Raw genomic sequence first — 121,896 nt, 5'->3', positions numbered from 1 at the left:
ATCTAATTTCCAGTTCGACTAACATTACTATTATGGCACTACCGTGAATGCAGCTACTGTGTGCGTTACACCGCTTTCTCCCTTTGCCCCCCGAAGAATATAATGTGAGTAACAAGAGGCTAGATTTATAATAAACTTACTGCACTAGAGCAGTTAAAAACATTATAACTTGCACCAGCAAAGTCTCAAGACACGGTCGCTTTCGAGGTGATCTCAGCCTGTTTAGGTGGAGGGATGTGGTGGATGAGGGGATGATTAATTGGTGTAGCAGGAAGTGCTTATGGGGAGCTCAGGGATACAGACCCTAGGGCGCATCAGTTGACAGAGGCAGCCCACGGCAAACATACCGTGTAATAAGCCTACCTTTTATTAGAGCGACAGTGGACCAGTGAGCAAAATGAAAACTTTAGCACTCTGGACTGCGCTCAGCGTGTGCATGTGTGGCGCGGTAAAAGCTTGCTCAGGTAACTAACTATCTAACTCAACTTTATTTTGAAAACTTTTTTGGTGCCATAGAAACATATTGACCTAACAGTAGCGTGGTAAAATGCGCTTATCTATTGGATGATAAATAGATAACCGTTACAATTACAGATATAAATGGCGAGGTTTGTTCACATTAAAAATGTATATAGCTTAAGAAAATTATTCGTTAAGGCTTAAGTTGTTTCTCGATTTTTTACAGTTAAAAAGCTGGGAAGTAACACCGGGAGATTTGCCAATGCCACTTTAGTCCGACTGTCGGAGTTTTTAAGCGCTGGATACAAGAAAGGAGTTCGACCAGTAAAAGACTGGCGGTATTCGACAATGGTATCCATAGACTTGATGGTCTATTCTATTCTGAATGTGGTGGGTTGAATAACTGCTACACAGGTATCATTATGATCGCTGTAATACCTATATTCATACTTTGATTGTCAAATTTTAAATCTTATATGTACCGTGTACGCAATTCAGGATGAGAAGAACCAGGTTTTGACAACATACGTGTGGTACAGACAGGTAGGTTATGCTGAATGCTAATCGAGAAGATTTAAATAAGATTTAATGATCTTTTCACCTATGCGCCTGCACTTTGTGAATGTCCTTACATGGCATAATGTCACCATAAATGTTATGAAAACTGGTAAAATTAATAGGCAGGCAAACAAACAAACAATAACAAAAGCATTTTTTCATATCCCCTGTGAAGCAATGGACAGATGAATTCCTTGTGTGGAATCCAGAAGATTTTGATGATGTCAAACAAATCTCTATGCCTACGGCAAATGTCTGGGTACCTGACATTGTCATCAATGAGTTGTGAGTATACTCTGCATGACCACTGCTGAATTTTAGTGTAGTGAGACACTGATCTTAGGCTAAATTTATGTTTATACATTATGGTTGTTTAAGTTTTTACCACCAACTATTAAACTTTTAGACTGCAACATTCAGTACTGCCTTACATGTACAAAACAAAAATGGGAGAGACAAGCAGCAGCCAAAATAAACTGGTTAATAATTCTGTGTGTTTTTCTTATTTTCTAAAGTATTTTCCCTGACTCTTACAGTGTGGATGTTGGAAAGTCTCCAGACATTCCGTATGTGTATGTGAGAAGTGATGGTCTGGTGCAGAACTATAAGCCCATCCAAGTGGTGACTGCTTGCTCCCTCAACATCTACAACTTCCCATTCGACGTTCAGAATTGCAGCCTGACCTTCCAGAGCTGGCTGCACACTAGTAAGTGCCTTCTTGTATACTCCACTAGTATTAGCAGTTTAGCTGCAGAAATTATTTATAGCTTTTCTGAAATCATATTAAATGAAAACTAAGAAATTAAGTTATTAGAAAGCCATCATAATTTGTAGTATTATTTAAACAACTTATTCTCAACAAGAAAACATGACATTAATGAAGGCCAGGTAAGGCCAGCTGCATTATATCCTCGCCACAGGAAGCTACAATCAGTCTGAATGAAGTGACCTTTAGCATATCTCCTCCTGTAGTTAATGACATAAACATCACGCTAATGAGGAGCCCGGAGGAAGTGAAGGTGGATAAGACAGTGTTCATGAACCAGGGAGAGTGGGAGCTGCTGCACATCCTCTCCAAATACAAGTCCTTCAGCGTGGACAACGACGACTACTATGCCGAGATGAAGTTCCATGTGTGTGCAAATAGGAAGCTACTACAATCTCTTGGTTAGCTCTATCAGGGGTTCTCAGGACCAGTCCTGGAGACCTGCTTCATTGCACAATTACAAGAGTTCCTTGCTTCAGCACATCAGATTCAACTCATGAAGTGGTTGATGAGGAGTTGGTGTGTTGGGGGTAGGGATGACTTGAAACTGTGATGGGCTGTGAGTCTCCAGGACTGGAGCTGGGAACCTTTGTCTTATATCACAGACATCATTAAAAAGAGAATACAAGCAGCTTCTAATGAAAAGCCTGATAACTGCTCCAGTAATCTGATATCAGCATTTTCTCTTTGTGATGACACTAAATGTAACTCTGGATTCACCCGAACAGACTTTGACATTCCTAGCTTTGTCACCACATCACTGGTGGATTTGTTCTCATCCTTTAACCCTCAGGTGGTGATTCGGCGCAGGCCTCTCTTCTACACTGTCAATCTGCTCCTGCCGAGCATATTCCTGATGGTAATGGACATAGTGGGCTTTTACCTGCCTCCAGACAGCGGAGAGAGGGTTTCCTTCAAGATCACACTGCTGCTGGGCTACTCGGTCTTCCTCATCATCGTCTCTGACACTTTGCCAGCCACTGCTATTGGCACCCCACTCATTGGTAGCTGCCACACTTTGTTCTGTAGAAGTACAGAAAAATGCTTGCCAGTCCCCACAAAAGCAATATGACCCCAATTACCTTTGATTGATCGATTATAGGGTCTTGGGTTTCCCAGGAGTTCCTGAGGACTAGATACCTGCTTTTCCTGTCCAGTTCTGGGAACCAACCCTCAACACTATGCGTTTTTGCTTCTAGAGTTGTTGGGAGCTGACTCCAAAAACATTTTTTGAAAACTTGAAAAATAGTGGGAAACACTGATGTAGTGGACACCATTATTATAGTCTTAAATCTGTCCCAGCAGTTTGTCAGTGTATCTTCATTGATGTGAATGCAAGTTTGTGTGTTTTTGTGTTTGTGTGTGGGGGGGCACAGGTGTGTACTTTGTCGTGTGCATGGCCCTGTTGGTGATCAGCCTGACAGAGACGGTGCTGATCGTCAGGCTGGTGCATAAGCAGGACCTGCAGTCTCATGTGCCGCAGTGGGTCAAGCACCTGGTGCTGGACAAGGCCACCATGCTGCTCTGCATCCGCAACAGGATGTCATGCTCCCTGCTGGCTCGCGACTCCGACCTGGCACGCTACAAGGAGAACAACATGAACACAGGTGAGCTTCATTCTCTGTATATGTATGCATAGGTCAGGAAGATTGGGTTATTTTAATAGAAACTTGCATGGGGAAATTTGCCTTATTTTTCAGGTTACAAGGTGAATTCAGAATTAGACCTTTAACCTATTAATATTAGCACATCATCTGGTGAGACAATTAAATGGGAACATTGGAGAACAAAATCCACAGGATGCTACTGATTAGCACACTAGTGTGAAACGTGTGTGATTTTCCACCTGCAGTCCGCTGCAACCACCACTGTGAGACCTCCAGAGACATGGAGAGGGGCCTGGGCGTTGGCCTGCCTGTGCGGGACACCACTCCTCCAGTCATGGACAACATCCTGCACGAGGTCTCCTCCATCCGCCAGTTCCTGGAGAAGCGGGAGGCATGCCGCGACATCGCCAAGGACTGGCTGCAGGTGGGCTATGTGCTGGACGTGCTCCTCTTCAGGGTCTACCTGCTGGCTATGCTAGCCTACAGCATCACCCTGGGCACGTTGTGGTCCGTCTGGCAGTACGCCTGAGAGCGTGCAAGCCCCGCCTCCCCCCTTTCACAGCAGCCACTGTGTGTTCATGTGGGTTAGCAGGTCTGTGTGAGATTAACATGAAGCTGCCACAGCCGATGGCCCACAGCAGGATCATGTGTAGTTCGCAGAGTGTCAGGTGGGTTAAGATGGTCAGATGACGGCTTGCTCAGCTAGCAGACATCATGGCCAGAAAGCTCCTCCTCCAACTCTCTTTACCCAATATAAAATGGCACATTTGGTTATCCAAATAAATAGCTGTATTTCAGTATATTCATTTAATGTGTATCTCATAATAGGACACTACAGAGCTATAAGGATATGACCACAGTCAGTGAAACTCACTGGTCCTGGTCTTTAAAATTGTCAAGGTCTTATGTTTGCTGACATCACTTTATAAGATACAAAGTTTGGACATACATAAAGGATTTTTAAATGTAATTGTTCATCATAAATTCATCATAAATTTAAAGAACAACATAAATCAACTATGAAATCATGGAGAATATCAGTCATGTCACTTTTACATCACTGTATCTATCATTTATTTTGAAAGCCTTGGTCATTTATCAAATTGAAATCCAACCTTGAAATCTATACTGAAATAGAATGTACTGAGTACTTTTTTATTAAATGGCAGAAAATGGTGAAATTATAAATATATGATTAATGTTAAGGCCTAAAAGCCAAACCATGCATCAGAACTGTAATGTTTCTAACACAGCTTTTGGCTGTTTTGTAGCTGGTTATTAATCCTTGCCTTAGGACTAACACTTTAATGTACTGATTTGTAAAGACCTTTTATTCTCCCTCAGTGGGAATTCGGCCAGCATGCTGACTGGTGATTGGCTAAATGTCACTGACACCCTACATAATTAAAGCAAAAATCAGTTAGACAGTTAGACACTAAATGGGAGCATTGATCCCAATACAATCAATGAAACTGCATCTTCGTAGGCTGTCAGAGAATGGGTTCGCAATTCACAAGCCATTATCTCATCACCCAGTGGCTGAAAGACAAGAAGTCATTTGTTTTACTTTTAGGTACAATAAATACTTTTTAAAAAGGTCCTTTTAAAAATGTCTTTTAATTTATTTTAATACAATTTATTTACATGTGATGCATAGTTGTATCTGTCCAGCATGAAAAATGTGTAGCAAATGTTTGCTTGTGTCTGTGTCATACTCATTCACGATCACTAGAGGGCTATAAAAGCTAAATATCATGTACTGTTGCATTGTCTTACTCTGAGGTTATTACACTGTACATCCGTAAATAAATCTCATTGACCCCTGAAATAAGAAATATCATACAAGTCATAATCACAGTTTCACAAATGAGAAATAATAAATATAAAGCAGAGAAACTAAACATATGCTGTGACAAATTAGCTAGGAAAATCTATCCAGCTTCAGCTGGAAGCATCCTTTAGAAAAACAAAACACCAACCAAACCCCTGAATGAGCAGCCTCCGTGGCTTCTTGTAGGACATTACTGGTTTTGTAAATGCACTTGTCCATATATGGCCCCGGTGGGTTCACTGAGCCAGTTGGCCTGTGGAAGCCTGCGGACAGGGCTTAGCTGGGAAGACAATCGGGGGATTTGGACAAGACCACGTCCACCATTCAACGCATCGCTGTCTAACCTCCCCTTGTCCATTAGATCATATCTGGGTCAAAGAGCACCCAAAGATGGGACCCCCTTGGCCAGCACACAAAAGCTATTCAGTGCCAGATTCGCATTCATTCCAGCTCCCTCTCACATGGCTGGGAGGGTCACATGACCTGAAGTGAGCCCCAGCAGCCCAGGGTGCCAGCCGGGACGCTTCTTAATGATGCGGAGAGAAAAGGAGGCACCTTTAATATGATCAGATGGCCTTACAAATGCAAGCTGGAGTCTGGATGCCACTCAGTCCTCCTACAATCTATGTTTGACAGTGAAATATGATTGTTGCTTTGTGTACGTTAAAGCTTAGGAGAGAGAATGGGCAGAAAAGGATTAGTTCACTCCAGCCAGTGATGCTGGCAATAGAAGAAACAGTAAAGTTCTCTCTCCCTCTGTCACACATAAACCCGCACCAAAACCCCCCAAAACGCTGCGATAGTACAGATGCAAAACTAAACATTATTATTATTATTATTATTATTATTGACATATTCCAAATTATACAGGTGTTTTACCAACTTTCTTTATAATCTAAAGAAACACAGTAAAATGTAGCAATGACTAACATAGCTTCATTTTACTTTGACATTTTCATTTGACATGTGTGACTCATGTTATTTAAATAAATATTTTCTTGCGTCCTAGTTCTGCAACACAATTACAGTGAACTGACAAAGGTGCATATCACTGTTTGTATGCAACAAGTACTGCACTTGAACTGGATGATAGAGGCACGCTCCCATATACACAACCAGACATCATTTTACACACACCCCAAATCCCAGGAACACTGTGTAGTGTCGTAGTGGCTTGCCTGCTGTTTGTTCAGATGATTCCTCCAAGTCCTATGCAAAGAGCCCAGGCCGACAGCAGAGAGCTCACTCACTCTGCACGGCCTGTGCTTTGTATTCCCCACTCGTCTGCTTGCTGGAGGAAACGAGAGCAGAGACTCTTTTGTTTCAGTCCGTTTCTTCCCCAGATGGTAGTTAATGCAGGCTGTGGTGGCAGTGTCCGCAAAGCTAATGCTACAGTACCTGTGCCACTCTCCCAGCGTAAGCAAGAGAACTGTTTTTTTTCCAACTGCAAGAAACACAAATGTTCATGGCTACGGTTGATATCTTTTTTTTTTTTTTTGCTCACTCACCCTGGACAACCACGGCTAATGTCTGAACTGCAGGGGGTGCTAAAATGAGCCCCTTCAAACGTCCGAGTCAACGCTAATGTGCATAAGACATTTTGGAAGTGTACAAAAATTGGCCTGAAACGAACAACTTAGGGTTTCAATAGGGTATCAACTTTTTACCATTGGTTAAAGGTATTATGTGATTTGTTAAAGTGTTTAATTGATCCATTTATTATGTGCTCATATAAAAGTACAGAAGCACATAAAGTTACATTTCAGAAAGGGAAAACAAAGCCATGGCGATCTCACCTCTCTACACACAGACTTCAGACTGTTGGCACCATATATACATTGTCCCCTCCATCTCTGCAATAGAAGGACACAAAAAGAGGCTAACCTGCCCTTAAATACAAGCAGAACAAATGCATCAATAAAAAAAAATCATTTATAAAATGGCACGACTGAGGTAGGCCTTTTGTTAGTTGACATTAAGGCCTACAACTTTCAGTAAGCAGGTAAAAGACATGAAAAGCCAGACAAACTTAAGTCCACTTTTTATTTTTTTTCTAACTGCAGATTTAAGGAGTACAACTGAACATTGTTATTTGATGAAACTCATAAATAAAAATACAAAAAAAAAACAAAAAAAAACCCAAAAAACCCACACTACAAAACAATCTACTGTTAGTAGGATGTAAAAAAATCTCTCACTATTAAAGGCACACAATTTACTCAGTAACAACATTGAGAAGAAACCTGCAGCATTAAATCTCTTTAATTTCTTTATTTTTTCCACACTCCATCAGAGAACACTGAAATGTTACAAAGAGATGTGTCGGATCCTACACAGAAAGAAAAACCACATCAGAAACTGATGCCGATATCTGTAGCACAATTGGCAGAAAATAGTGCTACAAAAATGTTGCTGGAAAAGACAAAAGGACCTTCGCAAAGCTTAATGCAAATTAAAATTTTTACAATTGACGACAAACAGAAAAAAAGACAAAAACAAAATTGGGCACCTTCTAAGATTAGGCTAAGATTAGGTGCTGAGGTAGACGTAACTATAACAATTCAAATAATTATAAAAACACTATTTTTTAGTACAGAGCAACGACTGGCACTTGTGCTGTCACGACAAGGAAGAAAAACACATAAGCCCAAAAAGGGGAGGGGGGGTTTACAGTAAAGGGAGTGCGAGGTGGGGGGGATAGAGAGAGCCAGAGAGAAAGAATGAGATCGGGAGAGAGAGCAAAGACAGAGGGAGAGGAGAGAGAGAGAGATGCTTTGTTACATAAAAAAAGCTTTGTTAGGCTTGGTCCGACAGGGCAATTGGTCCTCAGTGCTAATTTAAAAAAAAAAAAAAAAAAAAAAGACAATGTCTCAGAACTTTGTTACTCAGACAGTTTAGTCTAGACGTAAGTGGCACATGCATGGCAACACGGCATGAAATGGCTACTCTTTCTAAAACACCACACGCCAACACAGTGAGCCAACTCCAGGGATGCCAGGATGACTGACTTTACTGTCTCTTTACATGCACCGACAATGTAAGTACTCTTAAAAAGAAAGAAAGCAAGAACGTTATGCTGGGGCAGAAAATCTCAGTAAAACATCAGAGTCAACGTGAAAAGGCATCATCATTAGCTTTAATCAGCAAACCTGTTGCTGACATTCAAACAACTGAAGAAACAGTGCCCAAATGTGACTCTCAGAACAGAAATGCCTACACTGTTAGATAATCATCGAGACAAATGCACATATTTCAAAGCAAGGAATGTTCATCTTAAAATTCCTTTCAAATTGTATACAAAACACTGCAACAATACAGAATTTAATATTTAGTCATTAATGAAAAAAGCAGACCATAAAATGATCCAAAATAGCTCTTTTAATTGGACATTGTTAATAGGGATTTAGCCTCCTCCTGGGGAGACAGGCAGGATCTGTTCATTGTGGCATCCCTGGAGCCCTAGAGACACCAGTTATTTTCTTTTGAAAATACAGAAACTAAGCAGATATAGATGGACAATTCCTTGAACAATTCATTTAGGCACAAATATTACAGAAACATCAGAATAACATTGAGGGAAGAACTATATCAATGCCAAAATCTTTTAACCATATATAGAGAAAAGTGGCATAGAACATTACTATCTGATATTAGTGCATTTGTCACCAATATACGCTCTCTGAAACCCACACACCGACATTCATACCTTTATGCACACACACAAAGGAAAGTAAAACAAAAGTAGAGAAAACAGACACTAGTATGTGGCTTTATATCTCTTATTGTTGCCCCATATTACAAACTCTTTTTTTAATATCTGCTTAATATGTGCTGACATTTGCCACTCATACAAAAACAATATTATTTCTGCCTTTGACACTGAGCTACTTATGCTTGCTTTGAATCTCACATGGGATCAAAAGAGTCCCAACTCACAGTGTTTTCCAGGATATAACAAGACATAAAACAGTTACACCCCCGGCCCCTCTATGTCTCCCCCCCCCTTTAGCAACTTCAAGTAAAGAAATAAAATGTTGGCAACATGATTGTTTGAAATCTTGTGTGCAATGTAACTGATCATTGGCATCACATTTAATTTCTCTCTCTCTCTCTCTCTCTCTCTCATAAAGGAGTTTGTGGCTGATTTAGTCCTTCACCTACAATGTATTGACATTCAGAAAGCAACACTTACCACCACTTATTCACACATTTATGTCCAACATTACCAAAGAGGAGCAAGGCAAACAATTCAAACCAGGAAAGAATCATGTCAAACAAAACAAAATAAAAAAAATGTACAAAGATTTGCCCTGCTGAAACCTCGACAAATGGAAAAGGGACCGACACTCAATACAAAAATATCACAATTTTATATATCAAATGGCCTCTGTTGGCTCTTGCTCAGGACTACACTCATATAAAGAGAAGCTGACCGACAGGATTTAGTTTTTTTTCCTTCCTTTCATCTCCGATTACCACTTGCAGCCCCAATTGTCCAACGCACAATGCACCTCTGCATATGACCTGTTCTTCACGGTTCAGGCTTAGTGAACCATCTTTTTTTTTTTTTTTTTTTTCACATTACAAAACTACAATTCTATTCACATATTTTCAAGTTTAACTTTTTTTTTTTTTACTTTAAAGTACTACACTCCATCAATTCCATACATACCTCCCATATCAATGCTTTCCCCAAACTTAAGGCTTCTAAATCTCTTCTCTGCTCTTAACTAAAAGGTTGGGGGGTGAGGGGGGGGGACTGTATGAGAAAATAATTGCTTGTCTTTTCTGTTTAATTATCACTATCAAATTTTATCCTTTATATGTTACTTACAAATCTCAACAGATAATGCTTGAAAGCATGAGATGAAACGTTGCAATAATGCAAAACTTTAACACAAAAATGTGCTTTTGCAAATGAAAATAAAACAAGAAATAAAACAAAACTTAGAGGTAGCTTACAAAAAAATGACCACACCCACAAGCTCTTAAACAAGTAGGGTTAATAAATTTTTTTTTAAAAAAAAATACCAATTTTGGTAACAAAGATGCAATAATCTCTCTTCATCGTGGCACTTCTGAGTACATATCATATTTCACATCTCCTCCGTGAAACATAGCAGGCAGACACATGCGTTCACAATCAAATATACAAAAAAAAGAGAAGAGACGACAAACGAAACAAAGGAAAAATTAAAAACGCAAGCACATGAGGTCACAAAAAACGAGGTAATTCAAGTACAATGTGCTGAGATAAATCAAGGTAAAATAGGAGACACAGACAAAGCAAAGGACCAAACCCATATGAAGAGCTGATCTGTTCTGTTATGGCAGCCCTCCAGGCTGGACAGACCAGACCTCATAGCACAGGTGAAACTCTTCTTCACTAACTGTTCAGATATGCGGGGACTAGTCCGGTATGTCACAGTGCGCTTTAGTGTCCAGGTCACTGGCAAAAGCAGCTTTAGTCATTATTTTGGTCTCTATATCAGAACAGCATAAACAGTTGATTAGATTTCTAGTAGGTAATGGACATGCGCAGTGTACTGCCGAATTTCATTTCAGAACTTAATGGCAATGATGACGTTGTGTTAGTCTGATTTCTTTACCGGGCAAGTACTTAATAAAAATGAAATAATGAAATAAATGTGAGAACAAGCAAGAAAAGAACCCAAAGTGTCAAGTTATTATTCCATAGAAACGTACAGTGTGTGCTGCAATGGAAATCCAATGAGGGCAGAAGAATGGCGAGACGTGGCACTCAGCAATGTCAGAGAAGAAACATCAAACAGAAACTGTTGTCGTAACGTGGATTTGTAATATGCGCAATGAAGCTGTTGACAGCTATGCTGCAGAAGTAGAGATTATGTAGAGAAACTGAAATCACATTTATGAATGGAACATTGAGAGCTTAGCTGATCTGTATGCTGGTTAAACCAATAAACCCTTAATGAATGTAAATTATTCAGGAAGACTCTACCCACTGAGTGTCTATGGTACATCAATAAAGATGCTCTCTTTGAAGCTTTTGTCTCAGTTCCCCAAAAGCAGAACCAACACACATGACCACCTGTATTGCAATTCAGATGCATCTTACTCAAAAAGTATTCAAAAGTATCTTACTGGCAGATGTAAGTGCTTGTTACACCAACCCCTGGTATGTCACATCTAAGTTCAAGGAGGTGAACAGTTATTAACGAGGAAAAGGGGTAGTATCCCACTTCAAGTTTAAAGAGTGAAACAGTATTATACTAAGAGGAAACAGGAGAGGACATCATTTTTAAGAGCCCTCCATGAGACAGTGGGAGAATCCTAAACTCCATGTGTGCGTGTTTTTGTGTGTGTGTCTGGCATGAAGATGAGCAGTACTGCATGACCTCAGTGTGTAGAGCAGACTTCCTGTTTGAGATGCTGCTTCCCGTGAGCAGATGAGTACTCCACAAGGTGCCATTACAACACAACAGAACGCAACACCACAACGGGGACTCACCAATGACGAAGCCATACTAAACGGGTAAGAATTTTTTTCTGTGTCCTTGTATTCCTGTCTCTCTATGTCACATCCTCTCCCACGTTGCTTTGCCCAGCCCCCTCCGACAAAAATGTGCCCAACCCCCCTTCCCCCACTGTTCGCTTCCTCCAACTACATCCTCCTGCATTCCAAACTGACTGCCTAACCACGCTTCCGGCCGCTGGCCCAGTGGGCCTCCCCGCCCCAACCCTGCCCCTTGCCCCACCCTCCTGGTGGACGTGCATCCCCCTGCACCCCACTTCAAACATAGCACAGATACAGGTAGGTCTTCTCTATCCTCCAGTCTGGGGGGATGTCCTCGGGCTTGTGGCCCTTCATGTGCTTCTGCATGGCCGACAGGCTGGGGCAGTACTCGAGGCAGATGGTGCACTGGTAGGGCGAGGCGCCGTTGTGCGTGCGCAGGTGCTTGATCATGGCCGAGTAGTCCCGCGAGCGCTGGTGGCACAGCTTACACTCGAACGGCTTCTCACCTGCGGGGATGGGAGACAGGGTCAGAGGAGCAGAGGCGCCAGCAGTGCCCAGCAAAACGCCAAGGACACACCCCTGGCACACTTACGCACTCAAGCACGCTGGGTTTAAAAGAAACCCTCTGGAGTTGCTAAATATGTGATACTAATGTGCTAAATGAGGGAGAGGATAGTTTCTGAGCGAAGGGTGCTGGGAGACAGCACAGGTAGGACACTAATGATATTTAGCTTCAACTGGTCAGAAAAACAAACAGTTCATCTGCATCTTCTAGCTCTTTCATCTACATGCAGTGTAGGTAGAACACCTGTTTAACTAAATAAATGGGTGCACAATTTTTGAATAGCTTTTGTATAGCTAACCATTTTTCTTTCAATGTAAGGATTCAGAGAAACAATACCTAGTGACAGTAACAGAACATTAAGCTCCATTTAGTCTGGCAGCAACAAATAAATCATCCAAATATTGACCTTTAAAATATGTCACTGGAAAATGTAAAGATGCTCCACTCATCTTTACATTTTCCAGTGACAAATGTTGACCTTTAAAATATGTCACTGGAAAATGTAAAGATGAGTGGAGAACAAACCCAGAGTCTGTACTTCTCAGTTTGGCGAGCTCGTCTACGCCCTGTGCTCCACTGCTAGCGGACCGGACCAGCCGTGACCCGGGTGGGAGGTGCAAGGTCACACCCGCCTGTGGCTGTTCATGTAAACGGCTCTAACGAGGCGGCCATTAAATCCTCGGGAGGCGATGGTGGTGGTGTACTTTAACTGCACTGTAAACAGGGTGGCCTCGGATAACCAGGCAATAATGAATTGCAAATGGAGCTTGGATATTGATCGGCCATTGACAGCACGGGCCGGCCGCATCGATGCTCCGTCACGCGGCTCTCTTTTGTGCGAGCTGGCCTTTGACTGAAAGCTTGTCACTGCCCTTGTTATCTCAGTCATGCCCGGCTCCACCAGCCAGGCCTGGACTGACCAACAAGGGAAAAAAAGCCAATCATTTGACAGGCTGCCTTGATAGAAGGGTTTAAGGGCAGTCCAGGCGAGCGCAGTGGGGAGGAGAAGGCCGGGCCTCAGTGGACGGGGAGAGACCCCAGGCTCAGCGCTACAGTCCTAATCCCCTTGTCATGGGGAGAGCTGACAGCACAGGAAATACTGTTGCCCTTTGGTGAGGGCCTTATAGAAGAACTTCGAATCAATCAGACATCTTAACAGCAACACAGAAGAGCTCTGGCAACCATCATGTCGCAGGCCAAAGGCTAACACGCGAGAGCGATACAAGTGCATGTCTACTGCCCGAGAAGAGCAAGGGCGTTCACTGCAAATGACCCATCCTTGCGCATCGGTGTGCCAGCGTCCCAACTAGCCAAGCACATCGAGTCACATTGGCTGGCAGCCGTAAACGCGTTTTTGCTTCAGGAGGGGCCGAAGACCAGTAGACAGGCAGAGGCGGGCCATACCTGTGTGCACACGGTAGTGGGTCTCCAGCTGGTGCTTGAGGCTGAACTTCTTGCCACAGCCGTTGCACTCATAGGGCTTCTCCCCAGTGTGGATGCGCTTGTGGCCCTTCAGTGTACTCTCGTCCCGGAAGCAGCTCCCGCAGAACTCGCATTCGAACGGGTGGTCACCTGCCACACGGACACACGGGAGACGCCGCACTTTAGCACATGTTTGTGGGGCTTGAGGTGATTGTTTCATAGGTTTTCATAGGTGTTTATAGGGCATTATTATTTACTGGGAAAAATTGTAACCTGCAACATTTGAGATATAGTGGAACATGACAGTTTCACCAATGCGACAAAAATAACATCTCATTTACATATCATGATCCTCTACTCACAGGCCAAGTTTCATCATGGTATTACTGGTGCTCAGGCATGCATGTAATGGATATTCAGATGCCAATAATCAGGGATATTATGATATGCAGGGCGCGCTCTCTTGCCCTTTGTTAATTGCTTTCCTGTGTCTGGCTATCCTCTGCTCATAGATCATTCTCACCCTGTACAGATGCACGACGCTGCCAGGCGTGTAATGTTCTCGATTAATGCATTTCACTACGGTGCTGAAGGTTTAAGTCATTGTGAATGACCTACGTGTTTCATTATCTGGCTGTCCGAGCGGCACCGTGCCGACGAATAAATTGCGTTTCTCGTTATGTACTGTCATGCTCAGCCTCTCGCCACCCCCGTTACGAGACAGTGTCAATTTCCTCGGGCAGGTTCGGAGCGAGCAGCACCTAAATGCTCCACACATTTTACACTCGCTCGGCTATTTGGGCTAAAATGTCACTGCTTTGTGTTCGACGAACTATCTCGGACTAATGGGAGAAGAGAATGTAAATAAATAAATAAATAAATCAAGAATAGGAAAAAAACAGAGTGGTGGCTCGGGAAAAAAAAAAAAAAATCAATAAAAGTGACGGTCTTTATTTGTCTGCATGAAGCTATCTGTGGCTCGCGCTGTAAGACATTGTGCTCTTTCTAGCGTCTCTGCCGCTGCAGAGCGCGCAATCCATCACCGTCTGCGTCTGGGCTCCGGCACGCGACAGGAATAGTAATCCCGCCAAATTCACCTGACTTTAATTGCGACTAAGCCTGCGCTTCAATCAGAGACATCTGTGCCGAGCCCAAAGAAAGCTCCTCGCTGCAAATGCCCCAGAGTTCAATTCAGTGGCTTGCTCTCACAATCAGTACAAGCATCTTTAATCTTTATTTGGCAGAATAATTGGTGACAGCTCGCACTTGATACTACAGGGCATGAATTCATATATCTAACACAAGGCATTATTTTAGGCCGCTGGCTTCGTGTAAATGCAGTGTTTTGCCGCCACAGACATAAGCCAATCTGCTTATCAAATTTCGCAGCGACGCTAGGGCTTGGCGGGGCTTAGTTTCCTTAGGAATACATTAAGCCTGGAGGCAGTAAAGATACAAGGTGATAGATCAAGAGGCTGCCACAGATCCTGGTTCTGTGTTCCCCCTCCATGCCCGCAACGCGGTCAGCCATCGGGCAGAGGGAGAGTCTGGGCTGAGGAGGGGGGTGATGGGTGGGTGAGGGAAGCTCGGGGGCTGCCACCTGCGTCCCTGGGCCCTGGGGGGATGGGCTGGCTATGGTGGTTGGGGAGGGGGTGGTGTACCTGGCCAGGGTGCATGGGTGCCGCCTGCAGCCTGCCAGGACCACGGCTCAGGGCCCAGTTCATTATGCACTAAGCGGCGTAAATCAGGGATCCATCACTGCCAGGGTCTCGGCTGGCCTGCACTATCAAACACAGCTGCGAACACAAAACACCCGCCGCAGATGGAAAATGGGCTCCGAATAAAACACAAGCGCAGAACAACAACGGAATATTAACGAGGCCCAGCCGGCAGAAGGAGCCCACGCCGAGAGGGAGGGAGGAGGAGAGCGTGCGTGTGAGCAGCCATGATTATTAACCCCCGATGGATGCGAGCCATCGCTCCGACTGTACATGCACTAGTGCACTCTTGTTTGTAGGGGACTTTTATGTTTTTGGTTCTTAATGTCCCAAAGTCTGTAAATAAAGCTTAATAAACCTCAGAATTTTAGGTGCTGTTTTGTACTGGAGCACCGATAGTTCTAGGAATACATAGATCATAAATTTCCAGTAAGCTACAATGTAGGGAAGCATTTTATGCTGAGAGAGAATAATTACAGCATCCAGAGGATTAATGCTGTTTGTGAGTAGGGGTTAATTGTTGGTGAAGCAGAAGCTCTATGGATCACCAGCAGAACATCAGTGTGCTTTTACTGCAGCGATTCCTTCTATGGCATGAGAAAAAATATGAACGAGATTAGGAAGATCAAAGAACGACTAAATATGAGCACTGGCTCTCTTCCCCTACCTCTTGTTTAAAAAAAAAATGAGGGACTTATTTTTAGTGCTTTTGCCTGGGCCAATCGCAATTTTTTTTCCTTCATTTTTAAATCCCTTGACAAAAGCTCCCACATCACATTAAACGGGTGCTTGTGACTGCTCATTGTAATTTGATGCACGCCTACAGAGGAATTGGGTTCAAAGAAGTGCAACGTCACATCTTCTCTCCTTCCCTCTGCCTTGGCCGAGGGGAGAGCCGCGTGTGACATTTGCGCGGGGGGGTGGGGCAGTCGCATCTCCTCCGAGGCCGTGTCCGTTTTGGACGCGTACAGTACTGCTGTCACACCCCCGCCCGCCCCCAAACTGAAGATGGCCTCTGCTCATCTACTCGCTTTCGCTTCAAATATTTATCCCGGCTGAGGCGGGTCCGAGCCTCTCTGACACACAGCCCTGTTATTTAAGGTCAGAGACGGCAAGGGGGGGGGGGGGGCGGGAGAGAGAAGGAGCCTTTCGGGAGAAAATGGGATTCATTTCCATCGTCTCATATTCCCCGGCGTAGAATGGGGGCTGCTCCCCGCATCACCTCATCTGTTCGGCAGCGTGTAGGGCTGGCCCGGGCCTGGCGAATAACGGCGCTGTCACAAGGCATCACCATGCGGGGCCCCTCTACTAAATGACCTGTCAGCTCAGACTGCTTCTCTCCAGCAGTATGTGCGGGACATCAAAGGGAAAGCTCCGCAGCACGGATCCAGAGCGCGACGTGGCCGTGACGCGTGGCACACCGTACGCTACAGACGTGCGTCACAGTCACGTCAGGTCAGGTACTGTGAAGCCATCAGGGGCAAGAGATAAAACGGAGAAACTGTGCATCGTGAGAGGTGGATGGATTATGAATCCTCCGTGCTCTGTAGGAAGTTGGAGGGAAAACAAATACTCTGTTTACCAGTCAAACCATCAAAGCAATGCGACTATTTGGGCCATTGTGTAAACTAGGGAGCCTGGGCTCGCTTGTTCATTTACTTTATTTTGGCATCATTTAGGGAACATCTGGACTTTTTTCCCCTTTATCTTTGGGACATAATCCCCTTTGGCATCAACTAGTTTGGTGTGGTGTGCTGGCATTGCGGATGGCTTCGGGGAGTGGGGGTGAGGGGCTGAGACCTGTGTGGGGCAGAGATGGGGGTGAGGGGCTCTGACCTGTGTGGGAGCGGAGGTGGCGTTTGAGCGCCGTGTGGCTGGGGAACGTGCGGTTGCACTCGCTGCAGATGTAGCTGCGAACACCGGCGTGGACCTCCATGTGCTGTTGCAGTGCCGTCTGCGTCTGGAAGCGCTTCCCGCACAAGAGACAGAAGATAGCCATGTCTGATCCTAGAGAACGAGAGAGAGAGAGACAGAGAGAATGTCAGTGAAAGAGAGAGAGACAGAGCCAGATAAAGAGAGAGAAAATGAAACCCCTATTTCAAGTCAGCTGTAAAACTAGGACATCTGTGCGAACAATCTGACATTCACTTGAAATCCCTTTGGTGTGGTTCTGAACCTTGTCTGAGTGTAGCACCACTGTAGCGCTTGCATCAGCTGCACAATCAGATTTGAACAGTGGATGGTTACACTGCAAAAATACTCCAAACGTCCTAGCAGACGAGTAAAGTGGTCACATCCAACTGCGCAGCTGTGATGCAAGGTCAGGTCAACAGCTGGATAAGATTGGTAATCAGTTAAAATTAAAATATTCACCAATGGAAACTATGCACAGCTGCATGCCTAGCTCTATAAAGACACAAGCACATGCACGCGCGCGCACACACACACACACACACACACACACACACACTTTTTCAATTACCAGACTCTAGAAAACACTAGGGGAAAGAAGGAGTGTTCCAAGCTCAGCTTCTATTTCATCAGTCAATAATGCATCTTTGGGGCAAAGCTGCCGCTAATTTAAAAATCTATGAGGAGCCCCAACCTCATGTTCATAAACGTGGAAACGTGGATCAATCAGAGAGAGACAGAGAGGCAAGACAGCAGCGGCCACATTCTTAAACCTCAGCGTGGCTGAACTGCTCCGTCTCTGCAAATGGATACTGACAAGGCTTCCTCCTGGCTCTCTGCCTGCCTGCGCTGAGCTCCACCTCTCCCAGCTGCCTGCCTCCATGGCGCCTCTCTCCGGCCTCGCTGCCTCCTGGTCTCCATTCATCAGTAACGCGGGAGGCTGTCAGCGGGTCGCCCAGCGGGATCAGGACGTGCGGAAGCAAGGGTGAGCGACAGGCAGATGCGTCGTAAAAACGCGGGTTCTCGTCCACCACTCGCCCCAGATGCACAGAGAATTTCAGAGATTGATATAAAGTCTAAATGCACAAACGCTCACTAGGGTTTTTGGGCAAGAGAGTTGAAAGGCAGCGGTAAGGGGGAGGGGCAGCGTTAGCAGGGAAGCCAGGCTGGAATGCAGGAGATGGGCTGGGCTGAGCAGGCTTGGGATCTGGACTCTGACCCAGAGGACGCAGAGGTCCTGACAGGGAGGGGGAAACCATATCACCATTGCAGTGCTGTTTGCTTTTTAAATTCCCCATTCCTCTGCCCAGCTAAAATTTGAGGCAGGCTGACAATAACTAGTAAAACCTTTCTAGCACGTCCATTTATGGGGCCAAAAAAGGAATAAATTATTATGCGACTTATTATAACAATATTTTATTGTAACACTGTTGTAACCTGAATCACGGTGCACCATGAGTTGTGGTAAGACAGGTCCCTAGTGAGTGTCATTTTCTAGGTGAGGATCAGCGAGTGGGCATGGACGTGTTTCTGTATGTGCGACCAAACCCCCACAGCAGACAGTCTGGCCTTTTACCTCACTACCTAAACATAACTGGTATGTAATTAGGTAGTGTCACAATAACCTACATTCATGCACCTAATTCACAACACAGAAAGGGTTTATGTGGAAAGTCTACCTTAACACACACACACACACACACACACACACACATGCATGCGCGCACACACCCACACCACCATTGATTAAAATATGATGGATTATAAATGTGAGCGGAAGAAATGGTGTTTCTATCTTTCCGACAACCAGTGGTAGATATTGAGAGTTTCTATGGTAAAATTACTTTAACTGGGGGGGAGGAGGAAAACTATTTTGGGAAGAGAGAGAGAGAGAGAGAGAGAGAGAGAGAGAGAGAGAGAGAGAGAGAGAGAGATGGCTGATAAAGCACAACCCAGAAAAGGAAGTGCAGTGTCCATCTGATTGGTGTTAGCTGGAATTAAGTGTTCTACTGTGAAGTTTGGGGAGGCAGGAGAAAATGGACTGGCTGTGCGAAGCAGAGAAAAGGAGGCAGAGAGAGAAAGAGAGAGAGGGAAACCCAGCCACCTCCATTACAGTGTAAAATTGAGTCAGACGAAGTGGCGCCTGGACAGAGCAGTCCTCTGCTACAGGAGTTTGGGCATAATTTACCTCCACTCGTATCTATTTGGAAGAGTCTCTTTGCTCCACTTGCTGCATTAAGTTAATGGGCCTGGAGTGGCACTGGCCACTGCTTAATGGCGCCCCCCGCGCCCACTGTTGGCGCGTCAGGCACCTCACTACCTGCTCACGCCCGCCGCTTTACACCCACTACTCGTCTCCTTTGTTTGGGTAATCTACAGGCAGTTGTCAAGGTTGGGGCGAAAATTAAACAGCCCACACCCAAAAAAGCCCAGAGCGATGATTAAATAGAAACGTGTGACGAGAAGTGGGAGAGAGGGGAAAGTGGGAGAGTGGAGCTGGCGAGGCTGTCAGCATGCCCGCGTGCGCTGCACCAGAGGGAGGGCGAACGGGGGGCAGCTGAGCCCACGTGCGCTTTGCTCCGAAGCCAGCGAGACTGTCGCCAATTATCTTGTTTCTCATTTTGGCGGCGCTGATGGAAAACAAACTCCTGCTGCTCTGTCCGTCACCCCGGCAGATGTCACCTGTTGCTGAGTGAAGATCCCTCCACCGTGGTGTGGGAGGAGAGGCGCACCGAGGCTCTGATCTGCGCGAGAGCAAACACAAAAGCGCGGATGCCAGGAGACAGTGCGCGGGGGACCGTGAGCCGCCTGGTGAGACTGTGTGATTAAGCTCCCCATGTGTGGGAACCGGTGGGGGAGACGGGGAATATAACGCACTGCTGGTATATAGTACCTACAGTCTTCCGCGCACCACATGTGCAACTTTGCAGACTGAATGCATTAACTGTACTGTAGTTTTATATACGTTATATATATATATATATATATATATATATATATATATATATATATATATATATATATATATATATTAATATTGTTGCCTTGGCACTGAGAGAGTAGATCTAGAATGTTGCATACATGTGGTAGTCTATGATTGGGTTCGATAGGGCAGGCAGAGACTCGCACCATGCAATGAATCTTATAAGACGGCTAGGGAACAGTGGTCAAGCTGAAAGCTTTATGACGGATGGCGCTCTACGACACCGGGGCACATGGCAAGTGGCCTGTGTACGCGTGCAGAACCTGTCACTCAGAGAGGGGGCGCAGAGCGAGAGTGGGTGCTGCAGCAGGCACCTCCGTGCACGCCCTCGTGGGAGAGGCCCTGCTCAACAGCAGGATGGGGTGAGGGGTCAGCAGGGCCAGCTGCAGAGGGCAAGTGGGGGAGAAGATGCTGAGCGCTCAGGGGTGGCAGGGACTTTGGCGGGGCATCCAGTGAGAGGGGTGGAGGTGGGGGGGGGGTCACACAATATGGCCAGTCTGGTAACACCACATGACACCCCGACTCCAAGCACAGGCACATGTGCGACTGCAAAGAAAAGGCAGAAATGCAACCAGAAAAAACTCTTTTACAAAACCAGTGGGAGGATTTCCCACTTCCTGAACTGTTTGCAGTCGAAAATGCTGAGCATCCAGGGGGCCAAGCAGAGAGCACTGTAGTTATTCTCCCCCTTGAGCTGGGTAATGATTTTCTTGAAGAGTGTGTCTTAATTATAATTGGGAAGCATAAATGAGCACATTGTGGCTTCACTGGGGGACTGTGTTGCTAAAGGCTGCTCTCTGCTCACTTTGGGCTTGGGCTTTAGAAGCTAAAGCTGCATCTAAAGTCTTTCCGAGCCATTCATTTCCACGGTAACACGATGCTCAGTGAAAACCAAACACCAAGGGGTCTCATGCCTGTACCTCAGACAGACAAGCACGACCGATTGGAGAGGTGGAGAGCACGTGCACACACACAAGCTTGCACGCACACACACTGACAGACGCACACAGATACAGACACAGAGACAGACAGACACACCCTTCTAGCTCTGCCCCTTTATGTCTGTCTTTTTGCTTCTCTGTCTTAAACATGGCAGCAGGGACCATGTCTGCTTCTGAGAGAGAAAGAAGAAAGGCTGAAAGCACAAGAGAACAAGAGAAAGTAACAAAGACAGAGACATAAAGACGAGCAAGGAGACAGTGCTCGTGAATGTCTGTGACAGACTACTACAAGTATCTTAGGAGTCCAAACTATTCCAGCGGTGACTTGCAATAGTCTGGGGCTGTGAGTGTGTGCAGGGACGTCTGTGTGCTCGTGACGTGAGGAGTCCATCGGCTCACGCTCGTGGAGGCTGTCACCTAATGAGGCCAGAGTACAGGGAGAGACGCGCGCCGCTGTAATCCCGGTGAGTGCTGGGGCATAATGTGGCATTAGAGGAGCTGCAGGCTTGAGCAACAGCACTGACAGCTCCGATCTGGAATACCGCACAGACGACAAGAACGAGTGCAGCCTTAATGCATTCAAAACACCTCTGTGGCGTTGACAAGGAAAGCAAAGAAAAGAGCCTGAATGAATTGTTTATTGATCTAACGGGGGGAGGTATGGGTAATGGCAGGGGAGAGTGAGCGGGAGAGGAGGAGAGAGACAGGGTGGGTTGGGGGGTGAGAGAGCGAGAGAGAGAGAGAGAGGGTGTGGGAGTGAGCGGAAAAGCAAAATAACATTTTGTGTGCTACTATCAAAGTGGTGTTGGCCTCTGAGGGTATACCTTTCAAATCCACGCCACTGATGCCGCAGTGTCCCGAAAATGGCACAGCGCACCAGCCACGCGGGACGTGGTGTCCCGCGGTGCGCCGCTCTTTACAACGACGGCGACTGCAGTCGTGGAGCGCTTTCTAGCCGAGGGAGAGGCGGAAAAGAACGAGGACAGTGCACCTTCCATTAACGCAGCAAGATGACTACTTTACTCACAGACTTTGCGCCAATAATAGCTACAGATAATTCACGTTCACGGTGGTGGGCTGCAGCTTGGGCCCAGTGAGATGCGCTGCTTGCGGACAGAATAATGCCACCAGATGTCATTGTGGATGCCATATTAATTACCTCAAGATAATGTCATGCAACCATATGGTTCCTCCAGTGTCCATTTAGACAGAGAAAACATCTTCATCATTCACAAACCCCACATGGAAGAAACTGGCCCCACTGAGTTTGACAGGTGTTGCAAACAGATTCTTCATAATTAACTGAGCTTTCAACACCATCCCAGATGTGACTGGAAGGAGCAAACTGTAAACAGTTGAGCTTAGGAAGGCAGGAGCATTTAGGAACGGAGTAAGAACAGTTCGTCCTGTCCCAACGTCCGTTCCTTGGTGTCACTTACAGACAGATTAGAGCAGAGGGCTGTGGTTCTAACTTGGCCACAGTGAAGTTTGCATCCCTAAGGATGTTATTGGTAGTGTGAGCATAAGGAGGTGGGCAGTATGGGAGTCATGCTTCCTTCTGTAAAAAAGTCATTTGTCCTTTTTGAGAGTACTTTATTGATTATCCTGTGACTGGCTGATGAATGGAGTGATAACAGATCATAAACGATGTGGGGGGGGGGGGGGGGGGGTATTTACGGCTTCTCTTGCCTGGTTCTTCATTGGGGTTTGGAAAGGCACTGTGCGCCTTTAAGAGAGGGGAAATTTACAGTGTGCGGCTGGCCCTCGCCCGGCTCAGGATGGTTTACAAAGCAGAGGGCCGCACTCACTCCTCTCCCCCATTCCACAAATCCGATTTAATCAGACAACCCTCGCAGTGCGGCTCCCAGTAAGAAAAAGGATAATTAGTAAACAGGCAGCCTCTCCCCGTCTTCATTGGCATTCGAGCGGGGTTAGTGTGTCGCATTTAAAATGCAGTCTGATGAAGTCTACAAAATCAAACCATTTGTTACTCCTATTGAGGAGGCTTCAGGCCACTGGCAATTAAATTGGAATTAGTGCAGGGAATGAGATACGGCAGATTCATACCAAGGAGTGGGGGAGTGGGGGGGGCAGGGGGTGGAGTGCGGTGTGTGTCTGCCGCTCTCTCTGGTTTACAGTGCTGATGGGTCCTTCAGCAAGCGATGCTACCCTCCCCTCCAGCGCCTGGGCTGCGCACACCGCCCTCCTCTGCCTGAGCTTCACGCACCGCCCAACACCGCCCGCTACTTATCAGCTGCGTTCCATTTGTATGACTGCCGTGTGCTGGACTAGATCTCACCCTCTCTGACTGAATACCAACTACTTGGAGCCCATGCATTCTAATCTGCCTTCTCCTGGCCATGCACATAATAGCCCGCACGCGAAGCGCTCACCATGCAGGGCGGTGCCTCATCCACCAACTGCCGCACGCAGCCGCGTGGAATAAAAGCAGAAATACAGTCTTAAGCACAGATGCCATGACAACAATACACAACTAAAGTGGTTGCCTTGCACACTGTCCGATTTGCCATTGTTATTGATCTATGGTTTAGGAGTAATAGTGACTGAATGCCTGGGCATCTGTGTGTCTGTGTGCTTGTTTGTGTGTGTGCTTGTTTGTTTGTGTGCGTGCACGCTTGCGCGCGCGCACACGCCCGCGCATGAGCATGCATGAGTGTCTGTCTGCATGACGGTATGATGTCTGCATACTGATGCCGCTGCTACTGTGTATCCGTGGCGAGGACAGTGCTGGCTGCAGCGTGCATGTGCGAGCTATTTTGAATGCATAAAAGGGCGGGGGATAGATGCCATTTACTTTGCACAGCTGATTGGGCACAATGGAGATGGGGTTACCAGTGGGAGCTTGTGTGTCTGTGTGCGCATGTTTGTGTGTGTGTGCTGGCGAGGGTTGCGGAGATGGGAGATAAATGAACTGCAAATGAGAAGGAACAGCTCCTGCAGTACAGCTGGCTTCCGAATTGCTTGCCTGCTTGGCTGTGGCAACCAGGCGAATGGTTGCCAAGGGTGTCAGTATTCAGTGTCCCTCATTGGCCACAAGTGAGCATTTCACAGGCTGTAATTCTGTAGGAAGGCCAGCAGGGGCCGCTATGCCTAACTGATCGATCACAGTTGCCTTTGCTCTGGACTGTATGAATCTAAAAGGCCAAAAGGCACAGACCACACAGATCTTACAAGCAAAAAATCTCTCATAACTTAGAATAAGGACAGATAAATACCCGAGCAAGCGGAACATATTCCTCTCATGAAAATGTAACTTCACTCTTCCAAGTCGACAATCACCATTACTGTTATGCCATTAATTCTATAGTTCAAATACTAATGTTGATCAAAATTCATTACTGAATTTGAGTCAATCAATGCAGGCTACAGAATCAACTCTTCTCACAACCTGTAATATTTGCAATTCTGCAGTCACTCTGTGAGCTGTTATTTGTTGTGAGCAAAGCAGTGTGTTTGTGTGTGTGTGTGTGTGTGTGTGTGTGTGTGTGTGTGTGTGTATTGTTTCCCTTCAGGGTATATGTAAAAATGCTCTCTATGCAAGTCCATTACTGGGAAACCCATCAGGAGGATGAAAATAAATTACACTGTTCCACCAAATGACAAACTGCCACCGTGAAAAAGATCTGCAAAGAGGAAATAATGTGAAAGTTCAGTTTCTCTTTCCTTTGCTAAAAATGCCCAACTGTTTGTTTACTGATGCCACGTCACTTTGATCCTTAGCTATTTTTGTTAATAATGGAGCCAGCTAATCTTTTAAAACGGTTTAACACGATCTTTCCAATCAATGGAAACAGCTAAGATGTATTTCTAATCCGTTTGACATATCTGATATACAAGCTTATTTGAATCCTGCTGTGCACACGGAACACTGAATATTCAGAGATTGTAAACAATAAAAATCTCTTGCATTCAAAGCGGCAAAAAGATAAGGCAAACAAAACTCTGAGTGCGGAAGAGATCTAACTCAGCACGAAGTAGAAGACGTCCATACAAATAATTCATCTCAGAGCATCATTGGTTCCTTCATTTTTGCTCTTACAGTGGACTGTGACTGGCATGCAAAGCTGGCTGAAACTGAGTGACAGCATGTGGCCCCGCCCCTGGGAAGTACCCAGGCGGATGGCAGCGAGCAGCAGGTGATGAATTTCCACTGAGGAGAGCGAGGCAGACCAGCGCGGGTGAGCATGAATAAAGTGGGCTCCTCCACCTCTGCCTCTCCTCTGGATCTGAGACGGGACCCCAGAAACCCTGCAGCGCAGGGCGAAACAAAACCATGCTCCCCACCCACGCAGCAGCCAGCCACGCCCAGCCCCTGCAGCCTACGGGCGCGAGCGGGCCAGTCTCAGCCACATGACCTCTACCTTTGGAGACGTTTGTTTATGGCCTTTCTCTTACTGTTGCTGCAAATGCTTGTTTGGTTGTTGACAGACATTTGGCATGCAGCTTTTGCAATAGCTGCTCATTCAGAGAGGAAAGGCGATAAGTCCTGAGCACAGGTTCTAAGCAGCATGCAGGCCAATCCATCACCCATCTCTGTACACACAGATCTAATCTGGCTGGCCTGGCCTACGCATATATATATATATATATATATATATATATATATATATATATATATATATATATATATATATATATGTGTGTGTATATGTGTGTGTGTGTGTGTGTGTGTGTGTGTGTGCGTGCATGTGTGTGTATGACCAAGATTTCCTTTGCTATACGATAAATCTGAATGGGAGTCTTGCACTGGAATTCATTCAGACCTGCTCTTTCCATGCTTTATCCCCACTGGCCATCTGGACAGTGGACAGACAATGTAGCAGGGGTTGTGAATGACCAGCCGCATTAGTCATAGCCTCTTGGCTCGACCCCTTACGTCCCTAATCTTTACACTTTCAAGCTTTTACTGGGGCCAAATGACCAGAGTGCCTTTTCTCACTGGCCGCTGACACACACTTTCCCACTGCACAAAAAGCTTTAGGTGGCCCCCACAGCCCCACCAGCACCCTCCCATCGTACTGACGGAGACCGAAGGTTTTTGTTTTTTTCCGAGACGGGAGCATGGAGAGAATGGAACCGTGGAACTGTGTCTACAAAAACAGGGAAAGAAGAAAGGGGGGGGGGGCTAAAGCATGAAGCCCACCCAATACCAACCCCCAAAAGCAGGAGCAGTGTTAATCATACTCGAATGCTTCAAGAGTACCATGGCCAAATGACTTATAAAGCCAAAGGTATTAGGTAGAATAGGAACGGCATGCCTCTTTCCAGCTTAATGTAGGCTTTTGTTGGGGCTATTAGAGGAAATGGAGCTGAGGACAAGGCAGTGGCCGCGGCCGAATCACCTTCCTGATGGCCAAAGCAAGTTTGCTTTATTGGGCTCAACTAAGGAGAGGCGCGTTTTAAATTCACCACTCCGGACGAATGCTCAGCACGAGAGCTGGAGTCGCAGTGAAGGCACTCTCTAACATAAGAGGCTTAAACAGAAAAATGGATGGTAATCAACATGCTCCATAAATTGGAAGCTGGTGGCATTACAGAGCAACAGTGTGTCCTCTACAGCATAGCTCCAGGGCCCCATAAACAAAATAACAGGAATGAAATGGAGAACGGCAGACGTGGGGTATCTAAACAACTCGCGAGCGATCGTAAAAAAACAAGGATATTTCTTGTGCAAAACAGGATCATATGGAGCTTGTAGAGTATGTCAGCATTTTAGCGATGGCATAAGATGTGCGTGCATAGGCAATACTGTACTGTCTGTCATTTTGCTATTTACGCAAATGTTCCCTGGCAGTTAAATCACATCACGTGCTGTTATAGCAACCCAAAAATCGAACATTTTTTAAGCAGCAAGTTGCCCAAAGATCTAAGATCATGCTTGGGGGTGGTGAGGAGGAAAAAAAAAAAAAGCAAAGAATTTTCAAGGGAGCCCCTTCCTTCTAAATCGCTGACAGAAAGCGGCCGTCTCAATTAGGCCTGGGTCATTTTCTAAATGATCTTTGAAATGTGTTTATTCAGAGTGGGCTTCCCCTGACCTTGAAGACAAACCGTCAACCACAAAGCCTTTGTGAGGGAAGAAAAGACTTTATTTATAGATCAGCTGAGTGTCGATCAAGCTGCATCAGAGCTCTGGGAAGAGAGGCCTGGGGGAGTGCTTCTGAAGCAACTAATACAGCGGCCGCCTCCATCACTTCAGCCCCTTTTAATTCCATTAGAAAGCCAATTGATTTAGCTTTGCAGACACACAGCACAGCAGATGTACACTTACAAGTAAAGAGGGGTGGGGGCAACCACAACAAAAACAACAACAAAAACAACAACAAAAAAGCCTTCGTGGAATCGAATGATGAAAACGTGGAGGAGAAAGGCTGAGCCGGGATGGGCCAAAGAGTGCATTAGAAAAGACATTAGACAAGAGTTACATTAAGATGCAGCAGGATGACGGGTCAAGAGCGTTCTACTTCGCCAAAAGATCAAAAAAAAAATTGCAGAGAAGACATTATCAGTGTCTAAATGCAGAGCTTGCGAAATGTCTGAAAAGTGTGAATGTGTTGTGATGATTTAGCTAGCGCTTCAATTTAGATGGAGTCTAATTAATTTCTGCTTGATGGTAGAGGAGATGCTCTCATCGGTTTGTCATTTATCCTGCGTGATAACACCTGCTAATTTACTGTCTCAGTGGTAATGAGCTTTTAAAAGGGTGGAGGGCTTTCGGAGCCCAAAAGCATTACCCATGTGAGTTTACACAGTAGTGCTGCTTGCAAACTCCCACTCACACCACTCAGACAGACACACACACACACACACACACACACACACACACACACACACACACACACACACACACCGCTCTGTCATTATATATGGAAGAGCAAATCTGCTCTGAATGGTTGATCAGCACACTGTAGAGCAGGTCATCTGAGATCTTGTCTGTCCCAGCTCCACTACCTATTCACCAAACCTTTGCCAATGGACAAAGATGGCGAAAACCTTCTCGCTCTAACTGAAAGGAGATTATAATATCCTACTGCTCAATCTATACAACTTCTGTACAGATTCAATCTATACAACTTCTGTACATCTGTCCCAACCTGTCACCAGACCTTTTGTTCTGTCTGAAAAGATGAAGAACGAAGATGTGCTATGATGTTCTATGATGCACTGTGATGTACTAATTACTCTCACGACCTCTCCACACGTCAGGGTCCAACCAACAGCCACAGTGCAAGCGTTCTTCCTTCACCCGGGCTGGCCCAGTAAAGCATGCGCTGGGATGTGCCGGCATGCCCCTGCCGGAGTCCCCGGAGCGCCGGGAGCAGAAGGTCTCCAGCGTTCGGAGGAGGCAGCCCTTGCCTGGACGGCTCAATGGCAGGATTCAGTAAACTCTGTGTGCCATGTACACCTACTACCTGCTCAAGGAGTCACAGATATACGTGCATAAATGAGAAGCTGCAGCCTAGTCAGATCAATGATGCGGCACAGCACGTTCAACTCGCAATTTTTATGTCAATATCTGCCAAGACTATTGTCGCCATGTTTAATTACTGTGCTTTGTTAGCAGCAAACAAAAGGGGGGAAAAGCACCAGGGGAAACAGTCCAGACAGATTCTCATATGCAGTGTCCACATGTGCAGGATACAGTGGGCATGAATATAACTCGTATATGATTTCAGACCAATACAGAACATGAAATGCTACAGTTCTTTGTTTATTTTGGAAGTTCCTATATCAAACAAAATAATCTGACCTAAAATGGCTTCTTGCATCATAAGCATAAACCCACTGTGAAACTGCAGAAATGCATTAAGCTTACAAATGAAGAAATGTGTTTTTAACAAATGTTGACAACCTAGAAGCTAGCTTTAAAAAAAAAAAAAATCAGTGTAAAAACACCTGAAATTTAAAAAAATAAATAAATAGAGGAAGACACAATAAATGAGGGTAGAGCTGTCCAGTGCGTGCACTGACAGATAGTCTACCAGCAGGGGGAGCTATATCAGCTTGTCTGACCTCAGAGGCTATGACCATACAAGCGTAATGGTAGGAGAGAACGGGACAGACCTCAAATGACCTCCTCTCTATGGATACCATATACAGATGTCCCGTAAAACATGAACACTTCCTCTCAAATAATGGCCATATTAAATTTAAAGGCATAGTAATTCAGATTAAATATGTCTTTTATTGTTGGAATATATTTTCAACAAAAATATGTTTTGTTTAAACACTGTAAATTAAAGGAACTGGATATACATACTACTAATGATCTGTTTGGATATTATGGTAGTTGAACTAATGTTACAAATAATTTAGGGCTTTCAAATTCAAATAAATGGCGTAAACAATAAAGGGGGTTATACTATGCACATGAAGACCTGTGCTATGTTGGGAATGTCCTGTTTTTTTAGGATAATGCATGGCTACGGACTGGAGCCTATACTGTGTCTCAGTCACAATCACTAAACGCATACACACCCATGTACACCCACATTCCATTCATGCTTAGATCCAATACACACTACACAGTAAAAAATGGACAGGAAAGAGAAGCAGTCCAGTTTCATTTTGGAACTCTCTTCTCTGATAGGCTGATGAGCCCTGTTTCTCAAGCAGGTTCGCATCATTGGTCCATTACAGCACGCATCTCTGACTGCTGGAAGGAAGATCGGTGGTAAAATCAAAAAGTTGGAACAGCTTCCATCAGGGTGTTGTTCCTGACCGGCCTCCGGTGAATGCCTCTCACTGCGGGGAAACCCTGGCTGCTAAGGCTCCTGCGTAAAAAAGATACTGCATTCCTGAGAGAAGAGAAAGGGCTTACACTCACTCACTCTCTCTCGTTTAAAGATCACTGGCCTTTCACCCTTCCCGAAGACCTTCCTTAGGGTTAAAGTATAATCCAGGTCCTATGACCACAAAGACAGGAGCCTGAGGGGCAAGGACTCACGCATTTTTTGAATTGCACTGTCATCCTGAGGCCTGGCTGACCAAACATCAAAGGCTTCCATGGCAGGGTGGCTAATGGCCGCTTTGCCTCACTTGTCAAAGTTCAGCAAATTGCCAAACCAATTCCCTCTTTCTCTTTCAGAGAGAAGGTGGGGGCAGTGATCATTGTGTTCTAGATTTTGGCCAAAACTGGTTAAACAGCATGTTTTTGGCTGGTTGAACAATGCATACAGGATAGACCAATTGTGGTGGAGAGAGCTCAAAGTAAACAGTTAAATAAAGCAAGCTGTTTGGTTTCACATTTACATACTCATATGTAAAATACAATTTACCAAAGCAAGCTCTTGCATCTAGAGCATACTTTTCCAAACCAAGCCCTTGCCATTCTGTTGCTAAAAGCTGCAGAATATTTCTTTAATAATAGCTGTGCTTTGAAGCTTCTAACTGCACGCCAAGATTATTCTCAACATTCTCAATCATTGTTCTCTTATGAAGTAAAAACAGGAGACCTTACAGCCTCATAACCTTTGCTTCATTTGCCTATGTAGTTCAATAGATTTTATGTCAATGCTTTTAAAAGGAAAGTGCTGTGTGAGTTTAACACCAGTTCTCTCCTTAAAGACACGAAGGCCTGGGGGGGGGGGGGTTGTTTAATTGACATTCCCTTCCCCCACTTTCCCAGGGTGAGGAAGGATGGAGGTGGGGGAGGGTGTGGGGTGGCTCTTCTCCGGGCCTGCACTGTACAAAAGGGAGCCGGTCTGCGGATGAGATGACCCCATGACCCCTGGAGCCGCAGAGAGGGCTCTCAATGGCGCAAATCCCACGTAATCAATCACATTCCAGCGCCGGTGGTCAGTGCGGCATGTGCGCTGAGCTGCACTGTAAACGGACTGCCACTCCCACACAGAGGGTGCCTGCCAGGTCAGCATTCCCTCACCCGCCGTCTCTCAAGTTGGTAGAAACTTTCACATGCTACATGCACTAAATTCGCTCCAAATTGATGCTAAAGGATTACTAACTGTTTGTGAAAATTCATTTATGCTATTAATCAGAGCAGCAGAATCTTCCATACACAGTACTAAAAAGGCCTTATAGACATGGACATTATTTACACCTCAACATGCCCCTACCCCTTTGTGAAATGGCTGATTTTGTCCCCATCACAGTGTGTACTCTGAAAATATTAGTTTCCACTACAAGCTGGTTAATTTATTCAATAATAATTACAATCATATGCTTATTTTAGTCAATAAAACAAAATGTATTATGTTCCTATTGACAGAATTAGAAAACATGTTTATATTATGCGTATATTTTTTCCTGTCACACGATGAGTAATAAGTGTAGCACAACTGACATTTTGGGAAACGAAACAAATAATAATTAAAAGAAAACTGTACTACAGTTCCATTTTAAACCATAGTACTGATAGCCTACTTCTTGTATTGTTCAGTGACGACAGACTTGACAAATGCAATCATAAAACCTTCCGGAACCCCTTTCCTCTTCCCAGTGTTGATGTCCTTCACTGAACATGCATGCCTGAGGTCTTGAGTTCTTAAAGAATTTTAGGGGCAGCTGACTTTAATGCAAAACCCGGTCCGCATTCTTGGCCCCGGCACTTTTCAAATCAATGTTACACCTTATAGAAAAAACAGTATTGAAAATGTTTTTATTTTCTAGTGGTGCATGTAAATAAAGTACAATCTTTGTGCTAATTCCTATACATCAGAGTTAGTCTGTACAAAAACACGGACATTTCATCTAAACACTGGCAGGTTCAAAGCGCACTAGAATACCCCACCCCTCCCATGGCTGTTTGACTGCTGGCCAGTCTGTGGGAGGAGTTTTCAGTGGTAGCTTATCTAACTGGGAATTTCATTTCTTCTGCTTTGTTTGACCAGTGAGCGGCCAGGTGCCATCTATCAAAACAAATCCTGGCCTTAGAAAGTACCGTTAACAAGTCTTCCTGGGATAATGCCTCCCATCTGAGCTCACAGGGGCAGGCCAGAGAGGGAAATAAAGCGACAGAGATGGAGAGAAAGACTGGGATAAAGAAAGACGTGGAAAGAGATAGAGAGAGGAGTACAAAGGAGAAGGGGTGCAGGCTCTCTTCTGCCTGGCATCACCACCACCAGCACGATTATGGAGCCAGAGTTGCTCCACCAGCGGAATGGATACAGGTAGTGAGAGCCAAGTCCTCGTCTAAATTGGCCAATGTGAAAACCATGTCACTAGGCAACCAGACCTGATCGCCCCTTTGTTTGAGGTGAAAGGTTGGAAGTGTTCACACTAATCTCGGCGTTTACAATTAAGTAACAGAAGAGTGTTTTTTCCCCTCTCTGCTCTCAGCAGCCCCATCCCCCCTGTTCTTTTTGGGAAATGAACAAACCAAATCCCCCATTTCTAATGGAAATATATTTGCACTGTAAATTAAAGGGTCCACTTTTTCTATGTATTATACCGATCACTTTAGAGATGTCTGCAAACAGCTCAAATCTAATTACAGGGGGAGATTTACTCCAACCGTAGAGGGAACAAAAGCGGCCCGCTCCATTGTGGAGCTACACTGTGGCGCCTCCAGTGAATCCCTTTCTATTGAGGCACCCATGGCACAGGGGTTAATCCATTACGGGGATACTTCAAGGTGGGAAACTCAATCACAAAAGCGCCTGTGTGTGCGCGCACACGCGGGTGCGTGTGTGTGCGCGCGTGCTTTTTATGATGATGACTACGATGATGATGATGAATATAATAATCATCCTCGTCACTAAAGATTTTCCTGTATTTCATGCTGCCCCGCCTCCACTTCACCTCTAATTAACTATGGCTATGAGCGTTTGAGATACAATGCATTCAGATTTGTTTGGGGGGGGGGGTTAATGCTTGTTCAACACAGGATGAGCCTCATTGTAGATGGAGGCTGCAACACATCTCGGTCTGGGACGGCGGGCAGATCGGGAGCTTCCTGCTGGTTTCCTTTCGCAGTCCGTGAATCGCTGGGCCTACAGGAGTCCGTAATCTCTGCACAAAACTTTTTTGATCGGAATATCTTTATATTCCGATGTACGAGTGTTGCAGTCTCTTCGCGGCGCTCATCAAAGGGCCTCCCTCTCGCAGAGGTTCTCTCTTGGTGCAGGCTCGAGCGGATTTAGATGTCAGCCTTTGCTGTCAAATCAGCGGCGAGAGACAATGCTCGCCGCGGCTGTCACGCAGAGACGCTACAAAGGCCTGCTGCCAGAGCTGAGCTCACCAAGCTAGACAGGGGACAGCCGGAGCAGCATGTCGGCCGCGTGTCTGACGCGACTCCCCTCCGAAGGCCGGTGGCAACCATTCCCAGGCAGAACACGCACCTCGGTGACTGCGAGCGCAACGCAAGAGTCAATAAATGGAGGACTCATTGTGGGAATTTATACGGCGACTAATGGTTAAACATTCTTGCTAGCAGATGATTACTTCTGGGTGTTGGTCGCACGTCTGCACATGGTATCTATCAGCCAGCTGAGCATCTCAGCCACTGGAAAACTCATTTAGATCCTATCTGGGGAAAAAAATTAGTTTTGGGGGCGGGGGGGAGAGAGGCTAGTCTGGCCCACACTTGATTTAATTTAGTGACTGAAACAGTGGCCAAGCACTTGTGTGCTCCTTATTTTTGGACTGTAGGGAGGAGAAAAAGCCTTCTGTTCAAGAGCGCGCTCACAAGGAGACACGCACACACCACTTCAAAGCATTTATGCATCAAATGAACTACAGGCACCTTCTTCAGCCAGACCAAACGCAGTCCGAATGGCCATGTTCACGTCAACCTTTTTGATCTCCCTTCATTTCATCCCAAGACCTCCAAGGTGGCGCGTGTGAGGCTCCCCAGAGCTCAGAGTCAAATGCTAGTGCACACACAATCGGTCTAAGCATGAAAGACCTGGCTAGGCCAGCTGTTGGCTTCGCAACTCACTCCAAACCAGAAGGACACCATCTCTCATGAAGTGTTTGATTTTCTCACAGATGCCCCTGCTAGGAACTTTCACTGAAGATATTAAGCTTCCCGGCTTACATAAAGGGTGACAAAGCCCGTCATGATTACAAGCCCAGAGGATGGCAAAGTGAATGTAAATAAGCTATACGGAGGGAGAGAGTGAGCGAGCGTAAGCACACGAGAGAGAGAGAGAGAGAGAGAGAGAGAGAGCGAGCAAGCGAGAGGGGTTCAGACAGATGGGTCCTCTGCCGGAGTGGGGGACAGATTGCACAGTAATGGATGTAAAATGAGATATGGGGATAGAGTCTGGCATGGCTAATAAGTCATTTAATCACAGGCAGCTGACCGGCACATGGGCACTGCTTCAGTTGCCATCCCAGCTCAGGCCAAGCTAAGCACTCTGACCTTCAGGTCTGGACACTTGACAATAGTGCGCTAAGCAGTGATGTATGCTTTTGCTTGCATCGTCCTTTTACCATAACACCAATTTTCTACGAGTCCCTGCCATACCCTTCACTCACTGTTTTCATTTCATCGCGCTCTTAGGCTTACAAATCTGTCTTTGCAGAAACCTACACGAGCACCTTCTCCTTGCGCACAAATGCCCACAGTGTGTAGCACAACTTTAATGCACTCTGACAAGTTAATAGCATCACAATTAACTAAATGCTTAACAGACGCTCTGCTGGACCTGGTGCGACTGAGATAATGGACACGTATGACATGACCCCTGTTTACCGGTGGCACAGACCTCATTTGTGAGTGACAGGCACAGGCATACAGAGAGGATGGGGGTTGTTCAGGGTGCTGGGTGCATGATTGGGGGGATATTTTCAGATGTGTGTGTGTGTGTGTGTGTGTGTGTGTGTGTGTGTGTGTGTGGTGTGTGTGTGTGTGTGTGTGTTGGCTGGGGGGGAGAGGATGGGAATGAAAAACAAAAAAGGGGGAGTTCCTTTTACGCTTTCCTTAATAACACAGGCATGTTGGCCTCTTGCTTTTCTCTTGCCCTGTCAAAACTATTTCTGGCTTGAGAAAGAAAGTGTTTACTCTGTGGCCTGGTTTGACGGAGTCACGCCGTGTTCCCAGTAAGCAAATCCACTGTTCCTGCTCCAGAATGGCTCACATGTTTTCCCTGTAACACAAGGCTTAAAAAGGAGGAGGGGTAATTGAGAGGGTGGGGTGGGGGGGTCGTTGCCGTTCTTTTTGGATTTACATGCAGACGGTCAGCGGTTCGCTCATGCCTCACAGCTTCTTGGGAGACAGCGCAACAGTCGCCGCCTGAGGGACTGCGATGCTGCCGTGCCGGCTGGACACAGCCACCACTGACTGAACAGGCTCCCAGAGGATTTGCGAGAGCCCAAAAGGGGTCCATTTGTAGAAGCAGAGGCGGTGTCTGTTCTGTTACCTCTGTTCCGTGTCATAACAGCGCTGTTAACAAGACAGCGTTCATACCCCCCCTCCCCCCACCCTGCACGGGAGCCACAGACATCCCAGAACTACCCTCTCCTACCATATCCTCTCATCGTGGGGCAGAACAGCACCCCAGTGTGCTAAATGTGGCTCTCTGCTACATATGATATCACTGTGCTGAACCCAAGGCGAGACTGGAATCAATCCGGCTTGTTTAAAATGCACGCAGCACAACGTGAAAAAACCCTTTAGCAACATTCAGGACTGCACTGATTTATTTATTTTTTGGCTCCTTTTTTGTTCCGATCCCAAGAGATGAGTGATCAAGGATTTGAAGCCCCTTCACATTGGGCTCTGCCCTTTAAAGTAGGTCAGGCTCTAGTTGACGCACAGCTCCAGTGCCGCAACAGCACATGATGTTGTTTTTCTCCCAAAGTCCTGGCACCGAACACTACCAACTATTTTGGTGCCTTAACCGTCTCCTATCTTAAAGGCCCACAGCTCTGACCTAACCAGAGAGCGACAGCAACGACCAGTTGCCTTTGTCCAGGTTATATTCATCTGATAATTTGCGTGTCTCTCTAATGGTATTTAGCCATTGAAAAGAGATTAGCTTCTTATGTGGCCAACACTCAGGCAGTCATGCTGCAAGCTCAGGGGATTTAACACTAAATTATTAGCACATGTAAATGAACAGCACATGCGAAGAATGGAAAAAAACCAAAAACATGGTGTAAGGCAAACAGTGGTGTACTGTGGCTTGGTCCCCTTCCAAAGGCTGGGGTACAGCAACAGCTGATTCCTCTGATGTCAGCACCGCACACTGGGAGCTACAATGGTGTCCATTGAAGGGCTGTTCTGCCCCTGGGATGAGCATGACTTCAGGATACTGGCATAGTCCCGGCATTGCAGAGCACCCTGCTGCCTGGTGGCTGCTACACTCAGGCTGGCCATCAAAGCTCAGATGCCTGGGGTTTTTTTCCCCTACCACCTTGAACGATTTTTTTTTGGGACCATTCTGACATGACGCTTCTGCAACGTAACAGAGTCCAAGCAGTACGAGCTGAGAGTGGATGGCACTGCTTTTAAAGTGAGTGGCATAATAAATAAGCTATTAAATCAGCTCCAAGGAAGAAAGCGGAGGCCACACACTTCCCATTGTCAGGCTCCGAAAATGCCAAACTAACTTTTCCAGGAATGTTCTGGCTGTGGAGGCTGTTCCAGTAAGCAGCTCATGTGAGCTGGTCAGCAGTAGGGCTTCAGATAGCATTACAGGAAGTGATGGCTGCTCCACGAACCACACTGGCCCTGCTCCCGACAAGCTGCCAACTTGAAAACGGAGACCTGGATGTTTACAACCACATGAAAACTTTTGCTAGCGTAAACAGCACCTCCATGTCAACAGCCATTAACTATTTACAAAGGCCGTGCAACAGTGAGTTACATATCCACTAGAAAGGTCAGGTGTGCATGTCTCTGCGTGTGTGTGCGTGCGTTCGTGCACGCATGTGTGTGTGGGCACTTGTGCGCGAGTGTGTGCTAACACGTGGGGGTGATGGTTTTCATGAAGCAGCACAGTTTGGCCAGATTGTCAGATTCTGTATTATTCAGGAAATAGCAGGTGAGAGATCTTGATTTTAAGATAATAATAAGTTTAAAAAAAAACCCAAAAAACAAAAAAACCCTTATGCTTACTGATCCTGGACTTCACACCATTCCTTAAAATATGAAAATAAACAAATAAACGGACAATCGAATACATTTTTCAGAATGCCATATGCATGTCAGTAATCGCTCCTCAAAAGTATATTTTCCACATTTACACACACACACACACACACACACACACACACACAACCCTAATAACCCACTTCTACTCTATCTAGGCTGCAGAAATGAAGCATATGGGTGAACATATTGAGGGACTGTGGAAAAAAAGAAAGAAAGGCCAGCGTATCAAACTAGCCATGCGTTATAGCACATTTAAAATATAAGCCTGGTAGCCACAGGGGAGGCTGGCCTCACTGCTGTTCAGCTCCCTGGCAGGAAGACAAGTCTCGCTGTCCGTGCTGGCTTTTTTGTTTTTTCCCCCTCTCCCTCTCTGCCGTTCGCTTTAGACTCTGGGGCTATATTTAGCCAGGCTTTCTGCTGGTATGCCTCTCAGATCGTTAGCCCCATTTAACCCCTCTTTACAACGGGCCCCCATACCGCCGAAGGCTCCTCGGAGGCCCCGTCGGCAGGGCCACGTCGACTTCCTTCCGTAAGCCTGTCGGGAGGCATGGTGGCCCCCAGTCGTGCGCCAGGATCAGGGAGGTGCTGCAGGAGGCCTGGGTGAGGAGCGGCATGAGGAGGCTGGGAGCATGTCAGAGGGCACACAGAAGGCACCTCGCACGCTGCTGGAGTGTGTGGGACTGACGCCCAAATTCATTCTACTGTTACCACAGTCCTCGAGTCCATCACTCCACACTGTGCTTACCATGACCCTCGGCTCCAATTTACTCAACCCAATTTTTTTTTAGTGTTTACTGTGTAAAAAAGATACGACATCTGCCTTTTTGAAAAAAAGTGCAAAGTAACTTTTGTATACTCAGCATGAATGCTTTTTATCTGGGTCAAGGACACTTTGGACATGCAGATCTTCTCGATAACAGCAACTGAAGCTTTTAATGTTTTTAATCATTACTGAATATCAATACAAAATTCATGCTACAATATATCATCAAATGGTTGTTCATGCATAGCCTGTTTTATGTGTAGCATGAGCTCAGTGCGAGTGATGACTCCATTGTGTGCACGCATGTGTGTGTGCACGCGTGTATGCACACACGAGTGCACGCAAGCGTGCGCGCGTGACTGAGTGCCGGAACCTTCTCGCAGGAACAGAGATCTGGGCCTGACGGGAGAGTTAGGAGTCGGGGCTTGGCAGGGTCTCAGTGTACCATGGACCACACGCATCACCACACCTCCAAGAGCCTCATCACGACTTGGCCGACCACCCCCCCGCCTCACCTGCTGGACCTGCAGAGGTCAGCGTGCCCTGGTCAGCGTCATGTCAGCACATACCCCACGCTGGTGCCAAGCCACGTGGGCAGTGGTGGAAACAAGAGAAGCTTCCTTCGGCTCCCTCTCACCAGGGCCGAAGAAAGCGCGAGGCGGTGGTGTGCGCCATGTGCCAGCGACTACTGGGAGGTTTCCGCTGTTATTGTGGGGACACTAATAAACAAACGGGCATGGCCAAGCTTGTCTATGGCTGTTCTGTTACTACACCCCATAATTCTCCTCGGGGGGGCAGTGAATTTGTGACCAAAAGCGCACCCCCTGCAGCCATTCTTGGCTCTGCCCCCCCCACCTTCCATAAAATAAATAAATAAATAAATTTAAAAAAAAAAAAAAAAAAAAGCTTGGCTGGCTTTTCCAGGCCTTTTCCAGTAAGTGCTCAACTACTGGCCTGCATGCCAGGGAAGATTCCAGAATCATCTTCACGCACACATGACCATGACTCAAGTTTTATCTGTTTATAAATACTCCAGTCAGTCTTTATCCCACTGCTTAACACTCAGTCATGTAAACACCTCATGCAACAGTTGGAAAGGAAACCAGTAGTGATTTATCTCCAGCCTTTTGGAGGCCGAGGGACACAGACCGCGCGCCTGTCCGTGACAGATGGAACTGCCAGGTGTGTGCATCCACATGCGGGGAGAAGGTTTCTCACCCGTGTCCTTGTGGTGGATGTGTGCAGGTGGCATTAGCTGCCATCTTCTTACCGGTGTGGATCTGTCTGTGCGCTTCCAGATCGTCTTCCTTCTGGAACTGGGCGCCGCACTGGTCACACACGATGGCCTTCTCCCCAGCTGCGCAGAGAAACAGGAGACCCCCGTCACTTCACAAGACATTCAACAGCCATTGAACAAAATGTTGTCAACATTAGTTATCTATGAACCCCTACACCCCCTCTCAGGCCCAATGGAAAAAAAAAAAATCACAAGTTCTCAGTTAGTCACCCTCACAGAATGTGGATGTGCAAAAGTGTTGCAATCTGGTTCGAAACACAGGAACTAACAGCCCAAATCACTCGCTCGTGTGGGTCTGAACAGACAGGGGTTGGGGTTGTATTGTATTCCTTCACTCGGGTTCACCTATAACTAGTAGTGCACTGGGGCACTCCAAACAGAGCCCAGTGCATTCTCAACACCACAACCTATGGCACAGCACCTCAGCTACCAAAACAGGAAGTCATAGTTAAGATAAAACAGTGCGATCGAGATGAAGTGCAGGCCTGTTTCGCAACCATCGTGAAGTTACAAAACATACTGTACCCTTGCCTGACACAGGAAGAACTTATCATCTTTCGCTGAGTGAATAGGTGGTGCAATACCACGTTACTATGTAAGGCACATGCCAGGATAGGAGGCAATACACAGACAATATTACCAAGACTTCACTACAGTTTGAACAGGTGAAAAAAGTCATTATTGAGTCATCCATAATTATGCCTACCACAACCACATAATTGTGCCATGCCCTGCTGGTCACTAGGGAGAGCAGAGAGCAGGGCTAAGGTAAGCCTGCGGCGTGGGCTGGGGATGTGCTGGAAGCAGGCTTGGATTGGCAGGCCACGTTTGGTGGGGGGGACAGACCCAAGCCTAGGACAGTGCAGCCCCACATCAGGCAGTAGGCGAAGCAGGTTCAGGAACTGCAGGTGAGCAGGACTTTCATCGCCACATTAAGTGGCAGAGAGAAAGAGACAGTAAGTGTGGAGGTGCAGTCCAGCCTGCAACACAAGCAACAGCCTACTGGAGAGGGTCATTATCTCACGGGGGGGTGCCGCAGCCGGCAGGAATTTGCTCTCAGATCACCACAGAAAGTCTTGAAATTAAAGTGATAAATTCTGCCTTTCCTCTTTGATCAATAGGTCCTTTCTAGTTAAGTGGAGATGTGAAAAAAAAAAAAAAAAAAGGTTGGATGAAAAACACCTCCTTCGGGTTTGGCCCTACATCTCTCAGGTCCTTAACATCCTCCCATCATTTCCTCTCACTCCCCATCTCACTCAAACTCTCTCTGGGCTATGGTGCAGAAAGAGAGCATTGGGCCAAGGCTACAAATAACTGGCTTGCAAGCACATCATCATAACAACAACAAAAAATAAATACAACTAAAAAAACAGGGGCTATAAAAGAACTGTTTTTGAACAACTCCAACTTCCTCCTCCCCACCTCCCTGGAGTTGCCACAGCGGCATAAGCCTGACATAATGAACCCTTACACAAGTGAGGTTCCCAACACGGAGGAGAGAGGTGCCACGTGCCATGCTGGCCTCGTCCTTTTTCACTTCCCCTCTGAAATATTGCACAACCGGAAGAAAGGGATATGCTTCTTGTAAAGAGCACTCACTGCTAATCACCCATCCAGGAGAAGAGAGAGGTCTCGTGCGTGGCTGCATGCGTGCATGAGTGTGTGTGTTTGTGTGTGTGTGTGTGCGAGTAGGTGCGTGCATGTGAACAGGTATAACATGATGATCGTGTAACCAGAGCCTATCAGTGATCAGTACTGTGGTGTGGCACTGATCTGGGTTTAGGTGGCCATATAACGGGTCCAGGAGCCGCTACCAGGACAGCGCTGAGGAGGTGAATCTGGCGCGGCCCACTGATCTGGGTTCAGGTGGCCGCCTTCCCAAATGGCCCCCTGGAGGCCCATGTCTGCACTCAGCAGCTCTGAAGAGCGCGAATGGACAAATACAGCGCACACACCCACCCACCCACCCTCTCTGCTTGGTAAGCCTACACAAATGGGTTATATAAGACAGTACAATCAGTACCAAAACAACAGCAAAAAAAAATCCATAAAAAAAAATAAAAAATCAGTGCCGTCAGAACAAAGAGTGCAGACACCATGCTTGCCTTCTCTCCTTCAGCAGTAACGCGCTGTGCTGTACAGTTTTATTTACACTAGCCTCTTATCAGTCACTGAGCAGTGCAGAGACTGCCAGTTGGAAAGGACAGCCAGGAACTGCGTGTTCCCGCACTCAAGTAGATGTGTACAGCAGGCAAAGCATTTTTATCAACCAAGACAAAAATCCTGGGAGCCTGCCAGATTCCCCTCATAAACACACACACACACAAACACACACACGCGCACACCCACGCATGCACACAGACACACACACAGTTGCACACATACACTTGTGCACAAGCACAGACAGACATGAGCACATGCTCACACATGCTGGTGGCAAAATACAGACAAAGGAGCACTCGCATGCATGGATTTAACCAGGAGAAAGAGAGAGATCGACAGAGAGACAGAGACCTTGTAGAGCATGTACAGTAGATAAGACAGTTAAGACTTCACTATCAGAAAATGAAGACCAGTCAGCTAGTTAATATTTATACTACCATTCACAGAAAGGAAGGGTTTGCTCAAAGATAAAAACAGAAAACATTTGAGCTACTTCTGATAACTTCACAGATTGATGCACAGAGAGAGGACATCTAGGGACAAGCCAAAGCAGATAAATATTGACTTGGCAAATACACTTCCACATCAAAGACATTTCTAAATTTTAAATTCTCAAAATGGACTTGCTGTCACACAATCATTGACTCTACTTTTTTGGACACTAAATCTCGTAACCCATTTTGACTGCAGATCAATTTGACTGTTCAGGTTACAGAGAGACAGAGAAATACTGTGTGTATGTATAGAGTGAGCAAGAGAGAGAGCAAGCGCGAGAGTGAGCGCGCGCGCGCGAGAGAGAGAGAGAGAGAGAGAGAGAGAGAGAGAGAGAGAGAGAAGCATGTTAGAGGAGAGAGATTGGAAGGCTGTGAGTTTTCCCACTATACAGTTCAGTCATTTCAGCTCTCTGGCCCTGGAGATACTGGAGACACCCCCCCCCCTCCCGCACACACACAAGTATGTGGTGCATATAGTCTGATCCCCACACATAGACAAAGTAAACGTTAACAGGAAACCATCTCTGTACAACCCTACTAGTGGAACTGGCCAAAGCTGGCCACTAACCCCCACTACCAAAGGTGAAAGGTTCCATGTGGTTTCCACTTCCTCTTTCAGCGCTTCTTCTTTGTCGAACCATGGGTATCTCTTCTGTTCTGCAGTGCTGGACAAAAGCCTTGGAGAAGTGGAGGAAACGGGAGCCAGGCCGGGCCCAGCAGCGCGGGCCGAATGCTTCAGACAGGACTCTGTGCGTGCTGAAATGCTGTTTAATGAAAACCTGCTCTAGGAAGTAGCGGGCCAGACAGGCTTTGGTTCTGACCGTGTAATGTGTTGGCTTCTGATGTCCATGCTCTTTAGAGGCCCATCCCTGGGTCACCTGCAATGCGCCATGTGCGACCAGGCAGCCTCTGGTTTGGGCAACTGATACCATCATGGCAAAAGTGGAGCAAGCAGTGAGCTCTGGTGGCTGATCAATAGCTGGGAGGTCGGCTGTAAGGGGAGCCCTCCCTACAAACTCACTCTTTTTATTTTTTAAATCGTGGCAGAACCTGAGAGGATGACCACGCGTTGAACCCTTCTCCAAAACGACCACTGCAGCTCTGGCAACCCGCTGGATATGGCAATGGAGGTGCCTTTACAGTGCTGTAAATGCCTTTATGGCTAAAGACAGAGCGGTGGTGGGAGGATTGTGTTGGGTGCAGCTGAGCCTCTTTCTCATTTGCCCTGCTTTCATGAGCTGAGGTGGGGGTGGGGATGGGGGCACTCAATCCGCCTGCTGAAATATGACTGGACAGGCCGATATCAATCAACGCCGGAAGCCAATAAGAAAGGCCAGGAAGCAAAAGTGTCCGAGGCAGCCTGGCAATCAAATGAAACTAGAGCCAACACAGCGGCAATAAAAAAAAGCATGGCTTATGGCCTTATGGCCGAGGTCTCTGGAGGCCTAAGGCCCGCACTAGACATGACAAACGCTGAGCATGAGCCGTCAAGCGCGCACACCCCCTCCCCGTGCGGGCCAGTTAGAGAACGCTACACGGGAGACGCCCAACGATCCGTCCGAGCCGTCAGGCAGGCTGCGGCTGCACCCAGTTAGCACAGGCTGCTGTAACACGTGCTCTCTCTCTCCACAGGTCAATAACCTGTAAAGATTTAGCGTTTAGGGCCCATTATTTCCTGCTTTCAAGTCACACGTTGTCAAAGGCAGTCTTTGGTTTATTAAAGCTCAGGTCAGAAGCCTGGGGGGGTGGGCAGCAGACAACACAATGACCTATGGGACAGTAACTAGGTTACAGGAACATAGTAGTCACAGGAGTCATTATTTATAACAATTTGATTTTGGGCTTCCACGCTTAACACAGGCCCATGTCAGAGAGAGGCCAAAGAATTTCTACACAGAATGCAATTTTTTCAAAAGCAACCTCAGCTGCAATGCTGAACAGTTGCTGCATTGGGATAGCTGAGCTTATCCAGACAGAACTGAAGGGCCAACTCAAACAGCTCTGGCAAATGGCAAAACCTAGATAGTGGGAAACCCAAAAAGTCAAAAGAACAGGAGTATTGAAAACAGACAGAGCTTTACTGCTCTCAGGTGCAACGATTCTCATAGTTGTTTATCATTTGTTTCCAAATAATTTTTTTTCTTTCACCCCTTCTACATTAGGTACATCCATAAAAGTTAATCAGCTGCAGATTCAAACATGGAAAAAAAAAAAAGATGGAGAAAAGCAAAACTATTGTGGCTTTCTTTTTTTTAAAAAAAACAAGTTGAACATGTTTACGGAAATTTATCACCTTAAGCAAAGTACAGATTTTTTTTTTAAATTTTTGTTTTTACGGTTGCTGGCAAAGGAGGTCAGATGACACAGGGTAAGGCAGCTGGCCATTTCCATGATGTCATTTGCTTTTTCATGATCTCCTGAACAGGACTGAAACCTTCTCTGGCTTAAAAAAAGAGGAAAGAGGAAGAGGGTCCTGACAGGGGGGTTGGGTCAAGGGGCGAGAAAAGACTTACTTCCATAAACGTCCTTTCCTCCACAAAAGTGGACAAGTGTGACAGCCCCTGTAACTTCCTCACTAAAGCGTTTTTACAATGTCCTGACACACATTCCAGCTGTACAGCCTCCCTCCTCTCAGCCTGCACCGTAATGGTACACTCAGAGGTGCACACACATGAACGGACTGTTGACTAGCTCAGGCCTCTCATAAGACGAAGTTCAGATATACATCTTATGAATATAGGATGTACAGTACTATATGGAAAAAGGAAGCTGAACTGGAGTAACACACACACCCACAAACACAAACACCCACCCACCCCCACCCCCTTATATAAACTCACAACCCTACTGGCCGAGGCGTTTGCAGAGGTTGCGTAAGAAGACATTTTCTCTTGTTTACCTGTGAATGCATTTCTGCACAGTGTTTCAAAAAGCACTCCCTGGCCAGGGGTTGCCTATTAAAAATGTATTTATTAAAAAAATGTATTATAATCTCACCATCGAGCATTGTAAGGCTAGTCAAATAGAACCCAAACAGTGGCATTTTCTGAGGGCCAAAATTGTTCTGAAAGACTCAAATTAGTATTCTGATCCATACATGTTTGTAACAGTAATAACACAATATGCAGGGCTGCTTTCCATGCTGTAGCTCCCAGTGGAATGGAGAGCATGAAAGCAGCCCTCGTGTGTCCTGGCCACTTCCAGATGGCTTTGGGACTGCTTTTATCTTTTTTTTTCCCCTCCTTCTACTCCAGTTTTTTTCCCCCCCACATGAAAGCGCCGGCGGCAGATCTTTGCTCGGCGCTTCATTCTCTCTTCATTTGAAATATAAAAGTTTCAAAGAGCATTTCCACGAGGGAGCTTCATCCTAAATGGGATTCATAGCTTTTTAATCTGCGCTAAGAAATTGATCTAAAACTTTCCTAAAGCCACAACCCAAACTTACATAATGCAATAAAAAATACCTCTGAGAGCATTTATTTTTATTGCCATTACATGGAAAGTAAATCAGGCTTCCTCTAGTTCTGCACGTGCATTGCTCTGGATCTGCAAAGTGACCTACAAATGCAGAGTAGCATAGTGGCCTCGGTCTCCCCAACACAGCCACCCTCATATTGGCTCTAACAAGGAAACAACCTGGAAGGGCATCGTATCCACCTAAATACGGAGGGCTATAGGACTGCGGAGCGAAGCAGCCACTGCTCAGGGAGAGGCAGACAGAAACAGATGGGTTTCGCATGGGCTAAGCAGGATGAAGGCATTTATCACCTTACAACACACGCATGGCCTTCAGAACTTCCGCCCAGATAAAGGGCAGGTGAGACTCTTGTGGGTGGCAAAGGATTTCTGCACCATTGTGCATGTGCATCTGCACGTGTGTATGTGTGTGACTCCAAAAGGCCCTTTTTAACATGCAGCATTGTGTTGTGTGGTAACGGTAGCAGCCCCAGAGGTCTGCTTGTTTACACTCAGTTGAACTGGCACAGTGGGTGCCAGCACATTCCTCCACTTATCTAAACTCCAGCAACGGATGACCCTCTTAATCCTAATCTAATAATAACCGCGATGCTGGAGATGTGGTTATGCCATTACATCCACAACACCGTGTCCTTTTATAGCAGCTAATCACAGCACGCTGTCAATTGCCCCTTTAATCTGAGATTAAATGAAACTCGGAGACATCGGATGCACGTGAAATTCTGGACGCTGGGCGCCACAACTGCACAAGAGAAAAAAAAAAAGACAGACAAGAAAAGACAGAGAGGGATGAATCATTCCGATCAATTTGTCTTTCTTCTCTGCCTCGCTGCACTGTGTGTTTAGACATGTTATTGGCATGTAATCATTTGCTGAAATGACTGTTTTGGTTATGAATGTAGCCCATGGAGACAGAAAAGATCTGATTAGACACGAGTGATTGTAGCTCAGATTTCAGAAAGACAAAATTATCTATCAGATATTTGCACAAATCTAATCTTGACTGCCTGTTTCAGGAAAGTCTTACAGTCTTACCTAGAGCATGTGCTTTAATAATGATAAAATGCCCATTTATCATTAACAGCCATCTCCCCCCCCCCCCCCCCCCCCCCCATTTATTAAGGATAAAATAAGGTTGTTAGCAGGTTTCATGAGTATTTGGAAAACACGTCCGATACAGTGTGTGCAGGGCTGCTTGCGTCTCTGCTCTCGTGTGTGCCAGGCTTAAGGGGACAAATTACTGTGGAGTGTGAATGTGATCTGAATGGGAGGTGAAAAGTGATATGACAAATCCACGCAGGAGGGCGGCATTATCAGCTCCACATCCCGCCTGACAGGCAGGACCAGCCTTGCCAGTGAAAAGAGTGGGGCCTGACAAAAAAACCCAAAAAAAACCAAAACAAAACAAAACAAAACAAATCCGTACTGGCCACAGGCTCCTCTCCAATCCATTTTCTGCTCAGCTGGTTTTAAATGAAGTTATTATGACTCATTAAAATGCCCGCAAGCTTGTGGAAGTCAGCCAATTACAATTTAAATTTAGCCTCCCCTCACAGCCCCACCACACCATCTACTCCAACTCTCCCCACCCTCCGGACTAACACACCACAGCACTGCACGCCAACACACCTGACCCCCCTGCACCAACGCACCACAACACTGCACGTTAACACCCCCCACCCCCCCTCGCACTAACACACCACAACACTACTCTAACCCTTGTTTGACACTATGCCTTAAACGAAAACATCTCAAGACTAGCAAAACTAGCATTAAGTGTAGGGGAGCTGGTTTAATGAAGAGGATGCTTCCCATTCAGGACGGCCCTCTTTAACGAGCAAACACTGATTTATTATCATCCGCTATTGTAAATAAGTAACAAAGCATAACATCTTTGTGGGCGGACCAGTTTGACTCCTATCTAGTAAGCAAAACTAAGTCATCAAAACAGGAGATAGACGAAATGACACAATAAAGGTTTACTATAATATGGAGTGATATAAACCCCAGATATGCTTTAAAGCCATTTTCATGGCAGGACTGCGTCCAGTGTTTGTCATGCTCATAAAACAGTAAAGACATGCCTGAGTCCAATGCTGGAGAGACACCGTCACACCGCTGCGGCAGTCTCCCCCACATCCCCACGCCTTTAATCAAAAGGTGTTTCACCAAATGCCTTGTGACCGTGCAATTCATTTGGACTTCTCCTCCTATACCCCCCCCCCCAATGTTCACTGTTCTGAGAACAAGGGCGTCAGTTCAGTTTTTCACCTTTCCCAGCAGCGAGGGGCAGCATGGAGGTGACAAATGTCTGCTCTCTGGCCATGCTCAGATGCCTTTTGCTTTATTTTTCAAACTGTGAGAGGTGAGTGTGCGCGCGCACGCGCATGTGTGTTTGTTTGCGAGCACGTGCATGCGTGCATGCACACACGTGTGTGTTCTGCTGTATCGCTCTCATTTCCAGCAGAACAAATTAATCTGTGCCCTTCCAGCAATGCTCCCCTTTTGACAGAGGCTGCTCAGAGGAGAAAAATGATGAAGCAAATCCAAAATTCAATTGCCTGTGTTCTGTTTTCAAAGGCACACGGTGTACTGTACAGCCCATAAAACTCCCAAACAGCCTCCAGACGCTGCTGCAATCACCCTCCATCAAAACACTTTGTCTCGCATACAAAAATAAGACCCGGCATCGAGCTGAATACCAAATCAGCCCATTAGAGCACAGGGGCACTTGCTACTTAGCAACCAAAGGGATTTAAAGCCGCAATGCCCAACAACAAAGGGAGAAGATGAGGATCTTTTACAGGGTATTACAGCTGGATCCAGACTAGTCCGGGCTTTAATTCAAAATATTAAAGATGCCATGATGGAAATTGCAAAAATAAATAAATAAATATCTATAATAGTGATAAACAGAATAAAATGAAACATTGTAAAAGGATGCAAGAATGAGATTTTGTTGTTTTCATTCCTTTTTTCCTACAGGAGATGCAACTCGTACTGTAAATTATTCAAAATCAATTATGTGACAGGAATTAAATGAATTCTCACTAAAAAAAGAGGCTCGAGAAGTAAGCGGATAAGGACATTCAAAGAGATTTGAATAGCATGCCAAATTACAGTGCAGAAAAAATAGATCATGGACTACATTTACAGCCAACCAATATGCACAGAAACGGAAAACATGGTTGTGGTAAACCCACCTATTTTACTCACGGAAAGTTCCAGAGCTGGTAACATAACAGAAACACACACTTCTAGAACAGCGGTGGAGAGGTCCAAGCAGGCTTGCTTTTGAGGCAACTTGGGGCAGAGATTCAAGAGGCTTCATTAAAGGCCGAGAAGCACATGCAGTGATGCAGCTAAGACTGCTAACTGCTCCATGGCAGCACACATCAAAGGAATTTAGCAGCAGACAGCTTCTGCTGCGTTAGAAACCCTGCTCTTCATGTCGGACCCACAGAAGGCCAGAACCGTGCGGAGGCCGGTGCAGCCCACCCTGGAGCATCACGGGATTAAACCCCTCTCAGCTTTTTGATGAGCAGCAAACTCACCGGACAATTACAGGCCCATTAGCCGGATGCCTAATCATCTCTCCTGGACCTTATAATGGAGAAGATTTATGCTCCACATAATTCAAGAGTTGTTTTAAATGGGGGTTTAATGTACATCAACAGGTCAGGGAAAGTATTATGGGTTTAAACCACCAGAGAGAAGCTCGGGCACGCGGCCAAACAGAAGCTCGGGCCATTTATCCACACTGCCCGTCATCCCCCGCTAATGCCGTACAGGGAGGGAGGGAGGGAGTGGGATGGTGGGAGAGAGCGAGAGAGCAAGAGAGTGTGAGTAAGAGAGGGGGCTTTATCAGCTGCTGTGAAGAATTTACATGAGATCATGGAGTACCAGGGCATTTTCCTGCTTCTACCTCCCCCTTTTATTTAGAGTCCTTTCTCCCAGCCCCGCCTGACCCACTTGCAGTTTGTCTATTTTGGAATATGTGGCTTGGAAAGCAGTCAAGTTTCATTAAATTCTGTTTTGGGTACAGTATGTTCCTGGACACACATCTGCGAGCGATCATAAACGCTGTGGAATGCTGGCAGAACATCCAGACCTGCCGGCAGCTGATGATGTCATCACTCTGAGGGAAGAGGTGGCAGCCGGCCAGACTGGGAGCTCAGAGAGAGAGAGCGCGAGAGAGAGAGAGCGAGAGCAAGAGTGAGAGAAAGAGAGAGCGAGCACAGAAGGAAGCGAATGTAAAGAGAGAGACAGGGGTGTTGGTTGGCGCTCAGAGCGAGAGGAGACAGAGCTAAGAAGAAACAGAGACAGACAAAAACAAGGGAAAATACTCTCTCCCTCTCTGAGCTCCACTCCACATATGCCTCACATTTTTCAATGACTTAATGTGTTTGCCATTTATATTAACACTCCCATCTTCGCACGCGCACACACAGAACAGGTGTCAGTCAGGTGCACCGCGAGCTACGATTATGCTCGGTCTGAACTATTTCTTTTCTTGTTGCATGCAAACAAACATAGGCTGCTCCACATAAACACTGGATGCCCTGCACTGAACACCGAAGACAGGCATCAGGAAACATGACATGTTGAGAACTGATGAACGCTTCTACCCAGCAGATAATGGCACACCGAAAATGGAAGAACAGCCCATGGGCACAATAGCACAGCTCTAATTGGGGGTGGGGGGGGGGGGGGGGGTTGCACTGCCATCAAAAGCAGTGGAGCTTGACTGCTTAGCAGGCAACTTGAGAGCAACAGTTCCCAGCTCATAACAGTGAGGAAAGGCTGCACTGCTCACCTGCATGGCACTGGCCTCTGAGAGCCCAGGAAAAAGGTCCTCTCACCATGGTTACGGCCCAGGCTGCGTAAGCCAGTGCTCCTTATCTGGAGCAGGAGAGGTGGGCATAGCTCCTGGACTCACAGATCAGGCCCCAGGGCTGCTGTGGAGGGCACGATGTCCGAACCCTACCTCAGTCTGCTGGGCTAATGAAGTCAAGTGAGGTACACCAGTTAGGTTTTCCAGGGAATAGCATGCGGACTTAATCATTCTGGGCCAGGCACTTTGGCCTGCTAATGAGAGTGCTCACACGGCCCCGTGGGTTTGGGGTGTATGTGTGTGTATGTGCGTTTGTGTGTGTGTGTGCGCACGTCTGGACAGTTCAATTTGGCCCAGCTTGCCCGTGCCAGGTGGGTGATGAAGCGACAGGTCATTCTGGTTTGTTGGTCTCTTGCCGGTTGTGTCACCCCACGTTGTTGACCTCCTGAGTGGCTGGAGGAGCGACAGAGGTGAGATGACAGCAACGACCAGGATAAAGGCCTTAAAGACCTTCAGCAACAAGCAGAGAAAACGAAACACACGCGATAGCGGCTCAGCCACGGCGAGGGTTAAATAAATCCTTTCGTCAAGCCTTACCTCTGCTTTCTCGACAGGAAAAAAAAGGAAAAGAGGCAGATCTAAATACATCTCTTGGCCAGCCTGACAGGACCCAAGCCTTCCACTGCTCTCTTTGAAGTCACAAGGGGAGCTCACATAACACTAATAGCCGAGCGACACTCCAAACGGCTGAGTCACTTCCCCCCCCCGCCCCCTCCACCGTGCTGCGGCCTCGGCCCCCTGGCAGCCCCTGGCGAGTGCTGACCTTAACCCAGGAGGAGAACGCCAGCGCGGTCCGCTCCACCGAGATGTTCCTCACACGCACATGCACGCGACATCCTCTCCACCGGTGGTTTCCTGCCCCCCCACCCCCACGCATCACCTCCACCTCCGGCACCCGGCAGTACGCAGGCCTGTGTACTGCCCCCACAACCACCGCCAGCAGACGATAACTTAAAGAATAAACAAGGCGCGGGGGGGGGGGAGACAAAACACTAGAAAGGAGTGAAGAAAAAAACAAACTGGCCCAAGATTCACTGTACATACTGTACCCTCAGCTGTGGCAGGCAGCCCGGGCTGGCACCCTGCCAAGTCTACAATAAAACAAACAGAGACGGCGAGTGCCAGCCGAGGGGGTGGGGTGGGGTGGAATGGCGGAGGGGGGGGGGGCCGGGGACAAGCGCAATGGCTCGACGATACACACTGCATGCCTACGACCAATCCCACCCACCTTCTCGAGCCTTCTCGCCTGGTGTCACTGTAGTGAGCACCGATAAAAAAAATCAGACCGCTCAGAATAGGAAGGATATAAACAGAAAGTTTGCAATGGAGGGGAAAAAAACCAAAAAAAACAATCAAAGAACCGTGCTGTGTCTCTGCTTCACTGCCTGTGTCTGTGTCTATAAGAGTGCTTCCACTGAAAAGCCTGCGCATTACACAAGAGTGAAGCTCTCATGAGCTGTGCTGCTACAAAACAAACAAACAAACAAACAAAATCAGGTTAGAGTTGTGTGTCAACTAGCAGACGAACGTCAAACCCTCCCGCATTTTTTTTTTTTTTTGATGTACTAAAAATACACTGCCTGCAACGCTCAGTTGTTACAACTGTTGAGGGGGAGACAGTCTGTGGTTGCTCCCTTGGTGAACATCTCTCAGAATTATGAGCAGCTTTCCAGGCCTATACAAAACAAAGCTGTCATCACTGTCATAATCATTATTACTCTCACAACTAGGGTGATTACCAATTCAGTTTTTGGCAAACTGGGACTTCAGGGGAAAGGGAAAACTGGGAAATTGGAGGTGACTCAGAAAAGTGGTTCAGCCATGTGGCTCCGTCCAGAGAAGGCCCGTCATCCAGCGTCAGGCCCCTCGCTGAAGCCCTCTCACCCCCATGTCACGGAGAAGACCTGTGATGCGTTTGAAGAACTCCTTCAGCAAATCCAAGTTGGGGGTGGGGGTGATGTGTGAGAGAGAGAGAGAAAGAGAGAGAGAGAGAGAGAACCAGACTCGTGCCTGGAGCACTAAAGTGGAAGTAAATGCGTCTGCACCTGAAATGGGTCGAGGGCATCTCTCCAAAGAGAACAGCACTAGCTGGACTGAGAAATGGCTTTCTGAAGTGTTCTCTAGCGTCCATGCAGGGAAAAAAACAAACAACAACAACAACCACAATCCCCAGTGCCTGAGCCCAGGATTATCCCCTACTCATTTTACCCAATCTGTGCAATCCTGCTTCCCATACAGCCGTCTGGATTACAAAGTCTTACTATAATGACATGTAGTATACTTTTGTGTGAATAAGAGCACATCGACTGTGTGCAAGCGTGCGATGGTGGATGAGAGTCAACAAACTGTTCCCTTGTCTTTATTAGAGCACGACACACATAAATGTCACCTCGCAGCACACACGCGGCGGGTCGCCGTCATGAGTGCGGCGGTGGCACAATATCTCCAGAGTCTGTTATTGAACACTCATCTTGGGATTTGAGCAGCCTCTAAAATAAACATTAGATATATTCTTAGAGTGGCCCCTTTCATGCTGAGCTGTGCATGAATTGAATTGGTCAGCCCAGCATGAAATGCCATTCATCTCCCCACTCGTCTTGGCTTCAAACACCCATGAGAAAAGTCAATCCTATCTCACTATATGGAGATATTGACATCAAAGATATTCCATTGTTACAGAGCATACTGGCTGTGTTCCTTGTTTGGTACTGACAGCCTGGCTGGTTTTTGACACACCTAATCTGATTCGTGTTCCTAATTACATTGCCAAATCGTTTGCTTAGGCAAAGTGCATGGCTCCAAGTCTGTTTAGTACATGGAAGAATCTAGAAACTCTGATTTGAGAAGTGTGGCTGGTGTGCAGACATGTACACTATCCTTCTGTCAGGAGAGGGGCTTTCGTGACCTGCTGATCTGGCAGTGATGGGGAAGCAAGGGTAGATCGTGTGCTGGCGAGGAGCCCCAGCGCCTTTACACACTCTGTATAAACCAAATTCACTCGAAGAGGACTTCAGTATTCTTTAAAACCCCTTTAACTCCAGTAAAAAACAAAAACAAACAAACAAACAAAAAAAAACCCAGTGCAAATAAGCCCCCCATGATTTAAGAAGGCTAGCAGAATCAACAGCCTGTGTGTGTGCGTTGGTGTGTGTGTGCGCGCGCGTGTGTGTGCATGTGCTGAATTACATGGCTATTAGGCTAGTAACGCAATAACTTTGAGCACTCTGCTGCTGACATCTCCTCAGTAGCCATTTCCAGCATTCAGTTCTGGATGGAATCATGAATGAATTCCAGAGACATACTAACGATTTAAATGAGCTCGGATCCAGTCTGGTCTGCTCTGCATGTCGCCACTATTTAGGTATAGTCTCCCTTCATGTCATCTGCACCAAAACCCGGGACGCGCTCTCGCGCGCTCCGTTTTCAGCCGGGCGGAGCTATATTTGGCCCGTGTCGGTGGCAGGCACCCGTGGATGCAAGTGGGTGAGCATTACCTGAGTGGGAGAGCAAGTGCATCCTCAGACGCAGGCTGTCTAGGAAGCGCTTGCCGCACAGCTCACAGCCGTAGGTCTTCATTCCGCTGTGCAGCTTCCTGTGGAGAGAGGCAGGGCAAAACAACATCAGCCACTGCTTCGCAGCCAACTCCATTGATTGACTCGCACAAAGACGGCGCACCCGGAGCCACCCCCACCCCGGCCGAAGCACACAGTGTACGTGATTTGATTAGGGTGCCGAACGGCGAAGACAGAACGGCGTAATTTCGCCCCGCAAATAGGACAGGAGCCGCCATCCGCGGTGTACCGCTTGCTGCAGCTAGGAAGGAACCGCAGGACCAGACCATGCCGCGCGCCCGTAAAACCGCTGTCATGAGACAGATAAATCAAAGCACGCTTCTATCAGGAAGAAGGCATAATGACAAAATAGCTATTAATTCAAAAAACGTAGACACCCAAGAGCGGATTAAAGCAGACTCCCTTTAGAAAAGTAGGAAGTGATTTTCTCGGCGCGACATGAGAGGCACGCTGTTAAAATTCTCAAGATTTTAAAGTGCTATTGTTCATTCATGTAGGTCTCTCAGTGCGAATGAAGGGGCTCTTTATTTTAACAGAAACATACAGATGCCCTGTGAGCCCTGAGATGGTGTGCATTTACTCAACCACAGGGCGGGCTGCCTTTTGTACCCCCGACCCCACTTCAAATTGGGTGGCAACCTTTCTGGACAGAAAGTGCAACATTTATTCTCTTAATTATACCATTTCCACACCGATGGTAGATATGACCAATCACAGTGGCACTAGCCTTGGTACAGAAAAAGAAAGCAAGAACCTCATGCCTGTTTGGGTTTCTCAGCAAAATGTTTCACAGTTAAGTCAGAGGACAGAGCAAACCCAGCATTGCTTGATGCTGGTTAGTATATGTAAAGGTTTTGGGGCCATCTTGATTGCAGCAATTAGCATACCAGCCTGACTCCATGGCCTGTATGGGGATTAGCATGGACCAGTGAACGTTCCTGTGTGTCTTTCTCAGGGCTGACAACAAAGAGCAGGATTTCTGAATCTTTAACCAAGCTAGTCATCAGACCCATTGCGTCCTCACCGAGATAAGCCAGCAGGACATATGAAGAGTCAACACTAAGGGATTAGCAAACTCAGGTTGGTTAAAAGCTAAGTGACTGCCGCTCATAAAGAATATCAAACTAAGTCATGACAGGTAAGTGGGTTTATTGTTTTATGGATGCCCTTGCTTAAGAGGGCAGCAGCGGGCCAATGAGCCACTGAGAGTAAGAACACTGGTAATGTGTTACAAGCAGTGAGCTGAATTAGATTTTATTAGCATACTTACAACATTTAGTAATTGTTTCCAGAGTAGTAATTAGCTCATTGTCTGCACCTAAGTGCCAAAAGTATGTGTTTAATGAGGAATGAAGAAATACACCTCCTGTTTCTAAAAAGTTTAAAGAAAGGTTATTGCCAAATATACTGTTACAATATGTTTTCAAATAGCATATTAAACTATCCGCTTCTAGTTTGAAAGAACGGGAAAACATTAGGGGTAAGAACCATAGCTGAATGACGATTATGCTGCGGGTACTGCTACTGTCCAGCTCAACTAATTGGTCATCAAATTGCCACTCTGCAATGGCACCATTTTGTTTCAAACTGTGCTCATCCACACCACAGACATCATTGTGACGATTTACACATTTTTGTATCGCAAGATGGCATTACGTGCATAATGGCAGCTTTTCTAAAGCAAGGAAGTGTGGTCTAATCTCAGCGAGAATAAATTGATGGAAAACCATTTTAGGCTCGGAGTAGAAAGGAGCGGGAAAAAAAAAACCACCCTCTAGAAAATAAACAAAAGAATAGGACAAAAACAAACAAACAAAAAAAAACACAACAACAACAACAAAAAAAAAACCACAACAAAAAAAATCCCCTTGCAAACCATCCAAAATCCTGATGGCTGTCTTCTCGATGGGGATTGTGGAGACCCAATGAACAAAGGGAAGAATGAAGCAGCAAAGCCCTTTGGCAAGCTGTAAGTAATTAAAAAGGCCTGTAAACGCCTCCCAGGATAAAGGGCACTTCAAAAGGCAGGCGGGCGAGTGAGTGGGGCGGGGGTGGGGCGTGGGGTGGAGCTGGGAAAAGCCAGGGGTCTGGGCACCTTTGGGAGCCAGACTGGCGGTGTACTGCCCAGGGATCCTGTATGGAGAACGCACACTCAAAAGCCTTTGTGCGCCCTCAATCTGCTCATTGTCCTTCTCCTGAGGCCCGTGAGGAGACCGGCCGGAGTGCCGAGAGAGTGACGGAGAGCACATACTGTCTGCGACACCGCGCTTACGGAGGTGAAGTCCTAGTACTGATGGAGGTCGGGTCGGTCACCTAGAAGACTGACATCGCATGTCAGGAATTGAGCGCTCAGACAGACATGTCTAGGATGGTAGTCTTTGTGTTTTGAGCTGTGTGAATCCTTATTGGATTGAAATGATATCTAGCTAATGAGAGGCCTTTTCGTTATGCTTCAGCCTTCATGGTGCTAGTGCAAGGTGAGGATGACCCTGTAGACCTTACACACAATGTGTTGCCTTTGTTTAATGTGAAAAGGCTACAGCCAAGGGCTGTGAACTCCAGATATCGTTACCGTGACCTCTGTTTAACGGACACACATGCATGCACACACATGCACCCCCCTACAATGTGTGAACTGCGGCAGCTCCTTTACCCCTCAGGTCTCTCCAACCAGCTGTGCTTTTAATTTGCAGCAGAAACTATAGATGGTGGGTGTGGGTGTGGGTGTGTGTGTTTGTGTGAGAGACAGAGAGAGCAATGGTGGGGGGGGGGGGGGGGACTTCAAGTGCCTGAAACAGACTGACTGTAGTCATTAAGGAAGCAGACATAAAACTCTTTCAAGCCATTTACTCGTTTAATAAGCGACTTTGTCCAACAGTCAGTTTTGACAATGGCAATAAATTTCAAATTTATGTCAACAAAACATATGCTGAACACCTCATTTCAGAGGCGGAGTGGCGTGCAGGCTCGTAAATCAGGGCCATGTTTGAAACCCGAGTAGATTACGGGGCTGTGTTATTGAGCTGTTACAGCTCAGCTCGTAGAAATCGGAACTCTCTCACTCTACAGTGGCCCCTGGGACGTCCATCATAGGCAGAAGCCTGCCCTGTCCCAGAGCCTCCCACTGCTCCCGGCACAGCTGCCCTGCGCTGGGTACGCTGCTCTGCTTGGCTCCTCCCCAAAACACTAGGCAACCTGACATAGCAGTTACTGATGGCATTCAAATGACTTCAAACCCCTTTGATAAAACCCCCATCAAACAAACAAACAAACAAATAAATAACAGAAGGAGAAAAGTCTAGGTTGCTCAGGGGCTGTACCTCCCTGTGAGTATGAACTATGTTCCACTGTCCATCATTTACCATCCTCTGCTGTGCTCCCTTTCACGCCTCCCCCCGCAACCCCTGCTCCAGATTCAGGCCTTAACCAGGGTGTAGTGCCCTGGGCCTACAGGGCATGTGGTTTACAGGCTCGGCATTGGGGACCAATGCACAATGCGAGGCTAAGGATAGGATAATGGAGGCGAGACGAGGCGAGGCGGCGAGGGCATTGCCTGGGAACAGTCAGGCTACGGCGTGCAGCCAGCCAGGCCCCCCATTCATCGGCCTCGGCGAGGTCCCACTCAGGCCTTCAAAAGCATGCCAGCTCATGTGCGCGCTCAGATTAAGGTATTTGTCAAAGGGGGCCCGACAATGTGCTGAGAGGTCCAGTGAGAAGGAGCGGGGGGGGGGGGGGGGGGGGGGGGGGGGTCCCCAATCTGTCAGTCTATCGTACCGTTCACTCTTAATAAAGATTTCAGTCAGGTGTTGACAACACACTGCCAAAAAACATTACCATAATGATGATTAATGCTAATTGACTTTTCTATAGAACCCCTGTTCAAGATGACGGTTTCACTGACCCCTCCAATAAAGTGCCTTAAACAGGGAAAAAAAAACAAAAAAACACCCCCCCCCCCCCACACACACACACAACAGGAAAGGTTTAATCCCGACAATACACATTTTAAGTATACAAACTGAACAGGCGTGATTTCAAAATCAAGCCACACAGAAGCTAAAAGAAGCTTCCGATCAAAAGCATTTGTGATGTATCTCAAACCCGGGCAAGAGCCATTACGGTGTTTATGCTGCACTCTCATCCACGGCACATAGCTAGGCTAACTATCTGGAGCATTTTGCTTTTTTAGCAGTCTTTGTAGAGAAGACCAGTGAGTCTTTTTTCCTCAGCCCTTTCCACCCCATTAGGAGTGAATGAGGCAGGCAATGGCGAATCACATGGCACAGGGAAGAGAACAAAAAAAAAAACCCAAAAACCCAGCAACAGCATCAACACCAAAAAACGACCAAACTGAAACTGAAAAGATAAGTCCTCCATAACACCCTGCAACTGTACCCAGGAAAAGCCATTATGGCATTTATGAACCCTGCTGAGAAAACACACACACACACACACACACACACACCACTCCAACACAACAAATAAATAATCTACGGGTGGTGTCAACTGTTCCAATGTCCCTGCCTTTCTGTCCATCCTTTAATCGTTTGTTTCAAGATCCCTTCACCCCCCCCTTTCCCCACCCCGGTCAGAACGTATCGAGAGGCTGGGTAATGCTCGCCGGCGTGGGCTGTTTATCAGCCAGCTGTCCTGCCCATATCAATGACTTGGCCCTCTGTCCCTGCGGCGAAACGTTCATATGAATTCCAGCCACACACACACGCTGCACGCCCATGCTAAGCATAGCTGAGCACGGACAGTGGGAGCGGGTGAGGGAGGAGACAAGACGGGTGCAGGATGCCGGCTTTTTTTTTACGGCACGGACGGAGCACACGTTCCGACTGAGGGCGCATTAATGTGTACGGATCCTCCCTCCACAGCCTGGCAGATAAGAGCAGACAGTGTTTTCCTTGCCTGTGTGTGGCGTAACACCATGGGGGAAGGTGGGATAAATGGTGCGAAATCAAAGCCTTTGAAGATGATGCTATCCTAATACCAACACACTCCGCCCAGAAATGGCACCGCAGTGACGAGAAACATGCAATTATCACTGGGAGGAGAAGGAGAAGGTTTCACGCTGTGTGGCGAGGCTTATCAATAAGGCGGGGCCTTGTTTTCCAGATCAATCTTCCTCTTGGCGAAAGTTCTTCCCTGTGCAGCTGTGGCCTGCTCCTGGGGCTGGGTTAAGTACCCATGCTGTCCAGCCCTCCCAGTGGGTTTGTATTTGTGCGAGTGAGTGTGCGCATGTGTGTTGGTGGAGGTCTCTTTAAAACAAGACAGTGAACGTGCATTGGAAGACTGTGGAACAACGCTCAATTATGTTGTCCGGAGCAGCCACCGAGCAGCCACCGAGCACCCCCCCCCCCTCCATAGTGGTTCGGAAGCCTCTTTTCTGTGGGGTCATCAGGCAGAACAGCACAGCCCGCATGGCTCACTCGAGAGCCCTGTCAGGACCCAGGCTTAAGCCAGCTCCCCCAACTGTGCTACCTGGGAGAGACAGACTTAATCCACAATTGATACCTGTAGCCACCTCATCTTAAAGGATGGAATTCAGAGCTCACGCCCCTTTTACCTACAGCCATTATAAGGGCTGCTTTTGTTATGAACCTTCTGAAATGCACAGGCACACTATGATCGGTGCATTTTCCAATAAAAGGCAACCACAACATTTAATGATGGGCTTCTTGCTATATCTTTTTCTCACACTCCCCCCCCCAGGACATTTGTGTTTGCAAATATCTCAAGCTTGTGTTCGGTGATTATCAGGGGTGATTTGACAGTTTGTGACACCTGCAATAATAGCCGTGGAAGCCAATCAAGAGGGCGCGCTCCCGCAGAGGGGGAAGCACAAAGGCAGGAATGTTTCGGGTTAACTCCCATCTTTAGACCTGTCAAAATTCCAGGTTAAATGCCAACTTCAGCTCCCAAATCCTCCTTTTCTTCCGTGTTCTATCCAAAACGGCAAGCTCATTCTGCCCCTGAATATAGCACAGCTCCCCCCCTTCTTTCTTAGCAGTTTGTTATGTTCTTGTTTTCTTCTGCTCCCATTTGTTGATCCTCAGATCTGTGGGGTTAGCGTGCGCCAGCCTGCCTGGGCTCTATAAAAAGCCCCAGACAAGAGTTCCCCCTCCGCCATGCATTATTCATGGGCATCACCTTCAATCGAGGGGCAGAAATCTCAAGGATGTCTAACTTTAGGTCTTTTTCGTTTTGAAAAAGAAAGACAGAAAGCAACCAGGAAGCATTCCACCGTGTCTTGTATAATTTATTCCCTCCTCAGAAGACATCAAATGTTTGTGCCCTCTCGCGTGCTGCAGTTTATATCTGCCATGCTTTTGGGAGCGAACCATTTCTTCCTGTTCTAACAAGCGAGCACCTGTTACATTAATAAAGATGAAACCCAATAACAACCCGTACATGGCGGAATGTGCAAAAGACAAATAAATAAATAATTAAAACAAAACAAAAAGAACAAGACGCCAAAAGTTAAGGAGCGAGCGGTATGGCGCGCTAGCGGAGCAAGGGGAACGGCAGCAGCATGGCACAGATGTTGTTTATCGTCAAAAAAACATTGCACCCCATCATATCAGTTCATATCATCAGTATCACCACCTGGTATGCCATTCACTGTAAACAGCCGTGCTCGCCTGTCTGGGCAGCAGGACAAGAAAGGCCCGCACAGACCAGTTGAGGAGGAGGAGATTATCTGAGCTTTGGCTGCGACTCTCACAATATTATGCAATGACTCAAGATTGATTCAGCCGTGACGACCACGTTCCACTGTGGCTGAGCATGGCAGACGAAGCCAGGTGCTGTGGTGGTTGTCAGCTGGGGGCAGAAATAACAGGTCTCGGGGCGATTCCGCGTCTCACTGAGGGCTCCGTACACACCCTGAAACCCTGTCTGTAGCTGGAGGTGCAGCATCCCTGTACTGACGCCACGCTCCACCCGTACGCTGGCCCCACCCAGTTTCATCTCCTAGACAACGGGGAGTTTGCCATTGCTGCCGCTGTTCATAAACGCCCGCCCCCAAACCAATAATGCGAGGTCTCCTCACAACGCTGCCCAACTCTGATGCAGCGGCAACCTGAAATAGCCTCTCGGCCATGGTAAGCTCAACCCGGGTCCAGCCGACGAAAGTAGCCGGCGTATAACACACCTCGCTGCCCTGCTGGAGCCGAACGGAGCACAGAGGAGCGCTGAGCAAAGGAGCGCAGATTGGCGACGGAAGACAGAAAGACAGACACACAAGGGGCCAGCCATGCCAGGAATGTGCTGGATTCAATTTCTGCTGTACATGAGGTCATAACGCTACTGGCTCCCAGGGGGATTTAACGCCACCCGGTCCGGCTGCGTTGCCTCGGTGTGAGGTTTAATAGAACAGGCCAGTGTTCTAGTTCAGCTGAGGGCTATTACGGAGCGCATGGCTCTTGGCAAACTGCATTAGGAAAATTGTGAAGCAAATTTTTCTGGGTAATCTAAATCAGCATGGTGAGAACTAGAGGCTGCATACAGGGGAACTTTTGACAGCTCCTAGGTGCTGGCTGTTGGAACACTGCTGACAGGGAGGTCGCTGGTATCGGCGTTCGGGCCACGCTCCAACGTGGCTCTCTCCGCTCAGCCTGGTTTTTGTGTTGATTTTTTTTTTAATCTGACCCAGGACCAGCCTACGCCACTCAGCGCAGATGGACCCTTCAGACTGGCCCTAGACCGGCGCGCGAGCGGCGGTGTGCATGCAAGCAGCCAGGGAGCTGTAATGGGGTGCGAATCAGGTTCACCCCAGGCCTCATTACGGACCGCCTGCTGGAGGGTCGACGGTTGGCCAGAGGAGCCGTGACTCAGGAACAAGAGCATGAGGAGAAATCAATATGGGGTCTGATTCAGTCGCACTCCGTCTCTCACTGGGAGGGGAAATCAAAATAGACTCCTGTACGAAACTAATAATCACCAGTGGCATGGCAGCCTGGCATGGCTGGGCACTCTAGTGCTGTGTGGATCAAACACAGAGAGAGAGAGAGAGTGCGCGCGAGCGTGCGAGGGAGTGAGAGAGGTTGCCTTGCCTACGCCCAGCCTCTCTCTTTCACACACACACACACACACACACACACACACACACACACACACACTCTCAGCAGAGGCGCTCTTGGAGCATACTCTTCACTGCTGGATGCAGGTGCACTGAAAGCGCACAGACGCTGCAAGGCTTTCATGAAGCTCTTTCAACTCCTCGCTCCTGTCATATTACATCACGCCGGCTGCTCCGCACAGACGCGCCATCCTGCACCACTCCCGACACGCCACAGAGCGAGTGCGGAACAGGCAACATCCACGACGACCACCGGGGGTGGCCCGAGAGGAAGCCCCCGACCCCTCCACACCCCCACCACCTCCACCCAACCGCTCGCTCTCAGCAGCGAAAACCTCTGCGCGCCGAAAGTTAATCGTGTGTGCACTGTGCATGCCGGGGACATGAATAATGCACAGAGGGGTGGTGCGCACGCCACCAGCTGCCCCACGTCATCCGGCCCTCCGTCCCATTAGATGTCAAGTCTTTCAGCAGACGCACGTGACAAAAGAGTAATTAATAGCCCAGCGGCAGGCTTGTGCATCCCCCCGTACGCTTCAATATGTCTTCATTTGGCGTGCAGCGGGCGGCAGGATGGTGCTTTCTGCAGGCCATGTTTCCCCTCAGTGCACCCATCAACTACAGTCAGGGAGGAGAGACGCATAAGCAGAGCTCAAAGCCATCGCTGGCACACGCACGCCCCTGCATGACAAATGAGCAGCACAGACAGGGCCTCTGAGAGGAGGTGCACTTTTAAACACGAGGTCCACCTCATTTGTGCTAGATTCATGGTGTCCTCAAATGCATTTAGTAATAATAACAATCGTTAAGGGGGTGGTAGAAGAATGAAATGGCCTCAAAATGCAACAGATGAATAAGACCGTAGTATATACAGCTATACAGCTTCCTATTTTTAAGAAACCTTAATATGATCTTTCATAATACATCATGACAAAAAATATTGTATTAAAATGAATTAAACACGTATTAGATGTATCAATGTATTTAGAGGCACCCTCTCAAAGAAAGCATCTAAATTTGTTTTACTGAAGCTATGCTTTATCAGTAAGAAATGCCTTCCTCTTGACAGCTGAAATTAATCTGTTGTGTGGTCTGTCAGCATTCCTGAATGTGTAGTTCCTTTTATGATTTCATTCACATGTGATATACCAGTTCCTTGTATTAACTTGTTGCCAGACATATTTCTTAAGTTGAATATCACCATATTGAAGCATTAACTGTAGAATGCAGCTCTCAAAAAGAGTAGAAATGAAATACAAGCTAATATCTAGCCTATTGTACTTCTTAAACAAGTGCACAGATCATTTCAGTTGTGAGATTTAGCTTGGGTAACAATCTCAAATAAATCCCACTTTGATACACAGAGTACTTTAATCATGGCAAAAATTTAACTAATATTTTCTCCGGAAGAATAAAAATACACACTACACATTTTGATTTACAAAATGGTCTAAATCCAGAATGGCTTAAAACTGGAGTGACTGAATTTGTGTCTGCCCTTGCTCAAACAGCCCTGCTATAGTTCTGTAGTAGGAAGGCTGCTCCAGCCACTCTCCAGTGGGACACCCAAGTTAGTGCTGATGGTATTTAGGGTTAGATGCACTCTCTAGAGAGGCCAGGGTCCCGTGACACTTTCCACAGCAATGAGGCAGGGCTTCAAAGTCTCCTGCTCACAGCATTAAATCAGCATTTTAACAAACGTCCCCAAGATCCTTGTCCAAGCCAAGACCCCCTCCATACACTAACACACACACGCCCACACACACACACACACACAAACACACACGCCCACATGCACAAACACCTTCACGTTACTTGAGACAAGCAATTTGCCTTTTTTGTTGTTTGCTTGACCTAGAGAAAACAATTTCAAAGGGTCTTCCTGTGGACTTAACAGCTCGCCAAGGCAGGTAGGCAGTGGGCAGCTTTTTTCCTCACGGAAGATGAATTGGCGAGCTGTCGGCTCGAGACAGGCCGAGTAGTTGTGTTTCTGTAATGGGACACTGGAAGTGTCTTTGATTAATGAAAGAGCGATACTGAGCTGTTAGGGAGCTTTCCTACTGAAAGAGCGATTGAGACGCGGATACGTGGCGACAGATGCGGGAGCACGCCTGGGCCCGGAGGAGAGCGCGCGAGCGCAGACGCGCCCTCCCGGTGTAGTGCGGGAGGACGCGCCGGCGTGGTGGGGGAGCCTGGGAAGCAGGCCCCGGACGCGCTCCAGAACGGCAGTCATTAGTGAGCAGCACGCTGTGCTAATGATACACTTACCATGACACCCGCACGCCGTTTGGAACGAGCAGAAAAACGGCCCACACCTCTGCACTAAAGTCATATAAATACATATACAGAAATGGCAGACAAAAACAAAAATGTGGCTTACATTAAAAAAAAAAGAAAGGGCTTTCATTAATAAATGGCGAGATTGTAGTTCTTCTTTCTGCTTTTAGCAGAACAGAGTTAATCTTCTCTGCCGGTCAGTTGTTCCATTCTTGTTTGTCTGAACACATTTGTTCCGTCTTTCATTTAAAACTTCTTTTCACTCCCCCCACCAACAGCTCGACTCTCAAACTTCAAAAAATGCTGTGCGACGCTCAGCCAAAACATGCCTTATTCAAAACATGCCCAAAAGATTTTTGCTTACCCAGTTTTATGGATGCCCAACAATGCTGCGTTTGAGATACAAGATCTCTCTGCTATGCTGTTGACAGGTCAAGATGTGTTCCAGTGCCTACAGGGAATGTCCCCAGAAAGAGGAGACCTAGGCAAATCACGTTTTCCATCCCCCCCCCCCCAAAAAAAAAACCAAACAAACAAAAAACCAACAAAAACGAAAAAACAAAACGTAATTGAAGAGAATATAATTATGTAAACATATGTTTTGTAATGTAAAAAAATAAAATAAATAATAATATATATAATGATATAGGGCTTTTTCTCCAAGTGCTTGCTTTATAAGCCTTTTTATCACACCGCCTAAAATGGTTCAAGATGGGACACACACGCACACACACAAAAAAAAATTAAAAACACATTCTAATAAAGTATGTCTCTAGAAACAAATTTGGATTTTAAAAGAGATGTATTTTTTTTTTTTCCCCCCCCTTTTGAAGCAGCTCATTTTGACCCCTACAACCACCCCCCCCAACGCCCAAGCCCTGGATGGGATTATTTTGGGGAGCACGGAAGAAAGGATGTTTATGTTCGCCTTGTTACGAGGCTGTGAGCTCTCCCAAGGGATGGCATTCCTCACCAAAGCATGACTAAAGGTATGTGAACCATCTGGACAAAGCCACTGGCCACAATGCCCCTACACACCGAGCCCAAAGAGGCCTTTCATTCGCTGCCTGGGACCTTGATACGCATCTGCTCCGGAGGGGTCAACCATCATTTCCACCGTTATCAAGCTCGTTGGCTCGCTTTGCTGTGCACCGACGGCTGAGGCTCCAAGGGAGGGGCAAAGGAGGGCCTGCTCGTTTGATGGACGTTCGAGATGGGACAAGGCTTGGGGGTTAATGAAAAACGTAGTGATTGGACCTGGTCAAAGAAATGGAATGATTTCATAATGTGCTGAACCTAACCTAATAAAAAGCATAATGCTTAAAGACTATTCTTAATCTGGTGTATTACTGATAGTCATCTCTGAAGAACTCCGTAATCTATAAAATTAGGACAGAAGCATCATTACCACAGGCTTCGCATACAGTTAGGTTTTTCCCCTACACAGCCGCATTCTTAAGAATTTATTTGGCACAAAAATACAAAGAAGAAAACAAATTAACAATGAGTCAGCCAGCTGTGTGGCTGTGGATGGTGAGAGGGTGGCTAGTGAGTAGACAACATGGGGACTGGGCATGTGCAGGAGCTGGACTGAAAGGGGTCTGAGAGCGCCAGATGATCCATTCATCTACCTGTAGAACTCTCAGAGCGGAGTGTGAGGAAGACAAAGACACACACACACACACACACACACACACACACACACACTCATGCATGCACACACTCATTCATAAGACACATTCCCCCAGACAGAAAGAGAGAGACAAACACAAACATGCATAAGCATGCATTCACTAGATACACACACACACACACACACACACACACACACACACACACACACACACACACACACACACACACACACGTCACAGGAGAGAAAGTACTGCCACTAATAAAGAAGCTGGATTTGATAATCAGCTCAGACAGTCCATTTGCAAATAAGTGCCTCTAGTTAATTAATCAATGTGCATTTCAACGACTGTATTGTCAAGAGCGGTCAAGTGCAGTTTGCTTAGACACTCGTTCCCGTAAACAAAACTCTGTCGTTCATAACGGCACATAAAGCAGCAAAAATCTTTTAAAAAATTATGTTTATGTGCAATAATATTTACCCAATAATTCCCCTAAACCTCAAGTCTGAAACCTCTGGTAAATATTCATTACACCCCCCCCGCCCCCAAAAAATGCATTCACTCCATTATCCTTTCAGTGTCAACCACGCAACAAAACGAACCCACAATTTGAATCTGTCATTTATTTGAAGAAAATGCACATTGTTGGCCATACAAAAAGACTGCATGTCAATGAAGCAGCAGGGGAGGCCGTGGTGTTTTCTTGTTAATTTGGGAGATTAAAGGTTAACCTCAGACAAACTGCCTCCATTCTCTGGCCTGTTTGGAGTGAGTGGGGTATTAAAAGCTCCAGCTCCGCTGCCTGGATAGGAACATGGAGGCTGTTTGGCTCCGAACGTTCTCCGAGTCCCATATACTTGCAGTCGTCAGTCTTCTGTTATCGTGCCCATTCTATATCCAAAGCACATTATCTACAACAAAGCTACTGGAGTGAGGAAATACAGAAAGCTTCTTTTTTTTTTTCCCCCTTCAATTTTACAATTTTTTTTTCTTTTTAAAGAGCCCCGTTGGACGAAGTGTGGGAGAATGTAAATGATCCAAACCGCGACTCAGGTGCTTCACGCTACAGTGGAGAGTGAAGAACAGTGGGGAATCTAATCTACTTGAGCTGCTCCATTCATACAGCCGTGATCCCCACATGCTGATCCCAACTTAGGGAGTGATTTACTAAGGACTTTCTGCAGCCTCCCTGCGTTGCTGTGAACTGAGGCGATGCGAAGAAGGTGAGGGAGGTGGAATGAGGATGTCAGCGCTCACCTACAGAGGGGGCTACAGCAAGAACCCACTGCACCTAGCAGAAGCTTTAGACCTCCACATTCCAGCACGGTGGTCCCACCACCAAGGAAGTACATGGAAAACCATCCAGACTATATATCATAGTAAACTAGCACACCAAATCTTTGGTCATAAACGGGATTTTTTAAAACATTTTTATACATACAGGGATTTTAAACAGACTTAGTTGATAAATGATGACTGAAATGTTTGTTACTGCAGTCTATTAAATACCACGGAAGGTCAAGAACGCTCTGAAAATGGCTTTTGTACGAGTGTGGGTGTAAAACCTATTGTTAAAGTTTTTTTTTTTTTTTTTTTTTTTTTTTACTCTGCTCAAGAAAAAAAAAAAAAAAAAAAAAGTTTCCATTGCTTGAGTTAAGGGGAAGGAATTTATGGAGGGGAGGGCTGAGGTGGGGTTGGGGGGTCAAAGGTCAGCCCTAGCACTCAACAGTCAGCCTAAAAGCCCAGATAAGAGCTGAAAGCATCCTGTGTGTAGCTGATACCAGCCTGTGGCCAAACAGATACAGTAAAGCTTGGCCAACTGGAATCCAGCACTTTAAGAGGTGCAGTTTAAACAGTGGACAAGTTGAGCTGGACATCAATTCCAGAAACGTCAACTGGATGTCAATATAAGGTCAGGGAGGGTCACCTTGCAACTCAACACTCATGGCCAGGCGTCTAAAGGTGACTATTTGTGTATCAACGCCGAGACTGCTTATCTTCAGCACGCAAGGCAGAGGTGGAGGTCGCGCTTTTCAGAGGTCTGCGGTGCTAGCAGTCCTTTGCTCTGGTCGCCGATGGGACTATGCCTCCCTCTCTACACTTCATGTTAAAAAAAACAAAAACAAAACCTCAATCAATTAGGCTTTACAGGCCTAAATGAAGAATTGCATCAAGCGCATGAAAGCCATTTGCATGCTGTGGAGCGAACATGCCGCCTTCATCTAGATCAGACGCAACTGCACGAGACAGGGGGACCTGACTGGAAAACCAAGCAGTCATCAGAAAACCATTCATTCGAGAGAAGACACCGGCAGTTACTTCTAGATAGACGGTACCCTTTTACTTAAGAGAGGAGGAGGCAGATGGGTCTTAAAATACCCAGGAAAAAGCATGCAACGCATCACGAGAGAGTAAGAATAGACATATTTGTCAGACAATCTTCTTGAGCAAGCGCCATTTTTGAGGATGCACCAGCGAGCACTAAAGCTAAACCAATCAGAATGTGAGAGGTCTTCCTTTCTCGGTCTCACGTGCATCTTCCTTCTTTGTGCCATGTCACACGCTCAGCCACAGAGGAAATGACTGGTCTCAACCAAATCTGCACACGTGACCCGCACAGACACAGGCATGCACACGTGCACATGACACTGAAACTATTACAAACGTTCTTATGAACACTTACCACAAAGTAGAGTGTGAGCAAACTACCACCGCAAATGTCACTGCTTTTGTCCTGACTGACCATACAGGAATTTGCTTAAATAGCACATTGGATTTGCCATTCATCATTTTTACTTTTGGAATGACGTGTGTGTCAGGAGGGGAAAAAAAAACAAACAAACAAACAAAAAAAAAACAGCAGTGGGTTGAACCCTGAGGCTGACGTGAGCACCTCCTCGTTTCACTCATTCACACACACACACACACACACACACACACACACACACACACACACACACACACACGTTATTCAGACATCTTTAGCTCATGGAAATGGGATTCTTTCAAGACTGCTGGCGTGCATCCTGTTGGCAACATGTAGGACACCAAACAAAAGCATGAGCAGGCAGCACTGTGGCTGGTATTTTAGCATTAAAACAATGGCCAAATTTAATTAGCCTCATTCCAAAAGAAGCCTCTTTGGTATTGTGTGAGAAGGCTGTTTCCCAGACTACAAAAAGGCCATATGCATGTACTAATTGATGAAATAACATTTTCCTGGCCACACCAGCGGCACCTAGATAGGATCTATTTTTGAATGTGTCTATAGACATCAGGCATAGCTATAATATTTCTCTCCTAGGCAGCGATGCTATTAGTGCTGAATGAAAGGCAGGGTCGTCACTCATTAGAAGTGATCTGCCTGCATTGATTCCAGCAGCCGAGCAAAATGTCACCTTAATTAAAATGTGCCTGTGCTCAACAAGAGCTTGTGCAGGAATCAGAGAACACAGTCGTACATGCTGGGATTTGCCTCTCAATATGCATACACGTACCCACGTACACACACACGTACCCTACAGATTTACCCACCCAGACTCTCCTACTGCAAAACTAGCACTATGATATTAAGAGAATATCATATTACATTTTAATTTTTTTTAATTTATTGTATATTTATTTTCAAGGGTATATACAAGGGTAGACCTTTTTTTGGTAAAACAGTCAAGCCCTCAGAGGTTTGGGTACATTTGGATTGTTGTTGTTGAACAAATGCATGGAGTGAGCATGTGCACCACAATTTGTCTCCAGAACACAGGGCTCTGGACCAGCTAAACCACAGGTCAGTTCCAACACCCGATCAGTTCCGGTTCCGAGCCCAGCTCCAGCTGTGCTCCTCTTCATTCTCTTCAGGATGATACTGGCGTGCCTAGCCAAGTGCAACATCAGCACCTTTCCATCAGAGTTGCTCCACAAACCTCACCTCACCTCCCAGGCCCCTGCGCGCTGTCCCTCTTGGGGACTGAGACCAGGCTAATGTATTCAAATTACACCCAGGTTCACAGCACGTACGACACCACGGTTTCCCCATCCCCTCTAACCTCACTGGGAGACTGTGCCATCTCGCTGCATGTGTGAGAAGGTGTGGAAGAAACTGTACTTGGATTTACATGCGCAAGCCATTTCAGAGACAAACATGCAGTCTACTGATCTTGATCAAGCAGCGTGCTGTTATGGGCTTTGCGTGCCCTTCCATAGGCCACTGAAGTCAAATTAAGCTGCATCAGATGTGGTGCATCTATTTGGGTCATAACTTGTTCCAGTGGTGAATAACGAAGCTCGTCTTTCCTTTTAAATTTCACTGCACCTCCCAAATTGTTCCTCATTCGCTACTACAGCGCTGCTAACAGGAGCACAGAAATGTGTACGGCAGAAAAGCCAGAAACGTTTCCAGCACAAAGGCGGCTGCGGCTGATCGAGGTTCGTCTTGCTCGGCGAGGCCCACCGTAGCCACGGGGCTGGGCAGCGAGTGAAAATATTAGTGATGGTATTAGCAGTAATGGGGAAAGGCAGCCTGTTCTCCGGACGCAGAGAGGCCGACCCAGAAACGGCGCAGCCACTCTGGTCCGGAGGGGACAAAGCTGGCGCAGGTTGACTCCAGCCGCTCAGCCCTGCCGTTCGTGCCCAGGTGCCATCAATCCCCCCACCCGCCTGGGCCAGCTACATTGAAGCAGGCTGTGGCTGGAAACGCAGTGCTGCAGCTGAGGTGAGCTGCACTGCACAGCACTGCACCACAACACAAACACCCTCTCAGCCCACCCGCTGCCAACACTGCTGGAAGGGCCACAGGTCTCAGTATGGCCCACACCTATGGTCGAACATCCATAGCTCCAATAAGAAAAATGGGTGTTTGTCCTGTGTGACTAATTGGCACCATAAATAGTATTTAAAATTAATTACCAGCCAGTAAAATAAGTATTTTTGGATAACAAAAGTTGTATAAAAGTGTTAATAGCTTTCCATTGCTATTATTTAGTTTTATGATGGATGCGTGTGAAGTAAAAGCTCCACTTCTTGTACTGGTTTGTTTGGCTGACCGGAACACCAGAAATGCAGCTGATATCATCAGGCCGGTATGTGTTCCTGGTTCCTACAGGAAACTTACACCCATTTCATTCGAACTCAATCAATCATTATACCAAATAGCAGGATGCATTAAAAACACAATTGCTGCCAGTATGATGTTTACTTCTATACGTGTGCAAGAGTAATTCAATATGCCTTAAAAGCAAACTTGCTGTCTTGAAGTGTGTGACTCATGATCACACTCCTGTGATATCCAGTATGTCAGAGAACCCCAACTTGCATGCAAGGTGAACAGAGTTGGATTTAACTAGCTCGAATATCATTATATAAAAGAAGAACTGAAAAACTAACTGAAAACATGCTCTAAAGTCTAGTCCCTGAGCCAGCCTGAGGTTCAGGACATCTACTCTACTCTTGCTCCTGACTGTTCCCGGAGAGGCCCTTTGGGGAGAGCGCGCTCTCCACGTGTGGCGCTTATTTTTAGTGCAGCCCTCTGGTCAGCACCTCTGAGTGGTTCAAGGGGTGATGATTCCAATACTGACCTCCTTCCTCCTCCAGCGGCAGCTACCTGCTGCACATTTTTGTTTAATTTGGCCCCCTGGGCACATGAAGCAGTCTGCCGTGCGCCCGCACAGCGCGCCCTTCTGCTGACAGCAAGACGACGCTCTCTCGGCCGCACCACATGTTGGCAACACCTAAGAAAGTCGCGGATTTGCTGGCGAGCCAAAGCTGGGTCTCAAGATCTGGCTTGCAGGATGCTCACTTTACCTAGCGAGTTGAGAGGGTATTAGAACAGGATTTGAAAACATTTCTGAAATTTACTTTATTTTTTTTTTATTTAGATGCACTTTGGATGATCTCACATAAGGGCAGACAGCACGAGGACAAGCAGTGTGAGAATGTGGCACCAAGTGGGAGAATACCGGAGAGTGGGAGTGGCATGAGGACCTTTGAAGGAATACTGCATTGCTCCAATAAAATAATAAAAGCTCTCTCTCTTTGCTACCCTCCACTTCTCTCTGAATGGAGACAGAGGGCAAATCAAAGGGACGAGGAAGACCGAGAGATCAACAGCTGACCAGGGTTGCACCTTTGCTCCATATACATAAACATGTGTTTGTGTGTGTGTGTGTGTTTGGGTGGGTGGTGATGTGCACAGAGAAGGCTAATAAAAGTCAAGGTCAGTAAGCAGGACAGAAGTTATAAAGTATAGGAGAGAGGAAACATTCTTGTCTTGTTATTACAGATTTCAGGGTGCTTGCAAAAGAGATTCATTCCACAGACGATGAGCCCAAATCCATCAAAAGGTTCACATTTGTAAGTCTGAGCGTATCGGTGTAGTTATAGAGGGAAAAAAAATGACTCGAATTAACAGACCCAAAGGCCAGACCCAGAGTAGGGGCTCACAATGTACACGTTACCAGACCATGGGGGACACAGTGTGGTGTTTCAAGATATCATGTGTGTGACCATTAGCAGTAATGCGTGAGTCAGGCTCTCTGAGGCTGCGCGAAAGCTGGGCACAAACGTGTGGTCCTCAGCATGCAGCGGTGCTGGTGCACGGGCCCCATGCTGCATTTACCACGCACTATCATCAGTTCCAGCAGCCCAACGGGGAGCCAGTGGGGCTGTTTGTGACCGAGGACTCACCCGTGACCACCTGTGCCAAAAGCGAGGGAGAGGTGGGCGCTGCCAAAACAACTTATAAGCGTAATTGCATAATTGTAAGTAAAACTCTCTTGTAGAATACATTGTTTTTAGAACCATGCATTATTCCGTTAGGCTGTGGTAACACTTCAGATGGCCTCAAGTGTGCACAGGGTGACCCGCTACTGCCCAGCTGACCGGAGATCACGACTGACCCCGAGTGTTTACCTGACAGGACAGAAAGTGTTGTGATGCATCCAGACGCATCACATCTGCCTGCTCCACTTAAGTGGTGTGTTCTTCCCGGCCAAGTCTCTTGGGCTCACTCCCTTAAGAGCATCCTTACTAGATTTGGCACACAACTGCCGAGGACCTTCCACCTACAGCGCACATGCTCACTCCTCCCACCCTTGATCTGTAAGAGACACACACGCCTCCCCGCCGCCACAAACAACCCCCCACCCCCCCCCCCCCCCCCGTTGGACTCTGAGCCTCGTCCTCTCTCCCTCTCTCTCTCTCTCTCTCTCTCTCTCTATTTTCTCCAGCTAGTGTACACAAAAGGTTTATTTTAACCGTTCCACACATTAGACAACAGAGCGCAGCTGACAGGCCTGGAATGAAGGAGCCATTACCTCACCACAATAGTGGGGCTGAGAGGGACGCAGAGACAATGGGATGAGGGGAGAGGCCAGAGGAGCCAGCAGCACAACTCTATTTGGCTCTGGAAGCCTGCGAGCGGAGATCCAGCGAGAAGGGCTAGTCGTGCCTACCGGCCTGGGAGTGAGGTGTGGAAATGGACAGCGAGAGCCGGGGGGGGAATAAATACATTTAAAAAAAATCAGAGAAAGACTGATGAAACACAAAGGCTTCTGAAAATAACTTGTAAATAATCTCACAGCTCTGTTATAATTATTTATTATACCACAGCTGGATACTGTAGAAAATACAAATGTTCTTAGAGGTCTGAGTTAAGTAATTAATGTAATTAAGCATGTTTTAGACTGAAGAATGAGATTCAGCCAAAATTTTACTTTAATTGGAGCTTCAAGTACTATAATGTGTAGAAAACTGTCCTTTATCACTTGATTTGGTTGTGCACAAAAAGCTCTTTCGATCTCTGATTGGTCAGTGTTCTGTCAAGCAAATTCAAAGCCTCTGTCAAACTCAGCTTGAGTTAGGGCCAGCACAATGGGCTGAAAGGTTGGGGTCATTCTGAACCCCAACACCCCACCCAGAATACAGACCTCTGCCCCATGAACTCTGACCCTGCTGGCATTGTGTAACTAAAAATAATAAAATCTGTTCCGGCAGACTGTTCTGCTCAGCGTATTGTATACAGGGCTCCCTTTCTTTGCTTGCTCTCGCTCTCTCTCTCTCCGCCCTAACATTTAAATCAAGATTATGCCAAGATTATGTGGGATTCTGCTGGCAGATGGTGCTTTTGCACCACGCTTAGAGGAGCCAAGGGTTGGCTGGGCTACTTTCCCTTTCTTAATGAAAGAAAACAAATACTACTGGTTTCAGAAGGCTTTGGGGACTAGATCCAACAAGGAGGCATATGATAGTTCTTAAATGTGTCAGCTTTCATCTCAGTGTTAATCAATAACACACCAAACCGCATGGCCAGCATTATTACCAAAACAGAGAGAGAGCGCGGCAGGACGTTTTGGGTGGCAGAGCAAAACTTCGGCAAAGCAGTGCAGGCGATTCGCGCCGGGTGCTCGGCGGTGTGCGGGAACACTGTCATGCCGGAGGGGTTCTGGATTTCAGAAATTTTGCCAGTCCTATCGGATCCCAACAAAGTAGACAAAAGAAAGCCTCCACATTGTCTGCTAAGTCTCCGGTCCTTTGTTTATGTGACAGGGAGACCAGTGGCGTGCTCTGTGCCATTGCGCTGTTTGAGCCGCCCCGGCCGTGGCCATTGGATGCCACCCCCCTACTCTGTTTTTCTGAAGTTTGCCTGTGAGAGTTCTTTGCTGATCAATAAAAAAGCTCTACTATGAAACCCCTGGAAGTCATCCTCCCCCACCCACTCTGCTCTTTGACCTTACCGAAGGCCTGACTGAGCAAAAACACTGCTCTTCCCATGAGGCCCCTGGAGTCTCCTGTTTCACTCAGGCAATGAAAGGGACTACTGTAAATAATGGGGGTCTGTTTGACCCCACCTTTGTCTGGGCCAAGACCCCTACATCCACTCTACTGTAACAGAGCCGACCTCTCACAATGGAAGCTCTTATGGCTCCGAGGCCATGCGCCTCACGTCACTTCGGCCGTAGAGGTGGGGTGTAAAGTAAGCCCAGTCAGACTCCTGCTCTAAGCTCTGGGGGATTCCCTCCCTTTCTAGAACACAGCCTTTTGTTCTAGCCACCTCTATAGGGCAACCCAGCCAGACCCTGAAAACCACAGTTTCTTAATCTCCAACATCAAGATGTCCTCACTGATACAAGAAGGGCACGTGGTGCCTGACAGTGTCCGTGGCGCCAGGTACCCTGAGCGGTTATTCCAGCGCGCTGCAAGAGCGTGAGCTAGACACCAGCTGGGCAAAGCGCTACCGTTGATGGTGAAACTCAGCCCGAGCATTGGTAAGGAACCGTGGGTGTTCCGTGTGTGAGAGTGTGTGAGTGTGTGTGTGTTTGTGTGTATGAGAGAGAGAGAGAGAGAGTGTGTGTGTGTGTGTGAGAGAGTGTGTGTACGTGCGAGAGGTCAGAGGCTAAGTGAAATATTTCCCCGCTCTGAGGTCTGCGTTAGCATGCAGGAAGCTGAGTCTCAGAGATAAGGCATGACGTGGAGATAAGGAGGCAAACACCTGTTAGGAACTCCAGCTCCTCCAGCTCTGGTGGCACAGACAGACCGAGAAGCCCCGGTGCAGAACAAAAAAGCAAAAAAAGCAAAAAAAAAAAGACAAAATCGACAACAACAAAAAAAACTTCAGGCACTTCAAAAAGATACTGCAGCTAACCCTGAACAAAAAGCATCAGTGTGACGTTCCTTTGGTGGTTGAAGGCCATGCAGGGAGCAGGGGCCATAAAACCAGCGGACAAGCTGCAGAGGGTGGGGCACCAGGCAGCGGTGCTGGACCGCTGCTGCATGCCACGTTTAATGGTGTACGCCGTCTCCTGACAGCATCATCTGTATCCTCCTGCCATGGACACAAACAGCAGAAATGATGCTGTTTGAGTCATGGCATGTCACAGCAGGCTGCTCTGGTGATCAGTCCAGTAAATGGAATGGCTTTCGGACTCCAGACAGCGAGAGAGCACAAAACACTTCAGCCTGAGCTACGGGAGAAAGCTCCCTCGCTGTAACGCGCCAATAAAACTCGAGCACCCTTTTGGTGACAAGTCTAAAATAGTTGAGCGATACCAAGGGTAAAAGCTATACTGCCTCATCCACAAAGAAAAAAAAAACTATAACATTTTGGTGCATGTAGATCCATTTTGAATTTAAACAGATGGCGATGAGAGGCTGAGCTCAGGCCACAAACCGCCTGACTTCAGGATCACGGGAAAGCAACGGTGAGGCAGTTGGAAGATCACTGTAATACTTCAGTTTTACACAATGGACTTAGTCTTCTGGATGAGCCTGAATGTCATGCCGTTGACTGTGCAATGGCAATTCTCAGAAAGAGCACCCACACGTCTGGCCTAAATGAAGGTAGTGTTCCTGGTGAAATAATCTCGTCTATCGAATTAGAGACATTATGAATTCCGTAATGGGAGTGACGAGTCTCCTCTCCCAGACGCGCTCTCTTAAGGGCATGCCATCATTTATCCACACTCTCCTCCTGGTAATCACTACAGGCATCTCTCCTCAGCAAATACATCAATCAATTATGGTTTTAAGATCTATTCCATGATTTATCCATCTGATCCCCCTGGATTACAGTGCGGATTAAAACGTGGCAGGCTTTCTGTCTTTCCTGACTTTCCATCTCGGATCTCTCAGATGCCTCCGGCACCAAATAAAAAGAGGAGAGGAGTGAGTGAGGCCACCTTAGGCCATGTCTAAACTAGCTCAACATACATAACACACACACACGGACACTGGCACAGAGAAAAAGGGTAAAGGGGTTTGTGGGGTGTGTGTGTGTGTGTGTTATGTATGTTGAGTGAGAGAGAGAGGAGACCATATATCTCTGAGGAAATATTTCAGTAAATAGAAAACATAGAATGAAAAGAATTGTTCTGATTATTCCCATAGATCCCTCTGGTAAAGATTACCACTGAGTAAGTAAGCACCAAGCAAATGGCGCCTGTTGGCATGTGTGCGCCGCCCGGCCTTTCAAAGGCGGCGCGGCTTTTACCAGATAAACAAGCTCGCCACAGCCCAGCTCTACTGCTCCTACCTGTGCCGGCTGCACACAGATCTATTGTGATGGGTATTTTATGACCCCCTTTTTAGCACACTTGTATCACTCTATCGGGGGCCCCTTGCCAATCTCTGGCACCGCTTTCAACGGGCAACAAAGGAGCTAATTAGAGCCCCTCTCGGTGGAAGCCTGAGGAAGGTTCTGATTTGATACTTCCAGGGGATTGCTGAGCCCCAGCAGTGCTTTCACACAGCCCCCATGCACGCATGGCTTGGCCCTTTACTCCGGCCCGGCATTGTGCGCGGAGCTCAGCGGCGCATCAGAATCACCGAGGGGGAACCGACACGTCTTCTTTCATGTGGCCAGTGCCAGAAACCAGATGCTAATGGGAAATTGATGGGATTAAAAACACTGTACTTGCTTGGGAGAGGGAAACCACTGGTTCATAATGCCGCTCAAATAAAAACACTCTCACAGTGAGGTCAAATGCTTCCTGACAGGAGAAGAAAAAAAGCAGAACATGAAGACAACAACATTTTCAACAGTCCAGATTTTTTTTCTTTTTTGTTTGATTGTTTTTGGAACATGACTTCAAACACTGTACTTGTTTAAAGCAATACAATTCAAAATCACGTCCCATATGTCCCAAACACTACACATATTTCTATAGAACACAAATCTAGGACACATTTTCAGGAATTTAGCACCTAATGGAAGTGATTAAAAAATGAGCGAACCTTCTGCAGTGCTGCGCTCCCTGCGCCTCGTTTCCCCTAACAAGGGGCATAGTGGACCAGCGGCCCATCCGAGGTCGCCACTGTGCCAGAGGAGAGAGGGAGAGAGAGCGAGACGAGTGACGTATGGAGAGTCTGAGGCCTTTCGCCAGTCTGGCAGCTATTCGGCGGCTGCGGCAACGGCCAGGCGAGGGAGGGCCTCATCTTTTCCACCACCACCGCTCTTATCTCGGCTGGCCCAACTGCAGCATGTGTGCATGTGCACGTGTGGCAGGGAGCACGCGTTTGTCTGTGTGTGTGCGCACATTTGATGGAGCAGAATGGCTTTAGATGCTCACAGAAGGTTGGTGTGCCACCTGGCACCATAGTGGGCTCCCAGCACATTTCGATCGGACTGTAATCCTTACATCTCCAGTTGCAGGCCAGAGATAAGGAGACGGCCAGTGAAAAGCACCTCAGTCAGAGTAGTCCGCTGCACTACCGTTCTGTCCCTTTACCAGAGCGCCCGTGATGCTTATCGCTTTAATAAGATGGGACTGTGTTGTCTGCCTACTTTTATTTGGTATTCATGTAGGACTCGCAACTCTGCCTCTCATTTTGGAGATGTGAGTGGCGAGCCTGCGCTGTCTAAAATGAGCCTCCCATATGAATGGAAAAGACTTATCAAGCATGAATCTGGCAGAGGGCTTGGTGGGTGGGTGGGGGTGGTTGCAAATCGCACCGCATCAATAAAAGAAGCAGTAAACTTCAGCTACTAAAACAGATGCTTTGATGCTAGTCCGGAGCTGTAGTCAAGGTGTGCAGTCCAATCCACATGATGTGACCCTGTGCTAAGCCTATAATCAATACATCTTGCTTCTTGACAGGGAAGACAGAAGCCAAATCTCAGATCAGAGAGCTGCTGGTGTAAATCTTTACAGTTCAGCCAGGGCTTTTTTAAGGCCATCTATAATTGGGTGCCCGCCAACCACTGCTGGATCTCAGTTGCATAAACACCAGCATCTGAAACGCATAAGGAAGGCCTTTTTATTAGCCTCCGAATGTCCGCGCTCCACCAACAGAACAGAAGTCTCACCACTTTGCCACCATTCTGACTTTTGATCAGATGCAGAACAGATATCAAGCAGTGTGGGACACACTACAGCAGTATTAAATAGATCACCTGTAGCTATCAAATAAAGCACTTATGAATGTTCAGTAGAAACACATGGGCAATTTCTGAAGAAACTGAATCTAATTTCCTGTAGCTGATGCATTTGACTTAAATCACACACAGATAATGACTCAACATTCCATTAACAAAATAGCACAAACTCATAAAATGAACAATCTGAAGCCTTGGAATATATAAATTACCCGTCATCAAAACTAAGAAAAGTCAGAATTAATGCCACAAAAGCTTTCAAACAAAGAATGCCCCACTTCCGTATTTCTTTTCCTATGTTCATAATAAATTAATAGAAAGGTCATATTATTCTAGGGCACTTTGCTCATTTGCTAGGCAGCCTTGCAAAGTCAAAACAGAATTTCAGCATTAGGAAATTTTAATTGGCCAACTCGAGAAAATGATGGGTCTGCTTGTTTGAAGTCTCTCACTTTGCCTTAATTATCATTGCACCCAATTACCATATTGCTGCAGTACTAAGTAGTATACTAACCAATCCAATCAGCCAGTGAAAGGCATATTTTATACAAAACAGGGCAGATAAATTTTACACAAAACAGGGCAGATAAATGAACAAATTTTATAGGTAACTTTATAGACCCTTGGAATTTTAAGAGGTCTTTAGGACGTTGGCTGGATGACCTGCTTGGCAGTTTGCCCTAACTGATTATGGAAATGAAGTAACTATAAGAAGAACCCATGCTGACCAAAGGCAGGACAGCAACTTGAAGCATACAGAGGAAAAGCAGATATTCCAGCCTACCCACAGCATTCTACTCTACTGCGTTACTTTAAAAGGAGCCAATCTTTTTTTAATTTCCTGCAGAAGACCTGAATTAAAGCACAAATCTTCCAAGCAATGATCGCTTGCAAATGAGGACTGTAACCTTTACAAGTTTACACTGGGTGCTCATCGCGGGCTGAGCCATGCGGTCTGAGCCAGGCACCAGGCACCGCGGGTGGCACACGGCTCAAGTCGCAGCGCCGGGTGGCATCTGTGATGGCTGGCGCGCGGGAGCAGTTTGAGGCGGAGCTCAGCTGCTGTGGCGAGTGGGGACGGTTGCCAGGCACCTCCCTCGCCTCACCTCGGCCTCACGCTGCCGTTATCTCACCTCGCAAGCTCCTCGGAGATTATCAGCCCAATCTGCTCTTGCTATAACTGGGGAGGAGAGCACAGGTTTATCAGTGCCCCTGATATGTGGAGATAAGGGGCCCAGCCTCCTGTTCAAACACGGAGGCTAGCAGGCACGCTAGCGGCATGCAGGCTGCACACGGGTCAAAGCCCCACTCCCAGGGAAGCCTGAGCGGCCTCCTAGCGTGGAGGAGCGAGCTGGCCACACCACACAAGAGCCAAAGCACTACAACTACAATGAACTTAACACCATTCTCAGCACCTCCTGCCATCACTGTTATACGGGATGTCTGTAAGAGGCCAGACAACTGCACCTTCCACGCAGAAGATAGACCTAAGGTGACCTCTTTGTCAGGAAGAGTGCGTACAGAATACCAAGTGTAGCTCTGTTCTCACCCATGTGCTTTAGCCTGAATTACTGCTGTTCTGGGCAAGCTGATTATTTTCGTATCAGCTGGTTACTAAAATATATCTAATCCTGTCGTCCTGAAGTCATAGGACCACATTTTTTAGCAAAATAAATCAAGGCTGCTCAAAAACACCCCTGGTTTAATAAAAAAAAAAAGCTGTAACGCTGTTGATGGCGAGCTTTGATTTAGGCCGTGTAGGAAACCGTGGTTGGCTGCAAAACAAGCAATCCCTTTCGTTTAGGTATCCCACAGTCATATATCTCTCCCTAATGCCACTACATAAGTCCTGAGGTCCACTTCACGAGGCAAGTCTCCGTGCCCCTACCTCCATCTGGAACCCAGTACACATCTCATTCGGTCGTCCTGAACTTTATGACATAACCCAGGGCACAATGAGAACGAATGAACTGAGCTAAATTCATGTGGGAAGAAAGTACTTATTGATGTGTCCACTATAACATATATGCACACACATACACACACAGTCCTGGGCCACGTCTGGGAACAATTATAGCCAATTAACTTGACCTGTTTGCACCAACTGAACTCTCAAACAGAAATATTTTTCACATTTGGAACTCGAGATGGCAGGGATCCTGGCACAAGATGCTGGGAAATAATCTGTAATTACTCACAAGACCCATCTCCCCATGTGCAGCAAGCTGTCAGAAGCACAAGCCTAAAGAGCCTTTAGAAAACAAAAACATGGCCATCCCTGTCAAACAACTAAATCAGCACTTGGCTTCAAAAATAAACCAAATTATGAATGGTGCCTTGACTTGATACCACTGCTGAGAAGTGAGAGGGCCTTTTGAATTTGTGTGAAGGTTTAAATCACATGTTCTATGCTCTCTTCTATAAGTAAACAAGGGTTTTCAGAAATAAAAACAAAACATAATAAACAGCAAAGAGCAAAAATAGTTCCATCACTGATATTTATGGACAGTGTTAAAAAACAGCAAACTAGCAGAATTAAACTGTACTTCAAAATATGTGCAACCAGTAGTGTATCACTAAATAGAATCCTGTGGCATTTGTTAACGCAAACCATGACACTTTTACCAACACAGTCAGCTAAATGACTCATGACTGACTCATGTACAGAAAACTTTTAAATGACAGCATCCTGTTATCCATTTCCTTTTTAACATAAACATGTGTAAATATCATGGAGAGTGACAAACCACAAGGTGGTCTATTATCTGGCCAATTAGAAGGCATGTATCTAGACGATTAGGAGGTAAAGTCATCTTGACCAGTTCCCACACACATCAGTGTTTGCTGTTTGTAAAAGGTCTGAAACTGAATCTTCGCCTGAACTTTAACCATTGTGCATTCCAGCAGATTAGGAGCAAAGTCAAAATAACCAAGTCTAGTGTCAACTGACTCAGTCCGGGAAACCACTGAAACCAGGTCTGTGGAAAAACGCCATCCAGTCAGCAAGTGGCACCAAGACAATCGCTTAGGTAAGCAATTTAAATGGGAATCTCTGCAAAAAGGAGGACATGGAGGACAATTATGTAGTGTTTGCCATTTACTGTTCTGCCATGTCCATGTGAACTTTTATCCAGCAGGCACTGTGAGCATCTCTTGCTGTAACTGAAAGGGGAATGAAAGCACTGCATGTCCTGGCCGGCAGGACCTGGCGCTCATTGCGGCCCGAGTGCGCGACGTGGGCTTAACAAGACCAGTGTATCTGGCACGGATTTCCTTGCCCTGTCCCTGCTCACTACAAGCCCCCCTCCCATCCCTCCGCCCCAGCTACGCTGACGAGAAGCAGAGGCCAGCCCGTGTGGCCAAAAGGTTACGCCATGGAGGTCGGTCCGGGTCCTCTGCATGGCCCTCATTTCCTGAGCTGGACAGTCTGTCCCTCTCATAAAGCTAATAAGGCACTCCTTGTGGCTGGTAGCTGGGGCCCCGTTGAGCCTGCTCGTCACTGGCCACACCGCAGGGGTCAGGGGGTGGACGGGCAGGCTGCTTCCCATTAGCCAGCCCCCTCCCCAGGTGCGGCTAATGGGCCCGGGCAGCACCTCTCCAGGAGCACTCAGCAGGCACCAGAGTACGCCTGGAAATGATCAGCACCCGGGACCTGGGCAGCACCACTAAGCACTACCACACACACAGTCACACATAGCATGACAGAGCACGGGTAAGATTTCTGATGAACTTCGTCACCTGTAAACATACCTAACGCATCTGATAACTTGTTGAATGGATCCATTTTGTGTTTGCTGTGTTGGTTAAACTTTTGTTTTTGTTCCCTAAACCTATGTAAATATGAAGAATATTCTGACTGCATTTAAATTTCATTTGACAGCAATAAAAATAAATCATTACATAATTAGTAAATTTAAATTTCCCCTGTACTTTAAAATAGATTATTAAAATATCAGATATCTAACAAATGTAGGAAAAAATTACCATATTAAAAACACTCATGACAGTCAAACAAGTCTATGAAGTCTAGATTTATGTTCAATTTCCAATTATTTAGAGAAATCTAATTCCAATTATACAGAATTATACTTGAGAATCCACTACTCTTTTATGCTAAATTTCTCACCCTTGTATAGATTATTGTACTGAAAATCAATAAAGTCCACATGTATAACTGACCCAATTTTTTTCAGTGTATTGCCAATATAGGTATTTATGATTACAGAACAGCAATTTCCCCTTATAGGAGGAAGATGTTTTGCATTAAGAAAATGCAGTACATACATGGTTAAATCTGTAATGTATTCATTTTCATTTACATCCATCAGTAAAGGAAACTGACCTTCAACATGAAGATAACCAATCGGCAGCTACCACTGTGAATCATCTTCAGCTAATAGCTTCCCTAAAGCTAAGCTCTTCAATCAAAGTATTTCTAAAAATATGTGTTAGATTTTCCTGAACAACAACTACACTAATCAAATTACTGCATGCATCTATTTATCAAGTCAAAAAAAGGGCTCATATAACCATTTTTCCCTAAAATAAAAACATTCGCCCATACCAATCCATTACGAAAAGACGCCCACACAAAAAGAAAAAGGCACAAACAAAGAATCCAGCACATAAGCTTTGGCACCTCCACAGCACCCCTGCAGGGCATGGGGCAGGTGAGGTGATAGGTACAGAACGCTTCCCCAGGGCGCAGCGGAGGTAAGGTGATAGGTACAGAACACTTCCCTAGGGTGCGGCGCAATGGTTAGTACTCACCTGTGCTGCTCCACTGCCTCGTTGTCAGGGAGCTCGGCGGCGCAGACATTGCAGCGCTCGCACTGGCTGCCACGGCCGTCAGGCTTCATGCCGGCCGCCAGCTCACCCAGCTTGCTGAAGAACTCCCTCTGGATGAAGGTCTGCGGCAGCAGGCTGCCATAGGTGCCAAAGTCCATGGACATGGCGAGGGCCGGAGCCACGTGCAGCGATGGCGCCATTGATGCGGGCATGGCCAGCATGGGCTCACTCTTGTGATTGGGCGGCAGGCTGTAGAGCGAAGCCAGGTGCTTCTCCGTCATGCTGGCCCCACCTTCCAGCCCCATCTGGCTGATGTCGGCCTGCGGCTCGGCCCCGCCGCCGTCCTCGCGCCCGTAGTGCAGTTCACGCGCGCTGGTGATCACGCTGCTCCTGGTGGGCGTGCCAGGCCCATCGCGGCCCCTGTCCGCCTCGGCGCCATTGCCTAGGCTGCCAGACTCCGCAGCATGAGGGCTCTCGGGCCCGCCACCCTCATCCACCTGCATCATCTCCGTCTTGACTTCAGACAGCACCGGGTGGGTGTTGCTCTGCAGGGGCTGCTCGGTCCCGCCCACACCGTGGGGCACGCCACTCTGCAGGAGGGACTGGCCAATGCTCATCAGGCTGTCGACGGCGGCCTTGGTTGGGCTCATCGTGGACAAGCTGAAAGAAGCAGAGACGGAGGGGCTCTGCTCCACCATGCCGGACAGGACCAACGCCTGCTGGGTGGCCGACGCGTAGCTGCCTTCCTCTGCAGAATGCTTCTTGGCACCCCTGCTGTGCCGACCCTTGCGTTCCTCGTCCTCATCCAGGCTGCCATCGTTCATGCCCACCTCGGCGTCGTTCTCATCCGAAGACTGGATGGTCTCCAGGATCTTCAGGCACTGCTCCTCCAGGTACTCAATCTCGAGGATCTCGGCAGCATACAGCAGGTCGTCCAGGTCTTCCACCTTGGCTTGGAGTGTGGCAGTGTAGGCATACTCAAGGATCTGCTGGAAGGTCTTTGGTGAGAGAAAATCGAGGGTGTAATGCTGGCTGCTGCGGTGGAAGAGGATCTCAAACATCTTGCTGGTGCAGGCCAACACCGTCCGGTGAGCATGGAACTCCTGGCTGTCCACCATGATGACCACATCACACAGAGTGCCTGCCAGGCGCATCTGGTTGGCCTTGTGCAGGAGCGCCGTGGGGTGGTTGGGGTTCTGGAGCTGTATCATACCCATTTTAGTCAGATCCATAACGTCTCCGAAACCCACCAGGCCAACTCATGAGTCTCTCTTTCCACTCAGCAGTGTGTTCAGTTATCTCTGTAAACAAGATAAGGTCAGTCTGGGGAGAGATGGAACAAGAGTATCCTCAGTTAAACAATAAAAAACAGGAATGTGTATTCGATGCCTTTATTGATCTAAATTACAGTGTAGCAGCCTGCTGTTTGGAGCTGTCTTATCTGAGCTCTGTCAAAATCTGAACAATTAAACTGCTCAAGGTGCTGAGGTTAAAGAGACAGCCTGAATGAATCGGACGAATTCAAATACAACACCCAGCAAAAAGGCCACACCATTTAGACAATATGTGAGACCCATATGCCATTTCACTCTATACAAAAACAAGAGCTAAATCTCAAACCATCTCAGCAAAACAGGTTACAGTAAATTGCTGCACAAATAGCATAACCTTTGCCTCGCAGTCTTGCTGAGCCATAGACCCAATTCTCCAACAAGGTCTCTCAAAATGTTAAAATGAGAAGTGGCCCCGATGAGAGGCATGAAAATTTAGCATTGGTGCTGGGAAACCCTGGCTGTAATCATGCCTTTGTTTCCGTGTGTTCGAGCTTGCTTCACAAAGCCCATCAACAGCCTCCTGAAATGAAATGGCATCTTATTCAGTATTCTCATCACAGAGTGGGATAGTGAGCAGAGCACCGAGGGTGAGGCAAGCTGTTGCCAGGAACAGTTGGAACAGAGGATGTCACAAAAGCTCCAAGCCTGTGCAGCAAACAACATGCCCACCTAAAGCTGCTTTTAAAATGCCATACCATTTCTGGATTACTGAGAGATTTAAAAAAAACACACACACACAAAGAATAAAACTGAATAAAACAATGATTTGTTAAAAAAAAAAATGTAAAGACTGGTCTGAAAAGATGAACAGTACACAGGTTTGCATGTCTGTGAAAAGGTTGAGGTAATGTTTGGGTGGTTGTTGATTTTGAATTTTGATACACTGGGCCAAGCAACTCATCAAACTGATGTACATAATAAATTATATCAGGCAAAATGATAAATCATTAATAGTTTCAGTGCTGTTCTCGTTACAGAATATAAAGCATATCTGTACAGTACCCTAATGCGTGTACCCATTACATAATGAATTCAAAATTTGCATTTAAAATAAATACTGGATCAACAAAATATTTTTAAAATAAGAAACAAGACTAGGGAACATGCCTTTAAGATTACTACAGAATATCTACTTTTCTATAGTATAACAAGAGGTTTAAATCATGATGGAAAACGCATGACAGGCAAGTTATAGTTAACCGCTGAATGAAGGCGGTCAGCCTCTCATCACTATGTAAATATTAAGCTAATGAAGGCTACAGTCAACGTTAATAATGGATACTAATAATGACTGAAGCAGTAGTTTAAACGTTAAGCAATTTTTTTTTTTAATAAGGTGGCATACTTTGGATATTTAACTAGCAGCGCTTCCAGTCAAACTACCGCAAAACGAATTTGTTTTTGGGTTTTTTTCAAATAGATGATTATCACAAAGCAAGCTACTTCGGAGGCCTACCCGTACTGTTTTAACATATTTGACATATAAGAGAAAATTGGCTAAAGTTATTAGATCCCGCTGACCGGGAGCAAAGAGAATCGACAATCGCGCCGCGAACCCGCCGACGCGTAAGCGCACGGCACATTGTGGCCACAACCTTGAAACGAGTCCGAATTCAACATCCTCAGTAAAATACGAGCATGCCTAAAGCCTCGGGGTGCTGAACTCTATTGATAAAACAGCAACGCCAACACTAGGGCTTAACATAAATGCCAGTGTAATTTGGCCGTTGTTGCCTACTGTGCCTAAAGCGCAAACTGTAGTCTACTGCGCGCTCCGGTGTACAAACCACATCGATAATCGCTAAATACCAAAACAGACAATTATAATAACAGCAATATTAATAATAACACAACAATACAATACTGGATTAACATTTGCCGCACCGAATAAATGCCCGCGATACCTTCAATCACTGCAATCATTGCTTGGACTAATTCTACAATATAGTCGAATTAGAACATCCCAAATGAAGGTCCACGCGGAGCTCATTTGATCAATGCATAGGCGGAATCTCCAGCGGATTTTTGCTAATCGCACGTGAATCTGTTTGAGTGAAACGGCAGCTAGTATTTCAGATAAGGTTACAAAGAGTGCACAAGACGGAATGATAAGTTACGCGACATTTCAGTAATCACAGTCTATTACATATAGTTCTCTAACACGAAAATAAATAAGTTAAGACTCCTTGGTCGGGTCAATATCGCAATCAATTAACAAGCAGACAGTTGCCAAACTGTCTTTGATATGATTTGAAAATGCAGGTAGACGTCACCATGCTGCCCTATGCCTGAATTGATTAGACAATAAAGATATATTGATCACTCAAAACGCGTCATTAATTTACCTTTTATCTTACAGAAACCGGAGACAATGTAGTCGTGCAATATTCTAGACATACGGACAGTTTTCCTAATAAATGAATCACGCTACGAATAACGCACATGGAGGCACGTCACACTGTCTGGTGTGCAGTGAGCTGTAGGACCAGACCTCACGTCCTCCGGCTGTGATCTCCCGAATACTAAAACAGACGCTTACGTCAACATAACATCTCTACATGTGCTAAGTGTTAAGATGAACAGAAACTCCAAGATCCATCAGGTGCTTTGACTTTCAGCGGGACAGACAGCAACACTCCACTTTGAGCACACGGCTAAACTTCGGTTGTTACGCTGGAGCAACAGCGGAGAGGACACTGTAACTTGTTTGCAAGCAAAGACCTTTTATCATTACACAAACGCAGACAATCTTAGTGTGCACATTTAGAAGAAAAAAAACTGAGCATGCAAAGAGGCGGGTCTGCCAAGAACTGTGCGCTTCTCAAGCCTCGCACCCGCACGCTCCGCGTACTCACCTAGGTTGCACGCTTTTGCCGCCGATCGCGTGGTTATTGGGGACTATAGCATAGTAACGCAGTTCACAGCGCCCGCTCTCACGCGCACTAACTCCTCTCCGCGCTCGCCTTAGCAAATCAACACAATGGTGACGTCAACGCTCACACTCGCTCGTTTTCGCGGACGTGCTCGCAAACGCTGCGAAAGCGAGACACCTAGGGGGCTGCGGAATATAGGGCAAAACGTCTGGCCCTTAGTGCGTTTGGCCTCTTCGCCTAAGTACATTTCGATTGGTCGTGGCACGTATGGGATTTGTTATTGTAGTCTAGTTTTCCTTTCGGGCACGTTTTCTGCATATGTGTACAACAGTTATATACTGACATAAATACTGACATATATTTATAAAAGCCCATTTCTCTCTTTACGGAGAACACTGATTATCTTTTATGTTTTTTTAGAAGGGGCACAGCTCAGTTTGTGCTCAGATAACCACAGAGGGGAGTCTAAGCAGTTTTAAATAGGGAATGTTTATGTATTTATTCATTGCATGGAGACTACATGCTCTGGAAAGTTATACCCTCTGCTATGTGCTGCCTTGTCCACCTGTTACGTGTTTCTCTCCCTGCAAGTTTTCCCTCCCATTGCCATTGGTTCGCAAACTGGGAACCAGAAGGAATGGCACCGAGAGTGTCGTGCTGTAGAGAGGGCCACGGGGAAGTTTCACACTGGAGAAGCGATCGCAACAGCACGGCGCCACCTTTGAGTTGCATGCTCCGCTGGGTTTACCCTGGGATAAAGGAAAAGGCCCCGCCATAATCTCCACTTAATCCCCATTTTAGCAGGGAAGACCCAGATAAGAACAAAATTATAAAACTGTACCGGGCTATGGTGCTCACGAATCTCAATATAGTTAAAAAGAAAGGAAAAAAAACTTTCTGTTAAATATAATGTATCAAGTATGATTTAAAGGAAAAGACAAACAACATAAAAACCTGTAGACTGTAGAAGCACACAATGTTTGGTCACCCCATTTTAATGAGTTAAATTAGAGATGTAATATGTTGTTCATTCCAATTTCATTCTGTTGGAGAGTGGTATGCTAGTTAGACTGTACTAATATATATAACTCTTATATGCGCGTGTGTTTGTGTGTGTGTGTGTGTGTGTGTGGAGCTGTCAGTTGACCGTTGAGAATCTTGCTCAGATCCTGGCCTGAATAGGCTCCTTTTACACTCGTATAATCCTGGTGGTGTCCCGGGACTTGGGGCCCGCCTCCACAACCTCTGACCTCTACCTCTGACCTTGGCTAGATTTGCTCCTGTACAACCCCCCCACTGGTGGCCAGCTATGGACGCCTTTTCTTAACTCTCATCGCCTTAAGCAGTTACGCTTATCTACCACAAAAGCTATTGTAATTGGGCAGCTACAGGTTTGTCACTGGTACAGAAGTAATGTCGGCTTCGCACAGTCTTTCCTGAAGACATTATCAGCCACTCAAAAGCAATGGCATGAATACAATTTGAAAAGTGGAATGATGATGTCCAGAAAAAGACAGAAACCTACCCGAAATATGTACCTTATGACAACTCGATCAATTAATCAGATTGTGCCTTCCCCCTCCTTAGGATATGTGAGAAGTTTTTGCATTAATAGCTACTTTTGTCTTCATAAATTACAGAGCCTGCTGCTGCGTTTGGACATCTTCACCAGAAATGTGATGTTTTAATGAAATTACAATTCCCTTTGGTATGCTAAATCAAGCTCAAACTAGCCCACCCAACATATGTCATCCGAAAGAAGGCAGACATTCCCTTCTCTGTATGTGGGGCTGTGCTCAAGAAGAATGCCTGTCACCCTCTTTGTTAGCAGGTTGAAACGGCTGTGTTGACTGAGCAGTTTTATTTACTGAGTGTTTGTTTACCTCCCTTCTTTCTGGGCCTATACCTGTTTGGTCAGATGCCAAGGTGATCCCCTAATCAATACAGATCTGGTATCTGTAAGCAGCAGTGAGAGGAGCAGCCTCATTAACCCCTGCTGCTTCCAGGTAACAACAATCTCCTTCTTAGAGGCAACTAAGCCTACAACCAGTGAATCCACCTTGGGCATTACGAGAAGCAAATACAAGTTAGCAATTAAGTCTTTCATTAACCCGTGAAAGAACACATCATTACCCAACAATTAGATTGACACTTTTTACCTAGTGCTGTAAATATATACTACTGAACCTAATTTGTGATTAGTGTGTTTTCACAAAGTTTCACAAAGAGCTTGATAAACAGAAAAGTTAGTAAGCCGCTTGTAAATCAAAGTCAGTGTTCCCTAGTGTGGCAACACTAGGAGAAATTCCAAAGCCTCTGGCTGAGGTGGCTGGGGGCGGGGCCACATCTGTGATTGACGTGTCTGTATTTGTGCTTTGTTAGTTGTGTCCTTCTAATGGACTGCAGATGTGTATGTTCTTCGGGGCAACAGCTAACTGGCCATGTTTAGAAATGGAAAATAAACTACGAAGACACAATGATGTTAAGCAGACAAAAAGTAATGGAAGCCAAGTGGACAAAAACCTTGGTACCCTCTGTACTTCCTTCTTCACAACAAATAAGGGGAAACCTTATTTGATCCACTTAACCTGTATCCAGATCCCTCCATTAGTGACCTACCTTATTTCCCATATTCTCTCCTTCCTTGTCTCTGCCTCATCTGATCTTAATGACACTTAATATCACATGATCACAGTCCCCATTATAGCACACTAACCACCCCAGTGTTTCTCTATTGTAATTAATTGTGTTGGGGGCAGTGGTAGCTCAGTGGTTAAGGTTCTTGACTTGTAATTGAAAGGTTGCTGGTTGAAGCCCCACTGTTAAAGCCCTGAGTAAGTTGTACTCAGTCTTAATTGTAAGTTGATTTTAGATAAAAAGCATCATGTAAGTGGAAATGATGGATACTTAATATGTTACAGCATGTTTGTTCTTTAAGTAAGAGACAGTTATCTGGTCCAGTGCACAAAAGGCTATTTTGTGCTTTAACATAGCCTATATAATCAGCATATCAATGTTCAGATCAGTAGATAAAAAAGCTTTGAACTGCACTTGGTCATAATTTTATTTTTCTATGGATATATTTTTCCTATAGCTCAGAAATACTCTAAACCTTTTGATAAAATGGGACAAACATTACCCTTAAAATGGCTGAAAATACAATTTAATTGTGATTTTTGACAATGGCAATTTTCTTTTAAAAATGAACACTCTTTACTACTCTTTATTTAGAAACTACAGAATATCTAGTTTGGAAAAAGTTACATATATCAGGTATAGTTAATGAATATTGTTTGTAAATCTACAATGAGTGATCATATTATTAGGTAATCCTATTTTATGGTCACATCTACAAGTTAACAGTTCTTTGTCAGTCAGGATTGTGTAAAAGTTAAATTATTGATAACAGTCTTCTACAGTTCTCTGCCCAACTGTAACTGTACATACATCTCTAAAGGCATGTACATCAATGTAAGCTGAGTGTATCCAGAAGAGTTTGCACAAATTAATTTGTACAAGCACATTTAGAGTATAAATGTTTTTTATATGCATTCGAACAAAATCAGCCCTTTTGATCAAAACCAAGTCACTTGTTAAAGAGGCCAGTAAAGGCTGAAACAATGAACAAAGCATACGCAACTCCAGTACAGTCATTCAACTATCTCCAAATTACTGTAGCAGTGCCTGCAATGGTGCATTCACTGCAAAATGTAGCAGCCTATATGATATTATTGTACTGCAGATACCTAGCTAATGCACACTTCACTCAGAGTATTGGCAATGTATTGCTTGCTGTGACCAGAGAAATGTAATAAAAAATGTATAGAACATGCCTTAACCCACCATATATTCTCCTATAGTCCACTATACTACCATACACCCTATAGAGAACCTCGATACTTATGAGTGTAGGCCATCTCTGTAGGCTCATAAACTATGTTGGGGAAACAGTTACACTTTTAAAATAAATATCCCATAAACTAAATTATTATTTTATTATACACCTGCTCTATAGCTGTATCAAACAGGCTGCCATACATTTTGTGGTCAATTGTAAGTTGTAATTTACCTCTGCTGGTACCACTGTTGTTCTCTGACAACTGCAGAGAGCAAGACTAACTAACTAACTGTCTGAACACATAGAATTCATGAGGAAATCACTGATGACCTTTTTTTAACACTACAGAGTGGTTGAATGTATTTAAATTATCCCTCAGATTACACCTAATGATAAAATGTTCTTTGTAATTTGTAAATTGCAATTTTGTTTTTAGTTTTATCCTGCAAGCTGTGGAAATAATCATAGCAACAGTGACTGCACTAAATTATATTTTGTTCAAAAAAGATGTTCTTAGCCTATTTCATTCATTTTGTTTTGAGGTGACTTTGACATTAGAGATTAAAATGACCTGTGTTGTACTGAAATTACATTTAATTACTCTTTTTCTTACTTTTAATCTTGAAGGATACTGATGCATAATTCATAAAGAATGCGGTATTACATTATTTCTAGAGGCTAAAACCTTTCCTTTGTCTTTCTCTGGATTTACTACACAGAAAAAATGTTTTTGCTCTTTTCGGTCTCTTCTTTGTTACGTGTAATTAGACTTCTCCTACAAAATGCATTAATCATATACAATCCTAAAGCCAATTTCTCTGAGTTTAGTGTACAGAATGTATACTTCTACGTTAAAAACATTAGTCATTTTTCTCATATAAATGTTAAGAAGTGGCCTCTTGAGTGACGGTAAAGAGGAAACCTCGTTTGGCTCTGTAGTCTTATTTGGCCTGTCTGCCTAATTGGCCAGGTTCTTGATTAGGAAACACCTCACATCAGGCACTCTTCCAGTGCAGTACCTCTAGCTAAGGTACTGGGAGGTGTGGTGCTTTGTAAAGTAATGGGAAAGGCCCTGCCCTAGAGAGATCCCTAATGAATAGCTGCACTTTTAAAAGGAGATTCCCTGCTGTTTCCATTGGGTGGAAATTTTATAAACTTTCTTTTAGGCCTGAGTCAGCTCGGAGAGGCTATTGTCTCCCCATTGAACAGGACACGGACACTCAATACAGTTTAAACAATGGCAATGATGATTAATGACAGGGCCATCAAACAAACCGTGCTGAATTAGAAACCCTAAGTTCCCAAAAAACAACACTCCATTCTCCCCTACCAGACAGGTTAAATATACTGGCAATAATTAGTGTGCCAGCACTTTTTAAATATTTAGAGAGAAGTTAAGAGTGTAGTTTGTGTAGCAAAAAAACCAAACAAACAAACAAAAAAAAGCAACAATTGATATGACCACAACCAATTTACAGTAATGAAAAGTTTCAGTGTGGTGTTCCTTTATCAGTACTGTGGTCACAGAAGAGTGAGCTATGACTTCACAACCAGAGTGGACTGAAACCACATGCTTCAGTCACTGCAGTTTCCTAGCACTGATGTTCTGTGAAAACCCCTTTTGATGTGGCACTGAATATGCTTTGGTAACTTTAATCAGTGTCAAAAGAATTACTTTATGTGATTTTCAAATAAATATGTCCATCCATTTTTATTTTATTGCATGTAGATTTGTGTGTGATGAGGGTGGTGTTTACAAGCGGGGACTTGTCCATATGGACAAATGCAAAGGTCCTGAGAGGTCTCTCTCTGTGGCAGCCGCAGGGGATCCTGGGACTCCATGGAGATCCAAAGAGAGCCGCTGACCCAGGCGAGCACACCTCGGCCCACTGTGGCATTACCCAACGCTGCACAGCTGCCTTTCATTCAGCTAAAGAAAAGAACAGGTTTTCAATCTCTCCCTCTCTTCTTCTCTCTGAGTGTAAGACCCCAGCTGTCCCCAGTGGAGCAGAATTCCAACCATCCCTCCAAAAACTCTCTCTCACTCTCTCTCTCTCCCTGCCTGCCCCATTGTCCATCCTGGAGGTAGTCAAGCCCACTCTTCCATAGTGCTTAACCACTGGACCGGGCGCAAACAACAAAGTAATCATATTACAGTGTCCCTGGGAACGCGGGGACAGCTGTCCACAGGGAAGCTCCTGTGGCTAATCCCCGCGAGAGCGCTGGCTTTCCTCCGGCAGCCGAGCCCACCTTTCACAGCAGCACCTCCACAGGGTCGGCCCTTTAACCGCTCAAGGATATCGGCTCCACAACTGGCGACAGCCAGGGGACTGACACTGTATTGGCAAGGCATTCAGTAGCTTCTCACACACACACACACACACACACACACACACACACACACCCTGCTTTATCACTTGGCGGAAGCAAGGTTGCACCTGATTAGGTATTCTGCCTCTGCTTTTTCTCATTTGTTCTGTTTTATTTCAGTACTTCCATTACCTCACCTTCATTCTCTATTCTGCCATACCTCATTTTCTTTTCTTCTATGACTGCAGACACGATTGCGGTTTTTATTAATAATTAATATGGCATGATTAATCACCTCTAATTAAACACATTAGTCGTACGGATATGCAGATTTACCACCCTGGATCCTCATCCAGTCACATTAACTATCGCCCGGCACACATTAATGCACGACAAACAGGAGGGTCTGTGCGGCGAGTGCAACAGCACGTTCCCGCCACACTGCCACACAGTCAAGAGGTTTGCTTAAGTGGAAATAGCGCAGCAATGCTCCTGAATGTACATCGCATCTCTACAACAGGCACTTCTGAGCAGGTGGACTTTCCTTCAAACCATAGTTCAGGTCCATTGAAAGAGCATTTTCCCTCCAAAAACTCCCCTCTCTCTCTTTTTTCTCTCTCTCTCACTCTCTCTCTCTCTCCCCACCCCCACTGTGCCTCCTAGAGAGAGCCAAACTCACGCCTTCATAGTACTTAACCACATAGTCACACACATAAAGCCCCACATCCATTAAAATTAAAATTAATACAATTCAGTTCACATCTGGCATAAGACATTACAAGTCCAGCAATACTGAAAAATGCCTCTATTTGACTGAAAATAAAATGATTAATATAGGTTACTAGAACAAAGTACAGAAAAGTCTGGGCACTTTTGTCTAAACCTTGCACCTGCAGAGAGGGAGATGAAACAGTTTCCAAACTGGCAGCTGGGCCAGTGTACTGAGAGCAGAAGCTTATTTAAAGTGAGGAAGTCCTCAGAATGCATTTCTGCACTAGTAACAGCCCCCAAAATAAGAGGTCACGAACAGCCCCCAAAATACTAGGTTAAGAATATCAAGAATGTCAAGAACCAAGGAGATATGTTGTTATTATTCTTCATGTTATATAGTTATTATTGTTATTATTATACTTCAGCCGTTATTAACCTTACCGGGATTACAACAATGACATTGCAATAAACGTAATAGTGAATCCTCAAATTTCAAGAGTAAACCCACTGAATTTGAGGGCTGACCGCCACTCTCAGTTCTGACCGAGGAAGAACGTTACCCCGCAGACACTTGGTAAGCTAAACTCCAGTCTAGATTCCAAATCATGCTGTGGTGATGTAACAGCCACATGAGTTAGGGCTGGGATGAGGGTCTGAAGCACAGTGTTCTCGACTGGAATGCAGGCTGGCGTTCAGTGTGGAACTAGGCAGAGAGTCAGGACCAAAACACTGGAACCACTAGAACTGCTTCCAGATAAGAGGTCAGCCTGAGGCGATGGCTGGAATCCCGATGTTATTTTATTTTTTAAGCGAATGCAGTAAATAGCCCTTCACTTGACTTGTATTATGTAATAAAAAACACTGTTGTGTACATTTGAATCCTTAATGCGTTTCAAGGCATATATAGTGACCCATGTTTGATAGTGCGTGGCTATTGTTGTGGGTCAGGGGCTTGGGGCAGTGGCTGAGAGACCCTGATGCTACGTGCCGGCTGTGGATACAGAGGAGCTGGAGAGGGAGATTGCGCTCACTCCCCACGCCATTCCTCCATCTGACGCTGCCATTCTGTCTGTAAACTTTTTCGAGTCAACATCTTGAAGAGTTTAATGCCGCTGCATCTAAACAGGAAATATCAGAAAGCGGCTCTTCAATTGCTCACATGCCCGATGTTTTACGTGAGGGAGTGAGTCACTCGGGCGATCCACACACACAGCATTCATAAAGCTGACATTACATAAGCCACACAGAGCTCACTGAGGCTGAAAAATGGCCTAAGAGCAGGGCCCAGGGCCGTGGGGCCCAGGGCCTGGGGCTGCTTCCCCTGCCACATAATCAAAACCTGACAGCAGAGCTCGTCAGTTAAAACTCAGCACACTTAAGAGACAAACAACAGTCTTTTGGGGACAGCACTCATCTCTCCCCTCTGTCCTTTCCTGTGTGTTTCATAACTGGGCAACAAACCGCAGCCACAAGAACATGCCAAATTTGGCCTAAGGACGGGAACAGGAAGTAGAGCTGCCAGTTCCTATCATATTACTGTCACCACACAGTCAAATTTCCACCCGTCCAGAGAAGCAGCCAATTCTGGTCCAAGGCAATTATTTTGCAAGCCACGTCAAGCAGGGACTTAAGGGCCGACACTCGAAGTTCTGAAGTCCACAAAAGAAGGTCCAAGCAAGCTTCCCCAAGCACTGATGTAAATAAGAAAATGTAAAAGGAGGCTCTGAAGGAAAGGCAGGCTTGCCCTGTGGGTCCATATGCTAGTTGGATGGATGATGAAAACAGAGCTAGTGTACGAGGACATTGCGGTGTACCACACTCATTTGCTGAGCTTGAAGGACAACATAATGCTTTTTTGCCATCTAGTGGTGAGTCCTGTGACTCGCAATTGTTGTTTTTAGTACTAGACTAGCTATCCACTTCGATTTGTGTATACACTGCCGTCCAGTGTGTGTGTGTGTGTGTGTGTGTGTGTGTGTGTGTGTGTGTGTGTGTTGTATGTATGTGTGTATAAGGGTAAATAGTTTTAACACACTGCTATCTGTGATGCATAAAGTAACTGGTGTTGTATATCACTTTCAGTGCATTCAAATTCGTTATTACATAAACTGCCATGCTGAACCGCAATTTTAACAATTGAAGAAAATTATTTTTACTACATTTGATTTAATCCCAGGTACCCAATATTGCAAGTTTTGCATCTTGTGCATGTGCAGCTAATCTTGGCCGCCACCTAGTGGATACAAGGAAGAAATGCCGGCCTGACTTGATCCAGACTTTCTCGTGCATTTAGTGTGGTGTTAGTCAGCAACAGTTAAAGGTTAGCAGTAAAACAATTATTTTCAGCTTTATTGGTTTTTTTAAATTAATTTTTTAATATTTATTTATTTCTAAGCAAACCATGATATAAGTGACTTACAAACCGTTAACATTTGTATGTTTGGTTTCCCTATACGGCAATGATCTTCCGTGCAAGTTGTATATCTGACACTAATCTGACACTAACCTATAAAGTTTATTTGTGGTCAGTATAAAAATTTCCTTCTAAGTGAGGCGGCCTACACGGTTGGGACATTTTCATGAGTTACCAAATGCTACTAAACAGCTGTTGTAAAAAGCACTATATAAATACATTTGCCTTTGACTACTAGACGAAGTGAAGGCTAATTGACGTGCATGTTCCATGGCTTAACTAGGCTTCATTAGGTCCTGTTAACTGCTCATTGGCTGAAGCCAAGCCCGTATGCCCTACAGATGAGGCGTTTTACATAATTCCACGTCATGTAAAATCTTTACATGTAAATACAGACAGACAAGAGCACATTGTTTCCCATTTTATTGAACACAAGAATTTCTGACAGAATGTCAAAATGTTTTTCAGTTAGTATGTACACCAGTGACAGAGAGGAGGGAGATGGTGCCATTGCTTGACTTTGTAAAAATTTTTATACAAGAGTGAGAAAGCCCCTGTATCTGATGGCAGATTAATGGATGGATGTGGAGAGGAAGGGATTTGCAGGGGAGCTGTGATGGATGGCTGGGTGAGTCAGCTCCCCTCCAAACGAGAGCCTTAGCTACACACTTGTTTGTTTGGCTCAGAGGATGAGCTGTCATAAGAATCTTTCTTCGTATTTGATGTTGAAACTTTTTTTTTTTTTTAATCCCTAAAATGCTGGAATAGCAGTGAGGGTGCTAAGTCACCCCCCTTGCATGTAAACTCACTTCGAATTTTGGTCCCATGACGGATGGCAGCTGATCGGATGTGTCAAAAGCCATAGCGGACTCCAGTGCTCTTTTCCTTTAGAATTTCCGATGAGAAAAACCTGTGATAGGATTTTTATGACATCGCAAGGAATGCTTTGTATACCTTTGGGCAGCGAGCTTTAGGACAAGCCTCTGTTTGTCATCTCATCATAAACCACATTCCTTTATAGTGAATCTTCAAATTTCTAGAGTAAACCCACTGAAAAAAAAAAACCCTTAATGCCGTTCATGTAAAAGAAGAAAACAAAACAAAACTAAACTGAAGTGACAATATGAACCGAACACATTTGACAGAACACTCAGAGATCCATATACAACAAACAAAGCCTTTGTCACTGTTGTTCATTTAACAATTTACTGGCAAAACGTGACACCAATTACATCTAGTTTAAAATACATTGCATGCTCGTTTCAGACTTAAAAATTGTTGTTCTTGATAGGGTCATGTTTTAGATTGGCCCCACTGCAATGCTAATGATGCAGGGGGGGGGGGGGGGGTGTTGGGTAGCTTGGCCAGTCCAGGTGAAGTGTAGCTTACAAGCGGCATCTCTTATGATGGAAGGGGATCCAGTCATGGGGAGTGAGACACTGAAATTGAAGGGTGAATCTCATTTTGCATCAGTGCAAAGAGACAAGTGGCAAAAAAGTCTCGATTTTGTGGGTACAAGTGACCACACACATCTGCTCTCTCAGACCCTGGAACTTCACTTAAAAAAGAAGCTATTTTCACAGTTTGCAGACCTCAACCATACCACATGTCCTCTCGCTAGACCTCCAAAGGCAAGAATGGGACTCTAATCTCGAACCACTGCTGCTCCCCCAGTGTTACAGACAGACACTAATCCATTCAGACTGCAGGCCTGCTTTAGAGAGGCTGTTTAAGTTGAAGGCACCTTCTCCCTTGTATCTTTGAGGTTCTTTTTTTTTTCCCCAGCCCACATTGTACACATCTGTATCATTGCTGTTATTATTGTTTTTATCATTTTAATTTTTTTCTTAATTTTATCTTACCAAGATGGAACATTATTTGAACTAATAGCTACACCTTTCACAACCTATGGATATTTGTTTCAAGTCTATGACAAAGTACACATTGTATTCACACTAGGATATTCACGCACTCACAGCACACAAGCTCACAGCCTAAAGAATGAAAGACACTGTACAAATCAAAGATCAAGTGGAACATTTTGGACCCTTCATTTTCCTCACTGGAGTACTATGGCTTAAATAAAAAATATATATAAATTTGGCCATTAATTTGTTAATGCATTAATTAAAAAAAAAAAACAAACCTGACCATCTTTTTCTTTCCTTTGCATTAGCAAAGGAAATGAGACTTTAAATGAGACTTGGTTACTGCAGTTGCCCATTGGAGGCACTGTTTCTCAATTATCCAGTAAGAAGCCACCAGCTTGGGGCTGAATGGTTGAGCGGCACGCCTTACGTAGCCGTGACGTCATTCATGTTGTTGTGCAGAGCAGGAATGGGAAAGCTCTGTGTTCATGAGGGAAATATCAACGTAAAAGAAGCAAACACCAAGGGCCATAATGAACACAATAACCAAGGGTATTATGGGAAAGACATGAGTAGCAAGCATGCGAACAATCTATTTCTAGCCCTCAAAAATAAACAATGAAAAAATTGACATAAAATAAAAGGCAGTTACTTTTGTACATTATTTAAAACACATGTTAAAAAAAACGTTCTCCCAAAATTCATACATATTGAAAAATAATGAAGTACAGCAATACTGCATGTAATAAAACATTACATAACTGAAGGAGCAAAGGTAAAGACATGGTCTACACATATGTATGGGTTTGTGTATGGGTTTGTGGATGAGGTGTGCGTGTACGAGTGCACAACGTAAAGGCATTATCGAGGAGTAAAGCTAGAGTTTCCCATTGCTAACTATTTCCACTAATATTAAGGTTCTGTCCCAAGTGAAAGTCGTGACGGAGACTTACAGAGGAGGTCAGCTAGAGGGCGCTAAAAATAAAGGCAGGCTCCTTCACTCTGTATGTGACACAGAGACACGGAGTGAGTGAAACTGTATGACAACAAAACAAAACAAAAAAAACCAAACCAAAAACCCAGGCATGTGCACGAGTTCTTTAGGCGTTCTATACATCTACAAACTCATCTTTTGTTCGGCAAACTCAGAGGAGACACTGAAGAACGGAAACCCTTTAGAAGTGAGATGCAGGTTTGGGTGTAGCGGTGACTCATGCCTTGCTCTCGTTGTCGTTCGTCTGCGGGGCTTCGTTGGGGACCGTCTTCACGTCTACCACAGATTCCTTCACCTCAGTCTCTCCCCCTTTACTCTTCTCATCTATGACAGTCTTACCACTGAGGGAGGGGAGAGAGAGAGAGAGAGAGATAGAGAGAACTTAATCAGTCATGGCTCTTGGCACTGGGCACTCAAGCATGGCTGCTGTCTTTGTAAGTCTACTGAGCTGTCGTAGGTTTTTTTGGGGGAGGAAATTCGTTCTAGTGGAACCAATGTATTTCACACATAACAGGATGTGAATGGTTGCCTTATCGTGACATCAGAGATGGAGAGTGGACCGTCATGGACCTTTTCATGAGGGCATGTATGGAGGCACACCAGTGAGATGCTGATGCAGAGGACAGAGACTGCTGCAGTAACGTACAGGCAGCGAGGGAGCAATAGCAAGACCACGTGAGCAACGCCTGTCCCATGGGGTGGATTCAAGGCCTTGCTGCCCAGATTCTTACCCATAAAACTCCACAAATGTTAACCTCCCCCTGGCGTTTATTGAATGGGCAGTAAATTACAGACACATGAAAAGAGGAATGGCTGGAACCACATATAAAAACATTAAGCATACCTATCTATGGCAACCCATCTAGAAATATAGCACGTGTCAATTTAAGATGGACATTTTTCCTTTCAAGGAACTGCCGTCGCTGAGGTTTTCCCACATGATTTCTCAGTGGACCACTTCATTTCCAGCACTGATTGGCAATATTGGAATTGTTCGGCCTTGCACGAGTTAATAATGAATAAAAAAAAAAAAAAGTTGGGTCTTGCAGGGGTGGGGGATGGGGCTTGGGGGAGTAGCTGGGAGGAGGAGCTAATCGGACGTCAGGCATGCTATCTCTCTTCATTTGGGCTGCTGACCTGTGGAAGGGGGCGCCTGACCTGTAGAAGTGGGGCTGCTGTTAGCTGCTGGTCCCTGGTCACGGGTGGCTGCTCAGTATACACATCCAAGAGCAGCATGAGGAGGTGCGACTGCTGCCGGCGTCTTCCGGCCTGTGAGCTTGCCGGAGCGGCCTGTCAGCCACAGAGGGCTGTTGTAGCAGGGAAAATGGAGGCAGTGGAGCGCGGCCCTCTCTCATTACCATCTACACCATCTCGGCAGTGCGGCATAGATACAGTCCTGGCAGGGCCCCAGGTAGGGGGGGGGGCTTAGGCTCGCAAGAGGAATGCAAAACCTTCCACGCAGTCCACCCTTACTGTAGAGGGACGCCCTAATGCCAAGAGAAGCCCTCTAATGTAGTAGGATGCCCTTACTATAAAGAGACACCCTTACTGTAGAGGGACGCCCTTACTGTTGAGGTCTGCCTTACTGTAGAGGGACACCATTAATGTAGAGGGACGCCCTTACCTAGACAGCGGAGACAACGCAGCTAAGGTTGGTTTGTTTGCAACCATACCTATACATCTTTCTCACACTGCTTCAGAATGAGCAAAACTCTCATCTTTTAAGGCAAAATGGGAACACGTCAAAGGCCCATCAAGACAAAACAGGTGGATGGCATTGGGGCATACTCAATCTTCCATGTCAGTTGGAAACAGCAGAGGGAGGAGGCAGAGAGGGATCGTCCCCCCCACAGAACTGCTGGACAGCAGGGCGGCATGGGGCTGGGAAGGGGGCATCTGATGCATGCAGTCTCAGGGGAGGAGGAAAGAGCGCAGAGGCAGAAGGAGGCAAGACAGGAAATGTCTGCTGTAAATGTTTAAAACTACCCCCTCATTCCCCGGAACAGAATCTGAGCAGCCCACTTCCTTTGTACTTTCTAAAAAGGGACCTAAAAGACCCATTTTTACACGAGCATAGCTAGAGCTGTGTGTGGTATGCAAATCAGCTGCTCTGTGTGTGCACGCGAACACACACACCCTGTAACAGAAGCACAGAGCCGACAGTTCAAGGTAACGAATGGACGTATCTGATGGATCAGAGCAACATGCGGAGGAACCTCCTGCAGAAGAGGGAGGAAGCTGTCCGTGCAGAACACAAAGGGAGTGAAGCTCTTCCCTCTGGCACGCCGGCACCACCTGCTGGCCATGTCCTGCAGCCCCGGTGCCCTGCTGCAGATGAATCGCCCCGGCACAGATGGGCGGGCACACAGCCTCCCCCTTAGTGCTCATTACTGCTAACTTCTCACTCCTTCAAGCCCCAGCATTCCCTCAAACAGACCTTCTCCCAAGACGGTCGTGGCGTTCCTGCCAGCCCCCTCCCTCAAAGCGGTGGCCCACCTGCTGTGGGAGATCCTGAGTGTGGTCAACTGCCGTCAGGAGATAATGGAGGAATCAATTAGCCTGTCCCTGACCGACGGCAAAACAAACAAAACTGAGCGGAGAGAGCCAACCAATTTCACACCTTCATAATGGCTTTTGCTTTGAACGGCTGCCATAAGTGATCCAATTTTTTTCCCTGGCGGAATTGCTAAGCAGGGCAGAGCTCTTTGCTTAGGAAGGCTGCTCTTTGCAGCGCAGTTGAGAATGGTCAATGACTGCAGCTACAGTATGGCACAGGACCCTGTACGGACCTGGGGCGGTAGTTCCTTATGAAGCGTGGGAATAAGGAGGGAGAACATGAATGAGTGAGAGAGGGAGTGAATGGGTGACGGAGTGAACACGTGAGTGGATGAGAGGGAGGCAAACTTGGACACAGACAGGGTGGGGACACACACACAGAATGAGAGATTGGAGAGGTGGCCATACTCGTCCTGGCTGGGTGCAGGTGGAGCGCCGGTGGAGTCGGAGGAGGGTGTGCACAGCGCGTCAAACGCGTCCCTGGCCGGACCAGCGTCCGACGACTGCAGGGCACCTCTGTCTACCTGGGATTCCGTAGCCGAGGAGGTGCCACTCTGGACGGGCGCGGGGCTCTGAACAGACGTGCCCGTGGTGGGCTTAGCCGAGTCGGCTTTGGTGTCAGACGAGGGCCCCTTTTTGGGGGCGTCTGAGGGCTTAGCGCTCTGGGTGCAGGGCGCGTCGCTCAGGTCCACCAGCGGTGCCTCGGCAGCAGAGTCGGCAGGGGCAGTAGGCGGCGTTGTGATGGCTTTGGGGGTACTAGGCTGCGGGGCGGCTTTGGGCTCTGTGCTGGATGTGAGGGTGGTGCTCTCGCTAGCAGGGCTGTCAGTGACCGGCTCAGAGTTAGTGGCTAAAGAGGGGAGCAAGTCCACTACTGTGGCACTGGTGTCAGCGGCATGCCTATGAGGTCAGGGCAAGATGAGGGGGAGACGGGGAGACAGAGAGAGAGAGAGAGAGAGAGAGAGAGAGAAGGGAGGGAAGAGGGCGTTCCAGGGGGCACCAGGAAGAACAAAGATGAAAAAAGGGAGTCCAAGGCAATATACACACAGTGTGAGTGCAACATGCAATCTAAGTAAAGAAAAAATATATATTTATGTTAGCCAGCATCAGATTGTGAGATCAGTGTGAGATATACACTATATTACTTCCAAGATGAACTAGCATGCTGTTAAGCATTCATCTCCCTAAACCTAAGCCTATACAGAGTGCATTAAAGGTGCATCCAGTTGCATCAGTGATATATGCTACCTGACTGTAAAGGCCACCACCACGTTTCTGGGCTCCTTCCCTGGGCGTGAGCAGTGCTGGCGAGCCCAGATCAGGTGCAGGGCTCTGCACATAATCAACTAGCGCCGGGGCCCTCTTTCCCATTTACTGACCACGCTATTCCAGCAGTTTTTCAGCGGCTAATGTATTAAAATCTATTCAAGTCATTCCCAGTGGTCGCTATTCCAACAGCGATATCATTAGCCACCTATTCACTCGGAGCTATTTCTTTCATAATAAGGACTAATGTGCGCCCAGGTCCAGCGTGACCTGGACCGCCATTAACTCCGGGCGAGCGCACCTTTCAGCACCGCCCTGACTCAGCATGCGGCGCTAACGGTGTGTGCACGCAGGCGGGGGTGGACTCACTCTGGATCAGTGAGCGGGGTTGTCTCGTTGGGCTCGGTGGGGCCTCCTCCTTCGTGGTTGGGGGTGCACTCCTCTTCCGTCCTTACCTCCACTATGGGCTCCTTTGAGTCGTCCTTCCTGTTGGGGAAGACAAGACAGCGAAGGTGGGGAGGCGCACGAGACACCTGGTGAAAGACGGCAGACGCGAGCTGTCCTTTTAGACATTAAGCAGCCTATTTTACTCCATAGGGGTTCATGTAACCAGAGTGAGTTTACTGTTTTGAGGTAAAGGAGCTCAGTCCCCTTCCTGCGCGTACTCTTATTGTCAGCTGTAAAGTCATTCCCCTCCACTGCCCAGCTCGTAACAGCAATCAGCTAGCATTCCCATCACTCTCGGTCACGGAGCCAGGCTCGTTGTGGGCTCTCCCGCAGAGCTGAGAGTGATGAGATGATGATGAGAGGAGCAAATAGAGCTCTGGCAGCAGCATGGAGCCTGGCGAGGTGTGGGGAGGCGAGGCGAGGCGAGGCGAGGGGAGAGAGTGGCAGAGGGGCTGAAGAGGAAGGATGAGGAAGAGAGGGTAGAGCAGGGCAGGGGAGGTGGAGCGGAGAGCAGGAGGGATTGTGGATTGGGGAGGTGCTCACGTGAAGGCCGCCTTGCCCTCTTCGATGTCCTTGCCCTTGGCGGCTGGCCCGGACTTGCCGCAGACGTTGACGGCGATGCACATGAGAAGGCCACACTTGTTGAGGAAGTAGCAGGTGATGTCCACGCTGAAGAGCAACAGGAGGAAGACCACGATAAGGATGCCCACGATGGCTCCTGTGCCCAGGCCGGTGCCGCCACCAGCGGTGTCTTTGGAGGCAGAGGAGAGAATGGCTCGGAGTCAGGGCTTCCACACACACGCTTCCCATTAGCACCTCACTGCCCTCATAGGCTTTTGTGTGTGGAACGTCTCCACCGAGATAACAACGTGTCTCGTCCAATCAGTTCTGATTAAGTTGATATATTACCAGACCATGCACCAAAAACAACACCCTCGAGATATTATGCAGCGTCTGTTACAAACACACTTATCCTGTTAAGGGCAGTGAGGAGCAAAGTGCCATGAGCGTGCACGCGCACGCACACGCGCATGCACACACATACACACACAGTATTTTAGTTACATACAACAGTTCCAAAAGAGCTGATGGAGCTTATGACTTTGGGGCATGCACTGCATGACAATTGTGCAGTGTAAAGCAGAAACATGTAGACCTAACCAGGAGCTCCAGCAGTACTGATGTAGAGATGAAGCAGACATGCTCATTCAGGAAAACGTCATTAACTTTCTTTGTATCAAGCATCCACAAACATTACAAAGAAGGTTATTCTATTCGAGCCTGGAGTGCACCAAAGTTCATACAGAGAACCTGCACTGGCATGAAATTGAGATGATAATCTTAATATTAAGATTTCAGTGTTCAAGGGCTTCCATTTACTGCAGAGGACCAGTAGACATACAACTGCATGCACACACACACACACACACACACACACACACACACACACACACACACACACACACAGACAAGCGCATAGACACTAGACTGAGAGACAGCACCATGTTACCTGTGGAAAAGACAAAAGATGAGAGAAGGGGACATATAGCGGGACTGTGTTTTCGCGTGGCAAAAACACAGGCTACTTACCAGAAATGAAAGCACTTACAGCTCTAAAACGCTCCACCACTACAGGCGTTACTCACACGTGTCAGATGGTTTCATTTGATCAGCAGAGTATAGACAGAGAGACCACTTTGAGCAGCCGCCGGTGGCATAGTGACCAGGGCACTTGTCTACGGCCCCTGAGGTGACGAGTTCAATCTCAGCAGTTTTGTCAGTTCTGGCAATGTGGACCTTAGCGTGGCAAGATGTCCCATGCAGTAATCTAGCCTGCCTGTCCTGGCAGCCTCACTCACAGCTTTGTGTAAAAACACCAACCTGGCACTTTATTAATAGGCCTACAACAAAAGCCGAATCCCTATCTGTTCAAAAATATGCCACCCATTTGTGACTTGGCACCGTTGCCACTGATTGGGGAGTGTTAAGTGGGCATGGATCTGAACCAATCGAGAGTCGTCAACCCGCAGGTGACTCATCAGTAGTCATGACTACATGTTAAAACGCAGTCCATCGGATGCCAGGCCTGCTACTGAGTCCTGAAGGCTACTGCCAAGAGTGAAAGGATAGAACTGCTCACTCACATCTGGAATCCAGAGTCGGTACTCTGCAAAGCGCTATACTGTATAGATGACCAGAGCGTGGGGGGTCCATGAGTTCATACTTTACCCAGTGAAGAGGGCTAAGGTAAATAGACCAAAAGCATTGCTAACTTGTACGTCCTACCGCAATAATATTTATTGGGAGCGTCTGTTTCCTGCTTCTCTATAAGCACCTGCTGTGGGCTCAACGCAGCCTCTGTGAAGCCCTGTTATCTTCTTTCAACACATGGCTTTGGCTGAGGCAGCCAGCCACAACTGCCAGTGAATTAGCACTCCAGGATGAAGGGCCCAGGACAGCATGGGCTGCATCTGCCTTCGCCATGACGCTAGTCTCAGCATGCTTTCTCCTCTTTCAAGATCGTGGTGTACAACTTTTTCAGAGCTACCCCAACCCCCCTATATCCACTGCCCAGTGCCCTGTCCCCTCTACATGTTTACACTGAGCCGTCCTCATCGAGATCTCTCGGCCTTATTTATAACCAGCTGACATTTCTGTCACGGCCCAGACTAGCGCAGCTACGCGGCTGCCATTAGCGTAAACAGGAGAAGAATATCATGAATGAAGTCGGACAGCCTCAGCGATAGTCTAATAGTTCAGTTCCCAAGTGGGGCGTGCCTTCCTGGGTGCTGAGTGTCACTAATGAAACGTTTCTTTAATTTAGAACCTTATAAAGACCTTAAATATGTCTAAATGCATGGGGGAGACTGAATTATTGATGCACTCGATGGGGAGCGGAGACAGACATGTATTAGAGAGCGCTGTGCCAGGAAGTGGTGCGATTTTCAGCACACCACATCATAACCCGCGGCTCCAGGGGGCATCAATTAGGGAAGCACGTGGGGCTCCTTTCAGAGCGCTGCGCACTAAAGTCTGATGTAACCAGCCAGGACATTTCTAACCTCCCTCCAATCTAAAAACTGATACACATTCAGTGAGAACATCATTTGGAAATATGGCAGATGCAACATGGGATTTTTAAAACCCGCACAGTCTAGTTCAGTGTTAGGGCCTTGTAAATTCATTCATCTTTACATTTTTCAAATTTGTCACATTATACCATTGCTTCCCAAAGATTATGCATTTAAAAAGCCACACATACGCTAATATTGCTACTCCACCCCACTGTGAGCCACAGCCATTGAGTGGTTGATGCCATGTTTTACAAAAAAGTGTTTATAATACTTTAAAATGTGATTCTTTGGGCGACTGCATGCTAGTTCTTGCCTTCAGGGCTGAGTCCATGCTGTTCAAAGCTCTTCCTTTAACATTTTAGAGAGTTCAGTGCTGAGGTTAATACACCACTGCTCTGCAATTCCCAAATGTGTCTTAGTCAGCCTTTTCTACTCTACCATCTTCCTTCCCCTGCTGTCACTCTCTTTCTCTCTGTCAGTGTCTGCCTCTGCCTCCGCCTCGCAGGAGACTTGTGACTGGAGGGCAAGGCGGATGGGCGAGGCAGCTGGGCGATAGCCTCGCTCCACTGTCCTAGCTAGGGAGGTTCCCAGGGCTCCTCCTCTGCCGCGGTGTGTCGCTTAACAAGCCGCATCCATCTGGGCACGCGCATGGATACTCACGCATGCGTACACTTACCCATGCGCACACACGCACATCAGAGCACAAAGTCCCCTCCTGCCTCCCCCTCGCTATCTGAACAATACATACAGGCCTGCTGAGTCAGCACAATGCAACCAAAATTTCCCACGGGCCTCACCGTCATCTCCCCAGATCCACACCCCAAGTGCAGAGGTGACAATACAATCCCAGATGCAGAGAGAAGCATGCAGGGAAATGTATCAGTCTGGTGGAGCACAAAGTGGCTGGTATATGTACATTTGTACATGTGGGTGAAGCATGTTACATTAAGGGAGTTCAGCTCATAAGCCTGGACAGTGTATTGGCTCAATCAACAATGTAACATTGTCATTCAAATGTTACAATTTATATTAATATTACTTAATTCGCAAAACTATGTGATTATTTCATAATGCACCGTCATTATTGTAATGGTCAGAAAATGTTTGCTTTAGCTTTGCTGAATGAAACATGCACTGCTTAGCTACATGATATAGGATGGTACTATATCTTTGTATTGCTTAGTTGTATGTATGTATGCAGAAATTCAGTGTTTGTTAACATGTGACAGTGGTACCTACAAAACTTGCGGAGGACGTTTAGTTCTCCCACAAGGCATTCAAAGACATCTACCTTTTCTTAAATGTACAAATTTGTGTGATTTCAATACTGAAAAGGCAGCAGTGGGCTGAGGTTGGGCATTGTGGCCGGCTCTCTGAGCAATCCGGAGATCCGTGCAGGAAGGTGTCCCGGCAGCTGCGTTCACAGCACAGCCGTGCAGAAGTGGACAGCATGTGGAACAAACCCAAACAAAGACCCCTGACTGGGATCCTCCAATGAAAGCTGGCATTTGCCATGTTGTGAAAATCCTTAATCCTCTCCAGCGCTTTGATACAGAAAAAAAAACCATCCAGTAAGCAAACAAAAATACAAACAATGGGCCCTTACAGTGGAACCCACTGGCTTGGCTGGCAGAGCAGGGCCTCACAACTCTACTGCATAATAAATGAACACAGAGTGGCACCTACAGAAGAATGAAAAACCCAACCAGGTGATACGCACGTGCGCCAGACCTCCAGGACGCATCTTTTTATTATTATGTGAATCAATTTGCAAAACAGGGAGCAAACTCTACTCTATTTTAAATACCCCTCACCAGTTCCAAACGTCATATCCAAGTTAAGGGCTGCAACACTGTGAAGACTTAATAACATTATTTAACTGACACCTGCACTGGAAATGCCTGCATAGGTCCTGGAAATAAAAGACATTTCACCAGATAACGCATCTTGGAAAACATATACCAACCTCGGTTAACGACAGACAGCTGGCCCACAGTGAATAATGCAGCAAGTGTCACAAACGTGTTCATTTATTACAAATGTTACAGAACTGGAGATGTCAGGTTTACACAGATATCTGTAGGTTTCATGTTTAGCTTCTGGACAGAAATAACATGTTCTTAATAATGAAAATGAAAAAAAGTAAGATCTTCATTAAGCAAAAAACGATATATATTAGATCTAACTTTAGATGGATTTTGAAAAGAAAGAATGGAAGAACACAGTTGCCTTTCGCGTCTGAAGGTTCTGTGGGTGAGTTTGAACCAACTTTCAGCACCGTATCAGTGTGGGGATCCGCACATTATCATCATGTGGAATTATGATCCCATGATCCCATGCAACTCTATAGTTATGTCTTGCATACGACTAGGACTCCAAACGCCATGCTTCCTGCCACTGATCCGACAGCTCGTATGACTCTCTCACTAAAAATACTTTTATCTGCTTTTGTTCATTAATCCTAAAATGGTTACTGCATGAAAACACACTGGTATGGAGTTACAAAAACTATATAATAGAGCAGAATTAAATCACACTTTTGACAGCGATAGCATTAATTTTTAAAATGTTTTCATTTTAAGAGGAAGAAAAAGAAAAAAAACCCCAAAACAACAAGATCAAGAAGTCAATTTTGTTGCTTAAAAATGTTTTTAAAAATGAAGTAAAAAAAAAAACAAATAGCATAACTTCTCTGAATTATCTAAAATTATGTACATTTTGTCAGAAAACCCATTTCAGTATCCACAAGGCTGGAGCCTGAGCCCCGTGACCAACCGTGATCAAGGAAATGGAATAAGAATCGGAATAAAGAATAAAAATGGGTGTGGTAAAGCAGGACTTCTGTACAAGCCCTTGGCGACTGTGCTCTCTCAGTAAGTTGAGAACAAGGACAAGGGAAGCCAGTGGCCAAACTCATTCTAGGCAGGAACAAGACTCTCAGTGCTTTGGAAAGTCCATGATCTGAAAAATATCTTCTCAAACATGATGCTGCCTAATTTCGACAGAAAAATTCATGTAAAAGACAATCAAAATAACATTCAGCATGACACAAGTACTAAGCACTCTGCTTAACCCCATAAACATGAAAGTGAATTGATTTCTTTTCTTTTTTCAGGAGGGTCAGAAGGCGTTGAAAAAGTGTAGGGGAGGTTGGAGACTGGGCCGGAGGGGGGGGGGCAAGTGCTCCTCTCCTGGGGCGAACTCCGCTTTATGAGAGCAAGAACACAGTCAGCACGGGCAGCATGAGCGTGACCAGAGCGTACGTGACACAGGTGCAGCCCAGGGTAGCTGGGGTAGCCACGCAGCCATGACCACCACAGTGGCAGCAGGAGGAGACCACAGCAAAAGGGTGCACCACCACACAAACAAACAAAAGAAAAATAGAAAAAAGACAAACAACAATTACAAAAAAACCCCAACAACATAAAAATATAGAAACAAAAATTTACATATCCAAAAAGGATTTTTAATGGAGAAATAACCAAAAACCAAAAATTAAGTATTTGTGTGTATGAGAATGTGATGATCCGGTAGTGGCCCGATTTCACATATGGATACAGGGAGAGAAGGAGGGGTGGAAGAGGGGAAGAAATTTGAAAAAAGGGAGAGAAACAGGAGAGAGAGACAGACGGAGAGAGAGAGAGACAGAGAGAGAGAATAGGTCAAATACATAAACTTAAGTCTGAAGGTTAATTAGAGATTAGAAAAGAATATCTAAAGAGTTAGTAAAACCAAAGTAAGAAAAAGCATAGCATGTTAATAACACTTCAAATGACAAGGGACACCACAGCAAGCAAGGAGGGAAGGAAAGGACTTCTACAGGGCACTGGGGAATGCAAAAAGACAGACAGACAATCAAGAAACAGCAGACAACGTCCCTGGTATTAAACGTGGCATTCAATCTGGGACCAATTGCTGTAAAAATAGTTTAAACCGATGCTTTTATTAACATTTAAACACATATCTATGAAAACATCTTTTATCATGTTGTTCTGTTCACACCAGGGAATGTTGCAGACAAAAAGAAAGAAAGAAATAATGAAATCAACAGGTTATGATGCAACGTAGTGGAAATGGCTTGTTGGAGGACTGAATGAGCATTTGAAGGTTACTAAAACTGCTCAGCGTTAGTGGCCATTGTTTAGGGCAGCCTCACTCCTGCTGAATGGTAGCTGGGGAGATTTGGATGTAAGGACACTATACAGCCCGCGTGTAACACAACGGCCCATTCCATTCCCGATAGGATGTGCGGAATGGAGCGGCTCACTATCATCACTCCTGCCAAATCCCTCGGAGTCTACCATGACCTTCTGCGAAGTGTCATGCCGACCCGAGAGACTCCGTCATCGAGGAGTCAGAGATAGAAGGTTAAGAATTGAGCAGACCTCCTCCAGATTCCCCTGCATCTAACCTCTCTTATTCGCCACGGTCCTGATAGCGACCGGAAACAGGAGGCCGGTGGGGCTCTCTGCGCGGCTGCCTCAGACGGCCTGGGCTGAGCCCGGGTGGGGAGGCTGAGGGGCTGCAGATGCTGGACTAAAATTAAAAGCCTCCATGCCGCTTGAACACCCACATGTTCCACATTGAAGTGAATAACTCAACAATGTGCAAGTGCGGAGAGGTTCAGCGCATGATGGGAGGACTGGTGGGTGGGGTTGGGTCTCTGCACTCGGTCCGTCTGACCCTTCTAAGCCAAGCACTCTGAGATCCAAAGCTCCCACTGCTATTTATGGGTGCTTCCCACCAAGCGGATGAGAGAAAGCAAGTCCCTGACCATGCGCTTGCAGATGCCTGTTAGGTCCTTGGGAAAGCATTAACACAGTAATCCTGTTGAAGCATCACCATGCAAGACCAGAGGCTGCATCCCCACTGAGACCAGGGCTACTGTCCAATTAGCTCAGTGTAGCCCATGTACTGCAGCGGAGCCTGAACTGCGCTGAACCTTAGCCCCGAGAGAGAGAGAGAGAGAGAGAGAGAGAGAGAAAGAAAAGGACAGAGAGGAGAGAGGGAGTAAGAAAGAGAAAGGGAGAGAGAGACACAGACAGAAAGAGAGAGAGAGAGGGGCGGAAACCTAAATCACAGTGGAGAGACAGACAGAGAAGGGGTCCCTTTTCTTGATCTGTGGGGAGGCAGCTCAAGTAAGAATGCAAACTTCCCCAAAGCCACAGCCCTGCGAAGAGAGCACAGAGCAGCCATATCCAAAGGGAGAGAAGAGTGGGACAGAAAATTTCATCTCCACTGGTATGATCTGCAGTGGCTTCGAGTACCTCACTACAGCTGGCGGAGGATGTGCGTCAGAGGGGTCCGGCTGGGAGCAGAGCTCCAGAGAGCAGCTGAGTAGTGCTAAGCTGAAGCTTTGGTCTCCAGGCTTTAACTCTCAGCGACTCTCCCAACCTTTGCTCCCTCCGCTCGGCCCCATTCCACACACCAGGCCCAGCCTCATTAGCCTCAGCTGGTGTCAAATGGCTCTTGGGGCTTGTGAGCTCCAGGGTTGCCCTGAGGGGGAGTCCAGACAATCCCCTGCCAGGTCTGGGTTAAGGTGGGGAAGCATGGACGTTAGAGGCTGCTGGCTGCGCTGCTTGGCAGTGGCTGCGGCAGTGTTAGGGGAGGAGGTTGGTTGGGGGGGGAGCGCAGCCATACCTGGAATGGCGGTGGGCTCTGGAGAGGTCCTGAAGGAGAGGATACCAGGCTCGGACCGGCCCTGCTGGTTCTCGGCCACTACGTAGACCTCGTACTCCGTGTTCCAGTCCAAACCTCGCAGCACCACATACTCACTGACGTTAGGGAGTCGGATCTCAGGCTTCCAATCTGAGTGGTGCTTCTGTATGAACACAGATGTGCACACAATCACACCAAGTCAATACCTGTTTTCTCCATGTAACAAGCCGCAGTAAGACGAACGAAAAACCTCCCAACTCTTTCTCATAAAAGAAACATGCGAGCGTATAACGCACGCCTGGCGGAGGAATAAATCATTCATGCGGGGGGAGATGGGTAAAGCATGCTAGCCCACATCTCATTACACTCACCGGCCTGAAGCGCACTAGGTAGTGTTTGATGGGTGAGCCCCCGTCGTCCTGCTTGATCCAGTTGACCTTCAGTTCGTTGCCTGTGGACTGGAGTTTGGCCTCCAGTTTGGGAGGGTTGGGCTCTCCTGAGGAGAACACAGTCGGTGAGAATGGAACGGCACAGAGGTCCGCATACAGCATGAGCGTCCTATCCCAGGCCCGTGACACAGCTATGGCCTAAACAGGAGGCGAGGCCCTTAGCTCAGCTGGTTCCAAGCTGTTCAAATGAGACAGCCTGCCAGGAAGCTTCTGATTGAAAAGCCCCGATGTGAAACACTTCCTAATGTGCAATTTATGTTCAATGTTACATTAATTTCATGTTAATGATACAATGGTTGAATGTTAGTCGGCACTTACAGACAGGGTATTTTGAGCTAGGCTAAATGACAAATAATGTTACTTATTTTGTTAAAACAACATTTTTTCATAAGATTTTAGAACTGATGGAGCAGTTTAGCTGTCTTAAGCATCATAAAAAAATAAAGCGATCAGAATGTTGGGTGATCATAAAAGGATCTGAATGGTAGGTGATCATAAAGTGATCAGAATGGCTGGTATGATCACTCATCTTTGACTTTGTTATTGTGGGTGTTGAAGCATCACATAATTAACTGTAGGGTAAATTTTATAGCACCGTGTTCGTTAGCCACTACATCTTAGACAAAAACTGCACTTCATTTGAAAGAAATCAACTGTCGAACAAGCTATTTGAAACAGTTTTGAAATCAGAAATAATCTTTAGTTTGAGTTCACCTGTTTTAAATGGACAGTTTATATATATATGTTTTAAATGGACAGTTTATGTGTGTGTGATCTAAAATGTTTCATATCATGGCTATTTGTTACTGACTTAGTGTCCTATATCCTACACCCGTTAATGAGCTCCTCATATGCATTAAATTCCCTTAAGGGCAGCAGAGCTGTTCCACATTGCACACTGGACAGCAGACTGGAACTAAGTTTAACACTGCGGCACTTAATTTTCTATGGGTAATACGGCTGTGTGGAGCACTCCAACACTACTCTTCACCGTTACAGCCGAATGTTGACTGTCTTTTTCGGGCGTGTCTAATGATGCCTTTGCCTGACCCCATCTTTGAACTGTGAGCATCTGAGAGTGCTATCGGCTCCTGGGAGGGTGGGATCGGTAGGAAGGGAGGGGCAGGCGAGCTTTAATGAGAAGTGGGCCGGGGCACTAGAGCGGGTGTGAGCGAGAGCCCCACTCCCAGGAGGGGCTCGTTATCTCACTGAGCCCACCGCCTAATGACAGCGCTCCCTAACCATCCCCTGCACTTTGATTGGAGGTGCGCCTCCATTAGATTTAATAATATCACTGAAACCATGGGGGGGGGGGGCATGAGTGTGGGGGCTTGTTTGGGATGTCAGCTGTACACCTGTGTCACTAGAGGGACCTGGGAGGAGACTAAAGCTCTCTCATTAATCAGTGCAAATAGGGTCTAGCCCCAAATCTGCAATCCCATTAGGATTTAAGATGACACTACACCTACTACACCAGAACACCCACTGCTATCTTAGGTACACACAAAGACATGAGCGATGCGATAGACACTGGTCCAAGCTATAAGTGGAGATCTGGATGCATGTCCTACTGAGATGGAATGAATGAATCTAATATTCATGACCCTGATGAGAAAAAAAACAGCATGTAGGAAAATGGGATGGTCATTCATCTTTATTTCTTTAGTCTAAGACACCTTCAGTCATTTTAGATCATCGGTCAGTTAGTTGAAGCATGCATGAAACTAGACCTTAGGTATAAGTTATACTGTCTTGACTTTGGACTAGAGGTAACATAATGGATGGCTTGACGCTGAAATTCAAATAAACCCGAGTTAGTGGTAAAGTACAGCATTTTGGAGAGATGGTACAGTTAAATGAACAGAGATCCAGTCATGAACATCATTCCCAGTTAGGTGAAGGTTTCCAGATGCTACGAGGGAAAAAAAAGAGTGTTTAGGGTTAAAGATATAAAGGAAGGCCAACAGACACATGCTCTACCATGCAGCAGTACAAATAAGGCCATTGATTCACATCACAGTCAACCATGATTGCCACTAAACCTACACACAACTAGAATCCCTGTTTCGACTAATTTTTGCTACTAGGCCGGGGCCCTTGTGTTTTAATCTCATTATCCATGACTCTGTGCACTGCAAAAGAAGCAGCGTGCTGGAACTGAGTGCAAGACTGCTGTGCCTTCTTGCACCAGCACAGAGGAATCCCAGACAGACACAGCGCAGACGGACAACGCAGACGGACAGCACAGACAGGTCATGCATGAGGGGAGATCGCTAGAGAGCAGAAATAAAGACGAGGCGCAGGCCGGAACAGAAGTTTGTGTAAACGTGCATGCATGCAGGAATGCCGGGCGTGTGGTTAGTCTGCAAGTCTGAAGAGGGTACATCTCATAACAGAATATTATAGATGGAGCATGGTTGTCTCTTCTCTGAATCCAGAGGTATCGATCATCACGTTGGCATCATGAAAACCTTGTTATGATGTGATATTAAAAGGATCAAAAAGATGTTGTTGAGGTGCCATGTGTTACGGTGCTGAAAAATGAAATTCTGAGTTATCAAATTTTTACGGTAAGCTCCTTTCTGAACTTTGGCCCAGATGTCACTGTGAATGTCTGCAATAAGATATTAACAGAACATATTGAATATGGGATTTAAAGAGTAACGCCCTGCTACATTCTATACTTACTATATGATGCCATTATAGGTCAGCACGCTGGTTCTTTATTAAAGTGAGATTATAGCGGAGGCCCGCTGGATCACTTTCCAAGCAGAGCGGCTGATTGTTTTTAATGTCAAATCCAGAAATCAAGTGAGCAGTGTAAACCTCTCTGAGAATCAATGGCTCATGAATGAAATGGTCCATAAATGTTGATGGCACTGGGTGAGTGTTGTGTCTAGCTCATTATTAACATCTCTGCTTTCATTCTTACTGTGAAATGGACCAAACATGACGAAGAAACAAAAAATTACCTTCTGTTCACCAGCGAAGACGACATCATCAGCACCATGCAAGAGCCACATGACAAAGTCACATGATACGCACGTGCAAGATTGGTTGAAAGGAATAGTGGGAAGGGATGGGGGTCACATGGAAAATACAAAACATTGAAAATAAAATTACACAAACATGGAACAGAAAACACAATAGTGTTAACACCAAAAAAAAAACCCAAAACAAAACACAAACAGAATGACAAACAAAAGAGAACACAAATTCAAAACATAAGTAATTCTCTAAAACATTAGCGTATGTATACAAACCATGGACATATTATGATCCATAAGGCAGTTTCACAATCATTTAAAAAAAGTTTGGTAAACAGTTGTCCCAATACAAATTAGCATCATTAAGACAATTAACTCTTTGGTTTGAGAGTTTGCAATCTAACCTGCCTTATGAATCAGCTTCATTGCAAACAGTATTTTCTCTGACTGAGAATGACACTTTCATTAAGTCACAATTGAATCAAACTCTCTCATGATGTTGTTAATTCTGTTGGCTCACTGCATGTTATTAATGACACACTAACAGGAGTACTCCAAGCAGAAACAAGTGGGAACAAACAAACATACATACATACAAACAAACAAACAAAAACGAACATGATCTAAAGTCATGTGCATGTCCGGACATAGGAGCAGGACACTACATAACAGCCACATGAAGCGCTAGCACGGAGACACGGCCCTGGGGCCCCGGTGCTGGCACCGCAGCCTAGAGGAGCACGGAGCTGAGAGGTTGGGAGGCCAGCACAGCCTCCCAGTCCCATCACAGAGGACCCCCCGCCGCGTCCAGCCCCACCCTGCGTGGTGGACTCCCAGTGTGGGGACATGTAGGGAGAGCTGCATCATAATGGCCTCGCAGTTTGACACAGTGCTCATTAAGCCTTAAACGTTGGGAGGGGCTTAATTTTAAGCAGTCCAAAAAAAACCCTGATCTATAAATCTCATCATGTCCAATTGGATCATGGGTAATACTTAATTTTTGAGTTTCATGTTCAGTAACAGAATTTTGAAGGATAAGTATTTTTGAACCAAAAACTGAATCAAAGAAACTGCAGCACACGACAATCTTTCACCCCAGATGCTTTTGCTAGTGGCTGATCTGCACTGAATGGCTTTAAAAGCTCCACGGACAGCTGCAATGGAAATCAGCACAGCAAACTTCTGAAAAATCCCAAACATGTTGGTTTGAGAAGGGCAAGTCTGCCAGTCTAATCATGCAGTTCTTTAGACGTTGCACATGCTGTTTGAATTACTGGGAATGTTTCGAGTCTTTTGTAAGACCACAAAACTCTGTGTCATCATTTCCTCAAGCATCATCCTAACCATGAGCCAGTATACTGTCAGCCAGCAATGCTCCAAACAGCATGTTATTATCAAACTGCACATGCAGTACTATATAAAACATATATTAAAAGCTGCTTTAATGTGTCCCATTATTGTATGCCTGGCTTGCTACATTTGCAGACGCTCATAATTGCCTGGCTTGCCACATTTTCAGACTCATAACTAATTATCAGGAACACACAGACAAACAGTGACAATATTTCCCTTCATTATGTTTAATTTTTCCCAATACTCTAGTACAAGCTCCTAAAGTTGGCTATATTTCCATCTGAAGTAATTATAATTTATATAACACTCTTATATATCTTGCATACCCCTGTATATATCTTACATACCCCTCTTATATATCTCTTATATATCTATGTTTGATTCCTTTTTGAGTATTTCTGATTTTGATATGGCTATATGTTTGATAGATGCACATCGGAGGTATATGTTAAGTGCTTCTGTAATTCCCAGTTTCAGAACCTCTCTGTGACCCTGTGACTTTGGAAGGCTGCACCAAGGTCAGGAGGTGCTAACGCGCTCTGAGCTGAGGGCCTGCGGGCCTCCTGCAGACCTCCCCCTCTCTATCCCCCCATCTGTCTCTCCTCCTCCTGTCTGTCTGTCTTCTTATGTTTGATCACACTCCTGTGTTGTTAGGCTGACTGCCTGTACTGGACTGGTGCCCTCACCTTCTGTCCTCATGCTGGAGAAAAAAACAAAAAACATCTGAAGTTTCTTCACTTGTGCAAACATCGTCTCCTGACTCTACACTGCTGATTTTGTTTTTAAACCATAGAGAACATACCTATTTCACTTATTTTTTTGTGTTGGAAAAAAAAGCAGCTGAAAATTCCACCAAAACCTGGTGTTTCTCCCACTTAAGTCAATTCACGTTAACTCTAGAAATAATCACCCATTTTCCTGAAAGGATTCAGCTACTTTTTGTGTTTTAAAAGCATGCTTATGAACATTCCTAAGCAATGCGGGAACAGGACTTAATGTAGATTGCCCATTTACATTTAAACTGCAGAATAGTAGTAAATTGAGGGCATCATGCCATGAGACAGGATTTGTTCACATATGCAGGTTTGCTACCTAGACCTGCAGGGGTTCCTCAACTGATGAGACTCACTGTTGCAGTAAATTACAGTGCAAACCAAGTCACAGAAATGAATGTCTGGGATAAACACCACTGAAGTGATCCAAAGCCATTTGGTTCAACTGTCCTTTAAAGCAACTATTATAATATCCCAAAGTTCAGAGTAATCCTTTTTGATTATGCATTCCTCACAGCATTCAAAAGTTAAACTGTAAATTTCCATTCCTTGTTTTACGCAAATACATGCCTGGCATGCCAGATTAATTAACAACATATATTCCATAAAATATGTAAAAATGTATCATTTAGGGACCATTTTCTTTTTTATTCCTTAGACATCTGACAAGGGTTTAGTCTACCATAATATCAGGGCTGCCATTAGAAACCCGATAACCAGACAACTCTCCATGGCCGATCCTAAAATAAAGACCTTGTCAGTCATTTTATCAGAAAAGAAAAATTTGTCCATCAAAAGTTGCCTGTCAGGTAAAATGTTTTTAAGGCCCACACTTTGCTGTGTCTTTGTAAAGAGAGCTAGTGTAATCCATTGTATCCAGGCCAAGCCTGTGCAGACGCACTTCAAGGTGGGGTCTAAGGAGAGATGCTCTTCAACCGTTACATCTACTTATGCTTTAAGCAAATGGAAAACGCACAAACAAACATGCGTGAGAAGACTCGCTAGGGAACAAAGTTATCTTTGAAGGTTGCAGGGCAGACACTAAAGAGCTCTAATGGTGCTAATTTTGGTTAACAATGTGAGGGCAAGTCCCTTGTTTCTCTGATCAAACAGCATGCAACACAGTTCATTAATGTATGCTAATGCACTTCAAAATAACTCCGGAACTCCATGCCGTGCTTCCAAATTAGAATAAGACTAATCCCATGTTTTACAGAGTAATATAAATTGAAACACAGCACATCTACAAAAGTGAATGACTTCACGGCAAAAGCCTACGGCCCTGTATCTCCTAGAAATGTGCTGACCCTGTGAACATCCACCCCCCTCCCCCCCCGCCATAGGTTCAAGTGGAAAGAGGCGCTCTACAAGCCGGGGGTTAGTAGCGGCTTTCTACCTGGGTCTGAGGTGATGAGAGCAGCCTCGAGCGGCAACACGAGTCTCTCTCACTGCCTCAGTCCTGAAAGCAGCTCACTACGGGCACTCTGTCTGCCTGCACGCTGTGCACCAGGCACGCGGAGCTCAGGTGCTGTGCTGGCTATGTGAGGTACACACACGTGTAGCAGGCAGGTAAAGAGGTACAACAACATGGCACACTGCAGGAATACTCACTAAGAGCTGCATTGGTTGGAGGGTTGGGGGTTGCAGTCTCTGAAGAAACTGGAAGATGGCGAGAACATGGTGAGATGTGCTTGCTTTGGGCCACATGGAAAGTCAGTCATTTAGTCAGTCGTTAATGATAACCGACCATGTTCTCCTTTATTTATCGTTGTCTTATATAAAAATCAGATATATCAAGTCAGATATATCAGCACAGTGAACCAAACATAAAACTCACAGGCTGCATGCAACCAAAATGTATAGGCATCAAAGGGGAAAAACAAACAAGCAGTACCTTTTGCAAACAAGACTTTCAGTTGGTTTATTGGTTTTGTGAAACATGAAGAGCTGGATTGTGGATGCCATGCGTCAAAAAAAATAATGTCCTTTGTAACTTTACAACTATAAATCACTGTCAGGAATTATTACATCTTTAAATCTTTCTGTAAACATTCTTTACAGTTTCCAAGCAGCATTGAAAACAAATGGAGCTCCTACAGATCTACTTTTGGGGACAGAAGGCTGAGAGAAATTGATTTTTCTTGATCAAAACATTTGAAACCTATTCAAAGAGAAGTGAAAGACTGACCTGAGAAGATTTGAAGTTAGTGCTAGGCCTTTTCCCACCATTATTGAAAGAATTCAACACTTCTCATCACCCCATCCACATTTCAAATGCGCTTTTCAAGTTAGGCACTAATTATTAATCATTAGCCATTGCTAAGTTTTAACAAAAACCCTCTTTAGGCACCATTAACACAAAAGCTATCTCTACTTTGTGTGAAAAAAAAGAAAAACAACAACAATTATGATAATAATAAAGTATAGAATCTTTTTGTGTTTTGGTATATTATGGATTAAATGAATACTATTCACAATACATTTTTAAAAGAAGCAGTCTAAAGCACCATATGACTCATATAACTGTACAGTGTCACATTTACTGCATCTGCAGACAAACTTTGTAGGGTCTTCCCTTTAGTGTACCAGCCTAAAGATTGCTTTGACGTTGTAGAATAATTGCCTGGGAGACCATTATTACTGATGACATTATCATCTCCGATGCCTCCTCATCAATCTAACCCGAGCCTTCATGTAAAGGATGGCTTCCTCTAAGATGAACTCAAGGGACCCGTGGTAAAATGATAAGCACTTTGAGTAGGAGGTAATAATATGGTAAGAGGCAAAAAATATTCCAGATTTCCTGCGAGAAGCAAAACTTAATAATAAAGAAGACTGTCTGTTAGTGAGCTGAATGTCAGACAGAAACTGGTTTACTGGGCTTTGCTAGCATAATAGGGACTGCATAAGATATGTGTGCAGCAGGTCTGTCTACTGATGCCTGTATTTCTGCCTGAGTGGTGACAGGGATCCTTAGATACAAAGGGAATTATTGGTGCCGAGCAATGTGGGGACTCCATAGCAGCTGTCTGAACGTATTCCAACGTGCAAGCATGCCTCGTCACATTCAGAAATAAAGACTGTGTTTCCACTTGAAGACAAGCCTTTACAGCAGAGGTGCAGACTTAAAGCATTTTCAACTCTATGACTGCCAATGTTGTTTATAGCTCAAAATAGCTACTGATTGCATAAAATGAAAGAATTTGGCATGTTTTAGTTGTGTGCCTCCTAAAAATTTGATAGTAATAGACAATGTTGGTGCATCTTCTTTCAGAAGATTGGAGATATCCAAGTCTCGCAGAACTTGGAGATATCACCAAACCAAAGTCGAGCTTCAGGTCTCAGAGATTAAA

At 46.1% G+C, this 121,896-nt stretch overlaps 3 protein-coding genes across 15 annotated transcripts in view; 1 reads left to right on the top strand and 2 right to left on the bottom strand.

Annotated features, from left to right (window-relative positions):
- The first annotated feature begins 354 nt into the window (after window positions 1-354).
- On the top strand, window positions 355-5,147 carry htr3a (5-hydroxytryptamine (serotonin) receptor 3A). Its single transcript, XM_027006088.2, has 9 exons — window positions 355-464; window positions 686-849; window positions 958-1,002; window positions 1,193-1,302; window positions 1,554-1,723; window positions 1,990-2,150; window positions 2,577-2,787; window positions 3,160-3,390; window positions 3,636-5,147. Exons 1-9 carry the CDS (start codon window positions 398-400, stop codon window positions 3,917-3,919), a joined length of 1,443 nt encoding a protein of 480 aa, XP_026861889.1. The 5' UTR covers window positions 355-397; the 3' UTR covers window positions 3,920-5,147.
- Window positions 5,148-7,250: 2,103 nt separating this feature from the next.
- zbtb16a (zinc finger and BTB domain containing 16a) lies at window positions 7,251-87,918 on the bottom strand. Of its 3 annotated transcripts, none has more exons than XM_027004194.2 (7): window positions 87,832-87,918; window positions 83,625-84,965; window positions 53,918-54,015; window positions 39,369-39,455; window positions 17,259-17,429; window positions 13,687-13,854; window positions 7,251-12,223 (listed from the first exon to the last, which is right to left on the bottom strand). In XM_027004194.2, exons 2-7 carry the CDS (start codon window positions 84,872-84,874, stop codon window positions 11,994-11,996), a joined length of 2,004 nt encoding a protein of 667 aa, XP_026859995.2. In that variant the 5' UTR covers window positions 84,875-84,965; window positions 87,832-87,918; the 3' UTR covers window positions 7,251-11,993. The 3 variants fall into 3 exon arrangements, with proteins under 3 accessions (XP_026859995.2, XP_026860012.2, XP_026860005.2); XM_027004211.2 differs by having other exon boundaries at window positions 83,625-84,943; XM_027004204.2 differs by lacking the exon at window positions 87,832-87,918 and adding an exon at window positions 87,322-87,467.
- Window positions 87,919-97,529: 9,611 nt separating this feature from the next.
- Window positions 97,530-121,896, bottom strand: part of ncam1a (neural cell adhesion molecule 1a) — a 149,937-nt gene continuing 125,570 nt past the window's right edge. For 3 of the 11 annotated variants that reach the window (XM_035526753.1, XM_035526755.1, XM_027003456.2), the window contains 8 exons: window positions 120,155-120,202; window positions 118,457-118,459; window positions 113,353-113,477; window positions 112,964-113,144; window positions 104,793-105,000; window positions 104,172-104,288; window positions 102,948-103,436; window positions 97,530-100,324 (listed from right to left, as the gene is read on the bottom strand). In XM_035526753.1, coding sequence (XP_035382646.1) covers window positions 100,201-100,324; window positions 102,948-103,436; window positions 104,172-104,288; window positions 104,793-105,000; window positions 112,964-113,144; window positions 113,353-113,477; window positions 118,457-118,459; window positions 120,155-120,202 — 1,295 coding nt within the window. In that variant the 3' untranslated portion in view covers window positions 97,530-100,200. Of the gene's footprint in view, window positions 100,325-102,947; window positions 103,437-104,171; window positions 104,289-104,792; window positions 105,001-109,033; window positions 110,612-112,963; window positions 113,145-113,352; window positions 113,478-118,456; window positions 118,460-120,154; window positions 120,203-121,896 lie in introns of those variants that run through there. The other 8 variants (XM_035526756.1, XM_035526757.1, XM_035526758.1 and 5 more) reach the window with 5 other exon arrangements.

Source organism: Electrophorus electricus, chromosome 6, assembly GCF_013358815.1.
Source record: "Electrophorus electricus isolate fEleEle1 chromosome 6, fEleEle1.pri, whole genome shotgun sequence".
Lineage (NCBI taxonomy): Eukaryota > Metazoa > Chordata > Actinopteri > Gymnotiformes > Gymnotidae > Electrophorus > Electrophorus electricus.
The sequence above is the reverse complement of the archived record's forward strand: the minus strand, read 5'-3'. Positions and strand labels throughout refer to the sequence as shown.

What these genes read in the sequence shown, in the direction of transcription:
- htr3a (XM_027006088.2), top strand. Translation starts at nt 398, where the DNA reads ATGAAAACTTTAGCACTCTGGACTGCGCTCAGCGTGTGCATGTGTGGC. An exon ending in TCTATTCTATTCTGAATGTG is followed by an intron (nt 850 to 957) that starts GTGGGTTGAATA and finishes TACGCAATTCAG; the next exon opens with GATGAGAAGAACCAGGTTTT. An exon ending in TATTGGCACCCCACTCATTG is followed by an intron (nt 2,788 to 3,159) that starts GTAGCTGCCACA and finishes GGGGGGGCACAG; the next exon opens with GTGTGTACTTTGTCGTGTGC.
- zbtb16a (XM_027004194.2), bottom strand. Translation starts at nt 84,874, where the DNA reads ATGGATCTGACTAAAATGGGTATGATACAGCTCCAGAACCCCAACCAC. An exon ending in GCACTTGCTCTCCCACTCAG is followed by an intron (nt 39,456 to 53,917) that starts GTAATGCTCACC and finishes TTCTCTGCGCAG; the next exon opens with CTGGGGAGAAGGCCATCGTG. An exon ending in GCACAGACAGATCCACACCG is followed by an intron (nt 17,430 to 39,368) that starts GTAAGAAGATGG and finishes CTCGTTCTCTAG; the next exon opens with GATCAGACATGGCTATCTTC.